This window comes from Antechinus flavipes, chromosome 3 (assembly GCF_016432865.1).
Source record: "Antechinus flavipes isolate AdamAnt ecotype Samford, QLD, Australia chromosome 3, AdamAnt_v2, whole genome shotgun sequence".
Taxonomy (NCBI): Eukaryota; Metazoa; Chordata; class Mammalia; order Dasyuromorphia; family Dasyuridae; genus Antechinus; species Antechinus flavipes.
Genome location: NC_067400.1, coordinates 583,405,053 through 583,529,578, shown reverse-complemented (window position 1 = coordinate 583,529,578; position 124,526 = coordinate 583,405,053). Strand labels below are relative to the sequence as shown.

The 124,526-nt window shown below is 46.9% G+C and overlaps 1 protein-coding gene across 4 annotated transcripts; it reads right to left on the bottom strand.

Annotated features, from left to right (window-relative positions):
- Positions 1-10,732: 10,732 nt before the first annotated feature.
- RAP1GAP (RAP1 GTPase activating protein) lies at positions 10,733-123,897 on the bottom strand. Of its 4 annotated transcripts, XM_051988308.1 has the most exons (26): positions 123,783-123,897; positions 103,704-103,739; positions 59,528-59,621; positions 43,022-43,057; positions 41,905-41,952; positions 40,998-41,036; positions 38,318-38,503; positions 34,735-34,838; positions 34,399-34,477; positions 33,782-33,835; positions 32,003-32,086; positions 31,413-31,513; positions 30,942-31,071; positions 29,502-29,657; positions 29,204-29,275; positions 28,547-28,633; positions 27,087-27,227; positions 26,111-26,242; positions 24,643-24,720; positions 23,069-23,178; positions 21,405-21,560; positions 18,295-18,418; positions 14,834-14,933; positions 12,875-12,984; positions 12,495-12,539; positions 10,733-12,200 (listed from the first exon to the last, which is right to left on the bottom strand). In XM_051988308.1, the coding sequence occupies exons 4-25, from the start codon at positions 43,037-43,039 to the stop codon at positions 12,531-12,533; spliced, it is 2,118 nt and encodes a 705-aa protein (XP_051844268.1). In that variant the 5' UTR covers positions 43,040-43,057; positions 59,528-59,621; positions 103,704-103,739; positions 123,783-123,897; the 3' UTR covers positions 10,733-12,200; positions 12,495-12,530. The 4 variants fall into 4 exon arrangements, with proteins under 4 accessions (XP_051844268.1, XP_051844269.1, XP_051844270.1 ...); XM_051988309.1 differs by lacking the exon at positions 14,834-14,933; XM_051988310.1 differs by lacking the exon at positions 24,643-24,720.
- Positions 123,898-124,526: the final 629 nt, after the last annotated feature.

Sequence of the window (124,526 nt, the reverse complement as noted above, 5' to 3'; positions counted from 1 at the left end):
ATGTATCAGTATCCTAGTTTCCCCACATCCCCTCCAATATTCATCATTATCATTTCCTGTTATCTTAGCCAATCTGAGAGGTGTGTGATTGTCTTAATTTGCATTTTTCTGATCAATAGTGATTTGGAGCACTTTTTCATATCACTACAAATAGTTTCAATTTCTTCATCTGAAAATTGTCTGTTCATATCCTTTGACCATTTATCAATTGGCTTGAATTCTTATAAATTTGAGTTAATTTTCTATATATTTTAGAAACGAGGCCTTTATCAGAACCTTTGAATGTAAAAGTATTTTCCCAGTTTATTGTTTCCCTTCTAATCTTGTTTTGTTTTTACAAAAACTTTTTAACTCAATTTAATCAAAATTATCTATTTTGTGATCAGTAATCATTTCTGGTTCTTCTTTTGCCACAAATTCCTTCCTCTTCCACAGATCTGAGAGGTAAATTATCCTATGTTCTTCTAATTTGTTTACAATATCATTCTTTATATCTAGATCATGAACCCATTTCAATCTTATTTTGATATACGGTATTAAGTGTGGGTCAAGTCTTACTTTCTGCCATACTAGTTTCCAAATTTTTCCAGCAGTTTTTGTCACATAGTGAATTCTTATCCCCAAAGCAGGGGTCTTTGGGTTTGTCCAACACTAGATTTCAATAGCCATTGACTATTTTGTTCTGTGAACCTAACCTATTCTACTGATTGATTTCTCTATTTCTTCTGCAGATCATTTCTTATACAACAATAATTTTCCATAACATTCATATACCATAACTCATTCAGCCATTCTCCAACAGATGGGCATCCACTCAGTTTCCAGTTTCTTGTAGGGTCATAGTTTAAGAAGAACATTGATAATCTGGAGAACATCTAGAAGTAAGTGGAGAGCTTTGGGCTCATGGTTGGAGGAATTGGGGGTTCGGCCTAAAGAAAAGATGGCCCAAGTTAGACATGAGATGTGTTGAAATATTTGAAAAGGCTCTTACAGAGAAGAGGAGTTGAGCTTATTTTGTTTGGCGCCAGAGGGCAGTGCCAAGAGCAGTTTGGGGAAGTTACAAAAAGACAAATTTGGGCTCAATGTTGGGGGGACAAACTTCTTTACCATTAGAACTGTTCAAAAAGGGAATAAGGATGCCATAGGAGTCCATGAATTTCCCCTCACTGGACGTCTTAGAGCAAAAGCTGTGAGACCATTCTTTGCTACATTACAGTGAGATTAACCTTTTGGGAATGATTAAGGCTTGATGGCCACTGGGGTCTTTTCCAATTCTAAGACCGATACTGGGGCCCTGAGCTCTGAGAAGTGGGCTTTCCTCGGTAGAGGGCAGAGAAGAGGGATCAGAAGCTCTAGCAGATGAACCCCGAAGATCGGGGAGGCCACTGGCTCTCTGGGAAGCATACAGACCAGACGTCTCCTTGCCAAGGTGAATCTGAATGCACCTTTGATGTTATACATACCACCCAGCCTTTTCTACCAGATTATCTCCTCTATTATCGCCACTTAGCATCTCTCTCTAATCTTTAGTCTTTTTCCTTCTTTACTGCCTGCAAACAAACCCATGTTTGCTTCATCCTTCAGAAAAAAACCCCAAACCCTCACATGATCCTACCAACTCGATAGGATTTGTCCTGTATCTTTCCTCCCCTTCTTGGCTGACCTTCTTGAGAAAGACATCTACGATCACAGCCTCCATTTTCTCTTCTCTCCTCCATTCTAAATCCTTTGTGAATTTTTTCTTCTGACCTCATCAGTTGACTGGAACTGCTTTCTCCAAAGTCTCCAAAGACTCGCTGATTGGTCCGGGCAGGGCTTAGAAGAAGCCAGAATTGGGCTCCTCTATCTAATCTTCTTTACAACCACAATCAACCGATGCCCTTCTGAGCCCCACTGTTTTCCAAAGGGCTCAAAACAGTTTTGTGAGACTCAAAGTGGGTGAGTGGAAAGTGGGTCAAAACTAGTGGTCTTTTCCTAGTCCTTCTCGATCTTTCTCCAGCTTTTTGCACTGCTGATCACCCCCTTGTCCTTTTTTTTCTCTCTACCTCCCGACCAGACAATTGGGGTTAAGTGACTTGTCCAGGGTCACACAGCTAGGAAGTGTTAAGTGTGTAAGGACAGATTTGAACTCAGGTCCTCCTGACTTCAGGAATGGTGCTCTATCCACTGCACCACCCAGCTGCCCCCAACACTTTCTCCTCTTAAGATTTTATTGTCACTGCTCTCTCCTGCTTCTTCCTGACTACTGGCTCCTCAGACTTCTTTCTGGATCTTCATCCAGGTCATGCCCACAAACCATGGGAATGCCCCAAAAGTCAATTCCAGATTTCTTCTTTTCTTCTATTATACTGACTCACTTGGCAAACTCAACAAGTCCCATGGGTTCAGTCTTCACCTTTATGTGAATGATTTTCTGATCTACAAGTACTAAACTGTCTCTGGACCCATCTCAGCCTCAACAACCATCTTTTAGACATCTTGAACCCTAACATCTTGAATTCAACATGTCCCAAACTGAACTCAAGGGGCAGCTAAATGGTGCGTCGGGTAGAGCACCAGCCTTGGAATCAGAAGGCTGTGAGTTCAAATCTAGCCTCAGACTCTTAACACTTACTAGCTGTGGCACCCTGGGCAAGTCAATAACAAACAAACAAATTTAAAAAAAAAAAAAAAGATGAAACCCAAACTGAATTCATTATCTTCCTTCCTGAAAAAAAAACTCTTCCAACTTCCCAGTTACTATCAATTGCACCACTATTCTCCCATAACCCAGGCTCACAACACAAGGGACAATACCTTGACTGAGCTCTTGTCTTCCTTCCACACCCAATCTGCTTCCATTGTTGTTTCCATCCTTGCTCTATCGCTCATGTATGTTCCTCTTTCTCCATTTGCTCCAGCGCAGAATGACTAGACATCCCGATAGTCGCCTACTTGGTTGTCACCAGACGGAGACGGGTAGTGTCCCTGGGCAGATGGGATCCAGGAAGAGTGACTTGATCAGCAGGGACCTTCTAAAACTAGGAATCGCAGAGAAAGTGCCCACGGGCGTGAGTGGTGGGAGATTTCTCACCAGGGAGTCTGCTAGGAAATCCCAGGCCCATGGCTATGAAATTCCTCCGCCCTCCAACATTATTGCACATCAGTGAAGAGAGATCTGGTTACTCTTAGGGAATGTTGCTCGGCTCTCACTGAAGAGAAACTGGAGCCAGAATTCTGCCCCGAAGCGGCAAAGTTGGGTGGTCCACATACGAGGGAGGCATTAACATTGCTGGACACCTATGGACCCCTGGCCACGGAGGGATTGCAAACAGGGTCACAGGGTCAGAGTTCATCTAGTTCAATCTCTTCAGTTCACACTTCTATCATTAATTGTGTGATTTGGGCAAAGCTCTTCCCAAACTGGGCCCCAGTTTCCCAATGTATAACATGAAAAAGGAAGACTAGTTAAGACTCCTGTGGTCCCTTCCAGCTCAGTGTTACCGCCGTGGGTGGGCAGTGCCGTGCCATGGATAGTGACTAGAGAGAGGACTAAGAGGAAGTAGCAAGTAGAGATGTCTTTTTTTTTCAACCTTCCTTTAATCCTTGTGAGTAGAAGTCACCAGGTTGGGCCCCCCAGAGCCGGCTGGAATCCCCCCCAGCCAGAGTCCAGGATGTGCCATAGGGAGCCACTGACCCTTCCGCCCGGCCTCCCCTCAGTCCCCGGCCAGGAGGGAGTAGTTCTGTCACGGAAGCTCACCGGATTTCCACCAAGTAGAGCGTGCAAAGTTCTAGCTCAGAGCGACCTGTCCCACGAGAGCAGCGTACCAGACCCTCCCCTTTCCCCAGGCCCATCTAAGGTCTGGGACAACCACACTGGAGTGTCTAATAATAGGAGTTTCCCTTTCTAGTGACTTCTCAGAAACAAAGCCCTTTACACATCCACCCCAGGAAGCGAGAGACTATTCCTCTCTGGGATGGGAAGGGAAACTGAGACTGGGAGGTGCGGGATTTGAAATCACAGTGGTAATAAATGGCAGAGCAGACGGGAACCGCATCTCTTGCCTCCAAAGTCAGGTCTCTTCCCTTTCATCCTGGACTCTTAGTCCAGACTCCTTGGCTGCCCCATGGTCACCCTGGAGAGGCTGCTGGCTTGAGGGAGCCTTTCTCTCCAGTTGGTGACTCCTTTCCCAGGACCTCCACTTTAGGAAGGCTGCCAGCCAAGTCCCACCTCACTCTCCTAGACCCTTTCTCCTTTCTTCCCTGTTTCCTGATTATTGCCCCTGCTGGGATATCATCCTTCTCCCTTCCAGCCTTCCAGCTGTTTGATTACTTGTCCTTCCCTATTAGAGTGTAAGCTTCTTGAGGATAGGAACTATCTTACTTTCTTGTATTGTAATTCCCATGTTTAACATAGTGTTGGCACAGAGTTAGCACTCAGTAAATGTTCCCTCCATCCATCTGTCCATCTATTTTCCTTCCTTCCTTCATCATTCTTCCTTCTTTGTTTCCTCCTCTTCTTTCTTCCTTATCTCCGTCCTTCCTTTCTCTGTCCCTCATTCTTTTCTTCCTTGATAATATATAGAATCCTAGAACTGGAGTAAGAAAAGTCCTGTGCTCAAATTCTGCCTCAGAGACTCATTGGTTGTATGAGTATGGGCCAATCACTTCACCTCTCAGCCTCAGTTTCCTTATCTGTATACTTCTCTTAGCCTGTTTCTTCATCTGAAAATTAGGGATAATAATAGCATCTACCTCCGAAGATTTTTTATAAGAATCAAATGAGATAAAGAAAGTATTTTGCAAACCTTAAAGCATGATATAAATGCTTGTTATTATTGCCTCTGTAACCTATATTCTGCACCTATTTATCCATCTATCCATTAAATCACTCTGTCTCAATGCTGGGATCTCCTTCTTCCTGTCCACTCGGGTCTCTACCCCCTAATCCCATTCGTTCTTCCTCTGATCTCCACACTTCTGCACTGCAGACATGGGAGCCAACTGGCTGCTCCCTCCCTCCTCATTTCTGCCCTCCCACAGTCCCCTTCTCCTCTTCTTTCTAGTTTTGTTGTATATTCTGGGAACCCTCCCCTATTGCCTGCTAACTCCTCTTCATCCTCGATCTAACCCCCTTACTCTCCATCTTTTGGTCCTCATAGGAACCTGTCTGTGTATCCAGAAGACACCAGGGTCCAGGGTAGACTTCATGCCCACAGACATGCTCAGGTCTCCTTGTTCTTTCCACTTATCTGCCATCCTGCTACGTGCCAGGGGCCATGCCAAAAAATGACGGATCTCATGTTCCCACGGCGGACACAGAATGTAAATTAATAGGTTCATATAAACTCTTCAGAAGGCAATCTACGTGGGGAATGCACTAGCACCTGGTCGTGCCAGGAAAACCCTCCTGCAAAAGGGGAGATTTGAACTGGGTCTTGAAGGAAGTTGGAGAAATTAAAAATAGAAGGGAAGGGGTGAAGCACTCCCGGAATGTAGAACAGCTGCACAAATGCATGGAACGCGAGGCGCTGGGCATGAGAAATTGCAAGGAAGCCAACATGGCTGCATTAGAATGATGGAGGGCAGTTAAAGGGAAGAAGACTGGAAAACTAGGAAGGGACCAGGTTGTGAAGAGTCTTAAATGTCAAACCAAGGAGTTAATTTATAATTGTTTCTAGAGGTAATTGGGAGCCACTTGGAGTTCACTGAGCAAGAGAAGTAACAGAACCAGTTATTTTAGAAAAATCACCTTGATGGGGCAGCTAGATGGCGCAAGGGATAGAGCATGGGCCCTGAAGTCAGGAACATGAGTTCAAATCCAACCTCAGACACTTAATACTTCCTACCTGTGTGACCCTGGGCAAGTTACTTCACCCCAATTGCCTCGGCAAAAAAAGAAAAAAGAAAAATCACCTTGGCAACCTCATGGGTGTCCCAGATCTTGTCTCCCTCCCTTCAAAACTCCCAGAGTTACTTGCCCTCATTGTCTCTACTGCCTTATCCTACATCCCCTTCTCATCTCCTAATGGCAGGACTTCCAGACCCCACCACTAAGCTGAAACTGCCCTCCGAGCTTCCCGTGGTCTCTTAATGGACAAATCCAGTGCTTTTTCTCAGTCTCCCTCCCCTATCTCTCCACTGCTTCTATCGCTGCTAATGGCTCTTAATGCTCAGATATTATCTCTCCCTTTAGCTTCCTTGACAGATCTGCCCTCTGATTCTCCTTGCCCCCAGTGGGCAATTCCTCCTCCATCCTTTTGCCGGCTCATCCCTCCTGTCCCGCTGTCGGACATCCCCCAGGCTTCTATAGTGGGCCTGAGGAAGCCAGCTCCTCCCCTCACAGGGACTGTTATTCTCTCTGCCCAGATGACCCTCAAACCTGGGTCTCCTCTTACCATCTCTTACCCTAAGGTGCATCCGGGGGAATCTTCATCAGCTGATAGACACGGTCACATGGATATTCCCCAGGCAACTCAAACTCGGCGCCTTTCCCTCCAAAGTGGTCCCGCCTCTAAAGTGTCTTATTTTTGTCAAGCCTTACTCAACATCTCCTCAATCTGTCTCCTCTCTATTCATCTACTCTGGCTTAGGACTCATCAAGGCCTCATGGCTCTCACCTGGGCCTTTGTAATGGCTTCCTAATACAGTTTTTGGTCTCTAATCTTTCCCTTCTCCAATCCATCCTCCTCCGAGCTGCCCACTGACCTCCCCCCACCCATAACCATCAGGGGCTCCCTCTGGGACAGGGGTTCTTAACTTGGGATGTAGGAATTCATTTAGAAAAATCTGTTGATAACTATTATTTTAATATAATTAATTATATTTTAATATAATATAATGTAATCTTCTATATTTTATGTTATGCATTTAAAAAACATCACTCTGGAAGAGATCCATAGGTTCCATTCTCCAGCCTGCCATAAGGATCCAAAAAAAAATACAAAAAACACAAACTTCTGTGTTCAAGGCCTGTGAAAATCTGACTCTAGACTTTGTTTTTGCATTTCTTTACCATAGGGATCCAAAAAAATACAAAAAACACAAACTTCTGTGTTCAAGGCCTGAGAAAATCTGACTCTAGACTTTGTTTTTGCATTTCTTTCACATTTTCCCCTCACACATACAGCATGATAGTCAAACAACTTACTGTCTATTCATCTCCTACACTTACATAAGTCCCCACTCCTCTTGACTGGAATGCCCTCCCTTCTCATCTCGCTCTCTCAAAATCTCCTTTCAAGACTCAGCTTTTTGGGGACAACTAGGTGGCACAGTGGATAGAGCATGGGCCCCGAGTTTAAATCCAGCCTCAGACACTTATGAGCGGTGTGACCCCAAGCAAGTCTCTTAATCCCGGTTGCCTCCTTCCCCCCTAAAGATTTGGATAGCTTGGATAGAGCTAGATAGGTTGAAAGATAAGACAGATAGCTAGACGGATATAGATGAATGTATGTATGTATGTATGTGTATATGGACAAACAAGACAGACACAGACATAGATAAGTTGATAGAGACAGGCAGAGATAGACAGACAGATCTATGTATGTGTGTATAGATAGATAAAGACAGACAGATAAGCAGGCAGGTAGATAGACAGGTAGATACATAGACAGATAGATGAATAAAAATGAATGGATGGATGGATGGATAGACAAACAAAACAGACACAGACATAGATAAGTTGATAGAGACAGGAATACAAAAGTAGACAGACGGATGGATGGATAGATTCACAGCTAGGATAGATAGGCAGGCAGACAGACAGACAGACAGACAGATAGATGGACAGCTAGGATAGATGGATAGACAGACAGACAGACAGACAGATAGATGGACACCTAGGATAGATGGATAGACAGACAGACAGACAGACAGATAGATGGACAGCTAGGATAGATGAATAGACAGGCAGACAGATAGATAGATAGATAGAAAGATAGATGGACAGCTAAGACAGATGGATAGACAGACAGACAGACAGACAGATAGATAGATAGATGGACAGCTAGGATAGATGGATAGACAGACAGACAGACAGATAGAATAGATAAATAGATAGATAGATAGATGGATGGACAGCTAGGATAGAGAGACAAACAGACAGACAGACAGATAGATAGATAGATAGATAGATAGATAGATGGATAGATAGATGGACAGCTAAGACAGATGGATAGACAGACAGACAGACAGACAGATAGATAGATAGATGGACAGCTAGGATAGATGGATAGACAGACAGACAGACAGACAGATAGATAGATGGACAGCTAGGATAGATGGATAGACAGACAGACAGACAGATAGATAGAATAGATAGATAGATAGATAGATAGATGGACAGCTAAGACAGATGGATAGACAGACAGACAGACAGACAGATAGATAGATGGACAGCTAGGATAGATGGACAGACAGACAGACAGACAGATAGATAGAATAGATAGATAGATAGATAGATAGATGGATGGACAGCTAGGATAGAGAGACAGACAGATAGATAGATAGATAGATAGATAGATAGATAGATAGACAGACAGACAGCTAGGCTAGATAGACAGACAGATAGATAGATAGATGGACAGCTAGGATAGATGGATAGACAGACAGACAGGCAGATAGATAGAATAGATAGATAGATGGATGGACAGCTAGGATAGAGAGACAGACAGACAGACAGATAGATAGATAGATAGATAGACAGCTAAGACAGATGGATAGACAGACAGACAGACAGATAGATAGATAGATAGATAGACAGACAGACAGCTAGGCTAGATAGACAGACAGACAGATAGATGAACAGCTAGGATAGAGAGACAGACAGACAGACAAGTAGATAGATAGATAGATCGATAGATAGATAGACAGACAGGTAGGTAGGTAGGTAGGTAGGTAGGTAAGTAAGTAGGTAGATATAGAGAAATGGATGGATGAACAAAAAAGACAGGCAGATATGGACATGGATAAGTTGGTAAAGAGACAGGCAGGTATAGACAGAGGCATGTATGGAGGAATAGATAGAGATAGAAAGATAAAAAGAAAGAAAGAAAGAAAAAATGATCGCCAGAAAGGGCTCCCTGACTAGGTGAAGAAAGAGATGGGAGCTCTCAGAAAATCTCCCTGGCCAGCCCCGAACCCAGCCTGTCCTGCAGGCCCTTGGTGACACCTGGTGGCACGAGAGGGAAGTTCAGGGGGCGTCAGTGATGGAGCAGGTACCGGCCCCTCCGCCAGCAGCCCCGGGCCCACGGCGCACGTTGTCTCCAGCTCCCCGCCCCCTTGGCCTGGGGAGTGTCCGCGGCTGCTGGGGATCCGGGGGATGGCAGAGCGGACACAGACCCGGAGCTCGTCTAGGGCGGGACGTCTGGAGCTGGGCCGGGACTCGATGCAGGGAAGCAGCCCCGTCTCCCGCGTTTCTGGCCGGGCTGCGCCCCCCCCCCGCCCCCTCCCCACTTCCATGGCATTTTAGGCCACGCGGGACCTTGGAGACTATGAAGTCCCGCTGTCTTTGGGGTCCGGTTCTCCTCGCCCCCGGACCCCCGCCCAACATCACGCCCTCACTGTCCGTGGAGGCTTCTTGGCAAAGATGACTGGTGTAGTTCGCTTTTCCTTCTCCAGTTCATTTCACAGATGAAGAAACTGAGGCAGGCAGGGTGAAGTGACTGGGCAGGGTCACGCGGCTAGCCAGCCTCTTCCTGACTCCAAGCCTGGCACTCTCACCACTGCGCCACCCAGCCGCCTCCCCCCGCAAGCAGGAGGACTTGGATTCAAATCCTACCCTTAATCCTCCCCAGCTGTGTCACCAGACAAGTCAACTCTGAACCTTTTTCCTCATCTGTAAAATGGGACTGGTCACAGCTGTAGGACCCGGCTCGGCCTGGTGAGGCTCGAGCGGGAGTGAGCTTTCGGACTTCCCAACATCAGCGTCCCTGGGGCTTGTTTCCTGCTCTCTGGACTCTGCAGCATCTGGCCTGTGGAGCCTCATCCCCACCCCGGCCCCACGGCTCCCTGGGTTTATGTGTTTTCTCCTGGTTTCCTCCCACTTTTCTGGATAGATAATAGAGAGAAAAATACAATTCTCACCAGATTAGGGAAAGGAAGAGAGGACATCTTCCTCCATAGCCCACCTACCTCCTGGCCCTGGACACTCCCCAGGGCTCTGTCCTGACCCCTTCTCCCTTCCCCCGCTTCGCTCTGACCTCCCTCCCACACCCGGCTGCCTCCTCCTCCTCCAGGGCCCTTTCCTCACCTCCCAGGGAGCCCTTCGCTCATTCCCCAGGGCCGTCCTCCCAGAAGCCTCTGCTTCTTACCACTCCCAGGGTCCCAGCTTCTCAGCTCCTTTCTAGGGGATCTTTCTCCATTAGAAGGAAGTTTCTTGAAGGAGAAAGAGCTCTTTCCTTCCCACTTCCCTGCCGCAGCACCTAACAGAGTTCTTGGCACACAGTAGGTGGTTAAAAAACAATTCTCAATACTTGAAAGCATTGTCTCACTACTAATTATCATCATTGGTTCAAATGATGATTGAACCAATGATAAATTGGTCCTTTAACTGAAAAGCAAAGCAAGGCCCAGAGGGCAAAGGGACTCGGTGAGTGACCTGCAGGGATGAGGACTCGGTTAGTGACCGGCCGGGAAATAATAACTCACTTCTTCTGACCCCAAACCCAATGCCCTTACTCGCTGCACCTCCTCTGGAGCCCCAGTCCCCCATCTCATTAACACGAAGGTGAAAGGTTAAGCCAGGCTCGGGTTACAATAGTGATAAATATAACTTTATTTTGTACACCTGTCACTGATACACACACAACCGCGGTCTCAGGAACAAGTGTTTGGCTTGGGCGCCGGGCCCTGGGGCCCGAGGCCTTAAAAAACACAGACAAACACACACAACATGGACATACAGTAGCTCCGCCGTCACCCCGACTTCCGGGAGCCCCCAGGGGCCAGAGCAGCGGGCAGGGAGGACGGGAGCACCCCCCTCTTCCCCAGCTGGGGGTGCCACGACCACAGGCAGCACCAGAGCCGGCCCTCCCCGTGCCCAGCCTTGGCCCAGCCTGCCAGCCGCCCCGGGGGGGGTGGTGTTGGGGGAAGGGCGTCGGGCTGCCGCCTTCCTGGGTGCGGGGGGACACCAGAGGTAAGGAACTGGGGAGAGCGATGGGGGGTGAGAACTAGATAGCTGGAGTCTCGGGGTGGGCCCGCCGGGCGCCAGTCTCTCTGCCGCGGGCGGTGCTGGGGGGCACCCTGGGGCAGGACTAGGGGAGGGACACAAAGCACTGCCTGCCCCGTGGGCAGGGGCTGAGCGGGGAGAGGGTCTGGGGAAGGCGGCCCAGTGAGTACCTAATTTGGCTCCCCTCAACCTGGTGGCCTGAACAGGGCCCACGAGGTAGAGGCCCCTGACTGACAGCCTGGCCTGTCAATAATGGGCAAGATTGGGCAGCCTGCGGTCCTGGATGGAGGGGGGAGGGGGCACCTGCTCTGGGCGTCACGCGGGAGGAAGAAGGGGGGGCGGCTACAAGCTACAAGCTTCCCGCCTCAGCAGGCTCCGAAATGGCAGGATTCTGGAACTGGGAAAGAGGCGGGGGACCATCGAGTCCGGGTCCCCTTTACACTAAGGAGGAAACTGAGGCTTGGAGAGAAATGACGTGGCTCACATAGCTAGGAGAGAGCAGGAGGGAGGCTGGGACAGGCCCAGGCCAGGGCTTCTTCCACTCTGCCAGAGCTTCCTGCCAGCCCAAGACGTCTTGAACCCTGGCAGGAGTGGCTGTGTACAGTGATGCCCCAGAAGGTGCCCAACCCAGAAAGGTGCCAGCCTGGTTTCTTCTGAGATGGGCAGGGATCAGGTCATCCCCAGGGATGGAAGTTCTGGGGGTTGCAAGGAAGCAGGGCAAGGGCTCAGGCTGGAAGTTCTGGCAGCAACCCGTTCAGGCTGCGCCGGGGGTCCTCGGCGGGCTGCTAGCCTCCTGGGTGGGCACCATGCCCCTTGGCAGGCACAATGCCCGCAGCTTTCTTGGGGCAGGGGCGGGCAGCTCATGGGACTCCGGCGGTCTGGCCTGGCCCTGAGACCCAGGAAGCTCCGCCCGGCAGAGCTGTGGTCCTAGGCAAGGGGAGGGCACAAAGAGAGCAAAGGGACCAGTCCGGCAGGCGGCCGTGGCGAGAAAGGCAGAGTCGCCATCTCTGCTCTGCAGCAGCGATCTCAGCTTGTGCTTCTGCCGAGGGGTCTGTGGGCAGAGAAGAAGGGGCTTTGGGAAGGGAGGGTCAGCGGGGAGAGAGCCTCGTGGGGCAGGGGCCGGGCCTGGAGAGGAGGGAGCTGGGGGCGACTGTGGGCAGCCACCTGCCCATGAAGCCTGCTGCTCGCCTGCCCAGCGCCCAAGGGAGGGCCGCCCTCAGCCACAGTACCAGCCGGGGAGGAACCCAAGCAAAACCTCCATCTCCACTAAGTGGGCCTTTCTGCGGCCCTGGGCCCTCTGTGCCGGTCCCACTTTCTCACTCCCCCTCCCTGGGCAGAGACTGACCTGGGATGTCCTATCCACGGAGGCCTGGCCGAAGGGCTAGCAGCCCTACACGGACAGAGAACGGTCAGCAGGATGGACAGATGGCAGGCAGGGGAAAAAGAAGATACCGAGTCACTCAGTGAGCCCGGATCCTTGTCCTAGATCCCCGAGAACCCCTGGAACACCCAGAGAGAAAGCTCCTCTCCCCTCAGTAATCATCTGTCAGGGATGGGGGGTAGGGAACAAGGTCCTCAGAACGTGGAGAGAACGAACCCGCTACTAGTTCTGTCTACCTGCTGCCCCCAATCTAATGATCTGGGTCGGGGCGGGGGAGTCGTGCTACCTTGGTCTAAATTCTAGACCACTGCATCCCTCCCTCCCCAGGGCCCCCCGAGGCTCACCAAGTGGGGTGTCTGCTGCTGCTGCTCGGGTGCCTCCAGCTGGATCTTAATCTCTGGACAGGCCGGCTCCCCCGATTTCCTGGCATCTGGCTGTGGTGACCGAGAGGGGCCTGGGATGGGCAGAGGTTAAAAGAAAGGACAGGAGTGTGGTCATTGCCAATGGGAAGAGGGGCTACTGCTCTGACACTCAAACAGTTTCATGGTGTGACTGGCTAGCTAGAAACAAAAATCAGGATTTGAGAGCTGATAGGATCCTTAAAAGATCACTACATCGGGAAGACAAGACGGAGAGAGCAGTATAAAATGTAAAAAGTCTAATTTTGATTGTGTAAAATTGAAAAGTTTTTGCATTAACAAAATCAATGAAATCAAAATTATCCGAAAGCAGAAAACAGGGGAGGGGGAGAATTTTTTTTTTACAGCAAATATCTCTGATAAAGGCTTCATTTCATATTTATCTAAAGAAAACCAAGTCAAATTTATAAGAACTCAAGTCGTTTCCCAATTGATAAATAATCAAATGACGCAAACAAGCAATTTTCAGATAAGGAAATCATATAGTGATATGAAAAATATTCTAAATTACTTTTGATTAGAGGTGCCACCTCACACCTATCGGATTGGCCAATGTGACAGGAAAGGAAGATGTAAATGTTGCAGGGGATATGAGAAAAATAGAACACTAATGTACCATTGGCGGAAGTCAACTAATTCAAGCATTCTGAAGAGCAATTTGGAATTATGCCCAAAGAGCTATCAAACTGCATACCCTTTAATCCAGTAATATCACTACCAGGTCCGTATCCCAAAGAGAGTCCCCCAATGGGGGAAAAAAACCTAGATGTACAAAAATATTTATAGCAGCTGTCTTAGTGGTAGCTAAGAATGGGACACGGAGGGAATGCTCATCACTTGGGGAATGGCTGAACAAGTTGTGGTACATAACTGGAATGGAATACTAATGTGCTAAAAGAAATGATGAGCAGGGGGGCAGCTGGGTGGCGCAGTGGAGAGAGCACCAGCCCTGAAGTCAGGAGGACCTGAGTTCAAATCTGACCTCAGACACTTAACACTAACTAGCTGTGTGACCCGGGGCAAGTCACTTAACCCCAATTGCCTCAGGAAAAACAAACAAGCAAACAAACAAAAAAAAGAAATGAAGAGCAGGATGATTTTAGAAAAACCTGGAAAGACTTACAAACTGATGTAGACTGAAGTGAGAAGAACACTGAACATGGTAATAGCAAATATTGTATGATGGAGAACCATGAATAACTTAGCTATCCTCAGCAATAAAATGATCCAAGACAACCCCAAAGGACTCATGCTGAGAAATGCTGTCCAGGACTTCCAGAGAAAGAACTGGATAACATGAATACAAACCGAAACAAACATTTTTTCTTTCTTATTTCGTTTGAGATTTCTTCCACAAAATGACTAATAGGGACTGCACATGGATAACTTGTATCGGATTGTTTACTGTCTCAGGCAGGCAAAAAGAGAGAGAAGAGAGGAGAGGGATAGAATTTGGAAACTTAAAACTTTAAAAAGCTTAAAACTTAAAAAAAAGAAAGTTAAATATTGTCTTTACATGTAATTGGGGAAAAAATAAAATATTCTTTAAAACGACTGCAACCAATTCCTTCATTTTATAGGTGAAAAACCTGAGGTCCAAAGATAGAAAATGTCTTAAGGTCACCCATTTAAGTGAGCAGCAGGGCAGAGGCACTGACCTGACACTGCCCTCTGCCCCTTGGACCGGAGCAGACCCAGGGATGGGGCCAGGCTTTGGGAAGCTTGGAGTGACAGGGACCCCAAATTTGCGAGTTCCCCCACACACCAGGAGTTAGCGCTACCCCTCCCCCCCCACAGGGCTCAGCTCTGCCCCACCCCCACCCTAAATTAGCTCTGCCCCTCCCCCCCCACACCCTCGGAGGAAGGGGAGGAGTGGGGTGGTACCTGGTGAGCTTCCCCCACTGGCAGTACTGACGCTGTCCTCCAGCCAAGTACTGTAGATGAAGGAGTCCCTCTTATGTGGCATCCCAGAGGACACACTTTCCTGGAGGGTCACAGACAGAGGGGTACAGGCGTTCAGCTGTTGCACTCCTAAGTTCCCCTTGGACCGTTGGACAAACGGCCCAGCATCCCTGTCCTACCAGCAGTGGTCAGCAGGGGGAGACGACTGCCCGTCTCCTGGTTCCTACCTCCCAGCTCTGGCCAACCCAGGAGTCTCTCCTCTCCCGTGATTACAAGATTTGAAGTTTGAAGAGATCCTAGTCCCTCTCTATTCTAAATCAGTGTAGTCAGCTTTAAAGCATGAAGAGATCCTAGTCCCTCTCTATTCTAAATCAACACAGTCAGGTTTAAAGCATGAAGAGATCCTAGTCCCTCTCTATTCTAAATCAACACAGTCAGGTTTAAAGCATGAAGAGAGCCTAGTCCCTCTCTATTCTAAATCAACGCAGTCAGGTTTAAAGCATGAAGAGATCCTAGTCCCTCTCTATTCTAAATCAACGCAGTCAGGTTTAAAGCATGAAGAGATCCTAGTCCCTCTCTATTCTAAATCAGTGTAGTCAGCTTTAAAGCATGAAGAGATCCTAGTCCCTCTCTATTCTAAATCAATGTAGTCATTTAAAGCATGAAGAGATCCTAGTCCCTCTCTATTCTAAATCAACGCAGTCAGGTTTAAAGCATGAAGAGATCCTAGTCCCTCTCTATTCTAAATCAGTGTAGTCAGCTTTAAAGCATGAAGAGATCCTAGTCCCTCTCTATTCTAAATCAGTGTAGTCAGCTTTAAAGCATGAAGAGATCCTAGTCCCTCTCTATTCTAAATCAATGTAGTCATTTAAAGCATGAAGAGATCTTGTGATATCTGTCCATTCTAACATCCTCATCTTACATATGGGGAGACTGAGTTCTTTTGTTGTTCTTTAGTTGCTTTCAGTCCTGTCCCATATTCGTGACTTCATTTGGGGTTTTCTTGGCAGAGACACTGGAATGGTTTGCCACTTCTTTCTCCAGTTCATTTTACAGATGAGCAAACTGAGCAAACGTGTGAAATGATTTGCCCAGGATCACACAGCTAGGAAGCGTAGAATTTGATCTCGGGTTTTCCTGACTCTGAGCCAGCATTTTAGCATGCTGAGCCCTAGGGAGGTTGAATGATTTATCCCAACTCCAACAGCTAGAAGCAATAGAACTGGGATTTGCATTTGGGTCTTCTGAATAAATCCAACCCCCTTTTCACTAGCCCAGACTCTCCCTCCATATCACACACATGGCATCTCAGCGATAAAGGTTCCGTGTCTCCATGTCTGCATTATTTCTTAGTCATACAAGGATGGGGCCCCAGGCACTCCTCCAGCTTCAGATGGTACAAATGTCTCCCAGTCACACAATAAGATTCTCATGGCCACAGGGAGATGCTCCCAGACCCCAGAATATCATTCATTCAGCTCATTTCTTCTCTTTTCTTCTTTTCTTTCCTTTCCAGACATGAGTCTTTATTTCTCCCAGAAATTCAGGGCAACTCATGGGCTTTGACCCAGCTACTTTGAGCTGCTTCAGTTCTGACCTGGGCTGGTTGGATCCGCCTTGGGTAACTGGATGGTACTCACTTAGGGAGTGCGATCCACCAGCTTCATCACCCACTTAGTGGGAACCAGAAGGGTGGGTCACCATGCCTGGCTAGCATGGACTTAACTGCTGACCATTCTGCTTCAGCTATATTCTATGTAAGTGGCAACCTGGCACAGCTGATAAAGAGCCGGTCTCAGAAACAGGAAGACCCTTGGAATCAAGACCCACCCGGGCTGTGTGACAGTGGACAAACCCCTTCACTTTCAGGACCTTGGACAACTCCACAAACCTCAAATATCAAGGATGGATATATTGGTGGAGGGACTTTCCTTACTGGAAGTTCCCTATAAAAACAAAGTCACAGGATTCGAGATTTATAACCTAAAGAGCCTTCAGAGACCCCCTAGGCCAACTCCTTCATTTTCAGATGAGATAACTGAATAATTTACAATATGGTGTTTTGTAAACTTTCAAGGGTTATAGGCAAATTAGCTATTACAGATGAGGAAACTGAGGACCCAAGAAGTGAGCAAGGTGGGAGGAGATGTCCGGCCTGTGTGACAAATTACAGAAAAGGAAACTAAGGGCCAAAGAAGCGAGAAGCTGGGAGGAGACGTCCGGCCCATATGGCATCAGCTGGGACAGCTGCCCTTCTAAAGCTCACAGCTTAACCAGAGAAAGATTAACACAAGTACTCTCAGTGGTGTTTATGATCAAGTCTACAGTAGAAGGAATAAAGCTACATGTTGAATTCATCTCCTCTGACCTCAAATACAGCATTTCCCCCTAATGCCCATGGCCTCTGGAGGGTTCGGGTCCAGGAAAGAGGGAAAGGATCCAGGCTAAGAGGAGGAAGAGCAGACTGCTAGAGGAAATCTGAAGGAGTCCTTCATTACTGATGGGAGATCTGGGGGAATTCCCAGAGGGTAACGGTCCTTATGCTGGACTTTAAAAGAGAGAGAGAAATTAAACAGGAGAAAAAGAGAGGGGGTAGGTCATCAGGAACAGCTTGAACAAAGGCACAGAATGCATAGGGCATGAGCAGAGTTGGCCAGACTGATCTGAGTTTAGAATTCACAGAAGAAATATGAGATGAGGCTGGAAAGGGACAGTAGCATCTGATTTTAGAGAGCCTTGAATGCCAGGCAAAGGATTCTAACATTTACTCTGCAGGTAAGAGGGAACCTCTGAAAGATTTTGGAGCAGAAGAGCAAAGTGACCAATTCAGTGAGAAATCGTTTTGGCTGTGGTTTTAAGGACAGCTTAGAAGGGAAATAGAGAGAGAGAACAAGAAAGAAAGAATGGGTAATAGAGAGAGACAGAGAAGAGAGGAGGGGAAAGGATGAGAGGAGAGAAGAAAGAGGGAAAGGGAAGGAAGGGGAGAGAAAGGGGAAGAAAGGAAGAGAGGGGAAGAGGGAGGAGGGAAGCAGGGGAGGCAGGAAGATGTTAGGAAGCTCCCATAACAGGCCAGGAAGGTGATACCAAGGGAAGGCGGCAGTGGGGACAGAAGAGAGAATGGCCATGAGAAATGTGGAGAATGAGTAGGCAAGGGCTCGTAACTGAGAGGTGTGAGGACACGAGTCCCACAAGGACACTCTCGTTTATGAGGGGCACTCCCACCTATCTTGACCGAGAGCACAAAGTCCCCCCTAAGCATCTCTCAGGAGTGCAAAGGGCCCTCCTCGGCTGTATGGATTATCCCAAGTAATTCAGGGGAGTCTCCTGGTCTTCTTCAGAACACATCCATTCCCACTGACCCCCAAAGACACGGAGAAGCATACGTCAATGCTGGGACAGGACCCCCTCCCCACGAGGGGCAGCGCCCAGATCCCCATGGTTACCATGCCCATGTCATCTTCATTGGCACCTTCTGTCTCTTCCACCACGCTGGCGAAGCTGCTGGCACTGGAGGAGGACCGCGAGAAATCCTTCAGCGCCTCAGCCTTCTGGATGGCCATCTCTGCCCTGCCAACACACATTGGGGGACTGTCAGTGTTCGCCCATCCCAGACCCCAGATGTAAAGCTTGGTTGGACCATCCCCCGCCCATCCTCCACCAAGTTCCCACATTCCCTCATTTCACTCCGGTCTGCTTAAGCCAAAGTGAGTGCTCCCCATCAGGGATCCAGTAAGATCTTAGTCCTCCCCTCCCCCAAATGACTACAGTTGTCCCAGTCCGGGGAATTCAGGCGCTCGCTGCCAGGAAAATGGATTCTGAAGCAGAAATGAGAGATCAGGAAGATCCAGGTGTAGTTTTCCCGAGGGGGGAGGCAATGGCCTTCTGTGCCCAAGGTAGAAAATCAATAGGATCCCAAGGGGGAATCCTGATTTTCTAAAACAAGAAGAAAATAAGTTTCCAACTAGAGGCTGCGAAGTTGACGCCCTACAACAGAGCCTTCAGGGGATGAGCGGTGAAATGTCTAGGAAGAGAAGGGAGCAGTGCAGAGCCCTCAGGGGGTCATCTCTGAGTTCCCTTCTTTGTCAGGGAGAGGAAACTCAAGTCACACATGTGAGAAACGCTGTGGATAAAGCCTCTCCTGCAGCGTCACTGCTGCTCTTGTGGAGAGGTGGACAAGATGAGAACAGTGAGAAAGAGCCAGAAATGGCTGAATGGCCAGGTTCAAAGAGCATCCATCACCAGGCAACGTCAGCCTGACAAGAGGCAGCCAGTGGAGGGGACGGAATCAGTGGAGGGCCCAGGATCAGCGGAGGGCCTGGGACCAGTGGGGGCCAGGATCATTGGAGAGCCCGGGACCAGTGGGGGCCAGGATCATTGGAGAGCCCGGGACCAGTGGGGGCCAGGATCATTGGAGAGCCCGGGACCAGTGGGGGCCCGGGATCAGCAGAGGGCCCGAGATCAGCGGCATGCCCAGGATCATTAGAGGGCCTGGGATCATTGGAGGGCCTGGGATCAGCAGCAGGCCAGGGATCATTGGAGGGCCCGGGATCATCGGAGGGCCCAGGATCAGCGGCAGGCTCTGCACTGTTGAACATTTGTTATTAACTTGTGAAAGGCAGAGATGTTATGCTTAACAGGGACCCAAAGCTGGGAGGAAGAGCTGAAATAATGGACAACAGAGGCTGATCTTAAGGCTGTAGCAGAGGCATCGAACACAATGAGCCCCAACAGGCCCTGTGTGGCCTGAATCAGATTCAAGTGTAGGTGAGATATTTAATAAAATAAATAAAAAGATAGTAGAATACAGATATTAAAAATTTTAACTAAATTATACACAGCCAATACGGATTATTAAGTATAATTTAGTGGCCCCTGGTCCTAGATGAGATGGGCTCAATCTAATAAAAAAAAGCTGATCCTGGAGTCACAAAGACCTGAGATCAAGTTCAGCCTCAGATGTCATTAGCTATGTGACCCTAGGCAAGTCAATCCAGTTTGCCTCAGTCTGCTCATCTGTAAAATGAGCTGGAGAAGGAAATGGCAAACCACTCCAGTATCTTTGTAAGAAAGCCCCAAATGGGGTCATGGAGAATTGGATACATCTAAACAGAGCAACAACACAAAGATGAAATTCTACAGGGAAAAATGTAAAGCAAGTCTGCAAGTACAGGGCGGAGAGGGCACATTGAGACAATTTTTGTTTGGAAAAGATCTGGTTTTACTGCTTGTTCATATCCTTTGACCATTTAACACTAGAGAGAATTTAAGGATAAAGCTAAGAGAATCTACAGAAATAGGGTTTCCTTAAAATAGATTAAGAAAAATAACAAACAATATCTTAACATTTTTTTTTCTAAATTCTAGTTAGAAAAAGAAAGCCGTATTAGAAACAAGGATAAAAATATAAACCTAACTCATAACTTTATATGTGAAGGGATTAAATAATCCAAAAAAACAAAAATTGGAAATTGAATAAGAAAATAAAACCCCCAAATCTGTTGTTTATCAGTACTGATAAAGGTTTTTTTCTTCTTTTTCCTTTATAAAACTGTCATATGCAGAATAGTTCTAGTGAAAGGAGAGGTGTAGTAGAAGAAAAGATATAGTAGAAGAAATTAATCAATGTAACCACAGATTATAGCAATAAAATTTTTAAAAGTTAGAGAAAAAATAAGTAAAACATCTAGTTCTGGGGACAGGAAGATGGAACAGTGATAGAACACTGGCTCTGGAATCATGAAGATCTGCATTCAAATCTGACCTCAAGCACTCCACACTTTCTATCTGTGTGCAAGCCGCTTAACCCTGACTGCCTCGCCAAAGAAATCAAGCAATCTGGTTTTAAGGGTGACTAACCTCAGACACTTACTAGCTGTGCGATGTTGGGCAAGTCATCTAACCCTGATTGTCTGAAAAAAAATCAAATCTGGTTTTGATGGACTGCAAGCTCAATGTGAGCCAAGAGAGTGAGATAGTGGGCAAAAATGCTAGTGTAATTTGTGGCTGCTGTAAGAGAGGTCTAATTTGGAGGCAGAGGAAAGTCAGAGAGCCCCCCCTCCCCATCCTCTGCTTTGGGGGGACCATACCTAGAGCAGCGTGTCAGTTGGGAGCCAGGAGACCACACTGATTGGCTAAAGGACCTGCTAGATGTGTTTGATTGGCAGGAAAGGAGATGCTCAAGGACCACAAGAGCTGCCTTCCACTGTGTAGGGGGCTCTTATGTTGGGGAGGGAGAACAGACTTTTTCAGTCAGGCCCCCAAACTAGAGACATAGCAGGGGGAGATCTATGGAGAGGGCAGCTTGTAATTCCAGGGAAGGAAAAGCTCAACAGAGAGAGAGGCCCAAAAGTAAAAGTACTGGTTCTCCCTCATGGAGGTCTTTAAGCAAAGGGGTGAATCACCATTTTGGTGGGAAGTCTGGAGAAGAGATGGCTCCTTAGGAAGGAGGTGGACTCCATTGTTCCTGAGGGCCCCCCAGATCAAAGCTTCCGTGATTCTATGAGGGAAACTCCATCCCCAGCCTGGCAATATCCAAACGTGTGTGGGCACCAACCTGTTTTTGGTGGTGGGCATCTCTGGGGAGCTTTGATTGGACGAATTCTCCGACTTGGGCTCCTGAGATACGTGTCCGCTGTCTGGGGTCTTCTGGCCAGCAGGCGGGCTCTCTCTTCGGGGCACCCGGGGACAGCGGGGCGATTCAGCGTCAGGTCTGGCAGGAGGAGAGGCACCGTGAAGGGGAGAGCTACAGGGGACACCTGCTCCGGGACATACTTCCTGCCACCGGTACATGAATCAAACTGAGGTTGCTGGACTCGGGCCCCTGCACCCCCCCCCCAAGCTGTGTCTGGCTGCGGATGCCACAAAAAGGGGCACTGAGAAGCTGGGGGGCGGGGCTCTATGAAAGGTGAACTGGCTCTTCCAAAGTTTTAAACGGGAAGGAGGAGGAGCAAGGGCTCTAAATCCTGGAGAAGATGGAGGAGATGATAATTCCTGTAACATCCCTCTGGGAGGATATAGGATGGTGTGGAGAGGGAGGGGCTTATAGCTTCTAGAACATCCCTCTGGGAGGATACAGGATGGTGTGGAGGGAGGGAGGGGCTTATAGCTTCTAGAACATTCCTCTGGGAGGATACAGGATGGTGTGGAGGGAGGGAGGGGCTTATAGCTTCTAGAACATCCCTCTGGGAGGATACAGGATGGTATGGAGAGGGAGGGAGGGGCTTATAGCTTCTAGAACATCCCTCTGGGAGGATACAGGATGGTGTGGAGAGGGAGGGAGGGGCTTATAGCTTCTAGAACATCCCTCTGGGAGGATACAGGATGGTGTGGAGAGGGAGGGAGGGGCTTATAGCTTCTAGAACATCCCTCTGGGAGGATACAGGATGGTGTGGAGAGGGAGGGAGGGGCTTATAGCTTCTAGAACATCCCTCTGGAAGGATACAGGATGGTGTGGAGAGGGAGGGAGGGGCTTATAGCTTCTAGAACATCCCTCTGGGAGGGGCACAGGATGGTATAGAGAGGGAGGGAGGGGCTTATAGCTTCTAGAACATCCCTCTGGGAGGGGCACAGGATGGTATAGAGAGGGAGGGAGGGGCTTATAGCTTCTAGGACATCCCTCTGGGAGGACACAGGATGGTATAGAGAGGGAGGGAGGGGCTTATAGCTTCTAGAACATCTCTCTGGGAGGACACAGGATGGTATAAAGAGGGAGGGAGGGGCTTATAGCTTCTAGAACATCTCTCTGGGAGGACAGAGGATGATATGGGGAAGAAGAGGGAGGGAAAGCAGAAAGGGGGAAGGGGAAAGGGAAGACAGTAAGGTGCAATGGAAAAGGACGGATTTAAAGTTGAAGAACCTATGTTCAAATCCAGCTGCTTCTACATGTGATGTTGGGATTGTTTCCTGCTCTCTAAAACAAGAAGGAATGAGCCCCGACAGGACGGATGCATGAACTCTGAGATCCCTTTGAGCTCTAAACCTAGGATCCCAGGACAAGATTTGGGTGGGTAGCTAGAACAAAAACTACGGAAGTGATTGTGATGGCTCACGCTTATAAGATGCTCTATAATTTATCTCACAACAACCCTATGGGGAAAGAAAGGCAAATATCCCGACTTCAGAAGGAGGTTCGGAGGCACATCACCCGAACCAGAGGCAGAGGGTGAGGGGGGAAGGAGTCGCTATGGGCACCGTGGGGAGGATGAGCGAAGCACCCACCTCTTCTCCTGCACCTCCTGGATGTTTTCAATGCCAATGGCGCTGCTCCGGCGTGAGCTGAAGGGGCCCGACTTCTTCCTGGTGGGACTCTTCCCAGGCACAATCAGTGACTGCAGAGAGAAGGCCGGGCTCAGGATCTGCGCTGGGCTCCCCAAATGCTGGCTGGGCAGGGTCAGCATCCGGGTCTCCCTTCCCAGCCCCGGGCCCGCGGCCCCTCGCCAGGGGTAGAGATCAAAGATTCTGCCGGGCTGTGCTGGCAAAAGGACCACGCTCCCCAGGGTCCAGGGTGCTGGAAGGGACGGACCCTTGGGGGCGGGGGATGGGGGTGGGACCGAGAGACCCGGACAAACCCTTCTTTGAAAGAAGGAGAGAAGGACCATGAAGAATTTTGGCACAGAAACCACTTGGTTCAAACCCCCTCATTTTAGAAATCAGAAAACACTCATTTTGCCCAAGACTGGTAAATGTCAAAGGTGGGGTTTGAACCAGGGTGTCCTGCTGCCCCTCCCAGGGCATTCAACTAGAGAACCCCACTTTACAGATGGGAACACTGAGGTTCAAAACAAGTTCAGAGCGATGGTCAAAACCAAGGCCTTCTGACTCCTAGTTCTCTTTCCAGAGTAAGAGAGACACGGAGAGAGACCGAGAAGGGACGGAGCCCGTCCCCCCTCACCAGTACCACTGTGCCCTCTCTTCCCCAACACCTCCCAGCGGTGGGCTGGGGAAGAGACCTGGCAGGATCCTCCCTGTCTGCCTCCTACCAGCCCAGCCCCCCATGGAGCCTCCAGAGGCCTCAGCCCCGGCAGCTGAAAAGCAGAGTCGGCTCTCTCCCGTTCTTCCCCAGCCCCCGGCCCTGCCCCCGGCACCTTCTGCCAGAGGGACGCAGGACAGGTGGGCTGATGGACAGACAGACAGACGAGGCAAATGTGCAAGAATCGTGCTGAGGGAGCTGGGGTCAGCGCTGGCCCTCCCCCCACACACACCAGAGCCCCGGAAACAGGCCGTATACCGGGGGTGGGGGAGGTGAGGGGCAGGGGCCTTGGGCCGGACACCTGCCCACGTTGGCCACACCGGGCCCTTAGTGCCCGCTGCCAGGAGCCCTTCTCCCTCCTGTCTGGGAGCGTGCTCCTAGAGATACCATGCTGGAGGGGGCAGCCAGGGCAGAGGGAGGGGAGGGGCCTGGGCAGCTCATGCTCTGGGAGGATGGAGGCAGGAGCAGGGAGCAGCAGGTGTGGCCGCGGGCACCCAGGCTGGCGGGGCAGCAGGGATAGGTCGGGCACGGGCAGTGTCCCCAGGAGAGCTGGAGGCAATATTGGGGGGCTGGCCCCTGGGGCACTGCGGCTTGCCCCTGGCCGACGGGTCCGGCCTTCTCTCCGGGCAGGGCCTCTGGCGAGTTGTGCCCCCAATCCCGCTCACCTCGAGAGGCCCTGGCAGTGAGGGGCTGTCAGCCGCCCCCCACCTCTCAGGAGACCCCGTCCCCAATACGGCCTCCGTCCCCCACAAACAAGAGAGCTACATGCAAGAGCCAGCAGCCGGCCCGGCCGCGGAGATGCGGCAGCACCGGGTACGACAACCTCTTCTATGGTTCCTATGCCTATGGCGCTGCCCCGACGTCCGAATCTACTGGAGTTTTTCCCCGGGATAAGCAATGACTGGCAAGCGGGCAGAGGAGATAGAGAGAGCCGGGGATGGAGAGAAGGAGAAAGAGGCGAGAAAGGAGGAGGAGGAGAGAATGGAGGAGAGCAAGAAGGGGGGAAGGGGAGAAAGAAGAGAGAAAGGGGGAGAGGCAAAGAGAAAAAGAGAAGACAGAAAGAGGAAGAGAAGAGAGATGAGAGAGAAGAAAAAGAGAAAATCATGCAGAAATAGAACAAAAAAAAAGAAAAGAAAACAAACAAACAAACGAACAAAAAAAAAACAAACAAAAAAAAAAAAAACATGGTTTGATTACTGCCCCAAAGGCCGCCCGGGCCTGGCCCCAGAGCCCTCGGGCTCCCCCATCCCGGCCAATGGGGGGCTGGACTAGGGCCCGTTACAGGGCCCTGTGATGGGCCTTCGCTGGGAGCGGGGGAGGCTCGAAGCAGCTCGGGGTGTGGAAGATGGCGACTGGGCAGGGATGAAGCGGGGCATCTTCCTGCAGCAGCAGCCCAGAGGTCCCGGCCAAGCCGCCACTCCTGGGCCCTCAGGGAGGGGGGGAGAAAGGGGGCCCCTCGGGCCAAGGACAAAACCCAAAGGCCTCTCTGGTACCCAGAGCCTGGGCAGCCGTCTGGGCCGTGGGGCTTCCTTCCCGCCCTCCAGGATGGAGCTTTCAGCGGGCAGAGCCAGAGGGATCCCAAAGGGCGCAGACGTGGTGGCAAAGGGAGGTCACGGCGGCCGGGGTCCTTCGGGAGGGGCAGCCGGGGCTGGCAGTGCCAGGATGGGGGGAGGGGACACTGGCTTGGGAAGAGGTGCCAGGACTTCTCTGCTTTCTTGGACTAGGGAAGAAGCTACCGCGTGGGGGACACGGCCAGTGCCTGAACTAAGTGTCTAAGTGGGCAGAGCGTCTGCGCTTGCTGATGGCTGGGCCCTCCTCCTCTCTCCCAGCTCCGGGTTATGGGGAACAGGCCCCACAGGCCCCATGAGGAAAACCTGCCCCCGATGGGACGGACATCAGGGAGGGGATCGGGGCGGGGGGAGGAGGCTGGTTAGTGGGGCAGCGGCAGGAGAGGGAGGAGGGGAGGGGGAGTGAGGAAGAAGAAAGGAAGGATGAGGGAGGAAGAAGGATGGGACATGGGGAGGGAAGGGAAGGAAGGAAAGGGAAAGGAAGTGGGAGGAGAGGGGAAAGGGATAAAAAGGAAGAGAGAGGGGAGGAAGAGGAAAGAAAGGTGAAGGGGAGAGAGAGGGAGAAGAAGGAAGGAAGGAAAGGGAAGAGAGGAAGCAGGGAGGGAGGGAGGGAGGGGAAAACGTGATTGAGCAAAAGGCAGGAAGGAGGAGGAGAAATGGGAAGGAAGAAGAGGAGAGGGGGACGCTAAGGGCCTGGGAGGGTGCACATCTGGGAGCACTCACTATGCCAGCTGCTTTCACCAAGTCAGGGTTGTTGGGGCCAAAGCTCCCACTGTGGCTGGTGGACACGGTGCTGGCCTTTTTGTTGCTGAGGCCCATGGCGTCCATAGACTGGCTGCGACTCCGGATCACGCGCTGGGGACAGAGACAGGGGCTGTCACTCAGGGAAGTGGGGGAAGAACAGGAGGACCTACAGCTTGGGAGAAAAAGCCCAGCTCGAGCAGTCAGGAAAGCCCTCCCAGCTCTGACCCCCCGGGTTCTAAGGGCCCTCCCAGCTCTGACATCCTGGGTTCTAAGGGCCCTCCCAGCTCTGACATCCCGGGTTCTAAGGGCCCTCCCAGCTCTGACCCCCCGGGTTCTAAGGGCCCTCCCAGCTCTGACCCCCCGGGTTCTAAGGGCCCTCCCAGCTCTGACATCCCGGGTTCTAAGGGCCCTCCCAGCTCTGACATCCCGGGTTCTAAGGGCCCTCCCAGCTCAGACATCCCGGGTTCTAAGGGCCCTCCCAGCTCTGACATCCCGGGTTCTAAGGGCCCTCCCAGCTCAGACATCCCGGGTTCTAAGGGCCCTCCCAGCTCAGACCCCCCGGGTTCTAAGGGCCCTCCCAGCTCTGACCTCCTGGGTTCTAAGAGCCCTCCCAGCTCTGACATCCCGGGTTCTAAGGGCCCTCCCAGCTCTGACATCCCGGGTTCTAAGGGCCCTCCCGGCTCCGACCTCATTTTCTATTTTGAGTTTCCCCTCCCCGCCTCGCCAAAGGAATGGGGTGAGATCAGGGCTGGGAAGGGATGAGATCCTGAATGTTATAGAAACTGTTATAGCAGCCGAGGGCCTAGATGTGCTGAGGGTTTCCAAGTCTCAGATCCCTGGTTCTGCTCCTAAGCCACAGGCTTCCCCCCCAACCACAGACTCAGCCCTGAACCCCAGGCCCCCCCCCCAGCCTCCCAGGCACTACCCTTGGGTCCCCAAGGCCCAGGAACTTTACCTTGAAAGACTCAAAGAAGCCGCCACTGCCCCCTCCTCCATTCTCCATCTTGTCTTCATCTCCCCCTAAGCCCATCATGGACTGGCTGTGAACGTGCAGCTCCTCGTAGAGGGTCTCCAGGAGGGCAGCCCTGGTGCGCTCCTGTGGAGAAGGATGGGGCGGGTCACTGGGGAGGGAACGAGCGCCCTGGGGACTCGCCCTTCCTCTTCCCGTAGCCCAAGGTCTCTGAAGCCGGATGCAGGGGGGAGGGGCAGCATGGCCCGTTTGCTCCCTCTACTCCCCACCCCCCAAAAGCTTGCATCCGCCCATTACTCCTTGAAGCTTGAGGTACCACAGCCAGGAGGGACTTCGGGGAACCTCATCTGACCTGATCATTTACACGTGAGGAAACAGGCGTCCAGGGGGCTAATCTGCCCAAGATCCCACAGCTAGTGGAGGGGAGGAGGAGATTTGATCCCAGATCTAGCCATCAACTGTGTCATTTTTTTCCTTTGCCCCAGTACAAACACAAGTACCCCGAGGAGAGACCCTCAGGTTTGCCAGGGTTTTCCAGCTCCTCACAAGCTCTTGGTGCCCGTAGATTTGTCGGATCTTTTCCAGGAAGCAGGTTTTTGATAGGAAGGGGCATCCTGAAGCCAGCTCCCGGGAAATCCCTCCAACACCTTCCTTATGTTGTGTACACAGCTAGTGCTTAATGTTTGCTTAGCTGAGATGTCTATTGTCTCCCACAGGTTCTGGAGCCCTGCCCCCCCCCAGTTCCGCCACCAGCCGCTGTGTGGTCTTGGACGTGTCTCCTTAGATTGGTGAGTCTGAATTACATGAGGCCCAAATGAGATAAGGGCTTTGTAAGCATGACGTATTATTATCAGCTTACTCCCCCCCTGAAGAACCTGCAGTGGCTCCCTTTTGCTAAGCAGCACGCTACTAGTTCATCAGTTCAATCTTAGTTCGTGCTGCGATCCCTTGCCGGCCCTGCCTCGAGGACCCCCATAGTCTGGAAGGACTCTAGCACGGGGCTGGGCCCACAAGAAGGGCTCGGGAGAGGGCTGTGAAGCGATTGGTTGTGTGACTTGTTGCAGGGGAGAGGGTGGTCTACGGAGGGGGGAAGGGGAGGGCCCCGAAGGGCTCCCCAGACATCATGTACAATCTGGTGGGAGAGCAGGCCTGGCTTCGGGACGGCTTTAGCCAGAGTCTGGGGCTCCGCTGAGGGCCCCGAAGTTTTGCCTCAATTTCTCCCGCACATGGCAAGCTGCCCTTTCCCGGTCCCAAATCCAGAAATCCTTTCTGCACCCGGCCTCTCATCGCTTCCCATCAGCCATCACAAACCCTGCCCCTTCTCTCTCCAGGTCTCCCCCTTCCAGCACACTCAGCCCCGATGCCTCAGCTCCCCGATGCCTCAGCTCCCCGCTGGGGGCTCCTCCCATGCCGGTCCAGCCCAGGGGCCGGACCCAGCCTCTCACCTCCAGTTTGGCAAACTTTTCCGCCTTGTAGCAGGCGTACTCTGCATTTATCAGCTTTGTCAGCAGGAATTCCTGGAATTCGGGGCCCTGAGGACCCCACGGGGTGGAAGGGCGGGAGGGAAAGAGAGAGAGAGCAGATTGGTTAACCGAGCAGAACGGGGAACTCTTTCCATGGAGACTGGGGGGGGGGAGGGGAATGGCGAGAGGGGCCACGTGGCAGGAGAGAGAAGCAGGTACAGGAAAGGAAGCGGAGAGGAGGTCCAGAGCAATGGATGCTTGGCCTGGGAGCCTATCAGGGAGCTGAAGGTGATGCTCGAGTGCTGGGAAAACCAGGCCCCACCCCCTCTGGTCTCCTGGATACATGGAGCCCAGGTCTTCAGGATTCATAATGGGAAGAGATCCTAGGATCCACGGGATCCAAAAAAGCACCCAGAAATCTCCCCAAGGGGGAGCTCCCATAGCCTTTGGCCTCCTTTACTGTCCCAGGGGAATGACAACATAGTCAGGGAAAGTCCTGGGGCCTGGTACAGAGACAGAGACATTGGGGTCAGCCCCCAACACACACACACACACACACACACACACACACCCCTAAGAAGGGGAGAGTGGGGACAGGAAGGAGAGGAGAAAGGGGACAGACACTCTTGTCCTCCTCACCTTTCTGAAGACAGCAGGGTCCGGAAGTGGGGGCCCGAAGAAGGGCACGTCATCCCTGGCAGTAACTGACACCTGGAGGGGAGAGCAGCCATTCATTCTAGGCCCCCTCCCCATCATTTTCTTTTCACTCCCTCAGGGACTCCTTGGAATAGGGACAAGAGATTAGCTCAACCAATTGTTACCCAAAGTCACATAGAAGGTAAGTGGCTGAGCCAGGGCTGGGACCCGGTCTCATCTGTTCCCTATCCTAACCCAGGACTGTAAGCAGAGGGCTAGGTCCCTCATGGAGCCACCTCACCTTGTAAAAGGGCCCATCGGGGCCAGCATCCTCCGCCTGCACCACTACATAGGCATGTAGGAAGTTGGAAGCAATCATGTCGGGCACAAAGGGCGTGTTCTCATCCTGGAAGACCACAGCCACGATGTCATTCCCGATGTGCCGTTTCCTCTGTAACTGAGCACAGGGCCCCCAAGGCCCCTGAGTTGGGAGCCTTGGGGGCAAAGAGAGGGACCCTGCTACAGCCCCAGGTTCCTAAGGATTGTGGATGATCCATCATTCTCGAGCATTTAGGGATTTGATGTCAGAGATTTAAATTTTGGGAGTGGGACAAGAAGCACAGGGAACAAAATTCAACATGGGATAATTTTCTTTCCTGAGAACATTTTTGATTTTCTCAAGAAACTAGAAGGGGGGAAAAAATCTCCCTAAAATTTTTTTCCTTGTTTTTTTCAACTCTCAACATATCCCAAATACGATCACTTTGTGAGCAAACTAGTAATACTTAAATACACACATAATAATGTACAAAGGCGATGTGGTCATGTAATCATGGAAACTCCCAGTAGGAGAAAGCTCTCTGTCAAACTTAATTTATAAAGGTCAGAGGTGAGATTTGAAAATAGGTTTTCCTGAATGAGCACAGTGCTCCACTCTACTGTTTATGTGCCCATAGTCACGTTGTTAATAAATGGACACAGATTATCTGATTCTAGGAACAAAGCTCTTTCCACTGGAACCAAGTCATAAACTCAGAAATCAGAACTAGAAGGAACCTCAGAACACAGAATGCTAGAACCATAGAACCAAGACGTCAAGGTTGAGAGAGCCCTTTGAACAGAGATTTTGGCCTGAAGGGGACTTGGAAACCAGCAGTCTACCCCTTTCAAATTACAGATGACAAAGCCCAAGGAATAAAGCTGTTGCTGACAAGCTTATTCAGTAAGTTAAAGAACATGATTTTTCTGTTTCTAAACCAACAGGATGACTTTCCACATATGTTGTTTTTCAGAAAGAAACAGTGCTCCACGTTTAACATATATTGGATTACTTGCTGTCAGGGAGGGAGGATTGGGGGGGAAGGAGGGAAAAATTTGGAAGACAAGGTTTTACAAGGGTGAATGTTGAAAATTATCCATGTGGGACAGCTAGGTGGCGTAGGGATAAAGCACCAGCCCCGAAGTCAGGAAGAACTGAATTCAAATGTGCCCTCAGACACTTAACACGTCTTAGCTGTGTGATCCTGGGCAAGTCACTTAACCCCAATTGCCTCAGCAAAAAAAATAAAATAAATCAATAAAAATTAATTAATTAATTAAAATAATTTTTTAAAAATTATGCATGCATATGTTTTGAAAAAAATTAATAAAAACAAAGAAACAGTGCTCATTTTACTTTTTTCTGCAAACCAATCCAATTGTCTTGATTGCAAAGAGTGAGGTGCTAAGAGCCATGTTTTACCTGTTGGGCATCCCCCTCCGTGTAGGGCAGTTTGGTGGACACGTGGAACATAATCTCTTTGTTTCGAAAGTTGCAGTAGACGGACTCTGTCCCCGTCTGCCCATGAGTTACATCCAGGCCGCCCCGAAACCTGCCATCCGGAGACAGCACCGCAGAGCTTAGCTGTACTTTTCTCCAGAGTGAGCCCGGCTCCCAGCCCTCCGAACCCCACCGGGTCAGAGTAGGGGGGCTTCACTCCCTGAGACCCCCTCCCATTTTTGGAGAATGACTCTTTCACTCTTCCCCCATCCGAATCCACTGCCCAGCTCCCCACCTCCATTGTCTTTTCCCAAGAATCATAGAATGTTGGATCCAGAAAGGATATTAGAGATGAGCTGGTCTGATCTGTTCATTTTAGAGATGAAGAGACAGAGAGAATTTACTCACCCTTGGTCATAGAGTGAATTAAGAGACCGCCCCAGGATGACTCACCCCTTAAAGTCCTGTAGTTTGACCTTCTGACCCAAGAATTCTAGGAACTCCACAAAGGCAGGGCTCTCCTCGTTGGTACTGAACAGCTCCTCCTCCGAGGTCTGCGGGGACATGGGGCTGGGGTCGTGGGGCCACCCACCCCGGGGCGGCATCCTTCTCCCGCCCTCCCCCGAACACCCCACAGAGCCAGCGTCCCCCCCAAACAGAAGCTGGAGCTCTCTGGGCACCCCAACCCTTCAGGGAGCTCCACGGAACCCCCGGGGAAAGCGGGAGCGCACCATTTACCAGAGCAGGAGCGTGGGCTCCGAGCTGGGAGGTCTAGACTCTAGTCCCAGCTCTCTCAATGACTCGCCGGGTGACCTTGGGCAAGTCATTAACCTCATCTATAAAAGAGGGGGGCGGGCGAGATGCCGCCCAAGGTCCTTTCTGGCTCTCACTGTCTATGATCTAAGGTGGGAGGCGATGGGACGGACCCAGCAGCTGGAGAATCCTGGAGTCTCTGGGTTGGTCACCTGCCCTGGGGGGTGGTGAGGGTGGGTCCCCCCAGGTATTGGCGGGAGGTTGATTCAGCAAAGTCCAGGGAGGCCCACCTGCCCGAGTTTCTGGTAAATGACCCCAAACTTGAAGTTATTGCTGATGACATGTTCATCAAAGGTGACGATGAGGCGGGAGGCCTGGGAAGAGCAGACAGTCAGTGTGCGTTCTCCAACAGAGAGCTTCCACCTGGGTCATCGCCTTTGCTCTCCGCCCTGAAACACACTCCATCTCCCCCTCTTCCTGGCCAAATCCTTCAAGGCCCTCTTGGCTCGCTCCTCCAAGAAGCCTTCCCTGGCTACTCTCAGAATGGGAACCGCCCAGGAGAGCAGGAACGCCTCCTACTATTTATTTCCAGCACTGAGCCTCCTGCTTCCACCCTGGAGGATGCCCTCAGATCTCTACATCTAGGGTCTGGCTAAGTGACTTCCGGACAAGCGCCAACAAAGGAATGTTTCCTTCCGGGGAGCAGAGACCTTCCTGACAACTGCCTCCCTTTCCCCATGTCATTAACTCCTTGTTCTGCCCTCTGGGGTTAAGCACCCGTGCATCCACACCGCTTTCCATTCACTCCCCTCAGAGACCCAACTGCACCCGAAGTCTGTACTGCCCATTTTTAACATTCAAATATCGTTTCTTATATCTCACCACACAGGTTGTCATTCCCCTTGAGAAAAGAAATATGTCTTTCTGATATCTTAAGTTCTAGGTTCTAAAGTCCCTCACAGACCCAATATTCTTTTCCAGAATCCTTCTCTATGCTATTCTAGAGTCCTTTCTGGCTCTGATATACTATGTTCCAAGACCCTTTTGGCTGACATTCTCACCACACAGGTTGTCATTCCCCTGAAGAAAAGAAACATGTCTTTTTCTGGTATTTTAAGTTCTAAGTTCTAAAGTCCCTCACAGACCCAAAATTCTTTTCTAGAATCTTTCTCTGTTCTAACATCCATTCCAGCTCCTATCTTCTATTATTCTAGAGTCCTTTCTGGATTTGACATTCTCTGCTCTAAGGTCCCTTCTGGTTCTGATATACTGTGTTCTAAGACCCCTTCAGCTGATATTCTCACCAAAGAAGTTGTCATTCCCCTGAAGAAAAGAAACATGTCTTTTTCTGGCATCTTAAGTTCTAGGTTCTAAAGTCCCTCACAGACCCAATATTTTTTTCCCAGAATCCTTCTCTGTTCTAACATCCATGCCAGTTCCCACATTCTATTCTAGAGTCCTTTCTGGCTCTGACACTCTCTGTTTTAAGGTCCCTCCTAGCTCTGATATGCCCTGTCCTAAGACCCCTACAGCTGACATTCTGTATTCTAGTTTCCCCCCGCTATGATACGCTGTGTTCTAAGATCCTTCCAGTCCTGACATTTCCTTTCTGGAGTCTGTGATTATAGGAAAGGCTTTCTTTCTGGGGCTACCCCCAGGCACAAAATCAGAACCAGTTTCCCTTCCCAAGGCATCTTTTTTCTCAGATGGAACTTTGGAGTCCTTTTAGACAGAGACCCTTCTGTGATGCTCAGAGCTTGCTAAGCTGGCAAGAAAGGCCTGGGAGTAGCAGGGGCAAACGTCCAGAACAACATTTCTTTACCCTACTAACCCCCCCCCATCAATCCACTCTAGGCTGACAGGCCTGGTTTCGGGGCTCTGGGGTGACTCAGACCCTTCTTCTCATTATCTCCCTCCTCCAATCTTGAGAATCCCAGGAAGTTGACTATTATCCCTGAGGAAACTTGGGGTTCCAGGGACAAGTTTCCAAATATTCAGAGAGTTGAGGGCCAAACAGCTCAGTTCTCACTCCCCAACAATGAGGATGGGACCCCAAAAGTCAGTCCTACCTTGGGGTAAAGCACTGGGTAGAATCGATCCACATTGACATCCTCACACACCAGCTGCAGGGAGAAGATAAGGGGGCATGTGGGGCTGGGCCTGAGCAGGTGAGCAGGGGCATGGGGGGGCTGGGCAGGGAATACGGGCCTTCCTTTACATGAGAACATAGCTCAGAGGACCAGGGAGAATTCGAGTCCTGACAGCAGGGGGAAAGAGGGGAGCTGAGGCTGGCCAGTGCTGCAAGAAGGACTGTTCCCAAGGGTCCCCGTGGCCAGGGCCAGAGACACGTTTGGAGGACTATGGGAGGTCCGGCGCCTGGCCAGAGTGAGTGAACACAGCGATGGGGGCTCATGCGGGTGGGTGGGAAGAGGTACAAACACGGGGGGAGCACGTGAGAGTGTGCGGCTGCACGTAAGATGGGCAGGGAGGGGTTTATATTGTCTGGGCCCTCACGGAAACCTCAGGAACACGGAGATCGAAGTGGGGGCTTATTCAGGCTCATCTCCAGCGGGTTAATCGTGGAGGGCGTGCAGGAACAGGCAGAAAGGACAGGCCTCCCCAGCCCGGTCCCCCCAAGGTCAGAGCCCGAAGCCGCCCAGAGGGTCAGGAGGCAGGGAGGGCAAACCTTGGCCATCTGGACTACGTTGGGGAACTCTGTGAGGCAGGAGATGGGGATGACGTCATGGTAGGTCCTACACTTCGTCCTGGGGAGAGAAGAAGGTGGAGTGAGAGAAGCAGAGGGAGCTGAGGGATCGGGTCTGGCCCAAGTTGGTGGGAAGGCGGGTCCAGGGAGAATAGGCTGAGGGGAGAAAAGTCCTGCATTCAAATCCCTGACTTTTCCCTTGGGTGTCTCAGTTTCTCCTCCTGTAAAGCCAGTGAGTGGCCCTTCACGCCTCCCAGCCCCCCTTCCCAGCAGGGCCCCCTCCCACCCCAGCCTCCATCACCCGGACCCCTGGCTCACCTGAGCAGCAGCCGGAGATGTTCCTGATCCCCAATGACGTCATACTTGAGTGAGAACACCAGGTGGCCCAGGGCGGTGTCCAGGGCATAGTAGTTGAAGTGTTCCTAGGCAAGGATGGAAGAAAGGGGACTCAGCGCCACAGAAGTAGCAGATCAAGAACACCCTCCCCCAGCTACGTCTGTTCCACTTCTGAGCCAGCATTGCCATCCAGCTGCCGTTCGGAGACCTCCAGAGACCTCTTGAAGCCTCTCATGCCCTGTAGGGTGAAAGCACCCCAAGACTCTGCAGCTAAAGCTGGGAGGAAGCCCCTCATTCACAGATGAGGAACATGGGCCCAGAGAAGGCCCAAGGGACCTTCACACAGGGACGCGGGTCAGCCGCCGACGTGTTTATCCCATGCTCCGCGCTGGGCCGACATGACCCGATGCCCGCCCTCAAGGAGCTCGCATCCTCCCAGAAGAGACTGGGTTAATGCCGCATTTATCCCTGATCTCCCCAGTCTGCACCTGGTTGTTCGCCTGCTGCTCCCTCTGAGACTTTTAATTGTGTCATTTTTCAATCTCGTTTTGACTCTCCGTGACCCATCTGGGGTTTCCTTGGCAGAGATTAGAGCAGTTTGCCATTTCCTCCTCCGGCTCATTTTACTGATGGGGAAACTGAGGCAGGCAGGGGAAGTGACTGGCCCGGGGCCACACAGCTGTCTGAGGCCGCCCTGGGACCCCTGCCCACCTCGCCGCCCCCCACAGGGTTACAGCTAGAAGGGGCTGGGGGTCATTTAGCACACCACTGAGGGCCAGCAAGTTCTCAGTGAGAGAACCGGGGCGGGGGGAGCGACCCAGAGGCCGGGCCCGATGACTCCGGAGCCGGGAATGTTCTCCCTCCGCCCCCGGAGGCGCAGGTACCCACGGAGCCGGGCAGAAGGCATCCCCGGGCTGCACCGTGAATCACGCCCTGATTGTTTTCTGCGTCTCCTCACTCGGCCGGGTCCTTCCCCACGGGCAGGGACAGGGCCCGTCGCTTAGTAAGTGGGTGACTTAGAGGAAGTGAAAGGCGTCCCAAGCAGGAGGCGCAGGGAGCTGGGGGCCGGCCCCAGGACGGGGGGCACGGGCCCTCTGGGTCCCAGGAAGCGGCCCAGAGGCAGGGATCTGGGAGGGAAGCTGGGCTCCACACCCCCTGACCCCGCCCGGCCCGGCCCAGCCCAGCGAGTGCAGCCGGCTCCCCGGCCAACGCCCACGCCAGGAATCAGCCGGAAGTGAGCTCCTGTTCAAACACGAAGCTCTCTCTAGGCATGGGGCCGGGGAGTGTCCTAGGATGACAGGGCCGGAAGGAGCCTTGGAGGACTCTGGCCCGGCCCACTCGTTTTACAGAGGGGCAAACCGAGGCAGAGCAGAGTTAAATGACTTCTGTCCCCCGGCACAGAGGGAACATTAGCAGAGAAGACACCTTAACAAAGGCACCTGGTTCCAAATCCAGTGCTCCGGAGGGATAAGGGTGGGCGCCCCTGCCGCCCTGCTCTGCCCCTCTCTCCATCCCCACCTCCTGCCGCCACAAGGGGCTGGGGAGGCCCTGGCTGTTCCAAGGGGAAGGGCACCTTGTCCAAGGGGACTGTTCAGAGAAGGAGCTCACGGACCTAAGCTGAGGCTACTCCCCCTGCCCTCCCTGGATCTTCAGCGGGTCACGTCCCCAGGTTGGGGGTGGGGGGAACCAACAGGAGGAGGCAGGGGGGCGGGCGGGCTCAGAACCTCGTGATGTTGGCTCACCTGCTGCCTTGGCGTCAACACCAGCAAGCCCAAGGTCATCCTGTCCTCTCCCCCAACCCCCACTCCCTCCATGGGCACAGCTGAGGGGGGGATGCTCGGTGTCTGGGTAATTCTCACATCCCTCCACCCAGGATCTCCTGGTCCCACCCCCTGGTGGGACCCCTGGACAGGGTCTTCTACCAGACTGTCAAAAACCTAGAGGTCCTTCCTCTTCCTCCCAATACTTGGAAGGCAAGGTCAAGGGCTACTTAAGAGAGACTCTGGAAATGTAGAATGGTAGAGTATCAACCGTCCAAGTTTGAAGCAGCTTTAGAACACAGAATTTTAGATCTAGGGTCTTAGAATCCAGGATGTCAGAGCTGGGAGAACCCTTAGAACTCAGGAGGTCAGAGCTGAGAGGGCCCTTAGGACCCAGGATGTCAGAGCTGGGAGGGCCCTTAGAACCCAGGAGGTCAGAGCTGGGAGGGCCCTTAGAACTCAGGAAGTCAGAGCTGGGAGGGCCCTTAGAACTCAAGAGGTCAGGGCTGGGAGGGTCCTTAGAACACAGGATGTCAGAGCTGGGAGGGCCTTAGAACCCGGGATGTCAGAGCTGGGAGGGTCCTTAGAACCCAGGAGGTCAGAGCTGGGAGGGTCCTTAGAACCCAGGAGGTCAGAGCTGGGAGGGCCCTTAGAACCCAGGAGGTCAGAGCTGGGAGGGCCCTTAGAACCCGGGATGTCAGAGCTGGGAGGGTCCTTAGAACCCAGGAGGTCAGAGCTGGGAGGGTCCTTAGAACCCAGGAGGTCAGAGCTGGGAGGGCCCTTAGAACCCAGGAGGTCAGAGCTGGGAGGGCCCTTAGAACCCAGGAGGTCAGAGCTGGGAGGGCCCTTAGAACCCAGGAGGTCAGAGCTGGGAGGGCCCTTAGAACTCAGGAAGTCAGAGCTGGGAGGGCCCTTAGAACCCAGGAGGTCAGAGCTGGGAGGACCCTTAGAACCCGGGAGGTCAGAGCAGGAATAAAGTTTATAATGCTGAACATCAGAGCCAGAAGGGATTTCAGAGATTGCCAGGTTTTATCCCTTCCTTCCTTTTACAACTGAAGCATTAAGAGTGAGATGAAGCGATCTGCTCCAGATCACCCAGTTCAGAAGGACGGAGTGAACACCTGAGCCCGGCTTTTTGGCCTGGTCTCCCAGTGGTGCCCTCCTGGGAGTCCTCCCTAGCTCTCGGGTCCCCAGGGGTCTCCAGTCCTGAGGCAGCAGCCAGCTTGGGATGCTTCTATTATTTGGAGGACTTTTCTAGTCTTCCTGCTTCTTTGCATCTCCCACCTCTGCCCCTGGCTCTGTCCGCCATGAACCTAATCCCTGAGGACAGCTGCCCCGCGTCCCTTCTGCTGCCTGCTCAGGTCACTGGCTTCTCCTTATGTGGGAGGCTCCTGGCATCTCAGCGCCAGCCTTGGCCACTCATGACCTGGATGGTCTTGGACGAAACACTTCCTTTCCCTGACCTCAGTCACTTTATCTGTAAAACAAGCCAGCTCCGCTGAAAGGCCTCCGAGGTCCCCGCCAGCTCCGGATGGCCTGCCTGCGGCAGAGCCGGCAGTGTCTGCCCTCTTGCCACCCAATCACGCTGCTGACTCATTCTCAGCTCACCAAGACCCCTCCCCAAGAAACCACGATCTGAATGCGGCTGGGAGGCCATTCGATGATCCCCGACCCACCCTTTGCCCTCCAGCCCCTGCTGCCCCGAGGAAGCTGCCTCTGAGTCCCAGGTGCAAGGGGAAGGCCGTCAGGGCACCTCCCAGGCCAAGGCCCCGCCATCCTGCCCTCCCCGAGGCCAGACCACTCACCTTGCCTAAGAAGTACTTCCGGTAGAGCCGAGCCGTGTGGTTGCACTCCAGCTTCACTTTGGACGTGGGGGACTGGAGCTGCTCAGTCTCCGGGATGCTGCTGAGCTCATGGTTGGTGCCTTCGATCCAATAACCCCCAAACTGAGGCAGCAGGATGAGGGGGAAGGGCCCTTCGCGCCCCAGGACCTGGAAGAGGAGATGGACCCAATCAGCCTCAGGTCACCAGCCGCTCGGGATGCAGTGAGTGCGGCTCTGGGGTCGGACCCGGTCCAGATTCTAACTGCATGAGCTTGGGCTGAGCGAACTGGACATAATGGGAGCCCCCTCCCGGGCTCTCGCGAGGGTCAGATGGAGTAACTAACAGAAGCAAAGGGCTTTGGAGACCTTGAAAAGCTAAGGATATGTCAGCTCTGACAATCATTAACCACTGGAGCCCTTCCACACTGACGAAGCCCTTTCCTGGCAACAACCCCACGCGTGAGCCTGTTGTCGTTGTTATTGTTGTTGTTTTGTGTTCTCTGATTATTATTAAGTATTAGAGGTGAGCAAACTATAGCTCTGAAAGGAGAAATGATTGGCCCAGTCCTTAAGCTAGGACTCCAATTCAGGGCTGCTGCTGATTCTTTCCCCTATGCTGGGTTTCCTTTCAGCTCGGGTCGGCTTTCATAGGTTTCCCCCACCACAGTCCTCTCAGACTCAAACCTTCCCAAAAAACCCGAAGGGAAACCAAGAATTCTTCTCCAGAAGCCTCAGGGGCAACAACCCCAGCCTTGCCGATCCCCTTCCCTACATCCTCGGCCAGTTCCCAGCGGTGCCCCCAGAGGGAGCAAAGATGCTAAGTGGGAGGCATCCGGGGGGTCAGTGAGATGGCAAAGAAGGCTGACTTCTGGGGACCCCCGATCTTTCTCTTAAAGGAGACTTCAGCCTGGAGAACCTATTCCCACCTTAGCGGATCCTTTATCCATACCGCACCACTAACACGGATGTGCTCCCCCAAAGGTCCTTCCTGGGCCCTCTTCTTTTCTCTCTCTACACTATCTATCTTGATGGTTTCATCTGCTCTCAAAGGTTTAATTATCATCACCACAAGAAGGCTCCCAGATTTTTTATCCAGTCCTGACCTCCAGACTCACATTTCCAACTGCCTCTTGTCCATCTCCCACTGGAAGCCCCCCAAACATCCTAAACTCCAAAACTGAACTCTGAAAGTGATCTTTCCCAAACACTTTCCAACTCCCCATCCTCCCAGCCACCCCAGCTCAAAACCTCCATTTCATCAAAAATTATTCACCTCTTCCACACGCCTGACAGATAATCAGTTACAAAAACTCCAATCTTCACAAAATCTCTCCTAATTTCCTTTAGTCTCTCCTCACATCATCGCCACCACTGGAGCTCAGACCCTCATCGCCACTTATCAGATCTACTATATTAGCTTTTTATATGACCTCCCACCACCAAAGCTCTTTCTGCCCCAATTCATCCATCATTACAGCCACCAAAGGGATTTTTCAAAAGTCTAAGTGTGGTCACATCACACTCCCTTCTTGTTAAGTTCCAGTAGCTCCCTCGTTCCTCTAAAATAAAATATAAATTTTTCTATTTGGTACTTTAAAAAAATCTTCAAAATGTGGCCCCTTCCTCCCTTTCCTGACTTGTTACACCTTGCTCCCTTCCACACATCCCATGACCCGATCACACTGGCCTTCTTGCATGTCTTCAAACATGTCACTCCATCTCCCACCTCCACGCCTTTGCCTCCCATGCCCGGGATGATCTGCTCCTAGCTTCCCTGACTTTCTTCAAGATCTCAAAACCCCAGTCTCTTTCCCAGTTCCACTCCCCAAACCCCTTGCTGCTACTGCCTTCGTCTCAAGATCACCTCACCTCTGTCCTTTATATAGCTCATTACAGTCTTAGTTACTTCTACATCTGCTTTGTCAGAACATAAGCTCTCTGAGGGCAAAGACAATTTAAACTTTTTCTCTCTGATTCTCCAATTCTTGCCTGGCACATAAAAATGTTTGCTGCCTGATTGGAATTGTTTTATTTATAATCTGCTTTTCATCAAGTCATTCAGCCCCTCAGGACCTTTAAATCAGTGACTCCTCTCCCCAAAACTTTGGGGCTTTCCACATGGGAATTTCCACCTGCTCCCTAAAACACAGGTGTCTCCCATGCCTTGAATTCACATCCTTATTACCTCTACCTTTTAGAATATGTAGATGATGCTCTAGAACAGGGGTCCTCAAACTTTTTAAATAGGGGGCCAGTTCCTTGTCCCTCAGACTGTTGGAGGGCCGGACTATAGTAAAAACAAAAAGTTTGTTTTGTGGGCCTTTAAATAAAAAACTTCATAGCCCTGGGTGAGGGGGATAAATGTCCTCAGCTGCCGCATCTGGCCCACGGGCCGTAGTTTGAGGACCCCTGCTCTAGAACAATCAACACTTGTTGAATGAACAGAAGCCAGAGCCACCTACCAAATCCCAACAAAAAGGGAGATCAGGGTGACAGGGGAGAAGGCAAAGTCTTGGTCTGTGGCCCTGGAGTTTCTCTTTCCCCTGAGGGAGTACAGGCCTGGCTAAGAGCTGCCAGAGACTCTTGACTGGGGTGATTAACCGCCCAAGGGAGCGAGGGATCATGGAGGTGGGGAAAGGGGAGGGTAACTATCTTGGATTACCTCATGGACACTGGGATACGGGATGTAATCCTCTTCTGTCTGAAAAACACAAACAAGCCAGAAGTAAGCTAGATTTACCAGCCCTAAGACTACCTTCTTTTCTGGCCCAAATCATTTGTTAAAACATCTTATAATCATTTGATTTCACCTGTCCACCTTTTTGGAACAGACATGACATTGGCAAGGAGAAAGGAGGAAGAGAAGGCAGAGGGCAAGGAGCTGGGAGAGTCCTGAGAACCCAGGATGTCAGAGCTGGGAGGGTCCTGAGAACCCAGGATGTCAGAGCTGGGAGGGTTCTGAGAACCCAGGATGTCAGAGCTGAGAGAGCCCTTAGAACCCAGGAGGTCAGAGCTGGGAGGATCCTTAGAACCCAGGAAGTCAGAGCTGGGAGGGTCCTGAGAACCCACGATGTCAGAGCTGGGAGGGCCCTTAGAACCCAGGAGGTCAGAGCTGGGAGGGCCCTTAGAACCCAGGAGGTCAGAGCTGGGAGGGCCTTTAGAACCCAGGATGTCAGAGCTTAGAGCACAGAATGTCAGAGCTGGGAGGAATCTGAGAACATGGAAAGTCAGTCCCCATTCTCCAAGTTCCAATGTTCTTAGAATATCTGAAAAATAGCCAGGTGATAAATACTGTCCATATACCCACAGGAGCACCCCCTCTCTTCTTCCTGTCCCTTAGAAATCTACATCTCTACCTTTATCCCATAATGCCCAAAGAAATACACAAATACCACATAAGTACTATAGAGGGTCAATAGCCCGGAGAGAGAGGCAAGGGGATGGTAGTGGGGTATATGGTGAAGAATCAGTTTTGAAGTACAAGTGAGGTCCAGGACAGCATTTTCCTGGGACGGGAACTGGCACTCCCCCCTCATTCCCCCATTTACCAAGGGAGGACGAGGACTCACTTTGAGAGGTGGTGGGAAGGAGCATCTTTGTTCATCCATCCTGCTTCCCTGAAAAAATAAGAGTTTAAAGTAATGGCAATCTTTGTAGATGGAGATACTCAGCTCCTCCAAAAACACTGACAAGGTATTTGTTAGCATGAAAAGACCCATATATTGTGAAAGAAAGTCCTTTAGGACACATTACGTCAGGAGGGCTCTTAAAATACAGAACATCGGAGCTGATGTCAGAGGTGGGAGGGTGCTTAGAAGACAGAATGGCAGAGCTGGAGGGGGCTTAGAATACAGTATGTCAGAGCTAGGAAGGTTCTTAGAACATGGAATGTCAGAGCTGGAGAGGGTTTAGAACATAGGATGACAGAAATGTCGGGGCTGGAGACAGTGAATGTCAGAGCTGCTAGGGAATTCTTTCTCATGTTGGAGAGCAAAAACTAAGACCCAAAGGAACCAAGCAGCCCAAGGCACTTCTGTGCCTATAATCCAGTCTAATACCTTTTTACTACACTACCATGCAAAAAATAGAATTCCCCCCTGGACTAGGACAAGGGTGGAAATTATAGAGAACTAGATTTGGGCTCTTCCAAAGGGAGAATAATCTATCAGTGAAAGTTCTGCAAAATGGACTGGGTTACTTTCAAAGGTAGAGAGCTCTCTATTATAGGGAGGATTTAGCCAAAGGCTAGATGCCCTTCATTAGGGTTCTTGTAGAGGAGCATCGTACTTCAGTTGGGAGCTCAGCTGGATAAACTCAAAGGTCCCAGCGATGCTCTCACACCGTGGGGCTCCAAGTGGAACGGACCCTGATTGGATGAGACCCTGGCCTAGAGACAGGAAGAGCTGGCTCTGAGCCCCCACAGTCAAAGGCAAAGCCAAACTGGAAAACAGGACCCCAGGGACACAAGGACCCTCAGGATGAGGGTGGGAACCTGGAACTCAGCATTGCTCAGTGCTCAGACGTGACCCACCTCCCCTGCCCCAGGGGGATGCTGCTGCCTCTTCCCAGCAGAACAGATCGAGGCTGAAAAGAGTATCAGAGCAGGAGATCTAGGTTCTGCCCCTCCCCCCTCATCACCCACCCCTATAGGACTTCCCAGAGCAGATCCAAAAAATGGCCACTTACCTGCATCTTCTCAATCATCTCAAACAAGTCTGAGTTCTGCAAAAGAGAAAACAAGAGGAAGGGCAGGGTCAGGTCACGGAAGCCTAAGTTCCTAGATCTAGATCTGGTCAGGAGCACAGAGACAAACTCCAGCCCCTCTCATTACACATGAGGCGCATGGAGATTTGCCTGAGATAACACAGGAAGTAGGTGGAAAGGCTGGATGAGAATTCAGGTCCTTTGTCTCCAGACAAAGTGCTTCCCCATTGGATCATTTCTCCTCTGAACCCTTCAAGTTTCCTCCCTCATCCAGCGACATCAGCCACAGCAGCAACCTGAGGCCCCCCGATGCTGTGGGGGGGAAACTGAGTTTTGGGTCTCCTCGGTGCTTTTCTGCCCACACCCATAGCTGGGGAAGGTACTAAGAGCCCAGAGCCAAGCCTCTACTCTGTCAGCTATGGAGTTCACAGAATCCTGGGATAAAATAGTTTAGAACTGGACCTTGGATTAGGTCCTCACTTAACTGTCTGATTTTATAGTCTGTTACATCAGACCATTATGGTTTCTCCAGCTCTGACCTCCTATGTTCTAAGGGCCCTCTTTGCTCTGCCTCTTGTGTTCTAAGGGCCCCTCAGCTCTAACATCAGTGTTCTAAGGACTATTCTACGTTCCAAAATTTTCTTAATGAAGAGGAAATTATGGCTTAGAGACATTATATGCCAGACATAAGGTCATGTGGGGATTATTAGTAGCCGATCTGGAAAGTGAACCCATATTCTCTGATTCCAAATCCAATCCTCTTTCCGACTCTCGGACTTGGGAGGGACTTTGGCTCACTGATCCAGAGTTGGTGGGGGCCTCCTAATCTCTCACTCGTGCAACTGCCTCACTGCCAAGAGGAGATCAGTTACAGACACAAGTCTTCTAACCCCAGAGCTTAAGGATCAGTCTTGCCCACTGAGACCAGGCCCACGGAGCTTAAACCCTGGGGAGGTCGGCCGGCACCATCTCCTGGATTCTCTTGGGGATAATGTCCCTGCTTATTACTTCTATTCTTCCCAGTCCAAAATGAGGAGAGACCCCCCTCTTTAAGAAGCCAGGGTCAAATCCTCTCCCTTCTAACTTGTCCCTAGGACAACAAGAGTTCCCTCAATTCCCAAACCTTGCCTCCTCAACAGATCTGTGTGGAGAGGCTCCAACCTGGGTCCCCGCTTTCTCAATGATGAAGCAGCATGGAAAAAAGCATTTGGACTCAGAGGAGGTGACTTTGAATCCTAAATCTATTCCCTTATCAGCCACACAACTTTCCGACTGATCTTGCTTTCTTCTTGGGCCTCAGTTTGCTTATCTGTAAAATGAAATAATCTTCAAGGCCTTTTGCTTCTCTTAAATCTTACAATGGGGAGACAATAGCGCTAACATCAGCAGTCACTGGGGACCATGCCCCGATCCCACCCAGACCAACGCCATGTTGCTGGCAGAAAGAGGTCAGGAGTGTGCCAGACCCCGGCATATGGGCACAGAAGAGCAGTAGAAGTCCCTGATTCCATCCCTAACGGGTATTTTGACCCAATTTAGGGAAGCCCAGGGACAAATCCGAGGGGATCCCCTAGTGACTAGGTATACGGTCCCCATCTCCAAGTGAAGTCTGAGACCCCAGTACAAGTACAGGGAACACAAGTCTGTTAAGGGAGCTCCCCTCCCTCTGCTCCTCCAGCTGGACAGGACTGGACCACGCCCAGCATCAATACCCACTTCATTCACCTCTTCTCTCTTCTGTCCGTTTCCCTCCCTCTCTCCCCCCCCTTTTCCCCTTCTGTCTCTAGCTCACACACACACATACACATACACTTCTCTATGTCTCATCTCTCTCTCCTCCTTCCCTCCTTCCTTCCCTCTCCTTTTCCCCCTCCTCTGTCTCCTCTTATGTCTTACCTGTCTCTTCCTCCTTCCTCTTCTATTTCACTTTCCCTCTTTCTTCTCCATCACATTTTTTCTCTCTCACCCACACCCTCTCTCTCTTTCATACACACTTTTTCTTTCTTTCTTTTTTTTTAAATTTTATTTTATTTAATAACTTTATATTGACAGAATCCATCTAGGGTAATTTTTTACAACATTATCCCTTGTACTCGCTTATGTTTCGATTTTTCCCCTCCCTCCCCCCACCCTCTCCCCTAGATGGCAAGCAGTCCTATATATGTTAGATATGTTGCAGTATATCCTACACTTTTTCTTTCTTATACACCTTCTCTGTCTCTGTCTCTCTCACACACAATTATAATTAACCCCCTTTCTCTGTGCCCCCATTTTCCCTGAGCCCCCCACCCACATACGTATGTCTTTAAGCTCTGCCACTTCCAGGCTGGGCTTCCTTGGCTGGCAGCTCCTGCCCCGTAGTGCCAATGCTGAGCATAACTAGGTTTCCTGGAGGGAAGGCCAGTCCCAGCTGGCAGGGCCAGGGGAGCTTTCCAAGACAAATGCTCTAATCCCCTGCCAGCACCCAACCACTGGCCCTGTGCTCTGTACTCTTCAGTGGAAGGGGCAATCCATCCCTCCACGTACTCCTACCGCAGCGGAGGGGCACACCGACAGCCCCGAGGACACACACAGAAGCGTGTTTGTGTATATTCTGCTACACTCACACACTTATGCTCCCCTGTCTAAATGCTCGCACACCAGGACGTCCGCAGAGACAGCCATACAGGAGCTTCTCCTTGGGGGCAAAGCTTTGGGGGCTGGAGGAGGAAGTCTCTGAATGGAAAGCCCTGCTCCTAATTAGGGTGTCAGAAAAAAGCGGCCCCTGAGAGATGCACCAGGCCACTCTACACGGCAGGTAACATCGTAAAGGAAACGAGGAGCACAGCCACACAAATAACAACTCCTGTATCTCCACACTACGAGCTTGCCAATGATAATCCTGGCAAGCGGGGAGGGCAGGCACACAAAATAGGGCTAACCGATGGGGGGTCAGAAAAGCGACAGGACAGATGGTCACCCGGACCGCCGGAGAGTACGGGACGGAGCCCCGAAGCCCAGGAGTGCAAAGGGCCCAGCTGGGCAGCAGGAGGGCGGCCCACAGCTGGGCTCTGCCTCCACCTACCAAACTGATGGGAGGGAAGTCACTTTCAGTCTGTGCCCGAAGTCCTCCCCTAAAGGGTCCCAGGGATGGCCTCCAAGATCCTGCCCATTTCTGACACAGTAGCCTCCCAGTCCCACATTCTCTGAGCTACCCGTTCGATAGATAGTAACAGCTTGTAACACACACACGGGCGGCTCAGAGTCCCACCAACACACCCTGGGAGAGTGTTATACATAGTGTCAGTGATTAAGAACTCCAGGAAGACAATTTCACAACTCGGGTGTAATCCACACACACGCAGTCCCGGGGAAGCACACAGACACATAAGCCAGCCTGGGCCATTACAATCCAGAACATTGCAAGGGAGCCACTAGGACCCCCAGGGACAACATAAGCCCTACGCTGGAAAGTGGTTCATTGACCCTTGGGAGACTCCTGGCAGGGCACTGGGACACACCCCTCCCCCACATCCAAACACACACACACACACACACACACACACACACACTGTTTCTCTGTCTCTCTCTTTCCCTCCCTTCCCCCCCTCACACACACAACATACATACACACACACACAGCCCGGCTCCAGGTCCCACCCCTCCCCGCCCTCCACCTCACCCCATCCCGATCTCGCTTTCGGCCCCGGCCCGGGCCCGCTCACCTGCCAGGCAGCGCCGGTGGGCAGTGAGCCCCTCCGCGGGCGGGCGGGGGGCGCCGGGGGCCGCGGCTGCGCCATCCCGAGCCGGCCCCGGGCCCCCGCGGCGCCTCGCGTCCCCTCCGCCCGCGCCCCGGTCCCCGCTCTCGCCAGCTGACCCGCAAAGCCCCGGCAGCCCCGGCGGTCCCGGGCCAGCTAGCTCCGGGCTCGGGCTCCGGCTCGGCTGTGGCGCTGGCCCGGGCTCGGCCGGGTCGGGAGGGGGATCGAGGGGGCGGGCCAGCAGGTACGGGCGGCGTGGGGCGGGGGCAGGGGCGGGCAAAGGCGGTGTGGACCCGCCCCCGGCCCAGCCGGCCCTACCGCTCCTGGTCCCGCCTGGCTCCGACCGCCCACCCCGCCACTGCCCACAGCCGGATCTCAAAGCACTTCTACCTAACAGCTCCCCTAAAGTCTCAGAGAGCTGGGGCGGTCTAGTCTCCAAAACTTTCCTCTGCGAATCGGTGTGTGTCAGAACTGGAAAAAACCTAGAGCACAGGATGCCAGAGCTGAGAAGGGCTTGGAACGCAATTTAAGAACTGGAAGGAACCTCAGAACACGAAATATCAGAGCCGGAAGGTCGTTAGAACCCAGAGAATCCAGAATATCAGAGTTTTTAGAACGTCAGATCTGGAAGGAATTTGAGAACACGGCATATCAGAGCCGGGAGGGCCAGTAGGACGAAGTTTGAGAAAAAGAGAAGGGAGCCAGCATTTATTAAGCATCTACTGTGTTCCAGGCAGTATGCCAAGGAATTTTCTAATGCTGTCTCTTCTGCTCCTCCCAACAACCCTGTAAAGCAGGTGCTGTTATTTATTCCCTTTTTTACAACTTAAGAAATATGCAGGCAGATTAAGTGACTGGTCCAAAGTCACATTGCTAGTAAATGCTGAGGTCACATTTGAACTCTGGTCTCCCTGATTCCAGCTTAGCATTTAATCCACTGAACCACCAGATATCTTCAAGGTCATCAAGTTCACACTTTGGGAACTGAAGCCCAGAAGGGAAAATGTCTTGTCACACAGGACGTCAGTGACAGCCTAAGCTCAGTCCTGTGGTCTTTCCATGACATCGGGCTGTATTCTTTTGCTCATCCTTACTTCTCCCTTCCAAAGCAGTTAACTGAGACCCAGAGAGTGGTTAAGGCCACAGCTACTTCCCAGGTGCAAGTGAGACAAAGAGCAGATCTCAGGACCTAGACTGTCTACGAAGGGGGATACCTCTCCCATTCACTTCCTGGAGAACAATTTGTGAGGAGGAAGATTACTGTGTCAGAGATTAGCTAATCCGATTCTATTTTTCAGATCAGGAACCTGAAACCTAAAAAGCCCCATAAAGAATACATGGCAGTCAGGATTTGAATCCAGGTCTTTTGGAGCCAAATCCTGCACTCTTTTCACTGCATCACAGCTTTGGCAGCAGACTCCCAGATGAATTCTGGTTGCCTTCCCCGTCTCTCCCTGATGGCCTGAGTCCTAGGAACCTTCCAGGCCTCTGGCAGTGGGTCAAGATGTGATGCTCCCTCTTCTATAACTACAGAGTTTTTCCTGGGCAGAGTCTCTGGAAAGGATGGGCAAGGAGTATTGAACTGGAAGGAAGCCGACCTGCTTCTAAAGACATTAAAATTTCCTTCCTGCTCTGACAGTCTGTATTCTAAGAGCCCTCCTACCTCTGACATCCAGGGTTCTAAAGGCCCACTCAGCTCTGACATTCTGGGTTCTAAGGGCCCTCCCAGCTCTGACATCCTGGGCTCTAAAGGCCCACTCAGCTCTGACAGTCTGGGTTCTAATTCCCCACCCCAGCTTTGACATCCTGTATTCTTAAGGGCCTTCCCAGCTCTTTTATATGTTCTAAGGGTCCTCCTAGCTATTCTATGTTCTATGGTCCCTTCAAACTGTGACATTCTATGTCATTAATGAGATAATGCATGTGATATTCTTTATAAGTCTGTCATCTATTATGATAGTGATGATGATTTTTTTTTAAGCAGTTCTGTGTTCTAAGCCCCACCCCACCCCTTCTAGGATCTATGAGTCTAAGTCATGGTTGCAGATATCAATTTAGGAAACTGTCTTCCAAATCCCTGAACAGGTAGAGATCCTGCTCAGAAGCAGAGAGACTTGAGATTCTATCTCCTAGAGATGCTGAGGAAGTATCTACGCCTTCCCTCACACTGCCAAGGAAGCCCGAGGTTCTTGAGCCGTCCTAGAAGGCTGGACCTAAGCCTGGCCTCCAGAGCCCTCAAAGGGGCTCCCAAAGCTCCCTGGAGCCAGGCTCCTGGGATGCCCAGCTAGCTTTTGGCTACAGCTTTCGTCTCAGGAAGCTGGCGGCAGGAGGAACTCCGGAGATGTATGTTCCAGCCATAGTCCCGGCTTTGGTTTTAATAATTAACAACAGCAAATATTGATTTACACAACTGGCTCCTTAGACCCAAGTGCTTCCGGGCACCTATCACAACGCAGCCCTGAGAAAGCCTTGCATTCCCACACAGCCCCAGGGGGAAGGGAGGGCCATGCTAGCATGGGATGTTTGGGTATCTGGCAAACAGGGGCAGGTGTGCTTGAGTCTGTGTGTGTGTGTGTGTGTGTGTGTGTGTGTGTGTGTTTACATATGTTTGATTATGTCACGTGGATCAATAGAAAGGGCAGGGACAAATCCTTCCAGAGGGCTGTCTTCACAACATCCTGATGAGGAAGGTGGCAACCATGTTATTGTCTCATTTTACAAATGGGAAAACTGAAGCCTTTAGGACATAGGTCACTTAGAAAGTATTAGAGTTGGGACTAAGACCCAGGTAACTTGATTCCAAGTTCAGTGCTCTTTCTGGTACTTTCATACACATTGTGCTTTTGGGCGCACGTGCTTGGATAGATATCTGTGTTTATGGGGCTCCCTGTATGTATATGTATGCACATATATGTACATATCCACCCCATTTGGACCTGTGTATGTGTGTACACATATATGTATACACTCATATCTACTGACATTTACTAAGCACCTACTATGTGTCAAGCACTGTACTAGGAGCTGGGGATACAAAGACATGAATTAAACAATCTCAGCCCTCAGTGAGGACCCCATTATAATATAATGGGGGAGATAACAAGAATGTATGAAAACATATGGAAAATAAATACAAGGTAAATTCATGTTTTATTAAGGAATATATGCCTTGCATAAGAGTATATTTAATTATATGTGCCTTTTGCTCCTTAGCACTGCCTCCTAGATTACCTGGCTTCTTTTAACATTCAATTTAAATCCCACTTTCTGCATAAGCTCTTTCTGGGTCTCTCCCATCCCTGTCCACCTTGCTAGGGCCTTCACACGAGATTATCTTCTATCTACCCTGCATATGCCTTGTGTGTGCAGAGCTGATTACGTGTTGTGCTCCCCTCATTTTAATAAATCCGAGTTCCCCTAAGGGGAGAGTTTGTGCCTTTCTTTGTAACTCTAATACTTTCTTGTTGACTGCTTGAATGGATATAGATATAGACATAGATATAGATACAGATACAGATATACACACATTCATATGCTGGTATGGAAATAGGTGCATGTCCATACAGGAATGTGGTCTGTGTTCTTACGGCTGCATGGATGTGTATGGGCTCGTGGCGATATTCTGCCACTCATCTATGGTATTTAGAGGGAACCTCCCCAAAAGGCACCAGAAACATGCTGATAACAATCACTGTCCCTCATATTCCCCATGTATTTTCTCATTGGATCCTCACAGAATCCTTGCGTAGGCAGGTGGTAGGTCAGGGAATTTTCCACCATTTCCTAGAGGGATGAACTGAGACCCTGTGAGAAGAAAAAAAAAACCCTCAGCCAAGCAAACACCATGAGTTGGTGACAGAGGCTAGAATAGAACCCAGCTCATATGATCTGTCCAATCAAGTCAATATGCATTTTTCTTGTTTTTGGTGCTTTTAAAAAACCATCTGGTTTTATTTATTTATTTGCTTGTTTATTTATTTGTTCATTTGTTTCTTATTTATCTAGAGGCTGGATTTCTTTATCTCACAGAGGGCCACGCATGGGATGACCCTACTATTGATTGTTTTGAGAGCTTTAACCTGTTCTATTACAGGTCTGGGCTGATAAATCTCTCCTTATGTAGCCTGGTAGCCTTCCATCTTGGAACCAGACTTACTGTGTATACCCTTCTTTACTCCATTGCAGCTCAGGACTCCTGGGCACAAGCAATCCTCAAGCCTCAGCCCTCCAACAGCAGGGATTAGAGATATAGAAATAGGGGTTATATTGGCAAGCAATTATTAAGTGCTTACTATGTGCCAGGTATTAACTAAGCAATATAATGTAAAACATTACATATATTATTATTATTGACATTATTAATGTCATAGAATGTCACAGTTTGAAGGAACCTTAGAACATAGAATAGCTGGAAGGACCCTACAGAGATAGGACTCTCCAAAAAACCCAAACCCACAGTGATTAGGTGGATTTAAATGACGTGTTTTTCCTTCTGGTTATTCTTTCATTTCTTCTTTACAAAAGGAACAGCAGGGCCAGGGGAGACAAAGCTGCCTGCCAAGTTCCAGGTCCCAATCAAGTCAATGGCCTTGGCATTTTCCCTTGTTCTGGGCCCAATACGTGCTGCAAACACCTGGTGCTGTTCACCTGAGCCTGCCTATGTCACGCAGAGCCTGGGGCCAGATGCCAGAACTGGCAGCTCAACTCAAGTAGTGGTAGTTCATCCCATTTCCGTCGTCAGTGGCCCTCTTATCACATTCCCAGGATCAGGAAGGTGGAGAGGACAGAGCACATGCTTTGTACATAACCTACGACTAGATATCCTGGCAGAGAGAGGATTTCTTTAACTTTCTCCTTGGAGGAGAAACTTAAAAACTCTCCCCCAAAGAAAGGACTTTGCAGTAATCCCAGTCTGGGACTGAAGGAATCTACAGGAGTCAAATGAGAAAATATTCTACAAGCTGTCCCTGGGTGACTGGTAAGGAATGTCTATCTTGACTTCAAACTCTTAGGTTCACAGGACATCAGAACAGAAAGTCAGGAGAGCCCTTAGGATACAAAATGTCAGAGCTAGGAGGACCCTTTGGATACAAGGGGTCAGAGAGAGGAGGACCCTTAGAACCCAGGAGATCAGAGCTGGGAGGGCCCTTAGAACCCAGGAGGTCAGAGCTGGGAGGGCCCTTAGAACCCAGGAGGTCAGAGCTGGGAGGGCCCTTAGAACCCAGGAGGTCAGAGCTGGGAGGGCCCTTAGAACACAAAATATCAGAGCTGGGAGAGCTCTTAGAACACAAAATGTCAGAGCTGGGAGGGCCCTTAGAACCTGGGATGTCAGAGCTGGGAGGGCCCTTAGAACACAAAATGTCAGACCTGGGAGGGCCCTTAGAACCCAGGAGGTCAGAGCTGGGAGGGCCTTTAGAACCCAGGATGTCAGAGCTGGGAGGGTCCTTAGAACCCAGGAGGTCAGACCTGGGAGGGCCTTAAAACCCAGGATGTCCAAACTGGAAGAGCCTTTCAAACATGGAATATCAAAGCTGGGAGGGCCCTTAAAACACAAGATGTCAGAAGTAGGAGGACTTTAGAACACAGAAAATCAGAGCTAAGAGGAACTTTAGAACACAGGATATCAGAGCTAGGAGGGATCTTAGAACAGGATGTCAGAGAATTTAGAGCATGGGATGTCAAAGATGGAAGATAGAATCTAGGAACTCTCCCTAGTTGCCCTCAAAAATAGTGTTAAATCAAGCCACTAAAAGAATCTGGAGTGACACAATTTTATATCCCAAAATAATTTAGAAGGACTTTAGGGAAGATCGTCTTACTTGGGGAGTATAATCCAGCAGGAGGGGTGCCTAGGTAAGTCAGAAGAAGGCTCCTAGCCACAGCACAAATCAAAAAATAGGCCTCATGATCCAGACTCAGTGGGCCAGCTGTGAAGCCTCTAGTCCCAGTGTATCAGGCAAACTGCCAGCCCCGAAACCCAAGGAACAAAAGGCATAACTTGTAGAGTCCACCTGATGCAATGGGCAAACTGCCAGAGATTCCCAGTGCACAGAAAGCCAGTGACCAACCTCTCTGACCTTTAATACAAAAAGCTTGGGACAATGCACCCCTGTATCTCCAAAGCAGAACTCAAATTAAAAAAAAAAAAGGAATACTGACCATAGAACGCTACTATGGCAACAGAAAAGATCAAACACATACTCAGAAGAGGACAACGATGTCAAAATGCCTACATGAAAATCCTCAAAGAGGAATATGAATTGGTTTCAAGCTCAAAAAGTCCTCTTAGAAGAGCTCAAAAAGAATTTTAAAATCAAGTAAGAAAGATAGAAAAAAATTGAGAAAAGAAAGTTTCTAGAGAATTATGAAAAAAAAAGGCAACTTGGAAGACAAAGGACAAAAATTGACTAAAAACACAACTCCTTAAAAAACAAAATTGGCTAAATGGGGGGAAAATCCACTAAAGAAAAAACTTCTTTAAAAATAAAATTGGTCAAATGGAAAAGGAAGTGCAAACACTAAGATGAAAATAACCCCATTAAAAATTAGAATTGGGCAAATGGAAGCTGATGACTCTGTGAGAATCAGGAATTAATCAAACAATATCAAAAAAGTGAAAAAAATAAAAGAAAATATAAAATACCTCACTAGAAAAGCAACTGATTTGGAAAATAGGTCCAGGATAGTTTAAGATGCTTGAAAGATGATTATAGCTTTAAAGTATTCTTTTCTTGAATTTCTTGAATACTTTAAAGCCATGATCATCTTTCAAGCATCTTACAAGAAACTGTAAAGAAAAACTGTCCTGATATCTTGAAACCAGAAGACAAGAAAGCCATTGAAAGAATAGACTAATCACTTTCTGAAAGAGATCCCAAAATAAAAACTCTAAGAAATATTGTAGCCAAATTCCAGAATTTTGAGGTCAAGGAGAAAATACTTCAAGACGCCAGAAAGAAACAAATATCAAGGAACCATAGTCAAGGTTACACAAGACTTAGCAGTTTCTATATTAAATGATCAGAGGACTTGGAATATGACATCCTGGAAGTCAAAAGAGATTGGAAAACAATCAAGAATCAGCTACTCAGAAAAACTGAATATAATCTTTCAGGGGAAAAGATGGATATTCATTGAAAAAGGGGATTTTCAACATTTTCCAATGAAAATACAAGAGCTGAACAAAAAATCTAATCTTCAAATATAGTACTCAAGAGAAGCATAAAAAGGTAAACAGGAAAGGAAAAAAAAACATGATATTCAATAAGATTAAACTGTTTACATCCCTACATTGGAAGATGATATTTATAACTCTTAAGAACTGCATCTCTATTAGGGCAGTTAGAAGAAGTATACTTAGACAGATGGTGTGAATAAAAGTTGACTTTGATGTGATGATAATTAAATAAGAGGCAAAAAGGAGGATTTTATCGGGAGAAGAGGAAAGGGGGAGACAGAATAGGGTAAATTATATCATATGAAGAGGCATGAAAAATCTATTAATTATATCATATGAATAGACATGAAAGACCTATTATAATGGAAAGGAGGGAGGGACATTGTTTGAACCTTACTCTCATAGAATTTAGCTAAAGGAGGGAATAACATGCACGCTCAATGAGGTTAAAGAAATCTATCTTACTCTATAGGGAAGTAGAAAGGAAAGGGAAAAATAAAAGCAGGGAATTGATAAAAGAAAGGGGAGCTTGAAAGAGGTAGTAGTAGCAAAATACTAGTGAGAAGAGAGAGAAAAGTATAAATAGGGGAAAATAGAATGGAGAGAAAAGCACAGTTAGTAATAATAACTGTGGATATGAATGGGATGAACTCTCATATAAAATGAAATTAGATAGCAGAGTCAATTAAAAACCAGAATCCTACAACATGTTGTTTACAAGAAACGCATGTGAAGCAGAGACACACAGAATAAAAGTAAATGGCTAGAACATAATATATTATGCTTCAGCTGAAGTAAAAAAAAAAAAAGCAAGGGTAGCAATGTTTATTTCAGACAAAGCAAAAGCAAAAATAGATCTAATTAAAAGAGACAAAGATGTTACATCTTGCTAAAAAAAAGGTACCATAGACAACGAAGTAATGTCAATACTAAACACATATGAACAAATGGTATAGCATCCAAATTCTTAGAAGAGAAGTTAAGTGAATTACAGGAAGAAATAGACAACAAAACTATACTAGAAGAGGACCTCAAACTCCCCCTCTCAGAACTAACAAAGAAGAAAAAGGTTAAGGAGGTAAGTAGAATTTTAGAAAAATTTGTTATGATGGATTTCTGGAGAAAACTGAATAATGATAGAAAGGAATATACATTTTTTTCAGAGGTATATGGCATCTGCACAAAAATTGATCATGTATGGGGCATTAAAAAGCTCACAATCAAATTCAGAAAGGCAGAAATATTAAATGCATCCTTTTCAGATCGTGATGCAATAAAATTATATGTAATAAAAGGTCATAGAAAGGTAGATTAAAAATTAACTGGAATCTAAATAACCTATTTGAAAAGAATGAGTGAGTCAAATAAATCATAGAAACAACAATTTCCTCAATGAGAATTACAATAACGAGACAATATATCAAAATGTATGGGATGCAGCCAAAGCAGTACTAAGGGAAAATGTTATATCTCTAAATGCTTACATGAATAAAATAGAGAAAGAGCAGATCAACAAGTTGGGCATGCAATTTCAAAAGTTAGAAAAAAGCAAATTAAAAATTGCCAATTAAACATCAAATTAGAAATTGTGAAAATCAAAGGAGAGATTAATAAAATCCAAAGCAAGAAAACTATTGAACTAATAAGTAAAACTAAGAGCTGATTTTATGGGGGGGGGAAAAACAATGAACTAGATAAATCTTTGATTAATTTGCTTTTTTAAAAAAGATGAAAACTAAATTACCAGTATAAAAAATGAAAAGGGTGAATTCACCATCAATGAAATAAAAATTAAAGCAATAATTAGGAGCTATTTTGTCAACTGTATGCCAATAAATCTGATAATCTAAGCGAAAGGGATGAATATTAACAAAAATATAAACTTCCCAGATTAACAGAAAAGGAAATATAATAATTAAATAGCCCCATTTTAGAAAAAGAAATTGAACAAGTCATCAATGAACTCCCTAAGGAAAAAAATCTCCAGAGCCATACAAATTTAAAAGTGAATTCTACCAGACATTTAAAAAACAATTAATTCTAATACCATGTGAACTATCTGAAAAAATGGAAGAAGGAGTCCTACACCAAATTCCTTTTATGATACAGGAAGAGCCAAAACAGAGAAAGAAAATTATAGACCAATTTCCCTTATAAATATTGATGCAAAAATTTTAAATAAAATATTAGCAAAGAGAGTACTGCAATTTATCATAAAGATACTACACTATGACCATACTATGGAATGTATAGTAGGAATCTAGGGCTGGTTCAGTGTGAGGAAAACCATTAGCATAATTGACCATATCAATATCAAAACCAACAGAAATCATCTGACTGTCTCAATAGATACAGAAAAAGCTTTTGACAAAATATGTCACCTATTTCTATTAAAAACACTAGTTTGCATAGGAATAAATGTTAAGTTGGTTGGTCATTGTCCTTCCATTTTCTAAGAATATCTATCTAAGACTATAAGCTAGCATTATCTATAAAGCCAGAAGCCTTCCCAATAAGATTAGAGGAGAAACAAGAATGACCATTGTCACAATTATTATTTCATATTGTTCTAGAAATCTTAGCTTGAGCAACAAGAGAGGAAAAAGAAATTGAAAGAATTAGAGTAGGCAACGAGAGAGAAATGATCACTTTGCAGAAAACATACAGTATGCTTAGAGCATCAACTGAAAAATTGCTTGAGTTAATAAACAACTTCAGCAAAGCTGCAGGATATAAAATAAATCCACATAAAACATTAACATTTCTAGATAGTACCAACAAAGCTTAACAACAAAAGAAAGAAAGAGAAATAAAATTTAAAATAACGGAAAGGCAAAAAAGTAAAATAATCAAATAAAATAACTGTAGGCAAAATAAAATATTTGGAGTCTATTTGCCAAGATAAATCTAGGAACCATATGAACACAATTACAAAAACACTTTTCACACAAATAAAATCAGTTCTAAACTATAGGAACATTATCAATTGTTCATAGAGCTAACATAATAAGAATGACAATTCTACCTAATCAATTTACTTATGTCATACCAATCAAACTACCAAAAAATCATTTTATAGAGATATAAAAAATAAAATAATGAAAACAAAATTCATCTGGAAGAACAAAAAGTCAAGAATATCAAGGGAATTAAGGGAAAAAATGGGAAGGAAGGTGACTTTACCAAATCTAAAACTATATTAGAAAGCAGCAATCATCAAATCTATTGGTACAGGCTAAGAAACTGAATGGTGGAATAATGGAATAGACTTGATACATAAGATTAGTAATCACATATAAACAGTAGTAAAAATATGCAAACCCAAAGACTCCAGCTTCTGGGATAAGAACTCATTATTTGACAAAAATTGCTGGGAAAATTGAAAAATAGTATGAAAGAAACTAGACATAGACCAACATCTCACATCTTATACCAAGAAAAGGCCAAAATGGGTATGTGATTTAGACATAAAGGGTGATACCATAAGCAAATTAGAAGAGCAAGGAATAGTCAGATCTATGGCGAAGGGAAAACTGTATCATCAAACAAGAGATAAAGAACATTTTAAAATGCAAAATAGGTAATTTTGATTACATTAAATTTATAAGTTTTTGTACAAACAAACCAGGGCAACCAAGATTAGAAGGAAAACAGATTTACAGCCAGTGTTTCTGATAAGGGCCTCATTTCTCAAATATATAGGGAATTGAGTCAAACTTATAATAACAGAAGTCATTGCCCAATTGTTAAATGATCAAAGAATATGAAGAGGCAATTTTCAGATAAAGAAATTAAAACTATCTGTCGTTATGTGAAAAAATGCTCTAATCACAATTGATGAGAGCAATGTAAATTAAAATAAATCTGAGTTACCACCTCATGCCCATCAGTTGGGTCATGTGACAGAAAAGAAAAATGATACAGTGGAGAAAATATGCAAAAATTAGAACCCTAATACACTGTTGGTAGAGTTATGAACTAACCCAACCATTATGTAGAGCAATTTTGAACTATGCCTAAAGGGCAATCAAACTGCATACCCTTTGACCCAGTAGGGGTATTATGCTACTAAGTCTATATTCCAAAGAGATCATAAAAAAGGGAAAAGAGCCCACATGTACAAAAATATTTATAGCAGTTCTTTTTAGGGTGGCAAAGAATTGGAAATTGAGGGCATGCCCATCAATTGGAAAATGGCTGAACAAATTGTGATATATGATTGTAATAGAATATTATTGGGCTATAAGAAATGATGAGCAGAGTGATTTCAGAAAAGCCTGGAAAGACTTATATGAACATTACAGAAAGAAGTGAGCAGAACAAGAAGAACACTGTACACAGTAGTCGCAATATTGTTTGATGATCAATAAGAGACTTAGTTCTTCTCAGCAATTCATTGATCCAAGACTATTTCGAAAGACTCATGAAAGAACATGGTATCTACATCTAGAGAAATAATTATGGAGTCTGAGTGAAAATTCAAGCATCCTAATTTCGCTTTTTAAAAATTTTGTGTCTTTTGTCTTTTGTTCTGCTTTTTTTTTTCACAATATGACTAATGTAGAAATATGTTTGCATGACTGCAAATGTATAACCTATATCAGATTACTTGCTGCCTTGGAGAGGGAGGAGGAAAGGGAAGAAGGGAGAAAGATTTGGAACTCAAAATCCTATAAAAATGAATGTTGAAAACTCTCTCTCCATATAGAGATTCATTATTCCAAAAAAAGATTCATTAACCTAAAGCTTTAGTTGATATTTAAAAAAAAAAAAAAAGAGCAGAGACTATCAGAGCTTAGAGGATGCTAGGACAAAGGATATCAAAGACGGAAGGGACCCTAGGAGAAGGAAAAGGGGATAAGAACTTATTTGCACATGGCAGGCACTGTGCCAAGAATTTTTTTGCTTCTCCTTTGTTTCCCTCATAATCTTGCAAGGTAGATTTTATTATGAACTGTATTTTACAGTTGAGGAAACTGAGGCAAACAGGTTAAAACAGCTTGATTAAGTTAACAGAGCTAGGAAATATCTGATGGTGGATTTGAAGTTAGGTCTTCCTGATGCTAGACCCAGCACTCCAAACATCACTTTCTATTATACTCCACTGTCAAGAACCAGGAGACTGGTGACAGTGAACGATGAGGATGGTGGTGATGATGATGATGATGATGGTAATGGTGATACTATGATAACAACTCTCTCTTCTATAGCACCTAAGGAATAAAAAAATCACTTTCCTCATAACCAGGGGAGATAGCAATATAAATATTATCATCCTCATTTTAAGGATAAGGAAACTGAGGCTCAGTGAAGTCATATGGTCATACGTCTAGAGCTCCAGAGGACCTCCAGCCTAATCCCGTCACTGGGATTCATTCAGAGAGAGGTCACTTGCTGGCATTTCCCAACTAGGAAGTGACACTGGTGAGATTCTAATTCAGATCCCCTGATCTGATCCTCCAACACCAAGCCCATCCTTTGGGGTTGCGAAAAGCCCAGGCTCATCTCATTTCACAGTCCTGCTCCACACTCTCTTCCCTGAAGATTTCCTGAGATGAGGAGAGGCCACCTTACCTTGGGATAGAGGGAAGCTGTGTGGGGAGGAGCAGAATCCACTCGAGGGAGGTCTAATGCAGGAGGGAAGGGCTGGCTCTGTCCATCACTCCTCCTGTAAGAGAAAAGGAGCAAGAGGTCAGAGGAAGCCCCAAACAGAGGAGAATGAAAGGAAGAATCAGAAACATAAGACTAACAGCTCATAATAACACAGCACTTACTATGTTCCCAGCACTGCACTGAGCTAAGCACTTTACATTATTATCTCATTTGATGCTTATAACCACTCTGGGAGATAGATACTATTATTATCCCCAATTTACAGTGGAGGAAACAGATAAATAGAAGTTCAGTGACTTGCCAGGAGTCAAAAAAGTTAGTATTAGAGATTGGATTTGAACTCTGGTCTTTCTGACTCCAGGCTCTATCCACTGCATCACCTAGCTGAAGATACTATAAGGTTCAGAGACAAATTCATTTAATAATAATTTAATAGGGGCAGCTAGTTGGTGTAGTGGATACAGCAGTAGTCCTGAAGTCAGGAGAATCCAAGTTCAAATCTGGCCTCAGACACTTAATACTTCCCAGCTGTGTGACCCTGGGCAAGTTACTTATCCCAATTGCCTCAACAAAATAAACAAATAAATAAAAATAAATTATTATTATAAATAATAACAACTTAGTTTTCAAAATAATTAAAAGTTTACTTTATTAATTCTTATCCATATCACAAAATATTTATTAAATTATATTGAAAATTAAATATTGAAAATAAATTATGTTAATAATAAAATTAATAAAAATTTAATAATTGATCTTCTGAGAGTAGAAGGGAAAAAAGTGAAAAGCTCCAGGAACCAAAGTCCCTCCCATAATGTCTGGCCAGGGAGAGTTCGCTACAAGAATGATGGGGACAGATCCAGAACTCGTTAATGTCTCTTCAGCAAGCTCAGGTTTTGTTCTCTATTCATTCCTATCTATGTGGTTCCCATGGACAGCTCACAGGATAAAGGGGGAAGATTTGTCAGCTTATTATAATAGTCCAAGAGGAGTTGGGGATTGTAGCAGCAGCGGGAATAAAGATAAAATCCACAAGACTCGGTCCCTAATTAGACATGACTCTTGATTCCACTTTTGATTCCTCAGCACCACTGCCCGCCATGTTGGAAGATATCCCAGGGGCCACCCGGTCCAACTCATATACCAAAGGGATCCCAACTACAACCAACGGGGAGATTTGTTATCTGGCTCGGTTTTAAAACCCGCACCTGAGAGAGGTGATACTTCCTCTGGAGATGGTCCACTGCACTTAGGGACAGTTACAATGGCTTGGAAACTTTTCCAGAGGCCAAGGCCACGGGCAATATCTTTTAATCCCACCCTCTGTGACTGACACTGCCCTCAAGGACTAAACAGAACAATCCTAATCCCTATTCCATCCAATCCCCTTCAGTAGGCTTCCATTCTTCTCTTTTCGAAAATAAATCTCTCCAGTTCCCTCAACTAATCTCAATCACTTTTTTATTCCCGGAAACAATGCTGCTCTTAATCTAGCAAGAGATTTCTCTAGCATTTTTTTTTGGCTAGTTTGACAACTCATATTGAACTTGTGATCCACTAGAACCCCCAGATCTCTACCTAACCATACTCTTCCATAATATGCTACTGACATATAACTTGAAGACTTGCAAAGTGTATATATGTTTTCTCATTTGAATCTCATGCAAAAACCCCAAAGATAGTTGCTATTATTACCATTTTACAGAGAAGGAAAGTGAAGCAAGTAAAGTCACTTACTCAGTATCACACAGGTAGTTAATGTCTGACTCGGGATTTGAATTCATGTCTTGCTGAATCAGGATTCAATACTATATCCATTTTGCCAGTTGGCTATCTCTTAGGAAACTGATTTTTCAATCCCACTATAAAATAGTTCTATTATATTATATAACCCAACTATAGTGAAGATCTGATAATAATATAGCTCTAAATCTAAGCAAACAAACAAAAATAACCTTAAGAAGAGGAATAGAATTTGGGAAGAAACAGGAAAGTGATGGAGGTTCACATCAAAGTGGACCAGAGCTGGACGGGACCAGTTATCACACTCAGCTTCCCAAGGTCCTTTCCCTATACTTCAACTGCCAGACTTGAGTGACCAAGTGAGCAAGGTCTAGGACCTAAACCCAGAGATGTTTAACTCTCTGGCAGGGGAAGACCAGGAACCTGCCCTTTTCCAGGGAAGAGAAAGCGCCAGAACTTGGAAGGCTCCTGGGAAGGGCTTGAGGAGGGGAATCTCTTGCCTCTCAAATAACATCCTTCCTAAATAGCCATTTGGTGTAGGGATTGGATGACTTCCTGGACACTATGAACTGGGACCAGGGGCAGGCCAGCCTGGGTGTGTGAAATGTCCTCCCTGCCCCAAGGAGAATGCTAAGGCTTTACCCGCCCAGCTGAGAATGAGTCAGGAGTGGGTGTAGCCTTACCAGCTCCAGCCTGAGTCACATTTCCATTCTGGGCAGCCCAAGACTCTCCACACCCTGAGACGGGGAGAGGGGGGTGGCAATGCTGCCAGGGACCCCAGAATCATAGGAAGGGAGGGGAGAACCCAGGTGGTCAAGATGACTAGCCTAGGGCATCATAAACTTTTTACACTTGTGGTCTCTTTTCGCCAGGGAAATTTTTATATGATCCTAGATATATAGAGACATATAAAATAGGTAATATCAATTGGAAAATGGCTGAATAAGTTATGGTATATGTATGTAATGGAATATTATTGTTCTGTAAGAAACAATCAGCAGGATGATTTCAGAAAGGCTGGAAAGAGTCACATGAACCGATGCTGAGTTAAGTGAGTAGAACCCAGAGAACATTGTACACAGCAACAACAAGATTATGCGATGGACTTGTGTCTTTTCAACAATGCAATTCCAATAGACTTGTGATGGAAAGTGTCATCTACATCCAGAGAGAGAATAAAGAGACTGGATGTTAGTGGAAGTATACTATTTTTATCTTTTTGTTTGTTTGTTTGTTTGCTTTTTCTTTCTTGTGGTTTTTCCATTTTGTTCTGATTTTTCTTACACAACATGACTCATGTGGAAATCTGTCTAAAATGATTGTACATGTATAACCTGTATCAGATTGCTTGCGGTCTTGGGGAGGGAAGGGTGGAGGTAGAAGAGGGAGAGAGAGAAAAATTTGGAACTCAAAATTTTACAAAAATGAATGTTGAAAATTAAAAAAAATAGGTATACAAATCAAACATTTATTAATAATAAGTCACAATTTAATGACCCCACATTCATTTTTGAGACCCCATATGAGAGTCAAAGTTTAAGAAGTTTTCTTCTTATTCATCTTGACCCTGGCCTCTCAGAAAGCAACTGTTCAGAAAACATTAGGCTTCTGGGCTCAGGAAACCCCCACAAGTAAATCCGTAAAGTCAGAGAAGATTCAAAGATTGAATGGCAGAATAGTAAGAACTTTAGGACCTTATTATAATTATTCTCATTAATACATATATATTGTGCCTTAAGGTTTAAAAAGAGCCTTCTTTACAAAGATTATCTCTTTCCTAACAGCCCTATAAGGTAGGGACTACCTGTTTATTAGACCCACTTTACAGATGAGAAAAATGAGAACTATGGTCACACAACTAGCTAAATGTTGGAAGCAAGATTCAAAACCTAAGATTAGAAGATCCAGGTTTCTGAATTTCAAATCTAGTATGTCTTTAGAACAGAGAATGCTAGAGCTGAGATGTTATTATCACTGTTAATAAAAATAACAGGTGATACATATATATATATATATATATATATAAAATACTCTAAGTAAAGTACAAAGTACTTTACACACATTATCTCGTTTGCTTCTATAACAATCATGTGAGTGAGATGCTATTATTATTCTTAGTTTATAGAGAAGGAAACAGACTCAAAGTTTAAATTATCTATTGAGCCATGGTGTCTCAGTCAGGAAAAAATATATATATTAGAAGCAGGAAGATTTAGAACATAGAATGTTAGCACCAATAGGGTCCTCAGAACAAGAAATGTCAGAGCTGGGAGGGTCCTTAGAACCCAGGAGGTCAGAGCTGTGAGGGCCCTTAGGACACAGGACGTCAGAACTGGGAGGGCCCTTAGAACCCAGGAGGTCAGAGCTGGGAGGGCCCTTAGGACACAGGATGTTAGAGCTGGGAGGGCCCTTAGGACACAGGATGTCAGGGTCAGGAGGGGCCTCAGAACAAGGAATGTCAGAGCTGAGAGGGTCCTTAGAACCCAGGAGGTGAGAGCTGGGAGGGCCCTTAGAACATAGAATGTTAGAGCTGGGAGGGCCCTTAGAACCCAGGAGGTCAGAGCTGGGAGGGCCCTTAGAACCCAGGACGTCAGAACTGGGAGGGCCCTTAGAACCCAGGAGGTCAGAGCTGGGAGGGCTCTTAGAACCCAGGAGGTCAGAGCTGGGAGGGCCCTTAGAACCCAGGAGGTCAGAGCTGGGAGGGCCCTTAGAACCCAGGAGGTCAGAGCTGGGAGGGCCCTTAGGACACAGGATGTTAGAGCTGGGAGGGCCCTTAGGACACAGGAGGTCAGGGTCAGGAGGGGCCTCAGAACAATGGATTCAGAGCTGATGGGTTCCTTGGGACACACATCTAACCCAATCTCCTCACTTTACATGATGCCCAATCATGTAAATGGAAGTGACTTGACTAATCAGCAGTGGAAGCAGGATTAGAACTCCCAGTTGCTAATCTCTGAACTAGGGCTCTTTCCATCACCCACAACTTCTCCCTTTGCTGCATCTCCTCTCTTAGGCTCTGAGATGCTCTCAGGCTGCCTGGGCTTCTCCTTTGAGGAAAGCTGTATCAGATGAGTTCAGTCACACTTTAAGGTTGGGGATTTAAAAGAAGATTCTGGAGAAATCAATGTTTACTTGAACTCCCATCTGGCTTTGGAGAGTCCGTGGGCCTCAGTGGGGGAGGACTTAGTAGTCAGGGAGACTTTGCTTAAGTCTAGAAGCTCCTTAGCTTAACACTTGCACGATAGGGGGAGTGAGGAGGGACCCCTTGCCTGAGCCTGCTTTCACTGGTAACTGAGACAAAGTCCAGATGACCACTACTGAGGAAAGGTGTCCTGGGAGCAGACCAACTTCTCCATTCTCCCTCACCCCAAACTCGCTCCCAACCTCTGAATCTCTCTTTATAATGACCCATTCCTGCTTCGAAGTCTCCCTCTGCAAACTCCTTTCCCTCCCTTCAGCACAGTACAGTGGGAAGAGGGCTGGATTTAGTCAGAGGACCAGGATTCAAATCCTTCATTCAACTTCTCCTTCCCCTTCCCAACATCACTCATCCAGCATCCTTACTCTTCTCTCCCTAATCTGCCTTCTTTCTTCAAATCTTTCTATCCTCATTCTCTCTCAAACTCTGAATTTCTCTCCCTAGTTTTGGTTCGTCTCTCTGCCAGGGGTCCTCAAACTTTTTAAATAGGGGGCCAGTTCACTGTCCCTCAGACTGTGGGAGGGCCAGACTATAGGAAAAACAAAAACTGTGTTTTGTGGGCCTTTAAATAAAGAAACTTCATAGCCCTGGGTGATGGGGATAATCGTCCTCAGCTGCCGCATCTGGCCTGCAGGCCTGCAGGCCGTAGTTTGAGGACCCCTGCGGTCTAGACCTTTTCACCCTTCCTCCAATCTCATCTCTCCTTCAAGTTTGACCTCCCCTTTCTAACTTCTCCATCCCTCCCTCCCAGCTGTGATATTCTTTTCCCTAACCTCTTCCTTTTTTTCTCTCCCTTCTCAATTTTTTCATCCTTTCCCCGACTTCTTCTTCTCTCTCCAATTCAGTTCCCTCTCCCAGGAACTCTTTATCCCTCTCCAAGGCATTCTAACACCCCTGTCTGTGGGTGTGTGTGTATGTGTCTGTCTGTCTGTCTGATTCTCTGTATTTACCTATATAGAGATATATATCTATATATCTGTTTCTTTGTCTCCATCTCTCTCTTTTTATATCTATGTGTATATGTCTCTCTTTCTCTTTCTGTATCTCTCTATATATCTGTCTGTCTCTGTTTATCTACATCTCTCTCTATACATAGATATATCTCTCCATCTCTGTCACTATCTATATATGTCTCTGTGTCTGCTCTTTCTTTTCTCTCCTCTGTCTCTGTATCTCTCTCCCTTCTCTCTGTCTCTGTCTCAATCTCTCTGGCTGTCTCTCTCTCTGGCTCTCTATATCTAGCTATATATAGGTATATATCTACACATCTGTTATTTTGTCTGTGTCTCTGTTTATATCTATGTGTATACGTCTCTCTCTCTTTCTGTATCTATATGTCTGTCTCTCTCTGCATATATATATATATACACACACATATATATGTCTATCTCTGTCATTATCTAAATATGTCTGTATCTGCTTTCTTTTTTCTCTCTCCTCTGTCTCTCTCTGTTTCTCTGTCTCTGTCTCTCATCATCCAATCTATCCATCCCTTTCTTTGTCTCTAAAAAACTCAGTATTTTTGCTTCTCTGCTAGATTTGCCTTCCTAATTCTGTTGCTCAGATTCATGACAAGATGCGTTCGAATTCTCTAAGGATCATCGATTTGGAACTGGAAGGATCTTCGTTGTCATTTTAGTCTAACCCCTTTATTTAAGGAGGAGGAAGCTGAGACCCAGATCAATGAAACAACTTGCTAAAATATCATAGCTAGTAAGTGGCAGAATCAGGCTCAAGCACAAATCCGCTGATTTCCAAACCAGTGCCCCCTTCTCTGATAGGGCAGCTGGAAGAAGAGGGACCCCAAAGCAGGGTGGATCTCAGAACCTCCAGTGGAGATACATGGAGTAACTCCAAGGGCCAAGCTGTGACTCATCTGGAGTGGGCTCTCTTTTCTAAGTAGCTGTAGAAGGTTTGCAAATAATAGGTATTCAATAAGTGTTTGTTGAGTGATGAATAAATGAGTCAGGACTCAGTGGGATACTTCTGTTGGCATTTGTGCCTACCTTCCTGTCCCGACCCTCATTTATTCATTCAACCAGGACTTATTAAGCACCAGTTGTATGCAGAGCATTGTCGTAGACACTGAGGAGGATACTTAGTTAAGACTGGGCCTTGACACTAATACACAATGGGATCTGAGAAATACATCAGAAAGGGATGGAATAGAGGTCGATGTGAAGATTCAGGGGGATCAGGGAATGCAGGAAACACTGTGTGAGTTGGGCTTTAAAGTATAAACACTCCCTGCTATTGAAGCTGGGACTCCCCACAGAGCTCTGCTCCCAGGTCACCTTCAGGACCTGCTTCCCAGGTTGATCACTTGGCAACTGTCCCAGGACTTCAGTTCTCACCTTGCTCAGGGTCAGGACAAGGGAATTAAGGGAACGGGGTGGAAGGGGCTGTCCAGACAGCCCCAAGTTCCCAGGCAAGGCAGAATGAACTTGGAAAGGGAAGCAAGCTGAGTGGTGGTGCCTTATCTGTTTCCTGGCCCTTTTCCTTCTCTCCTATCTCAAATCTGAGATAGCAGTGACAACCATCACTATCATGTCTCCCAAGGTTTAGCTCTTTGCCAAGCCCTTTCACTACACTATCTGATTAGATACTGAAAGCCAGTTTAAAAAAAAAAAAAAAAAAAGGCAGGGCAGGGATCATTCACCTCACTTCAAAGAAAGTTCATCTCTTATTCAGTGGTAAAAATTCTGAGCCGGAAGTCAAAAGATCTGAATTCTAGTCCTGACTCCTCCATTCACTTACTCTGAACAAGTCACTTCTTCACCCAGTAGGTCCCTCATTTTTAAAAGAAGGGGATACCGCCTTTTGAGATCCCTTCCAAGTAGAAAAAGTCTACAGTTCTAAAGCCCAGAAGGATGAAGAGGTTCCAAACAAAGAGGTGGAGGAAAGGCAAAAGAGTGCCCTATTCCATTAGTAAAATTTAATCAACTGCAATGAGCACTGTGGGGTAGCTCTAATTGTTAGTAAGTTGTTTGTTTTTTTTTTTTTTCTGATAGTAAACTTAAATTGTCTCTTTACAGCTTCCACCCAGATCTGCCCTCTTGGGTCAAACGGAACAGATTAAATCCCTATTCAAACAGACAGTCCTTCAAATATTTGCCAAAGTACTGTGCACAGAGCCTGGCATACAGTAAGCACTTAAGAAATGCTTGCCGCCTTGCTTGAAGATGGCAATTCTGTTCCTCTAGAGTCTTGCTTTTCCTGGCTGAATCTCCCCAGCTCCTTTACCTGATCATCACATCACTGATTCAACTTTCACCTTCCTGGCTCCCCTCTTCTAGACTTTTTCCAGCTTATTCATATCTTTCTTAAACAATGATAGCTAGAAATGAATATAATATTTCAGCCGTGGTGTGATCAGGGCAAAGGACAGTGGGATTATGACCTCCTTCATTAGGTGCATTGTGCTTTTCTGAGGCACTCTGGTAACACAGAGTGCTGAGCTTAGAGTCAAGAAGATCAGAGTTAAAAGCCAGACTCAAAAACTTACTATGTGACCTTGAGCAAGTGACTGAACTTCTGGCTGCCTCAGTTTTCTCAACTGCAAGATGGGAATGATAATAACGCCTACTTCACAGACTTGTGTTATGAGGATCAAATCAGATAATAGTTGTAAAGTACCTAGAATACGGTAGGCACTTGGCAAATTCTTGTTCCTTCCCCCTCTTCATGCAGGCTAAGACTTCATTAGTTTTCTAGACTGTCATATCATACTGTTGGAAAAAAATTAGCATGTAATCCACTAAGCCCTGCAGATCTTTTTTCAGAATTTCTGTCTAGCTGTGTTTCTCTTGTCTTATTCTTGTAAAGCTGATTTTTTTTTTAAAAATCTGAATAGAAGATTTTATATTTATTCCTATAAAATTTCATTCTATGCAGATCGAAGCATACTATTTTCACTTTTTTTGTTTTTTCTTTCTTATGGTTTTTCCTTTTTGTTTTAATTCTTCTTTAGAATATTACTATCTCAAAGTCATATCATAATAAATATATGCTACATATTTAGAGAACATAAATAAATAACCACTATGGAAATATATTTAATATGATTATATATGAATAATTAGAAAAAAAAAGAAATTTCATTCTTTGAAATTTGGCTCCATGTTCCAGCCTGTCAAGATCATTTTAGATCTTGATTCTGTGTGTTAAACATCCCTTTCAGCTTTGTATCATTTGTCAATTTGATCAAAATGCCATCTGTGCCCTTATCTAAGTCATTGATGAAAATGTTCAATGGTACAGGGCCAAGCTCAACCCCTTGGACTCTATGGCTCCACTGAAAATCTCCTTCCATGTGATGATTCTTAACCTCTGATCACTGAACTAGTGCCAAACCTTCACATCTCTTCACCCTTTTCACAAGAATAATGTGAAGGACTTTACGTTTTGCAAAAATTGTGGTAAATTCTATCTTCAACATACCCCTGATCTACCAGTTCAGGAACCCTGTCAACAAAGGAAATAAGGTTGGTCTGGAATGACCTGCTGTTGAGGAAGACAAGTTGGCTCTTCTTACTGTATGTTTTTCCCTCTAACTATTCACTAGGCTACCATTTTTTTTTGAAGGGTCCATAACTTCATTGATATGTGGGGAACTTCCACCATGGAAATCTTACTCCCCCAATGCAAATCATCAATTAGTCTAAAACTTATAGTCTCACTTCGAGAGTTACTTGGGAACACTGGGAGTTAAAATGACTAAAGTCAAGCTCACTGGACCATGGCTTACGAACTCTGTTCTCTTCCCATTCCTGGAAATCAGGACATTTGCCTTTCTTGGATCCTGCAGGAGCTCTCTTATTGACAGTGATGCATGAATCATATCTTTCAGAACTAGGGATGAAGTTCATTTGACTCAGAGATTTAAATTCATGAAAGGAGGCTAAGGCTTCTCTCATAATCTTCTTATTTTTTCTAAGCTGACTTATATTGGCCATTTGTTCTAGCTTTTCCATCTCAAAGTCATTTTCCTTGGCAGAGAAAGTGGAGGCGAAATAAGAATTGAGCAGCTGTGTTTCAAAAGTCATCATTCTCCCATCCACCCCAAGCAGCAGTTCTAGCCTTTCTTGGATTCTCCTTTTTTCACATTATAGACAAAAAAAAAATATTTTGTTATAGTTCTTTGCTTCCTAATTGGTTTCTTTCTTTGGTTCCTCTTCCAAACAGGTACCAGATTATCATCGTCCCATCCACCCCAAGCAGCAGTTCTAGTCTTTCTGGATCCTTCTTTTTTTCACACTATAGCTTAAAAAATTCTTTTTGTTATTTTTTTTTTTGCCTCCTAAATGGTTTCCCTCTTTGATTCCTCTTCCAAACAGAGGCCAGAATGGCTTTTCTCATGTGCATATAGAAAAGACAGTACCTCATAAAGCATGGGGTGTAACATTTGGCTCACAGTATGAAAATGAGATAGATATCTCTAGCCTCTCCTCTCCCCACCCTTATCTAAGATTTTCATTCCTGCCAGAGGGGAAAGAGTAAGTGGAGGGCAGAGGCCAACTGTTCTGCTCTCCTCAGAGAAAGGGGGTACCTAGCTAGATTTAGATCTGTCTGTTCCCTTAGATAGTATTAGTCTAGGGGATGTCATTTTCAAGTTCAAGGTAAACTTCTGATCACTATTCATTAATGGTGAAAGCAGGACCCGAAGCTATATATCCAAGGCTTGATTCTTCTCACAAAATAGGAGTTCCACAATGAATACACAAATATCAAATAAAGAAAAAATAACAAATCTGAAACAAACAAAAAAGTTTATCCAAGTTGATAGACAGCAAAACAGGAATCAGAGGAAGTACACATGAGCAAAATAAGCTCTTTCACTGGGAATGAAGTAACTTAGCCCAACCAAAAGAGTCCTAGATCTTAACCATACCAGAAAATTCCCAGCAGCCTGTAGTGTTATAAGCTGGGAATAGGGACCTTATGAAAATTGCCAGTTCCTCTCTTGTCAGCTTCTTCCCAGAGTCTTCTCCTTTTAACCATCTGAAGGGAAGGTGGCAACAGCCATTTTCTATTTTAAAGCTGGAAACTAGAAGCACCATATTTAGAAAAAATGAAGGACCTGAACCTCTTCTCTCTAAATCTCCCCAACTCTGTTCCAGCTTCCATATAGCTTCAGCTTCATCTCTATCCATGGAAAGAGAGTCCTATACCAGTGAGCCCTGGGACTCAAGTTAAGATACATATCTGACCCAATATTCCCAAACTCTACCAATTCCAGTGACTCCTCTTGCCTCTAAAATCAAACATCAATTCTTCTATTGAGCTTTTAAAGCCCTTTATACCCCAGCCCCACTTATTTTCCTGGACTCACCACACATCACTAGCAAAATTCTGTTCCAGCCAAATCAACTCTCTCTCTCCCTTTTTCCTTCTAACTCTCCTTCTCCCTCTCTTCTTCTTCCTTTTCCTCTCCCTCTCTATCTCCCTCCTTCCCTCTCTTTCTACTTTTCTTCCTTCCTCCATCCCCCCTCTTTATTTTTCTATCTTTCTCTGTCTATGTCTCTCTGTGTGTCTGTCTTTTTCTGTCTGTCTCTGTGCTTTTGCACTGGTTACTCACCTTTCCTTGTCTATAGGTTATCTCCTCCTCACTTCTGCCTTAAAGAATCCCTCTATTCCATCAAGCCACACTTCTAGAACCAGTTTCTAACAAGAAGCCTTTCCTGGTGCCTTCTCCCTTCTACTTTGTATTTGTATTCATTCTACTTTTATTTATTCTGTTTATAATTATATATCTTTTTTATCTTCTACTTTAGAATCTAAGCTGGGGAGTGTTTCTTTCTCTATGCTTGTATCTCTGTCAGCATATACATGGTACACAATAGGTGCTTAATAAATACTTCTTACTTGATGGTTTCTTTCACTTTTCATGACCCTGTGAAACACAGCACACCAATATGTCCTGAGTTTTCCTGGCAAAGATACTGGAATCTTCTGACATCATTTTCTTCTCCAGTGGCTTGAGTTAATCAGAGTAAGTGACTTGCCCAGGGTCACAGAGTTAATAAATATCTGAGGCTGGATTTTAATTTGGGTCTTCCTGACTCCAGGCATACTGTAACTCCTCTCTTACTTGATTAGCTTCCATTCATCCTGAACTTTAGCACTGTTTCCTGTTACATACCTTTGTTTCCATTTTCTAAACATATTTTAAAATTTAAGTTGTACTTTATTAAAAGGAGCTGGATATAAAAATGTAGTATAAGCTCCTTGAGCACAGAGATAATTGTTTCTTTTTGAGTCTGTATTCCCAGTATCTGATACAAATCTTATTGAATATATGAACTCTATAGATAAATATAAAGAAATATATATGTATATATACATATATGAAGAGCAAAATATAAATAAATAAACCTAAATTGAAAAGTGAGATCCCTGTGCATCCTCATCTGTCTCTTTAGAAATTTCCTCATTTCTTATTAGAATTGTCTCTTAGTGTCTTCAAAATTTCATTCTGGAAATCTCATTCTTCCAAGACTGACTCATTTATGTATTCCTTTTATCCTCCATATCCCTTTTTGGAGTTCTTTGAAGTTTGCTCTCCCCAAGATCTAAGAAGAACTTTAGATTATCTCTGCCTCTCATTTCCTTCCTATCACAAATTCCAAGGTGGAATGGTCACCATCCTCTAAAGTTCCCTCTTTCTACCCCAGCAACCAGAATCGAGTTTTTTTTTTTTTAATGAAAATCAAATCCAGTAATGAATTTCTTCTCACTGCTTTCTCCACTTTTGTAAGGATAATGTTCTCTTATCTTGTTGATTTAATTTGAGTTGAATTAAATCATTAAAGTTAAATCTATAAATTACTAACTGGTTATAGAGCAAGCTCTGGAAGTTAAGTGAAGTCTCCCAACCCTATTCTCCATTGCACTTCTGTGACAGACTTGGGAGCAGGAATTGCTTTTCAAGTAGGGCAATTGTTTATTCTCATTGCTACTGTTTCCCCTAGAAGGTTACAGTAAATATGCTCTAGGTTGCACATCCATGAAAGAACAAGTAAGAGGTTCAGATAAACAGAAGACACAAACCCAAATATTTTGCTCCCTGGTGAAACTGATTTTCACTGATCATGAGCTGAGAGAAACCCTCTGGTAAGTTTGCCAAGCCTGCCCAACTTGTGCCCAGAAGAATCCTGAAGGGGTCACAAACCATCCCCCTTCTTTTAAAACCTGTTCAGAGAAGGGCTACCTATCAAGAGAAGACTGGCAGATAGACTTTACACATATACCTTGTGCAAGGGTTTCAAATTACTTCTGGTTTTAGTTGACACCTTTACCAACTGGGCAGAGGTCTTTCTTTGCAGGACCGAAAAAGCTCAGGAGGTAACAAAAGTTTTTACTAAAAGAGCTCATACCTCGATTTGGCCAGTCTAGGTCTTCACAGAGTGAAGATGGTTCGGTCTTCACTTCCCAAACGACTCAAACTGTGGCAGAGATACTTAAAATGACTTATCTCCCCTCTGCCTGGATCCTTATCCCCTCCCCAGTTCTCATTATTTGGTTTTCTGTCCTCATTTGCTAAATCTTTTAACTCAGTTTGTCTCAGTCTAGCCTCTATTAATTTCCAGATGATCTTGCTTTCAATCAGAGCTGCTCATCGTCTTAATCTGGCTCAGGTGTGATTTTCTCCATCTCCACCCTCTCAACACTGGGCTGTAGGCAAAGGCCTTTTCAGCCTAAAGAAGCTATGAAAGCTGAGGCCTTTCTCCCTCTCCCCAATGAATCTGGGTACCAGTTTTTTGAGGAGAGAATGATGAGATCCCAGCCCAAACCCCACAGAAATCCTTAATCACTCGCTGACAGATACAAATGTACATGGTCTGTAACTCCATCATCCACCTAGTTCAGCTAGTGCTAAATAGGATATAGACCAGGACATTGAACCACAAACTTCAATAAATCTTTCTCTCGACACGGCGCCTGTGCATTATCCTTCTCTGCTCTTCTGTGGATGAACTTATGACAAAATCAGGCTAATAATAATATCATTACCATACATTAACACCACCACTCCCAGTGGGCTTTTCTAGATGCATTCTGGGTAACCCACATGCACAGTTCCATCAAAGCCTTAGACTTCTTCATGTTAGCAAACTCCCTTAACTTGTGACGTTGTCAGATTCTATAAATATCTTTATTTTGCTTTGCTGAGCTGCTAACTCCTGTGAGGAACACGGTCTGCTCTAAGTGCAGGATTCTCAGCACATCTTAATAAACTCTTTTACTTGATTTGGAGGCTGAATTCTTTCAAAGAGGAAGATGCAAATTATCTGCTTGAACCTTTGTTTCTGGTCACTGCCCACTTCAAATGGGACAGACCAGCCTTCATGTCCAGTGTATTTCTGCTCTGCACAGCCACCCAGTCTTCAGAAGCACTTCTCCCAGATGATGATAAAAGCATTCAAGCCAATAAAAAACATTGCTGCCCCTAAAACCACTTCCTGCTCATTGGAAAATTTCTTCATATCAGATTTGCAATCCATTTTCCAAACCCATCTATTTCCTCTTTCTGTCCAGGTGGTCTGTTGTAGATTTTGACAGCAGCAATTTTGACAGCAGCAATATTGCTGCTATTTTTGCCTTTATTAATCTTCACCCAAATGCTCTTCACCACGCTTTCCCTGCTCCTATGCTTGATTTCCACACATACTTATATATGAATCTTAATACATGATGTTAACCTATCCACCTCCTCTTACCTGGCCTTACTTCCCTGACTTCCTTTAAGTCCTTGACCCCTCTTAACTCCATTCTTTCCCCTCTTTTAATTATCTCCTTATCCTGGGTATAGCCTTTTGGTTTCATCTTGTCTCCTCCTTTAGACCTGAGGAATTATATTTTGTCCTTTTGGTTTCCTTAGAGCTTAGCATAGGGCCTGGCACATAGTTAGTGCTTAATATTTGTTTACTGAATTAAATTAATTCATATTTGTAGGTCATTTTACACTTTAGAAAGAGCTCTTCCTATAACCATCCAATGAGACAAGTAGTTCAAGGATTATCTTTGAGACTGAGAAGGGCTAAGTAATTTGTTCAAGAGTGCACACCTAATTAGTAGAAGAACAAGGGGAACAAGCATTTATTAAGCACCTACTACGAGCCAGGCACTGAACTAAACACTGCACAATTTAGAGTTATATTCACTGCTCTGTGTTTCTCTATCTTGGTGCATCTCTGCAACACCCTGAAGCTATGAATGACTGGGTTCCTAACAATAAAGAACATATCAAACCAGGTATCTGAGCAACTGTTCCTTCCTTTCTCCCGGATGCTTTTTTTGGGGACGGGACTGCCTTTGAATCCTTTTCCTAGAATCTTTCTACCTCTTCACATTAAAGTATTTCAAAGTTGGAAGGGACAGTAGAGATCATCTCTCCTCTCTCTTCCCAATATCTGACAGAATACCTCCTAGCCAATGACCCCACCGATAGTCATATAGCCTCCTGATGAAGGTCTCTTTCAGGAAGTTCTTCTTTACACTGACCCCAGATCTCGGAAACATCTGTGCACTGCTTTTAACTCTGCCCTCTCGAGCCAAACAGGACAAGACCAAACCCTCTTCCACATGATAGCCCATCAAATATTTGAAGACTGCTATCATGTCCCACCACTCCCAAGTTCCATAGAACACCTGGGCCAGAATCTGATTTTAACTGGGCGAGACTATGTATGTATATTTGTGGGGAGGAAAGAAGAGAGGAGAGGGAAGGGATCAGGGAGAACATCAGCTGTCCTTCTAATATCCTTGCCCTGTGGGTTGTAAGAAGCAGAATCCTGTTCAGAGTTGGAGACAACTCAGCAAGGCAGAAATGGAAATGGGTTGGCTGTAAAAACTGGGACAACAACCATAGCAGAAAGCCTTTTAAGAGGTAGAACAAGCTGAGAAAAAACACTGAAACTATCATTGTAGAGGCAGCAGAACAAGACATGGAATACTGCAAAATAATATGAGACTATTTCATTATGGGTAATTTGGCTGAAGTTTTCTTCTTATTTTTTTCTTTTTCTTATTCTTATTTTATTATTTTTTAATTATTCTTATTTTAAATGAAGGAATGGCTTTCTACAAGGAAGACTATATTGGGAAATATAATTTCTCTAAATGAAGCAACTCTAAGAAAATATCTCAAACATGTCAAATTACCTAATATTACAGAAATGTAAATTTTCAAAATAATATATTAATAAAATTTTATTTTAAAAAATTTTAAAACTAGGTTTAGAGAAAGCAGATAAGTTATAATCAAAGCAGATTGGGGGATCAAAGCAGATAAGTTATAATAAAGCAAGCTGCCATGGCCACGGAAAGCAGCCATATTGGAATGGTCCACACAGCACTATCATTCACCAGGGGCTGACCATCCCCCAAAAGACAAGCTTTCTGGGATGGTCTGAACGCTGACCCTCTGAGTCGACTCACAGTCCCCACTAGAACAAGCATATTGTTCTAGCTGCTGCAGGCTGTTACAGTGAGCACCAACATCCAGAGAGGTGGAAGGATAAAAGCCACAATGGGATGAGTGTCTCAGAGAGAACAAACATGGCAATGGAGTGGGCAATAATAATAACAATAATTTGTCATTTCAAAGCTTTCGTTTCTATGACATTGTAACGTTTATAATAAACTTCACCTATATTATCTCATTTGGGCCTTACTATTATAAGGCCTTGTGAAGTAGGTGCTATTATTAAGCCCCATCTTACAGATGAGGAATCTAAGGTTCAAATGGACAAATTACTAAGTGTTGAGATAAGATTTGAATTCAAGTCTTTGTCATTCCAAAGATCTATTCCCTGCACCAGTGGTGTCAAATTCAAACCGAAGTGGAAGCCAGGTGAGAATCCCTGAGAGCCATCTATTGATTTAGAAGGCCACATATTAATATTATCTGTTTTAGTGTATTTTTATCTATTTTGTTAAAAATTTCCCATGGTTCCTCCTATCCTAGGGAGAGGTATGGGCCACATGCCCACATGCAGGTGTTGATTGTCACCATTAACACTGAAAATCAGAACAGACTGCGTGTCCCCCAAAATAACAAGCATGCAGGGGTACAAGCAAGGGCTAACGGTTAGACCTTCTGCAACAGAGATCATGTGTCGAGGCAGGAAGCTGACTGTCCCAAATACAGCAGGACAAGCTGCCCAAACATTACCAACCCAAAGTCTGATAAATGGAGTCTTCTACCCGCTTCTTTTCACCTCTTGAGATCCAGAGAAAATATTTACATAGTGCTTTAAGATTTGCAAAGCAGAATATTATCTTACAATCTTGGGAGAGAGATGTTGTTATCCCCATTTTAAAGATAATATTATTGAGGCAGAGGTTAAGTGACTTTTTGACAATTACATAGCTAGCAAGTATGTGAGACAGGATTTGAACTCAGTTCTTCCTCACCCCAGATCTGGGGTTCTAACTACTGTGCTACTTAGATCCCTCAGCAATCAAGGAAAGGATAATTTGCCCAGAGAAATCTCAGCTCGGGAAGAAGGTAGGGAAGTTAGACCAAACCAGGGCAGTGGGACTTATGGGCTGGTTGGCCCAGTACAACCATGTCCTCAGAGGTGGGGAACATTGTGGGGATGGGGGAGTGTAGAATGTTTCTGTCTTATTGGGCTATTCCTATGAGGCTCCTTAGAACTAAGTTTTGTTTGTTTTATTCCATAAATTAAAAAAAATTTTTTTAGAAAAAAACTAAGTTTTAAGAGATGATAATGGAGCATTATTTGGGTTAAGGGATCCTCTAAACAGAGAAAACTGGAGCTAGGGGATGGAAAGGCATTAGTGTAGTATGGCCCAGAGGGGCCACTATCTTCTTGGGAGGGCTCAGAGCTACGTGTGGGGGCTCAGAGCTATTGACTTAGAGGAGTTTAGAGCTGTCTGCTTGTGAGGGCTCAGAGCTTTCTGCCTGTGAGGGCTCAGAGCTATCTACTTATAGGGGTTTAGAGCTCTCTGCCTATGGGGGATTAGACCTACTTGTAGGGGTTTAGAACTGTCTGTCTGTGGGGGCTCAGAGCTGTTTTGCTTGTGGAGGCTCAGATTTATCTACTTATGGGGGGTTAGAGTTGTCTGTCTGTGGAGGGGTTAGAGCTGTCTGTCTGTGGGGGCTCAGAACTATCTCCTTATAGGGGTTTAGAGTTGTCTGTCTGTGGAGGCTCAGAGCTATCTCCTTATAGGGGTTTAGAGCTGTCTGTCTATGGGAGGTTAGAGCTACTTATGGGGGTTTAGAGCTGTCTGTGGGAGCTCAGAGCTATCTTATAGGGGTTCAGAGCTGTCTGTAGGGGCTCAGAGTTGTCTGCTTGTGGAGGCTCAGATTTATCTACTTATGGGGAGTTTAGAGCTGTCTGTGGGAGCTCAGAGCTATCTTATAGGGGTTCAGAGCTGTCTGTAGGGGCTCAGAGCTGTCTGCTTGTGGAGGCTCAGATTTATCTACTTATGGGGAGTTTAGAGCTGTCTGTGGGAGCTCAGAGCTATCTTATAGGGGTTCAGAGCTGTCTGTAGGGGCTCAGAGCTGTCTCCTTGTGGAGGCTCAGATTTATCTACTTATAGGGAGTTTAGAGCTGTCTGTCTATGGGGGGTTAGAGTTGTCTGTCTGTGGAGGGGTTAGAGCTGTCTGTCTGTGGGGGCTCAGAACTATCTCCTTATAGGGGTTTAGAGTTGTCTGTCTGTGGAGGCTCAGAGCTATCTCCTTATAGGGGTTTAGAGCTGTCTGTCTATGGGAGGTTAGAGCTACTTATGGGGGTTTAGAGCTGTCTGTGGGAGCTCAGAGCTATCTTATAGGGGTTCAGAGCTGTCTGTAGGGGCTCAGAGTTGTCTGCTTGTGGAGGCTCAGATTTATCTACTTATGGGGAGTTTAGAGCTGTCTGTGGGAGCTCAGAGCTATCTTATAGGGGTTCAGAGCTGTCTGTAGGGGCTCAGAGCTGTCTCCTTGTGGAGGCTCAGATTTATCTACTTATAGGGAGTTTAGAGCTGTCTGTCTATGGGGGGTTAGAGTGACTTATGGGGGGCTTAGAGCTACTTATGGGGGTTTAGAGCTTCTGTCTGTGGGGGCTCAGAGAAGGGAAAAGACAGGGGGCCAAGAACCTGGCTGCCATCTCTCATCATGGGCAGGAGGTGGCAAAAGGGGCTCAGGGGCAAAGCTTTGGATTTGAATTTTTACAGCTGACTGCCCAGCTACCTGTGTGACCTTGGGCCAATTACGGATACTTTCTGGTCCTCTGGACTAAATGATCCTTCAGGTACCTTTCAGCCCTAAATCCCATAATCCCATGATCCTGACAGAGGGTTCACACAGGCTTCTGGGCTCTGCTCTGACTCTGGAAAAATCTCTCCTCTGGACCTCAATTGATCTGTAAGATGAAGATGTTAAACTTGACAATCTCTAAGGGCCTTCCAGCTCAAGAATCTGTGGTTCCCCACTCTGGAGAAGTCTGGGGCCCAGCAGCCCAGGCCCACATGAGAGGAGGGCTGAGTGGCAGCTAATCCTGGGATAATTGAGCCTGGGCCCAGCCCCAGGCTGACGGTTCCAGAGCTGGGGCCACAGAACACCTATTGTCTACTCTTTTGGGCTCTGTCCCATCCCAACACTCCTCCCCCGTGTTCTACCTGTCAGTGGACCCTATGTGAATGGGACGGGCAGGCTGGGCTGGTTTCAGCTTCTAAACCACAGGGCAGCTCTGAGACCCCGGAAAGCTCCCCTCCCCTTTCAGCCTCCCCCCACCCCCCACCAAGCAGACATCCGGCTCTGCTCCTTGGATTTCACTTCCTGCTGGGTCCCTTTAACCCTTGCCGACAAGTCAAGGGTGAGGTGTCCAGCCCACTACAGCCCTTACTTCTCAGGTTGCCTGTGCCCCCCCCCAGGGAGGTAAGGAGAGCCCGTTTGCTCCCAACATGGCCTCGGGAGTTCAAGCAGTAGGAAGCAGGACAAGGGGGCAGGGTCAGAGAGCCCACCCCCATCTCCTGTGCTGGCTGCAAGCCTAGTCTCCCGGATCCTGATGGCCTGGCCAAGCAACCACCTCCTTTGCAAATAAGGAGCTGGCAGGCTGGGGCCCAACATCATGGGACCGACTGCAGTCCCTGCTGCCACCCCTGTGACCCCGGCACCAGGTGACTGCATACCGGGAATCTGTGGCTCTGGGACCATTTCGAGGGACCTTGGAAAAACCAGAGAGAGAGTGGGGAACAAAAGGGGTGTGAGCCTGTCCACACTGCCAGAATGCCAGGGGTCTCCACAACTTGGCCCCCAGCCCACCCACCTGCCTCACTCCTAGGATGCTGAATAAATTCTGGATATTCTGCTAGAGTCCCACATGGGCCCTCCTCCTCAGAATGTAAACTCCCTGAGGGCAGGGATGGATTCCCCCTTGATTCTTGTAACCCCAGAATTAGCACTAAGCCTGATGCCCAGAAGGTGCTTTAATGCCGGATTGACCTAAGAGCTGGGCAGAGCCTTGGGATGTGGGAGACAAAGATGGTCCCTCCGGGAGAGGCTTTAAATTGTGGAATGAGCTGAGAAGTCTCCTGTTCCTTTAGAGGACATTAAGGAGGAGAGAGGACTTGCCCCCCTGTTAATGAGCAGAGCCAGACTAGCAGTCTGCTCAGCTAACTCCCAGCTCTATTCACTGGATCCTGGGCCCTCCCAGAAAACCTCGGGTCTGGAGAAAAGGGACATGCTGGCTGGGCTCCCTATCTGAAGCATGGTTATGCAGAAGCAGCCCAGAAAGCCAAATCCGAGGGAGGGAAGTCCAGGGGAGACCTGAGAGCTCACTGTGCCAACTTTCTGGCAATCAGAGCCCTCCCAAAATAACATGGGAGCGCCCGCTTGCTACCAGGGTGACTCTCTGTGCCTCTGTTTCTTATTCTGCAAAATGTGAGTATTCTGGTTGACTTCTAATGTCTTTTCAAGCTCAAACATTCTATGATGTCATAAGAAAAACATATGTAAACTCGTCCAAGTGCTATGTAAATGAAAAGTAAACTGCTGCTGGGCAGTGAGTTTCCCACCACTGGAAGCGGCTGAGCGGCCTGGAAGATGCCCCAGCAGAAGCCCTTCACCGATGGTAGAATGCACCAGACAAACTCCCAGGATCTTAGGACGTCCCAGCCCCGCCTGTCTCCTGGGGCACTGCGGTTCAGGACGGGGATGCTGGGGAGCATGTGACTCTGGGCTGCCCAGCAGGTGAGAGAGCAGTCAAATTCTCCAGGCTGGCAGGCTCATTTGAATGTGGAACAGTGGGTTCCCCCTTTCCCTCTTCCCTCCCCCCACGCCTCCATGCCAAGCCCAGGATCACAGGGCAAGGTAGGCATGAGGTGCTCAGGCTGCCAGCCCCTTCCCTTCCCTGGGGCTCCTCGTGACTTTGCAGACAGCCTCCTCTATTCCTGAGAGAATGCGGCCTTCAAGGTCGGGAGTCCAGCCTCCTCTGGACCAGGAGAAAGGAGGGAGACCATGTTATGAATGCCCCTGCCTTCACACAGTGGGCAAGTGGGGCTCAGAGCTGAAGGGGCTTCAGAGGAGGACTGGGCCAGCCCCCTTATCTTCCTGATGGCCAGAAAAGAGACTGGCCTGAACGTACACGGGGGAGGGGGAAGAAGGGGGCATGTTTACAAGTATACGTGAGTTCTCGTGGGTCTGTGTGTGTGCCGGCTATGGGGGTGCATGTGGGGGTGCGAGCAAAGAATTCTCCCTAACCTCCAGAGCGAAAGCCGTGTGGGCAAATCCAGCCAGGGCTCAGTGAAGCCCTCCTCCTCTTCCCAGGATTCCCTGAGGATACAGCTAATGACATGGTGGGGAAGAGACAGAGGAGAGACAGAGATACAGAGAGAGACACAAAGACAGAGACACAGAAACACAGAGAGAGAGAGATACAGAAGCAGAGAGACACAGAAACACTGACACAGATAGAGATACAGAATCAGAGACACAGAAACACAGAGAGAGATAGAGACACAGAGACAGAGAAACACACACAGAGACCGAGACACAGAAATATACAGAGAGAGACAGAAACACACACAGAGACTGAGACACAGAAATATACAGAGAGATAGACACAGAAACATACACAGAAATACACACACAGAGACAGAGAGACTGAGACACAGAAATATACAGAGAGACAGAAACCCACACAGAGACTGAGACACAGAAATATACAGATAGACACAGAAACATACACAGAAATACACACACAGAGACAGAGAGACTGAGACAGAAATATACAGAGAGATAGATACAGAAACATACACAGAAATACACACACAGAGACAGAGAGACTGAGACACAGAAATATACAGAGAGATAGACACAGAAACATACACAGAAACACACACACAGAGACAGAGAGACTGAGACACAGAAATATACAGAGAGATAGACACAGAAACATACACAGAAATACACACACAGAAACAGAGAGACTGAGACATAGAAATATACAGAGAGATAGACACAGAAACATACACAGAAATACACACACAGAGACAGAGAGACTGAGACACAGAAATATACAGAGAGACAGAAACACACACAGAGACTGAGACACAGAAATATATAGAGAGATAGACACAGAAACATACACAGAAATACACACACAGAAACAGAGAGACTGAGACACAGAAATATACAGAGAGACAGAAACACACAGAGAGACTGAGACACAGAAATATACAGAGAGATAGACACAGAAACATACACAGAAATACACACACAGAGACAGAGAGACTGAGACACAGAAATATACAGAGATACAGAAACACACAGAGAGACTGAGACACAGAAATATACAGAGAGATAGATACAGAAACATACACAGAAATACACACACAGAGACAGAGAGACTGAGACACAGAAATATACAGAGAGACAGAAACACACAGAGAGACTGAGACACAGAAATATACAGAGAGATAGACACAGAAACATACACAGAAATACACACACAGAGACAGAGAGACTGAGACACAGAAATATACAGAGAGACAGAAACACACAGAGAGACTGAGACACAGAAATATACAGAGAGATAGACACAGAAACATACACAGAAATACACACACAGAGACAGAGAGACTGAGACACAGAAATATACAGAGAGACAGAAACACACAGAGAGACTGAGACACAGAAATATACAGAGAGATAGATACAGAAACATACACAGAAATACACACACAGAGACAGAGAGACTGAGACACAGAAATATACAGAGAGATAGACACAGAAACATACACAGAAATACACACAGAGACAGAGAGACAGAAACACACAGAGAGACTGAGACACAGAAATATACAGAGAGATAGACACAGAAACATACACAGAGACTGAGACACAGAAATATACAGAGAGATAGATACAGAAACATACACAGAAATACACACACAGAAACAGAGAGACTGAGACACAGAAATATACAGAGAGACAGAAACACACAGAGAGACTGAGACACAGAAATATACAGAGAGATAGACACAGAAACATACACAGAAATACACACACAGAAACAGAGAGACTGAGACACAGAAATATACAGAGAGATAGACACAGAAACATACACAGAAATACACACACAGAGACAGAGAGACTGAGACACAGAAATATACAGAGAGACAGAAACACACACAGAGACTGAGACACAGAAATATATAGAGAGATAGACACAGAAACATACACAGAAATACACACACAGAAACAGAGAGACTGAGACACAGAAATATACAGAGAGACAGAAACACACAGAGAGACTGAGACACAGAAATATACAGAGAGATAGATACAGAAACATACACAGAAATACACACACAGAGACAGAGAGACAAAGACACAGAAATATACAGAGAGATATAGAAACATACACAGAGAAACAGAAAAACATACAGAAAAACAGAAAAAATACAGAGACAGAGAGACAGAAACACACACAGAGATAGAGATACAAAGACAGAGACAGAGAGACACAGAAACATACATATACACAGAGACAGAGATAAGAGAGAGAGACATAAGAAAGAGACAAACACAGTAGAGGGGCAGAGACAGACACAAGACTGAGGAAGGGAGAGCCAGGGAAGAGAGACAGATTCAGAGACGGATGTGGTAAGGGTAAGAGAGGGTAAAGAGACATAGAAACATAGAGACAGAAAAAGACATAGGTAGAGATAAGAGACAGAGAGAATTCCATGTGTCCCTATCTGGAGTATTTGTGTAGAGGTAACATTTTTATACTACCATAAAACCACTGACTTGGACCTTCAAGCCCTTCTGGTCTCATCTCATTTTACAGATGATTAAAGTAAGGCCCAGAGACATTGTGACATCCAGGATCACACAGATGATGAGTGGGAAAGCCTGAATTCAAACCCAGTCCCCATCCATTAAGTCCATAAAATGGGCTGGTGTCTGAGAAGGGGCCGGCATGAATATCAAGGTGTAGGAGAAAATCTTGTCGTTGTGGCCTTAGGACAGTCTAGGATTCAATCTGAGCCTTAGTTTTCTCAGCTGCAAAATGGGAGTATTGATAATTGTAATTCCAACCTCACAGGTTTTGTGACAAGCAAATGAGATAATGGATATAAAAAGCTTTGCAAACCTTGTTATATAAATGGCAGCTATTATTATGAGGGAGAATGAGACTCTTTGTGTGTTTAAGAGAATGTGCCTGTGTTTGGCAGGGTGAGTGTGTGAGTGTGTGAGTGCATGAGTGTGTTAGTGTGTGTACATTTCTCCCAACGCGCCTGTGTCTGAGGGTATGTGTCTGTGGCCACACTGTGCTGTGGCTGTGAGCCCAGGGAGCGGGCAGTGAGCTGGAAAGGGGAGGGCTCCTCCACTCCCCCCAGCTAATGCTGACCAGCAGGCAGAGTTCCCTGCCTCTCCCACTTCTCCAAGGGCCCTTCACAGACAGAGCTCTTGTGGCTAGGCTGGAGTCCACCTGCCAAACCAGCAGAAGCGCGGGGCTGGGGGGGCCTGGCTGGCGTCTTGGTCCATCCCCAGTCTAGAGCCTGTGGCCTCTCGCCTGCAACAGGATGCAGGATGTGGCTGGGGGGGCCTTCTGGGCCCCACAGGCTGCTGCCCCCCCCCCCAGCTCCTAAGCTGACAGCTCTCAGTTTGTGTTAATTACACTCCTATTTGACAGGTGAGTAATGGAACAGATTGCAAGGACAATCTCTCAACCACTTGCCCCCTCCTGGGTCTCCCTCATCCTGTCCCTGACAGCCACTGAGCCTGAGAGAGAAGCGCTTCCCCAGGCCTGCCATCTGGCTCCCAATCCTCCTGCTGTACCCAGGCAGGGTGTGAAGCATATTTGTTCTAGGAGAATGATAGGGGAAAAGAGCCTTGAAATCAGAGCAGGAAATAGCCTGAGAACAGAGATTGTCAGGCCTGGAAGGACCCTTAGACACAGAATGTCAGAGCTGGGAGGGCCCTTAGAACCCAGGAGGTCAGAGCAGGGAGGGCCCTTAGAACCCAGGAGGTCAGAGCTGGGAGAGCCCTTAGAACCTAGGATGTCAGAGCTGGGAGGGAACTTAGAACCCAGGAGGTCAGAGCTGGGAGGGAACTTAGAACCCAGGAGGTCAGAGCCGGGAGGGCCCTTAGAACCCAGGAGGTCAGAGCTGGGAGGGCCCTTAGAACCCAGGAGGTCAGAGCCGGGAGGGCCCTTAGAACCCAGGAGGTCAGAGCCGGGAGGGCCCTTAGAACCCAGGAGGTCAGAGCTGGGAGGGCCCTTAGAACCCAGGAGGTCAGAGCTGGGAGGGCCCTTAGAACCCAGATACAGAAATGGCAGAGCAGCCCTTTTGTGTTCTAAGGATCTTCCCAGCTCTAATATTTCATGTTCTAAGGCCTCTCCCAGTTCTTTGATGAGCCAGCTCACCTCTATGTCCCATAATTTTATGAGCTCTCAGTCCTACAAGAATACAGAGCCGGGGAAATGAGGGAGCCAGCATGGGGTGAGACAACTCCAGGACTGGATGGTTAGTGTGTACCCTATGGCAAATCAACATTGGGAGACAGGATCCATTTAACTCATCAGGGAACCGGGTCTGTGAAGGGCGCCATAGAGACAGTGTTTCCTTTCTCTGCCGTCCAATCTTTTTCTCAGCTCCTTGAGGCCTTTGATTCCCAGGAGCCTACAGTGATGTCCTGGGGAGCTCTCAGACACTCCCCTTGCATGACCCACATGGTCCCTCCACCCCACAGACACTGAAAGGACCTCATAGAGGGGGAACATCAGTCCTCTTGGTGCCGAAACCTTCAATGGTTTCCCATTGCCACTCCATAAAGTCAATCTGGCATTCACGTCTCTTAGAGTTCTCCCTGATTCTAGTCCAGTCTCTCCTTCACATAGCTGGCAAAATAATCTTCCCATTATAGAGCTCAGACAAGATTCTCCCCTGCTCCAAAGCCTTCCCTCTTTCCTCTATGGTAAAATCCCATACCTGGAGGTTCTCCGCAATTGGATTACCGTATCAACCATATTTCACATCCTTCCCTTTCACCAGCCATGACAAACACAGCCCCATGAGGCTGCTGATAACACTTCCAGCTGATTAAAATATAATTGGAAAATATTGAACAAGATAAATAAAAAATATATAATGAAATTTAGAAAGTGTTACAAGGTTTTTGAAGTCATTACACAGCTAACAGAGATCCTTAAGCACGGACAGTTTAGTTGAACCTCCCCCCTTTCACAGACCCAAAGTTTCTACCAATCTAGATGACTTTTGCTCTCCAAAGTGGCCACAAGCCATCTCCAGACTGGTGCATTTTCACAAAGCAACACCATGTCTGCAACAACTCCTTCATTTCCCTTTCTTAAAATGCTTATTCTCCTCCAGCCGCATTCAGTTCAGCTCTGGACTCTTTCATGCTACTTTCCTCGATCTTCCCACCACCACCACCTTGGAGCGGGCCAACTTTTTATTTTTTATTTACCTTTTTATTTTCATAATAAGAATTTAATCAACATTGCTGAAATGCTTCTCCCCCCATTTTTGGAGACGTGGAGGACTATGGTTATCATCATAGATCGATCATATACCACCAGATTTGGTTGCTTTGTTGATAAATTTTGCAAAACTGTTTCTTTTCCTCTTTCTTCTGTATTCCTCATTATAAGAGTAGGATCACTAGATATATGTAAGGACAGGAGAGGGATATATTTAGTAGTGCTAAAACAAAGACATCAATTGAAAAATCAAAAAAGGAAAAAAACCCCACATGTTTGTTGAATTTTATTATATTCATAGCCACCTCCCCATAATTTGTTGCTATCTCAGAGAAGAAAGAATGATAACAGTAGAAAAATGAAGGCTCTGGAGCTAATGATCCTGGATTCAAATCCTGCTTTGTTCTTTATTAGCTGTGTGATGTTAAGACAGTTTCCATATTTGTTAAATAAAAGCACCAGGCTAGGTGATCTGTGATATCCCTTTAGGTTCTAGAATCTTACCTTTCCAAACATTTATTAAGGACTTGTTGTGAGTAGAATATCAGCTTACATTGTTGTTGTGAGTAGACTATCAGTATACTAGGAGTGTACTAGGAGTACTAGAATACTCATTTAGAGAAGATCTAGTCTCTGCTCTCAAAGAGCTAACTGTCTAGCAGGATCTTAAGAGTCGTAAACAGTTGGTAATACTACAATAACCAATAATAGTCAGCACCTATTTATCACTTTAAGGTTTATAAAGAGTTTTACTTTTGTTATTTCATTTGATTCTCACAACAACTCTATTAAGTAGGTGCTATTTATTATCCCCATTTCACTGATGAGGAAACTGAGACCCAGAGACCCAGGATCACACAGCTAGAAAGTGTCTGAGGCTAGATTTAAATTTGGGAAGATGATTCTTCCTGACTCCTGACTGTCACTCTATATATGATGGCAACCTAGCGCCTAGATAATTATAATTCAAAGTATCTAAAGATAAATGCAATACAAGAGCATCTGAGTGGAAATTTGAGGGATGAGTAGGAATTCAACAGGTAAAAAAAAAAAAAAAAACAAGTGAGCAAAGGCAGGCTCAAAGAAAAGGCATGGGGGCAAAATAGCTTTGCAGCAAGTTTCTCTAAGAAGGTAATCATCTCTAAGATATATAAGGAACTGAGTCAAATGTGTAAGAGTAAGAGCCATTCCTCAATTAATAAATGGTCAAAGGATATGAACAGTTTTCAGAGGAAGAAATTTGGGCTATCAATAGTCACATAAAATTAGAGAACTGAATTAAAGAATCCAAATTAGAGTAACTCTGATGCGCTATCTCATTCCCTTCAGATCGACGAAACTGCCCAAAAAAGGAAAATGACAAATACTGAAGGCACTGTGGGAAAACAGATACTGCATTGCATTACTGAGCGCCGTAAACCCATCTGGTCATTCTGGAAAGCAATTTGAAACTATGCACCAAAACATATTAAACTGAGCATATATTTTGATCCATAGGTATCCCTACTGCGTCTATACCCCAAAGAAATCAAAGGAGGAGGAGAAAAACCCAAATGTACCAAAAAATTTCTGGCAGCTCTTTCTGTAGTAGCAAAGAACCAGCCATCAAGGGGTTTACCATCAATTAGGGAATGGCTAAACAAGTGATGGTATATGAATGTGATGGAATATTTTTATGTTTTAAGAAATGATGGACAGGGTTATTTCAGAAGAAACTGGAAAGTACAGGAAGTAACCAGAACCAAAAGAACAATTTATATACTAGTAATATTGTAAAAACAATCAACTTTGACAGACAGAAATTTTGATCATTACAATAACCAATCATGATTCCAAAAGACTCAAGAAGAAACAGATTAGCTACTTCCTGATAGAGAGGGGATGGATGGACTAGAAAAAGAGAGTGCAGATTGAGATGTGATTTTTTTTGGACATGGCCAGTGCCCAATGTTTTGCCTAACTTTAAATGTTTCTAACAGGGGTTTTATTTTTGTTTATTTCCTCAATTGGTTGAGGGGAGAGAGCAAGAAGGAGAAAAGCAGATCCTTGTCTGAAAAAATGTAATAAAAAGAGAAAGGCCATTACAATAGTCCCGCAAGGTGGTAAGGAGGATGTATAGGAGGAAGTGAACACCATGATGATGAGAGAGGAGGTAGAATCCACAGGACATGGACATTGACTAAATCACAGATTATGGAACTTTCAAAGTTCCAAAGCAAAAATAAATAAATAAATGAAGCAACCTTGACTTCCTAGCACATTCCCCGTCAGGCTTCCTGGAAGCGCACTGACTCCACAGACTATGTTCCAAGCTCCCTCTTGGCTTGGATAGTCTAGATTCTAAGGTTCTTTCCATCTTGGACATTCTTGGTTCTAAGCTCTAACATTTTATATTCTAAGGGCCTCTGACGTTCTGTGTTCCACGGACCTTCTACCTCTGACGTTTCAAGAACTCTACAATCGGAGATGTCAGAGCATGACTGACTGATCCCAACCTAGGTTTCTACAAGGAAGGGGTGGGCAGGATGGGACTCGAGCATACTCTGGCGCCCCGTGCCCCCTGGTGGCCGCATCACCACACTGCAGCTGAGGACGACTCGGGGCAGGTCCAGGTAGGGGGTCTGGGAAGCAGCAGCCAGACCCACCTTCCATCATGGCGTCACTGAGAAGTTACCATCCCCCCCTTCACTATTAGAGACTAATTTAGTTTACTATGGATAGAAGAGGGGCTGGACGTTGCACTAGAAAACGGGAAGACCTGAGCTGAATTCTGCCTCAAACACTCAGAGTGTCCCTGGCCAAGTCTGGGACCTCTCTCCCCTCCCTTACCTCCTCCACAAACTCAGGATCACGTAGTGTTTACCTCAGGGTTGTTGTAAGGATCAAATGGAAATAAAGCACTTTGAAAATCTTCTTTTTTTTTTTTCCTGAGGCAATTGGGGTTAAGTGACTTGCCCAGGGTCACACAGCCAGGAAGTGTTAAGTGTCTGAGACCGGATTTGAACTCAGGTCCTCTTGATTTCAGGGCTGGGGCTCTCTCCACTGCGCCCCCTAGTTGCCCCATCTTGCAAATCTTAAAAAAATTTTTAATCATTGAAAGTACTTGGAAGATGAAGCACATTAAGTCACACTTTTTTGGCTATTCACACTTTAGTATGAATTAGTTGATCCAACTATTTGTTAGATCCACCTGAGACTGAGAAGAGACGGGTGCTGGAGAATGAATTTTATCCTAGAGAGGGAACTCTTGGAGACGGGGGAGAGGAGGCAGGGGGGTATTCTATGCTGCATGCTCAGGATCAGCCCCCTGAGTTTGGGGAAGCTCATCGATGCCGTTTGGAGGCTGCAAAAACGCACAAAACCAAGGTCGGCATCACAGGCGGTAGCATCCACACTGATGCCATCGTGAACCTCGAGGATTAAAGTGATCGTTTTTAATATGATCGTTATGATTATGATTATCCAATAAGAACCCTAGGCTCTACTCAGACCAAGGGAGAACTAGGACTGAGAAAAGTATCCGGCCTCACCCCCATTGTCGGTCCCTCCCCGCCGCCCAGGGGAGCTGACCTCCAGCTCTTTTCCCTCCCCCTCTCCCAGATGGCGAGCTGACACCCTGCACTGCCATCCTGCCATGGGCACTGCTCTGGGAGGCTCTATGGGTAGGAGGCAGCCCCTGGCTGTGCCACATTGAACAGCGCAGAGAGCCAAATGCATAATTGAGCAGGGAGCGCAGCAGGGATGGGCCCAACTTGCTCTGCCTGGCCTTTCCAAGTTGCTAATGAGCTCTGGTGTTTCCTGCTTCTTTGCTCAGATCCCCCAGGGTAAAGGCTCCCTAAGCCGTGGGAAGATCACCTGAGGACAGGATCAGCCCATCCTTTCCTGCTTCACCACCTGGAGGAGGTCAGAGTATCACAGGATTTAGAGCTAGAAGGAACGTTAGCAACTATCTGGTCCAGAGAGTCTCAATGCATGATCTGGGGGACCTCCCAAGACCATTTCATGGGGCTCTGCAAAGTCAAAACTATTCTCACAATAACAGGAAGATGTTTTAGTTTCTAATGAGGCAAACATCAATAACTACAATCCATAGCAGGGGTCCTCAAACTTTTTAAATAGGGGGCCAGTTCCCTGTCCCTCAGACTGTTGGAGGGCCCGACTACAGTAAAAACAAAAGAAACTTCATGGCCCTGGGTGAGGGGGATAAATGTCCTCAGCTGCTGCATCTGGCCCGCGGCTGTAGTGTGAGGACCCCTGATCCATATCATAACCCATGAGGGAGTCTTCAATATTTAGGAGTGCAAAGGGGTCCTGAGACCAAAAAGGTAGAGAATCACCTTGAGATATTGGTCTGATCTCCTTGATTTACAAAACTATGACCAGAAAAGGAAAGTGATTTTCTCAAGCAAGAATTGAACTCAGGTGCGTGGTCTTCCAATCACTGCTCTTTCTACCACAGTGACAGAAGGTGAATCTAGTTCCTATTGTCAGTGTGCATCGAGACTAAGGGACAACAACTTCCCCGTGTAGATGCTTTCAGGGCATTCTGTGATTGACACCTACCTTGGCTTCTTAGTCACTCCTCTGGCCCTTCTCTCTAAAACCAGACACATGGAATGGGGCATAGTCTGGGGATATAAAAAGATCACTGGTCTACAAATCCACTTCAAGATCCATATCTGTCATTTTTAAGATCCCTCTTCCGCATCCCCCAAGGCATCCCACTGTGCTTTAGTTCACCTCACTGCTTAGGAAGTTTCCCTTACCTCTGTGTAACTGGCACCTATAACATCCACTTCCACCTGCTGGGATCAAGCTGAACAAGGTCCTTCAAACATAGCCCGTAAGGATCTTCTGCTTGAGACAAAATATCCCCAGTTTCTTTAAACAGGGATCCCAGGACTTCTCATCACTCTGGTTGCTCTCATTTGGACCTTCTCTAGCTAATCAATATTCTTACAATGGGATGCCTAGAACTGTGCATATTTTCCAGATTGGACCAGGGCAGAGAGCAGTGGGACTTCACAAGTTACCTCACTAGATCCTAGATACATACCTCTCTCGAGGCTGCCTGAAATTATATTACTTTTCATGTTATTCTTGTCTGGAGTATAATTCCTTCATTTGTAATTTAAGAGAGTTGACTCAATAGTCCCTGAAATTAATTCTGTATTCTGACATTCTGTGTTCTAAGGGCTCTCCCATCTCTGATCTCCTTTGTTCTAAGGGCTCTTCTAGTTCTGACCTCCTGGGTTCTAAGGGCCCTCCCAGCTCTGACTTTTTGTGTTCTAAGGTTCTTCTAGTTCTGACATTCTGTGTTCTATGGCCCTTCCCAGGTCTGTGTTCTAAGATCTCTTTTCTTTTCATTCTGGCTGCTAACCATATCTTTGAAGTGAAATTGCTTTCTCCAGTATTATTAACAATCCCTCAACTACCAAGTCTGGGGGCCTTTCATCACTCTTCATCACTCTCTGCTGCTGACCACCATCTCTTTTTGTATAATCTCTCCTTTGAGATTTTCCTGGAATTTTTCTCTCTTGAGTCTTCTGCTACCTGTTTGACCATTCTTTCTCAATCTTTCTGGCCATCATCCACATTACATCCCTTAACTGTAGCTGTCACCCCTGCTTCAAGGTTCTGTTAGGGACTCTCTTCTCTCTACATCTCCTCTCAGAGATTTCATGAGTGCTATAGATTCAATGATTATTTCATACAAGCTTACATACCCAGCCTCGGTCCTCAGCTCGATTCCATACATCCAACAGCCCAATGGATATTTCAAACTGAATATCTCAGATATTTTAAACCAAACCTGTTCAAAACAAAACTCATTATTTTCACGTCTCCCCCCCCAAAAAAAAATTCTACACTTCTTCTGAACTTCCCTAATTCTGGGTATTGAAGATATCCAGGTTCACAACCTTTGTGTCATCCTCAACTCTTCCCTCTCCTCTCATTATTTTCACTTCTCCCCCAAGAAAAATTCCACCTTTCCTCTACTGAAAGTATCCAGCTTCACAACCTTTGTGTCATCTTCAAGTCTTCCCTCTCCCTCATCCCTATTCCAATATGTCCGATCAGTAGCTAAGTCTTGCTTGCTGGTTCATCCTTGTCTCAGTCCCCTTTGCTCCCTTCACATGGCCTCAGGTTTTCATGACCGTTCCCATCCTATGACTTCAGTATTCTCCTAATTGATCTCCCTGATCTTTCTCTTCTCCAATCTATCCTCAAAATAGCTATCAAAGTAATATTCCTAAAACACAAGTTCCCTGCCCAAAAAGCTCCAGTGCTTCCTAACTGCCTTTAAGAAAAAATAAACTCCTTTGTTTGACATTCAAAGCTCTTCACAGCTACCTTTCCAGACTTCTTATCCTTTACTCCCTTTTCTGAACTATGTCCCAGCCAAATTGGCTTACTTTTCCTTATTTCATCTCCCATCTCCACACCCTTGTACAAGCAGCTGGGTTGCACTCCATCCTCACTGCTACTCTCAGAATTCCATGTTTCCTTCAAAGCACGTGAGTGCCGCTGACTGCATGAGGATTTCCTTGAGGTACTCCCAGTCCAGCTGCTTGTTCGATCCTCTCTCCCCGACTACTATATTTACTTTGTCTAGAATCCATATTTATTTAACTATGTGAAATCAAATGAGATAATATTTGTAAAGAGCTTAGCACAGTGCCTAGCACATGTCGACACTATATAAATACTAGTGTTGTTATTATTATATGTACATTTCTCTCCCTATATGAAGACAGAGATAATTTTATTTTTGTGTACATATCTCCAATGCTGAGCACAGAACCTAAGATATAACAAATACCTAATAAGTGCTTGTTGATAGATTAATTGATTCTTGATTTATCTGCGAATGGATTGTGGTGATATGTGATATGTACACATGAATGCATGAATTTCTGTAGAATTACAATTATTCGGGGCAGCTAGATGGCACAGTGGATAGAGCACCAGCCCTAAAGTCAGGAGGACCTGAGTTCAAATCTGACCTCAGACACTTAACACTTCCTAGCTGTGTGACCCTGGGTAGGTCACTTAACCTTAATTGCCTCAGCAAAAAAAAAAAAAAAATACAATCATTCATCTGTCTTAAAACTTGAGAGGGTGAGGGAACCTTAGAATATATAATGTTAAAGCCAAAAAAACTCTTAGAACATGGAGTGTCAACATTGGAAGAGACTTTAGAATAGCCAGAATATTTGAACCTTCTTTCATTTGGAGTAATATTTGAAGTAATATTTGGAGTATCAGTGCTTAGATCAGAATATATCAAAACAACTAAGTACTTAAAACATGGAATATTGGAATAGAAATTGTCAGAACTGGAAAGGATCTTAGAAATTATCTAATTCTTTTATTTTATAGAAGAATCCTAGAATGCAAAATGGCTTGCCCCATATTAAATTGTAAATTAATGAGAAAGCCAAGTCTAGATCTCTTGACCTCCAGTCTTGTGTTCAAGAAGGTTAATTCTGACTCTTCCACCAAATGCCAAATTCCACCAAAATTAGGGAAATAACAAAAATAAAAGCAATCAATAAATATTTGTTATCACTGATAATAATTATTATGCTTGAAGAAACAGAATGGATTAAAAGGGAATGGGTGAATTGTCCTCTGAAAGTCCCAGCTTTGATGAGTATTTTAAGAAGAGTACTTGTCTGGGATTAGGAGACCTGGGTTCTAGCTCAATTTATATCACTATCTCGAAGAGTGACTCTGGGGAAGGGACTTCATGTCTCTTATCTACAGCTTCCTAATTTGCAAATTTAAGGTTGGGACTAGATGATCTATGATCTCAGGTCCCTCCCATTTTATGTTTCTATGTGTATGATATGATCTATCACAAAGTGGCTGGGGTTGCTCTCCAAGGTTCTGGAAACCATAGCCTCTGACTATAACCTAGAGATTAGTTGTGGGGCTCAGTAGCAGCTGCCACAGTGATTCTGGAACCAGAACTGAAGCCCCAGGAGTGCGTGGAATAGATAATGTAGGAGGATGGATGTTCTTTTAATTCTTCCAGATATGGCAGTTTATGAGCGGCGTCTCCCTCTGTTTCTCCTGGATATTAGTTTATGCCCTATGTATTGATTAACATCTCCACTTTACCTAGAAATGACCTAATCCTAACCTCAGTAACTCAAGGTACAGAACTGCCAGTGGATAGTAAAGGACAGATCTGCAGTACTAGAGGATGCTCCCTCCACTGCCCACCTATATGATCCCTTATAAGGAATATTTATAACTACATCTAAAAGAAGGTATCTGTATATATCTTAAGGCAGCTAGGTGTAGCAATGGATATGGTACCGGTCTTGGAATAAAAAAAACCTGAGTTCAAATTCAACCTTGAATACCGGAACATTGTGTGATCCTGGACAAGTCATTTAATCCTGTTTGCCTCAGTTTCCTCATCTGTAAAATGAACTGGAAAAGGAAATGGCAAACCACTTCAGTATCTCTGCCAAGAAAACCCTAGAATCACAAAGAGTCCATTATGACTGCAATGACTCAGTTACAATAAACTTCAAAATATTATGTTATTAATGTTGTTGTATAATAACATTGTTATTATATAATATCTTATAAAGATCAAGAAAATGGTACTCATTGAAACAAGTAGAGCCTGAGTTGATCAGTCTAGCCACTATTTGTGAGGATTTTGTTCCCTGGGTTTAAGATCTACATAAACTCACACCCAGTATCACAGATTTAGCTCTAGAAGGAATATAATTTTACAAATTAGTAAACTGAGGCCCATAGTGCACAGAGTGCCAAACCTGGAGTCAGGAAGACCCATCTTCTTCTTGAGTTCAAATCTGGCCTCAAACAGTAGCTGGGGGACCCTAAGCAAGTCACTTAATCCTGTTTGCCTCAGTTTCCTAAGTAGTAAAATGACATGGAGAAGGAAATGGCAAACTATTGCAGTATCTCTGCCATGAAAACCCCATATGAGATAGTAAAGAATCAGACACAGCCTGTGATTGAACAAGCAGCTTAGAAGCAGACCTCCAGTAAAACATCCCATGGATTTGTGCCTTTGCTATTAAATATTTTTATGATGATCTGGTAAAAGGCAGAGATGGTATGTTTATCAAGTCCACAGATGACATGAAGCTAAGATTTCCTTACCATATATTGACAGAGGACCAAAAAGATTTTATCAGGCAAGAATAGAGATCCAAATCTAAGAAGATGGGATTAAATAGGAATAAATATAAACACTATTCTTGGGTTCAAAAAATCAACTTCCAAAGCAAAAACTGGGAGTCACACAGCTATACAGTAGTATCTCTGAAAAAGAAAAAATAAGATCTTATTTGGAACATACTAAGCCCAATGCCCAGCACATAGTTAAGTACTACATAAATATTAGCTATTATTACTATTATCAAAGATCTGAACACTACAGTGGGCTTTAAGCTCGATAAAAGATGATAACAAAAAGTTAATTCAATTTTGTGCTGCATTGCCTGGGGAGCCTAATGCAAGAAGTATAGCCCTTTAGCCTTTTCTCCTCATCAGACTGAACGAGGGCTTCCTTTCCTAGCTTGGGAGGCCTGAGCAAGTCTGATAAACTGGAGAACATACAGAGGAGGGTGGTTAGATTGGAAAAGGTCACAAAATCATCATAGTACATGAGGATTAGCTGAAGGAACTGAGACTATTCATCTTGAAGAAAAGACGACTTCGGGTGGTGGGAGGTACATAATAGCTGTTTTCAAGTATCTAAAGGAAAGACATTATCCTTGTTCTTGCCACCAAAGAAGCAATGAGAGAAAGCTGTAGAAAAGTGTTTCTGGGTTTTCTATAGAGAAAGAAATTATAATAATTAGACTTCTCCAAAAGTAGCTAGAACAGCTAAGTGATGAAGTAGATAAAGTACAGGGCACAGAATCAGGAATTCCTCTTCCTGAGTTCAAATTTGGCCTCAGATACCTACTAGCTATGTGACTCTGGACAAGCCACTTCACCCTCTTTGCCTCAATTTTCTCATCTGTAAAATTACCTGGAGAAGGAAATGGCAAATAACTTCATACCTTTGCCAAGAAAATCCCAAATAGATCACAAAGAGTCCATCACTATGGAAATGACTGAACAAAAAGTGGGGTTCCCCAGTGGAACGTTTTGAGCAAAGGCTGGATGGCCCCTTGGGTATTTTCTAGAGGGGATTCCAATTCAGATACAGGTTTATAAGATCATAGATTTAGAATTGGGAGCTACATTAGAGATAAGCTAGTCCCATCCCTTTGTTTTGAAGACAAGGAAACCTCAGCTTAGAAAGGGGAAATGTCCAAGGTCAAACAGACTTGGATTCCAAAGTGAAGGCTCTTCCCACTGCACCACACTATCTCTGTGGTCCCTTCCAACACAGACTACCTGTGATGCTGTGAATTTGTCTTCTTTGAATCAAATACTGCCTTTTTTCCTGTTTTTTACTATTTCTGTAAATAGCACCAGGAGCTTCTCAGTCACCCAAGCTGGAATCCATGGAATTCTCTTGGCTACTTGCATCTCTCCTTTTCCCATATCCACAAGCTGACACATCTCGCCAATGGCACTCCCACAATACCTTTCAACTTCACTCTTCTCTTCAGTCAGCTGGATTCACAAATGAATCCTATCAAATATCTAAAGGTCCATTTCCTTTCATTCCAATTAATTCCACTATTCTTGGAATTCCAATACTATATAAACTATTTGGAGAGCAGGCAGAGAACATGTTCTACCCTTCTCCCTAACCAGAAAGATTCACAAACAAATCCTATGAAACATTTAAAGAACAACAAATTCCAATAATATAGAAACCATTTGGAACAACAGGAGAAGAAAATGTTCTCCCCTTCTCCTCTCTAATCCAACAACCAGTTTGGACTTCCTGGAATCTTTTATCTAGAGCATTCCTGGAAGCTCATTGAGTACATCAACATCTAGTAAAAAGCCTCCAACCTGGTCTCCCTGACTTCAGGGTCTTCCCTCTCCATCACCCCTTCAGTCAGCTCCCAGATAATCCTCCTAATTCAGATGTCTGCTCAAATCCTTCCTCTGCTCGGTAATTCCTCCATTGCCTCCTAAATAAAATACAAACTGTCTAGATGAGCATCCAAGGCTATCTATGACCTGGCTCTAGCTGGAGAAAAGAGAACAAAATCGGAAAATAAGTTGGGATTCTGCTTTCCTTCTTTACCCTTTTTATGTAATCTTTAGTGAATCACTTAATGTTCCTGTACCTATTTCTTCATTTATAAATGGAGGGGCTTGGACTGTGTGATTATTAAGGTCCCTTTCAGATCCAAATCCATCCATTCTATTATCTCTTTGTCTCCAGCTCAACTGAATGAGCAATTTTTGGATGGATTTCATCCTTTTTTTTCCTGGCTCAAGGCACACTCATAGTCATTCATCCCCCATGCCTAGATGGCATCTCTTAGCAGAGCCAGGAAAACATTGTACTCAATGACTAAAACAATTTAAATGGAAAGAATAGTCACAACACAATGCTGTGAAATTATGATGACTCAGCTTGGCCCCTAAAAGAGGCATCTGAATGTACTTTCCTGCCTTTTTTGCAGGAGGAGTTTTTGCTGAACCATTTTCTTCTCAATTTTCATCTTCTTTTTTCCCCTTAAAGAATTGTTCTCTGAGAAAGCTAGAAAGGAGGGATATATTGGGAATTTGGAAAAAATATTTAAGAAAAGAGATAATTTATTATATATAAATATAATCATTTATACTTTAAAAATATTTCATGTTGTATATTATATTATAATTTTACATATTATAGAATACCATATATTATGTATGTTATATAATAGATAATTTATTATATTTATATAAATATAATATATAAGATTTATATATAATATAATGTATATTAATATAATAATATATAATATAATATAATAAATATAATATAATAATTATTATTCTATAAATATTTATATAATTTATATATATTTATATATAATTTATATAAATATAATATATAATATTTATATATAATATAATGTATATTGATATAATAATATATAATAAAATATAATAAAATAAATATAATATAATTATTATTATATAAATATAATAAATTATCTATTATATAACATACATAATATATGGTATTCTATAATATGTAAAATTATAATGTAATATACAACACAAAATATTTTTAAAGTATAAATGATTTTTTTTTTCAATTTGATGTCTCTCAGCTCAATTTTCAACTTTTGAAGGGGGCCTCTCCTGATCCAGCCCCTAACTCTCCAAAATACTACTGCCTCATTTTTTTCAAATTATCTTCTTTAATTGTCTATTTCTTGTATATGTACTTAATTAGATGCTGCATCCTTCATTAAAGTGGGCCTTGAGGGCAAAAAAAAAGGTGATATCTCTGTTTCTACCAGTTGAAAAGTCTTCCCTTCCTTTGAGACCCACTTCTCCAGGAAGTTTCCCCTGCTCTTCCCAGCTAGAAGTTTGAGTAAACTTTGGTAGTTCCTCTTCACCCCTAGGGCCTCAGTTTCCTCATTTGTAGAATTAAAGTAGACAGATCGGACTAGATGCCTTCTTCTAACTCCCTATCTCCATCCCGACGAATTTCTCATCTCTTTATTCTGAATTGCTCCCTAACCACAGACTGCCTGGGACCATAGTCACAGCTAATGAGAATCTAAAACCAGACTTAAACGCACCTTTTCCACCTCCAGACCCCATCCCCACTCCATTACTCCTCAGACATCTGAGATGGCCCAGCTGAAAGCTTATTCCACCTATCAGTGACAAAGGACTGGGAGCCCCTTGTGTAAAATCCCAGGCAGGGAGAGAGGCTTCCGCTCTGGGGTCTCTGCTTCTGACTGAAGATGTATTTCTCCACTGTGATTGAGCAGCCTTCTCCCTCTGGAAGACGTTTTCTCCCCTGGGCCCCATCTTCCTTGGGGGACCCTCATTTTATAAAAAGTGCCAGACCATCTGTATCTAGCCTTAGCTCCTTTCTGATCTCACTCTTGACTCCAGATTTCTTTCCCTGGGATACCTTCCCTCCCATCCCCTCGCTCTTCATCTATCTTTTCTGCATTGTCTTCCTCAGAACGTAAGCTCCTTGAGAGAACTGACTCCTTTTTTGGCTTGCATTTGTATTCCCAGCCCTTCGCACCGTGCCCGACGCACAGTAAACATTTAATAAGTGTTTGCGGACTTAGCGTGACTTGCCAGTGGAGGCCATGGGATCTCGGGAAGGCATTGAGTTGAGTGGGAAGGTGTCTCAGGAATTATGCAAGGACACTCCATCAGAGCCGAGCGAAAGCAGCGACAGCCAGAGCACATGGCGCACGTGGTACCCGTGTTAGGGAAGCCGGAGAGGCTCCCGACTGCCAGGGCATCTGTTTACTGCAAATCCCCAGGAAGTGTGGCGCTCCCTCCCACCACATGTGTTGGGAAAGCTCCTGAGCTGTCACCTCGCTGATGACACTCCAGCGAGGGAGGGAAACTGCCTCCTCAGAGGAGCAGGAAAGTGGGGCTGGAAAGTGGAGAGCTGTGGGCAAGAGAAGGGAACCTGGGCACGCAGGGAGTGTGGGGAAGCCTTTCCGAAAGCAAGAGACTGCGAGTGCTGAATGAACTGAGAGGAAAGGAAAGAAAAGGGCTTGGAGGAACAGAGAGATCAGGGCAATGTGGCGGAGGGAGGTGGGAAAAGGATGAGAACGGGCTTGGAGGCCAGTGGTGGGGAGAGAAAGAGTGGGAGGTGAGAGAGGGTTAAGGAGACCACAGGGACTTGGCAAAGGAAGGAAGTAATGAGGGAAAAGAGACAGGGAGGGGAGAACTGGGAACTAAAGGTCCAGGGAGCAGAAGAGGAAGAGGTGTGGGGTCTCTGGAAGTAAGAGTGGAGAGTAGGGCTTATGAAGGAGAGGTGACTGTAGGGAAGGGGGAGGAACTACATGGGGCACACTGTGGATGTGGGGGAAGAGAGATCTGAGACCAGGATTAGAACCCCAAAAGTGCCCCACTCACTGAATTACTAATCTTTTCCTTTTAAAAGCTATGATCTGCGTTCTCCAGAGCTCATAGAATCATTCGGCTGAGACAGAACTCAAAGGGAAAGTGATCCAAACCATTCCTAGACAGGAATCTCTTCTACGACACCCCACCAAGTAGCCACTCTAGAAGTCTCCCAGTGACAGAAAGCACTGTGCCTGCATTATCAGGGCGGGACAAGCAGGAAGACTTGAGGCTTACTGGGTTCCGCTCACGGCTCAGACACAAATGATTACTAGTTGTGTGCCCGTCAGCAAGTGGTTTCCTCTCTGAAGCCTCAGTCTCTCCATCTGGAAGAGGAAATCACAACACTTGAACTCATAGATATATTGTGAGAAAAGCACTTTATATTATTTAGAACAAGTTAGAAATGTGAATTATGATTATGAACATTAGCCCATTCCATGTCTGGGAAGTTCTATTGTTAGAATGTCTTTCCTTAACTCCCAATCATCTCTCCTAGGTCTGCCTGACGGGGGATTGAGGTCCTCCAAGAACAAGTCTATGCTCCATAGAAAATGAGTCAGGGGCAGCCAGGTGGTGCAGTGAAAGAAGCCCCAGCCCTGAAGTCAGGAGGACCCAAGTTCAAATCTGGCCTCAGACACTTAACACTTCCTGGCTGTGTGACCCTGGGCAAGTCACTTACCCCCAATTGTCTCAGGGGGAAAAAAAAAAAGAAAAGAAAAGAAAATGCAGCTAGCAGGGCAGAAATAAAACGGGCAAAGTAAGCAAATAAGGAAGATGAGGCTGCAGCTTAAAATCCTGTCCCTGTTTCACCAAAGACTGGCTTGCCCAGAAGGAATCTCTTTTCATTATTCTCTTCCTCTGTTTTTTTGTATCCATAAGGACAGGTTGAAGAGAGCTCTGTGGAGGGAGGGGAGAGAAAAGGGAAGAGAAAGGAAGGAAATGAAGAGGAATATGAAGGGGAAGGGAGAGTTCAGCTTCTTTGGGCAGGCTCTCCTACCTGTCCTTCATATCCATGGGTTGCATGGGGCTAAAGCCCTTCAATGGGTCTTAGATCTAAAAGGGACTTTAAAAGTCATTTAGTTCAATACATTTCACAGAAGATAAAGATGAAGAGAGTGATTTGTCTAAAATCACAAGCCTGGTAATCAATAGACAGGCTTTGGAACCCAAAGTGTTCTAACTCCAAATGCAAATCCACTATATCATATTACAGAAAAAAATTACAGAAAGTTCATTTTTGTCTCTCATAATATTACGAAGGTGAAAGGCATATGGGAATACAGAGTACCAGAACAGAAAGGTCCTTAGCACAGAGAATGACAAAACTGGAAGGATTCTTAGAACCTAGGAGGTCTGAGCTGGGAGGACCCTTAGAACCCAGGAGGTCAGGGCTGGGAGGGACCTTAGAACCTAGGAGGTCTGAGCTGGGAGGGTCCTTAGAACCCAGGAGGTCAGAGCTGGGAGGGCCCTTAGAACCCAGGAGGTCAGAGCTGAAAAGTCCCTAGAACACAGGATGTCAAAACTGAAAGAACACTTGAAAAGAATATTAAAGCTAGAAATATCCTTAGGGATCACCAAGTCCAGAACCATCATTTAACTTGCATAACAGTGGAGCTCAGTGTGAAACACTCATCTCATTGAGAAAACTTTCTAGGACCCTTAAGGACCTCCATCTCACTGTGTAGCTTCCTTGAGTCTAAGGGGTAGCAGCTTCTGGAATAAGACAAAAACTGCTGAGAAAACTGGGAAACAATCTGGCCAAAATTAAGTATAGACTTACATCTTAAACCATATACCAAGATAAGGTCAAAATGAGGACATGCTTTAGACATAAAGAGTAATGCCATAAGCAAGTTAGGAGAGCAAGAGAGAGCTTACATGTAAGATCTATAGAGAAGGGAAATTTTTTGATGAAACAAGAGAATATTATAAAATTGTAAGTGTAAAAGGATAATTTTGATTATATTAAACTAAAAGTTTTTTTTATACAAATAAAATCAAGGCAAACAAGATTCAAAGGAAAGCAGAAATCTGGGAGACAATTTTTACGGCAAGTGTCTCTGATAAAACCCTCAATGACTGAGTCAAATTTGTAATAACACAAGTTGTTTCCCAATTGATAAATGATCAAAGGATATGAGCAGGCAGTTTTCAGATGAAATCAAAACTATCTATAGTCATAAAATAAAAAGCTCTAAGTCACTATTAACTAGAGAAAGGCAAATTCAAACAGCTCTGTTACATGTCACATCTATCAGATTAGCTAATATGTATAAAAGGAAAATAATAAAGGTTGGAGAAGTGGAAAATTTGGGACACTTATACACTCTTGATGAAGTTGTGAACTAATCCAATCCTTCTGGAAAGAAATTTGGGACTATGCTCAAAGAGTAACCAAACATTTATACCCTTTTAGCCAGCAATACCACTACTAGGTCTGTCTCCCAAAGAAACAATAAAAAGGGGCAGCTGGGTGGTGCAATGGATAGAGCATTAGCCCTGAAGTCAGGAGAACTTGAGTTCAAATCAGACCTCAGATACTTAACACTTTCTGGCTCTGTGACCCAGGGCAAATCACTCAAACCCAATTGCCTCAGGAAAAAAAAAAGATTAAAAAAAGGAAAAGAAGCTACAAGTACAAAAATATTTATGGCAGTTCTTTTTGTGTTGACAAAGAATTGGAAATTATGGGGATGGCCATCAACTGCAGAGTGGCTGAACAACTTGTGCTATAAGAAATGACAAGCAGGTGGATTTCAGCAAAACCTGGGAAGACTTCCATGAACTGATGCAAAATGAAATAAAACCAGGAGAACATTTTACATGGTAACAGCCGCCTTGTGTGATGTTCAATCATAAACAACTTCGCTCCTCTCAGCAATACAAAGATTCAAAATTCTTCCAAAGATTCGTGATTAAAAATGCTATCCACCTCCACAGAAAGAACTCATGGAGTCTGAATGCAGATCAGAGCAAACTATTTTCCACTTTATTTTTTTCATGAGTTTATCCTTTTGCAAACAGTTTCTTCTTTCACAACATGACTAATATGAAAATAGCTTTTACATGATTGCACGTATATAATTTACATCAAGTTGCTTGCCATCTTAGGGAAGGGGGAGATGAGGAAATGAGGGAGAAAATTTAGAGCTCAAAATGTTATTTGAAAAATGAATGTTAAGAAAAAATAGAATGAGGAGCAGAGTCCCCCTGAGGGGCAGGTACTCACCACGGGTTTCGGCTGAGCACAAAGGATTTGTCCAACCTGAAACACAGCAAGAGGGGAAGAGGGAAAGTGAAATTGGCAGCTGTCATTTGCACACACTTGTCCTTCAGGGTCCCAGGGAAACTCTTTTTCCACAGTAGAAGGGGAGGGACAGGCTTAATGGCCAAAGGGACTGGAGGAGGACAGGGACATTTGGCCTACCTTATTTTACAGAAGGGGAAACTGAGGCAGGCCCAGAGAGGTTAAACAATTTGCTCAAAAAGCACACAGTAAAAGCTGGATTTCAACCCACACCTCTGTTTCCACTAAGACATTATAAGATGTGTCTCTGACTTTGGGTGCTCACGGGACCCAGGGCAGGACAGACACAATTGGACTGAAGGTCCCAGTCTCTGCCTCTTTGTGGGCCTGTACAAGGACATTGTAAGATATCCTTTCTCTTAATCCCCCAGCAGTAATTTTTGAGCCTAATCCACACTCAGAGTAGGGGGCACCTCCATGGTCAAATCTGGCTGCTGTCCAGCTTCTAGAAAGGGGGAGCTGGCCTAAGCTAGCTGAGGTTCCAGTTCATGCTCTCTGGCCTAGTCTGAGGCGGCTGGGGAAGGGGGTTTGCAGAACTTCTCTGTTGTGAAAACAAACAGCCCCTTCTCCACCTGCCCCCCAGCCCAGACAGCAGGAGGAAAGGGGAAGGAGGGATGCAGAGCCACTAATCACATGACCCAGAGATTCAGGGCTGGAAAGGACCTCCAAGAGCAACTATTCCAAGCCCCCTTATTGACAAAGAGAGAAACTAAGGTCTAGAGAGGGAAGTAGCTCGCCCCAGGTCACAAAGAATCAGGACTCCAGCTTGAATTTCCTGACTCTCAGAGAACTGCTTTCCCCACCATCCTCCCACTTCCTCTCACCTTGCTCTGTGTGCCTCACTTTAAGCAAACGTGTCACGGGAACATAGGGATTTACAAAACAAAACAGACCATGAGTTCAGTTAACCAAAAAAAATAACTCTAGGAGCACTTTCCTCCCTCCTTAATGATTTTCCAGAGGTTTTTGGTGATTCGGCTTTGGAAATCAGTAACCAATATTCTAAATGTAAATTTAATACATTTAGAAAATGAAATGAAAAAATATTTAGAAAAAAACTTTAAAAATGTAAGTTTTACTCCCTCCTTTTCCTCATCCTCTCCCCAGTCCAATGGGGAGCAAAGGTAGAAAGAGAATCATGGAGTCTTAGAAAACCCGAGCTAAAAGAACCCATAGAACAGAGCTGGAAGAGAGAGACGTGGGCAATGTGGCATGTCAGAGCTCAAAGGGACCACAGAGAACCCCCTCATTTTACAGTTGAGAAAAAACTGAAGCTAAGAAGAGTAAAGGATCTTGCTCAAGGTCACAAAGCTAATTAGTGGTAAAGTTGAGGAAGAAAAGTCCTAAATCTCTGGGTTCCCAGGCTCACGATTTTTTCCATGGTGTAGGATCGCAGACTATTGGGAATTAATGGAGACCCCAGGGGTCACCTCCCCTGTAACCTCCTACTTGGGAAGGAGGCAGTCCTCCATCTTCCATGTATTCAGTAATTCTCCCAAGATCACCTAATAAAGACTCTCAGAGCTTAGCCTCTGAGGGGTGGGTGGTTGGGAAGGGGAGGGGAATGCTGAGGGGGAGGCCCAGCAAAGGTCACTACACAGAAGGGACAGAAACTTAGGAGCATCCCCCCTTACTCTCTGCTGCCGCCTGCCTCGTGCCCGCCCCACTGCTGGCAGGGAGCCCACCTGCAGCATTCCCGTGGGGGGGACCCATCCCTTGTTCCAAACACCCAGCCCTGGAGACAGTGTAATGATAGTGGAGTGCCTGGGTCCCGCCTCTGCCTAGCACGGACACCCCCCACCAATTACACACATTAAGGAAAGGCCCACACGGGCCACATCACAGCCCAGAAAGCAGGCTGAGGGGAGATGGCAGAACCAGCTGAAAACCCGATGTTCCCGACTGAGGGAACGCTCATTCTCCCCCTGCTAACCTTTGAGTTATCTTTGACTCATTCCTCCCCCTCACCTCCCATATCCAATCAATTGTGAAGTCCCGTTAATTCCACCTCCATCTTTCTCCGTTTACATCACCTCACCTCCTTCCACTTAGATATTCTCCGTTTAATCCAGGCTCGCTCTCTCCCTTCTTGCCTTATAATAAATTCTCATTTCTCTCCCTGCTTCAATCCCTCCCCTTTTGGAGGGGAGTAAGTGTCAGAGGCCAGATTTGAACTCGCAGCTCCAGGACCCCCCACCCCCTGCCTTGAGCCTCTCCACTTTCCAATCCATTCTCCATACATCTTCCCAAGGCAGGAAACAGCATCACTCCAGCACTCAAAAATCATCAGTGGCTCCCCAGTGTCTAGCACAAGATACAAGCTGGCAGTTAAGGCCCTCTCCCACCGGATTCCGGCTACAAGTCCCAGTTTTATCCCCCACACCTCCTCACCCTCTGCCTTCTTGCCAAACAGAACTACAAGTTTTTCCTTTAACGCAATATTCTATTTCACACGTCTGCCCAAGGCATTCCCTGGGCCTACAAAGCGCAGCTTCCTCCTCTGCCTGTCAGAATATTTCCATTTTCCGGGGCTAAGCTCGGCGGCACCATCACAGAAAGACTTCCCTGATCCCACGGTTTTTACTGCTTTCTTCTTCCTCAAATCACAAACACAATAAAAAGAATATGGACACTTACGTAACGCTACACTTCGCCAAGTACTTCATGCACTTTATCTCATGTGGGTCTCCCATCAAACCCAGGGAGGGAGGTTCTGCAGGGCATTATTATTCCCAGAAAGGCTGAATTATCTGCCTAAGGTCACACGGCGGAGTGCGACAGAGAGGACCACAAAGCCATAGGATCTGCTAGAAAACTGGGTCCAAGGGAAGGGGGGCAAATAAAGGAAGCACAGGTGCTTCTCCTCTCTCTCTCTCTCTCTCTCTCTCTCTCTCTCTCTCTCTCTCTCTCTCTCTCTCTCTCTCTCTCTCTTTTTTAATTGTTTTTACTTCTCTTTTTTTTAGCTCCTATATTTGTTTTGTTTTTATTTCTGAGAGGGAGGAGAGAAGGATGACTCCCTGCCCTCCTGTCAAGGTTCTCCTAAGCCCTGGGAACCTGGGGCACTGGGAAGTGCTATTGGCTTGTCCAATATTTGTTGTTTAACTGTTGGCAAAATGTCGCCTTTGCACAAGGAGGGAGGTTGGGCTAGATAATTTCTAAGGTTCTTTCCAGCTGTTAGAGTGTAAGCTTCCCGGGACCGGGGAAATCTTGTTTTTGTCACTATGTTCTCAGTACAGAGAAGGGCTGCCCTGTCTAAGGTAGCTCAACTAGTAAATATCAGAGCCAGAATTGGAATCCAAGCCCAAGCTTCCCACTAGGATCAGCTAGGAGAGGGCTTTAGAGAAGGGGGACTTAGAGCTGGCAGAGACCAAAGGTAAAGGCACCAGATCAGATAAAGAATGGGGACCAACCCCACACCTTCCTCCACCAGGCCTCCAATGCCCAATCAGAGCCCCCCCCGATGCTGTGCCCTGTCTGGGCTGGGGCTATGCCCCGATGCCCCATCAGAGCCCCCTCCCAATGCTGTACCCCGCCCGGACCAGGGCCGTGCCCTGATGCCCCATCAGAGCCCCCTCCCGATGCCATGCCCCATCTGGGCCAGGACTGTACCCCGATGCGCCATCAGAGCCCCTCCCGATGCCATGCCCCGTCTGAGCCAGGACTGTGCCCCAATGCCCCATCAGAGCCCCTCCCGATGCCGTGCCCCGTCCGGGCCAGGACTGTGCCCCGATGCCCCATCAGAGCCCCCTCCCGATGCCGTGCCCCGCCTGGCCCGGGGCTATGCCCCGATGCCCCATCAGAGCCCCCTCCGATGCTGTGCCCCATCCAGGCTGGGACTATGCCCCGATGCCCCATCAGAGCCTCCTCCCGATGCTGTACCCTGCCCGGGTCAGGGCCGTGCCCCGATGCCCCATCAGAGTCTCCTCCCGATGCCATGCCCCATCTGGGCCAGGGCTGTGCCCCGATGCCCCATCAGAGCCCCCTCCCGATGCCGTGCCCCGTCTGGGCCAGGGCCGTGCCCCAATGCCCCATCAGAGCCCCCTCCCGATGCCGTGCCCCGTCTGGGCCAGGGCCGTGCCCTGATGCCCCTTGGAGCCCCCTCCTGATGCTGTGCCCCCAGGCTGGGGCCGTGCCCTGATGCCCAACAGGAACCCGTGTCAGGTGTCCAGTCTCCCTCCCTCTGGCCCCTTCGGAGGCCAGCCCGTGCTCCCGGCTCTGGCCTTGGCAGGGCCAAATAAGCCTCGGGCGGCCCAGACAGACAGGCCTGGGGAAGTGACCGGCTCCGTGGGGATGCCGGCTCCCTGTCCCCTCTGCCAAGAGTGATGTCAGACCGTCTGCCCAGAGCAGAGGATCCACACCCAGATGCTGCCCTATTTTTCTCTGGGTCATGGCAACGTCTGCTCCACCTCTCTCTGCCTCAGAGAGCCGGCAGCCCTCGCCTTGGGGCTGCCTTGGGGAGCCCTTGGGGGAGGGAGAGAAGCTGCTGTCCCTTTTCCCCACGGGGCCAGAACCCGGGACGGGGGAGGAAGCCGGCTCCGGGGCAGCTCTCCCTTGGGAGAAAGCCCTCTCTGCCTCCAGCTTCTGTGACCTTCTAGCTTCCCCGGAGGGCCCAGCAGGCGGCCCCTTGGTCCCAACCCCCGGCGGCCCCCGCACCTACCCGCCGTAGGCTCCAAAGGTGAAACTCCGCTTCCTGCCGCTCATGGTGCCCTCTGGAACACTGTGCCCACCGGGCCTGCTGCTCGCTCCTCCGGGGGCCGCCTCCCCCGCCTGCTGGGCCCCGGGGCTCCAGCTTCCTCCGAGCTGCAGCTGGTTGCCGCCAAACCTGGGCCGAGCTGCCTCCCGGGCTGCCCAGTCACCTTGGCAACGGCCCAGGGCCTCTGGGGCCACTGTTTACACCTCAGCCCCACGAGCGAGCTCTCTCCTAGGGCAGGAGCGGCGGCCCCGTGGGGTCGTCCTCGGGGATCCCCGGCTGGGGGTGGGAGGCTGGGGTCTCCATCCCTCCTGAGCTGCAGCTGGCTGCCCCAGGCCCAGCCCTGGCTCCAGGGCCCAGGGAGGAAGCCGGGGAGGGAGAGGGGGGTCAGCAGGGAGAAGGGGCGGGAGGAGACGTGGCTGGGACAGAGGCCGCCCAGCCCGGAGCTCCACAAGCTGGGATTGTTCTCGGGCGGGCTGCTCTGCCCCGCACAGTGCAGCCCAGGAATGTCCCAGCTGCCGGGGGGAGAATGGGCGGCCTTGTTCAGGGTCCCGGGGACTCGCCCCCTCCCACCCAACACTGGGGCTTTCTTTCCAGGCCAGGCGGGGGCAGGGAGAGGGGCACTGGCGGGGAAGGGCAGCCTTGCGAGAATTTCCAGAGAGGGAGCCAGCCAGGCTTGGGGAGATGCCCGCTGCGAGTGAAAGGGCTGTGTTTCCCAGAGCTCGGGGCGAGAGAGAGAGGAAGCAGTGAGCAGCCCAGAACGAGGCTTCCAAGCAGCCCCTCCCGTCCCCGGGGCCTCTGTCTCTGCAGCCAAAATCCCGTCCAAGGAGCCCCAGAGGCTCCTCCACCACCAGGGCAGGGCAATCGGGCTCTGCCCCAGGGGGCGAAACTTATGGGGGCCTTGCAGCCCTTACAGGGGCCGAGCCCCCAGGTAACTAGAGTAATTATTTACGACAGTAGCTACACTAGCCAACGCTTCCGTAACTCCAAGACACTGAGATTCGCCAGGAGCGCGGGTTTAGAACTGGGACCCTGTGGCTTCCTGGCCAAGCCTGGGGACACCCATGACTTTTAGACATAGGATTACAAAGGCTCTGAGCCAACTGCCCAAAGTTCTCTCATCAAACCCACAAATCCGGGGACTCCAGGGGAAGGATCCCCGATGTGGCTCTGCCGGGGGCCATGGAGACTGTCAGTGTTCCACAGACGGGGAAAGGAGACCCCGAAGCGGCCCTCGAGGCTAGCCCAGACTCCCACTCCTGGTAAAAAGCCTCCGAGGCAGGATGTGGGCCCTTACTGATTGCAGGCCCGCTCTGTGCCCTCCCTCTCACACTTCCCTCCTTCCCCACTTCCCCTGTCAGAGCCCAGGAGCAGACCGGCTCCCCCATCCCCCCATCGTTGTCCTGTCCATCTGTCCAAGGCAAAATAATAATAGAAATAATAATAATCCTAGTTATAAACAACTCTGCGGCCCAGACTTGACCTACCTACAAAGCTAGGTGGCGCTGCAGTGGATAGAGCACTGGAGTCAGGAGATCCTGTCCTGGGTTTAATAATAATAATAATAATAATAATAATAATAATGATAATAATGATAACCCTAGTTATAAACAACTCTGCAGCCCAGACCTTGACCTACCTACAAAGCTAGAGGGCGCTGCAATGGATAGAGCACTGGAGTCAGGAAACCCTGTCCTGGGTTTAATAATAACAATAATAATAATAATAATGATAATAATAATAATAATCCTAGTTATAAACAACTCTGCGGCCCAGACTTGACCTACCTAATAAGCTAGAGGGCGCTGCAGTGGATAGAACACTGGAGTCAGGAAACCCTGTCCTGGGTTTAATAATAATAATAATAATAATAATAATAATAATAATAATAATGATAATAATGATAACCCTAGTTATAAACAACTCTGCAGCCCAGACCTTGACCTACCTACAAAGCTAGAGGGCGCCGCAGTGGATAGAGCACTGGAGTCAGGAAACCCTGTCCTGGGTTTAATAATAACAATAATAATAATAATAATGATAATAATAATAATAATCCTAGTTATAAACAACTCTGCGGCCCAGACCTTGACCTACCTACAAAGCTAGATGGCGCCGCAGTGGATAGAGCACTGGAGTCAGGAAACCCTGTCCTGGGTTTAATAATAATAATAATAATGATGATGATGATAATAATAATAATCCTAGTTAAATACAACTGTGCTGCCCAGACCTTGACCCATCTAGAAAGCTAGGTGGCGCTGCAGTGGATAGAGCATTGGAGTCAGGAAACCCAATCCTGGGTTCAAAACCAGCCCCAACCATGTACTGACTGTACATATGACTATATACTGATACTTTGCCACTCTACCTCAAAATCTCACCTGTAAGTGGGGTAATGACAGCGCCTCTCTTGCAGAATTGTTGTGAGGATCAAGTGAGAACATATTTGTGTCAGCACAGGAACTGGCACATGGTAGGTGTTTGGTGAGTGATATTTATATTACATATTTATATAATATTTATATAATGACAATATATGTTATAGATTATATAGATTATGTTACACAGAATCTACATAATAAGAGAGTCAGAGGATCTCCTCTGGAGTTTCTTCCGGCTCTAGATTAATGAAGAAAAGAGACGACTGGTCCCCATCCGCCCCTGCCCCATCCCCAAACCTCCCCGCCACATCCCCAGGACTCTCACAGGAAATGCTCCCTCTCATTGGAGGCCAGACCGACAGGCTGAGATACCAACCGTAACAATAATAACAATGGCCTGCATTTCAATTGCGCTTCTAAGGGTCCAAAGTCCTGTATATACATTATCTAATTTAAATTTTATTTTTCTAACTTCAGCTCCCTCCCATAAAGCCATCCACCCTGTCCACCCTGGGTCATTGGGATCCCTATTTAACTTTTGAGGAACAAGTTCAGAACGTTAAGTGCTTTACAGAAAGCCACACCTCTAGTTAGGGATCGGAGGTGGGATTCCAATTCATGGCCTCCTGAATGCAAGGTCCATTGTTTATCTCGGTATCATGCGGCCTGACAGGAGATGCTGACGATAGGATTCTTGCCTCAGGCGGGGCCTGGATGATATGACATCAAAGATGGGTCTCCACGATCACGCTCTCCAAATCCCTCTTTCTAGAATCTTTCTCATCAGTCCCCATTTATTCGCCAGCACCGGGAGGCAGAACTACCCATGGGGATGGGCTCACGAAGCTCCTCAGAGTCCAGAATATAGGAACCAAAACGGCCTTTTTCAGAAATTTACATTTGAAAGGTGCAGAGAGGTTGGGTGTCTCACTTAAGATCGCACAGCAGAGCCAAGACACCAGCTGACTTACTCCCAGCACTGTTTCCACCACCTTGAATGTCCCTTCCTCTTAGTCTCCCTGCCCTACCCCTGCTTCTGCCGCTTCTCCGGGTCCAAACTTCAGAAGGGCAAGAATATGCCCCAGAGGGATGTCCTCCTGACTGACCAATTAGATCTTGGCCTAGTGAAAGCTTAGATTTTCCCTTGGCAAAACGGGAATGGATGATCCCTGGGTTTGTCCCCAATTCTAGGGGGCTGAGATTGGGGCTCTCTTTGGAGTGGGGTCAAGTGCAATAAAAACAGGATTATCCTGTGTACTTTTTAGATGGTGAAACTGAGGTTCAGAGAGGGACCCTGAGCAAGGTCGAGATCACAGTGTCAGTCAGGTCTCCTGATCCCCAGCTGCGGACTCCCTCCTATGTGTCCTGCTGCCTTTAGGCCCTCCTGCCCCTCCTCCATTCCCTGGCACTCCCTCCCTTGCCCAGGATTGTGGGAAGATGGCTCACAGGTCCTTGTGACACTGCAGCCTTGAGAAGACACCCGGAGGGGGCAGGGGAGTTCCCATGGCAGGACAATAGACCACAGTCAAGGCTGGGTCATCCCTTCCCCTGGCACAGCTGCCAGCTTCAGGAGCTGGAGCCCAGGGAAGGGGGAGGGTCAGGGAGGGAAGGGCCCTTGAAACATCATGAGCAAGGGAGAGGTTACTCAGGAGGATTACCCAGCTGGCTGAAAAGCCAAGCCAGCTGATCAGGGAGGCAAGAGCTACTTCCTGCTCCCTGTCATTCAGAAGGCTTCATGCAGCAGGATCATGCTATGGCAGGGGCTTCCCTGGGCTGCCTGCTGCAGGCCTGGACACTTGGCAAGTCCTGGGGTCAAACATCAGATGGTGCTGGCTACCGGCGAAACAGGCACCAAATGTCGGAACTGGGAAGGATCCCAGAAGAGAGAATGTGAGGACTGGAGGCGCCCTTAGAACCCGGGATGTCAGAGCTGGGAGGGCCCTTAGAACCCAGGAGGTCAGAGCTGGGAGGGCCCTTAGAACCTGGGATGTCAGAGCTGGGAGGGCCCTTAGAACCTGGGATGTCAGAGCTGGGAGGGCCCTTAGAACCCAGGATGTCAGAGCTGGGAGGGCCCTTAGAACCCGGGATGTCAGAGCTGGGAGGGCTCTTAGAACCCGGATGTCAGAGCTGGGAGGGCCCTTAGAATACAGGAGGTCAGAGCTGGAGGGCCCTTAGAACGCAGGAGGTCAGAGCTGGAAGGGCCCTTAGAACGCAGGATGTCAGAGCTGGGAGGGCCCTTAGAACCCGGGATGTCAGAGCTGGGAGGGCTCTTAGAACCCAGGATGTCAGAGCTGGGAGGGCCCTTAGAACCTGGGATGTCAGAGCTGGGAGGGCCCTTAGAACGCAGGAGGTCAGAGCTGGGAGGGCCCTTAGAACACAGGATGTCAGAGCTGGGAGGGCCCTTAGAACCCTGGAGATCAGAGCTGAGAGGGCCCTTAGAATACAGGAGGTCAGAGCTGGGAGGGACCTTAGAACCTGGGATGTCAGAGCTGGGAGGGCCCTTAGAACCTGGGATGTCAGAGCTGGGAGGGCCCTTAGAACACAGGATGTCAGAGCTGGGAGGGCCCTTAGAACCCTGGAGATCAGAGCTGAGAGGGCCCTTAGAATACAGGAGGTCAGAGCTGGGAGGGACCTTAGAACCTGGGATGTCAGAGCTGGGAGGGCCCTTAGAACCTGGGATGTCAGAGCTGGGAGGGCCCTTAGAACGCAGGAGGTCAGAGCTGGGAGGGCCCTTAGAATACAGGAGGTCAGAGCTGGGAGGGACCTTAGAACCTGGGATGTCAGAGCTGGGAGGGCCCTTAGAACCCAGGAGTTCAGAGCTGGGAGGGCCCTTAGAACCCTGGAGATCAGAGTTGGGAGGGCCCTTAGAACCCTGGATGTCAGAGCTGGGAGGGCCCTTAGAACCCAGGAGGTCAGAGCTGGGAGGGCCCTTAGAACCCAGGATGTCAGAGTTCAGAAGGACACAATATAAAATGTCCAAGTTAGGAAAAAACCCACAAAGCAGGGAACATTAAGAGTTAGAAGGAGCATTAGAGGTCCTCCTCCTAGCCAGCTGGAGGAGGACTTTATAAATAAGGAAACTCTGGCCCCTGGGGGAAGGTGGAAGGGAAGGTGTGTAAATACAGCAAGCAAGGAGCAGTCAGAACTCCAGTCAGGTGTGCTTTATATATACAAGACTTCCTTACGCTGCCAAAATGCTGCAAGATCAGAACTGGGTGTTAAGCAAGTCTGGGAGGGCCAAGCCGACTAAGGCAGGATGGGAAAGAGCCCTGGACGGGGCCTTCCTTTTCTCCCCTGGAAGATAGGAAGCTGGGCAAGATGTCCTTCAAGGTCTCTATTGGCTCTAGTCTAGTGGCTTCTAGCCTTCCATGGGTACCTCTCCATGGGTATTTGGGAAGAGAGAGGAAGACCTGAAAGGAGCACCCTAAAGGGCCCCAAACTTGAGGTTTCCACTTTAAAGATTCACTCTTGAGATGAACTCTGAGTGCTCCCACCCACCTCTCCCAGGAGCCCGGTCCCACTCCCCACCTCCCCAGCCTACTTGCAGAGAAATGTCAAGGCTGAGCCAGGCTGCCTGCCTGCATTGAATGTTCCTGAGACAGCACTGACAGACACTTGTGAAGGAATAATAGCTCTGAGCTCAGGCAGGGGAGGGGGGGCTGGTCCACCCACATACCCAAATCCAAGGCAACACCCATCCCCAGGAACCAGGCGAAGGCTCCCCTTGGACAGCATCGGGGACCCTCCTGAAGGACAACACCAACCCTGTGATGCCGGGCCACTGCCCCCGAGTTGAATAAGAGTAAAAAAAGGCCCGGCCTGGGAATCGGCAGGTCTGGGTCCTCATTCCTGTACCTCCACTCACTCACTGTGTGACCTTGGGAAAACGAATTCCTCTTTCTTTTATCAAGTGAGGCTGACAGCCTCTATCTTACCTACATCACAGGGCTGTTGTGCAACTGAAATTAGAGAGAGTGTATGCAAAAATGTCCTGAAAAGAACTTAAATCTTTTGTGGAGACAAATATGTGGTATTATTTTAAATCAAAGATCAATTTCTTATTACTAATAAAAATCCATAGCTTATTCTGCTATCTGCTTCATTCCTTTCCACTCATATCTCTCATTATTCCCCTTAATGTTTCTTCTCTCTTTTTTCCCACCTTGAGGCAATTGGGGTTAAGTGACTTTCCCAGGGTCACACAGCCAGGAAGTATAAGTGTCTGAGACCAGATTTGAACTCAGGTCCACCTGACTTCAGGGCCCACCCAGCTGCCCCCTTAATGTTCCTTCTCCAACCAAAATGGATTAGGAGTTGTTTGGAGATTCTGTCCTGCCTTCTGCCTGCAGGCTGTCCCATATCCTTGCAATACCTTCCCATCTCTTGAAATCCTTTTCCCAAGCCCTAACTCGGGCATTATCAGCCCCTTCCTGAGCTCTCTTGTCTCCCGGTGTCTTAAGGCACCTTGTCTGTCTCGCTCCTTGGCCCCCATACCACTCCATGCTGCTTAGCACTCCGTATGTCCATCCCGTTATTCCCAAGAGGACATTCAGTTCCTTTTAAACAAGATCTTCCCCTTTGCATCCCTAGCATTTAGCACTGAGTTTTACATGCAGCTGGTGCTGAAGAAACACGTGTTAGCTTTATCATTATTATTAGTGATAATGACAACAGATGTTTCTGCATCCCCCCTCCCTGCTTACCCTGATAGCTGCTCCTGCCGGGACCGTAACTGAATGGAAAGAGTCTGGGATTTGAGCTAGAGGATCTGAATTCAAGCCCCTGCTTGACTACTTACTACTTGTGTTATCTGGCCAAGCATTTTCTTTTATCTTGATTTCACTTTCCTTATCTGTAAAATATAATAATAAAAATGGGAGGTAGATGATTTCCAAGGTCTTGTTCAATTTTATATCCTATGAAGACCATGCAACTGGAGAACAGGGTCCATCTTAGAGATCCCTTCAAACAGCCAGTGGGAAGAGGTTGGACAGCCCTTCTATTAGTGATGCATCTTCTTCCTTCCCTTCAAGGCTCTTTCCCTCTGCCTGCCCCAGCAGTGACCCTCCCTTATACAAGCAGCACAGCAATGATCATTCTCCCTGACCCTTCTGCTCTGTTCCCCATATCCTGTCACTCCTGGGATCCATCAGAGGCCTGCCAGCACCCTGAAAAAACAAAGCAATCAATCAAGCCTTGTCAGGTATCCCTGGCAACAGAAAAGCATCCATCTTCGGGGGCCAAAATGATTGAAAATGAGCACCTTCTGTCCTTCTCCCTTCTCCCCAAGCACTTCCCACTTCTTCCTAAAGAAACAGGACCCCTGAGATTACCTAAGTAGCAAAACAACTCTGGGTCTTTATGCACCCCCGCCATGTACACATAGAAGTACATACACACATCAAACCCACGCACACTAAACACAAACACACGCACGCACACAAAACCCAGTCAACCAGCAGGAGGGAACAAAGGAAAGAGAGAACAACATAGGCTCCTCTGGGGCTGGTGAGGGTGGTTTGTGGGTTACAATTGCTGCAGCCACAGGAAGGGCAAAGGGGAGAATCAAAGATGTTTCCCACATAGCACTGGGGCTGGAAACATGCCATCAAGCAATGGCTGGCCCTGCTGCAAATCACAAGTATAGACAAGGACACAGAGCTGGAGTGCAGAATTTCAGAAAAGCCTGAGCCCCATCTGTGCCATACCCATCCCTGCCCACTCTCTAGGGACAGCTGAGCTAAGCTAGGATACCTAGGAGCAGAGTTGGTCTGGTTCCCCAGGGGTCAAAGTCTCAAGTGGTACTACATTTTCCTCCTCTGTAAAGTGAAGGAGTTGACCTAGATATCTCCTAATGCTCACATTCTATGTTTTGAGATCATTCCTACCTCTAATATTTTATGTTCCAAAGCTGTTTACAGGTCTGATAGTCCATATCCCTAAGGGTTCTCCAAAACTCAAGGACTTTATGAATCATTAAATATCCCCCATTCTTGGTGGATTTGTTCCCCACTTCCTACCCCCTGAATGGTTATTTCTGGGACATTACTCTTTACATACCAAAATCTGATCCCAGTTTTTGGGATTTCCCCCCACCCCCTTTTCCCTTTCCCACCTGTGCCAAATACTGGACAATGGTATGGGGCAGCCCTCTTCTGGCCAGTATGAGAACTACATAGTAGTGGACAGCCCAAGTTTCAGGACCTTGGATAGCACACGCTAGAGGAGGAAATTCTGCTCCAGCATTTGAATCCACAAATCCAAATATCTCCATCCCAACATAGCACCATGGCAATGCACTTGGATTTCATCTTTGCAAGTGTCTGTTTCACATATCACTATAATTAAGATTCCCTTCCAATTGGAGAAGTTCACATCTGTTCTGAACAGCAACCAAGGTCAAACCATCTTCATTACACCCGACAATCTTTTAGAGATCCTTACCCATCAAATACTTCAAAGTAATAAGAGATAAACAATGAAACACCTGCACCCCAAACACAATGCAAACCCCTACTCAAAGCACCTGTCCCTATTCCCTAACAAACAGGAACAATCTTCTCCTCCCCACCATCAAAAAGCACCTATGCGGGTTAAACACAGAGAGACTGAGACAGAAAGAAACAGAGAATTTAAGTGCTATAAGGAATCTAAGAACATAGAATGTTAGATCGGGAAAGGACATTAGAGATTCAATCATCTCATATAATTATCCTGAATGACATTTGAGACCTTGGTCCCTGTACCTCAGGACAGCCACTGGGCTGGATTTAGCTCAGCTGACCAGAGGGCAGAGAAGAAACAGAAATCCTTCCTATTCTCATTCTCTACTATCTTCTCATGGATCCTTTCCAGTCCTCTCTCCTTATATAAATTTTCTCAGTGGCCCAGATACATCATACATGATTTTTAAATGTCTTTGTGTATGTATGTGTGTGTGACTGGACTATAAACACTAAAGTGGAGTGTAATGAGATGTTCTTTAGTCTGACGTGGCCTGTTGTAGTCCCTGATTAACTGTAACAATGTCCTTCCCTATCCTCTTCTTCCCTATCAATCTCTCCTTTCATGAAATTCTAACATCTGGCCATCTTTCAATAGAAGATAATCCTTCTCAAGACTCACTAAGATCGTGGAGTTTTCAGATCCAAAATCTAGGATCTCTCCAGGATGCTCCCTCCACTCTAGGCAACTAGAAAAGCTCTTAGAAGAAGATTTCAGAGCAAGATGGGATCTTGGCATACCATGACAGAGCCAGCAGTGAATATTAGTGCTATTGAGGACATTAGAACATAAATGTTAGAGCTATAGTTAGAAGAGAATATTATGGCTAATAGAAAAATATGTTTTGCATGATTTCACATATATAATCAATAGCAAATTGCTTACTTTCTCAAGGAGTGGGAAAGAGTGAAAGGACAAGAAAGAATTTGGAACACAACATTTTTTAAAATGATTGTTAAAAATTTACATATAACTGGAAAAGATTTAATTGCTCAATCATTTCAGTCATATCCAACTCTTTGTGATCCCATTTGAGTTTACTTTGCAAAGATAATGTAGTAATTTACCATTTCCTTCTCCAGTTCATTTTACAGATGAATAAATTGAGGCAAATAGGGTGAATTGACTTATTCAGGGTCACACAGCTTGTCTGGAAGAACAATATTCTCTCAAAGATCCTCTCCAGCTGTAAATCCTGTAAATCTCTAACTCCCCACCCAGGACTCCTTGCTTCTCTCTGTTTTTCCTTCTCTCTGCTTGAGTCACTGCCCTAAAAATAGTGCATACTTGGGGATAAAAATACTCAAAGCGATGTAAACACAAAATCTTGCAGCCCCTTGCCCTGAGCTGGAAACCCCCTTCCTGTTTGGGATTCTTAGGGAAGCGGATAGAGATAGAATCCAGGGTTCATGATGGCCCCTTCTCTTTGGCACAGGTGGCTGCTCCCTGTGTCTGGTCAGGGAAGGCCTGAAGAGGGAGGGCAAAGAACCAGTAATCTCCCATCTGGAAGCAGGGATGGAGTCAGTTTTCTCAATAGCAAAAAGATAACCAGAACAAAGCTTACTAACCACTTTACTTCTAACCTTGACTAGACCTGAGCCTCCTTATGCTTGTTGTTGTTCAGCTGTGTGTATCTCTTTGTGAATCCATGGACCATACTGTCCATGGGGATTTCTGGGCAAAGATTAGCCATTTCCTTTTCCAGTGCATTAAGGCAAACAGGGTAAAGTAACTTGTCCAGGATCACAAAGCTAGTAAATATCTATGGTTACATCTGAACCTCTTTCTGACTCTAGGCCCACTGAATCACCTATACAGCTTCTACTGAACAGACAGGATATTCTTCCTTTTCAGACTCAAAACTCTTCACTTCTCTCCTGGAAGAGGCAGGCTGGAGAAGTTACTCATCGTGAATTTGAGACCTGGCTCTTGACACTTTCTGGGCTGTAGGATATTAGGCAAATTGCCTAACCTCTCTGAACCTCTCTTTCCTTCTCTACAAAAAGATCACAATGAAACTTACTGTTTGTAACTGTTGTGAGGAAAATACTTTGAACCTTAAGATGTTACAGAAATGTGTATAATCATCATCAATATCATCATTAGACAGCCTCAGAAAAAACAGCTCTGGGTCCCAAGTCAGACAGTAAATTTGAATTATACATAGTTCAGAGTTGGAAGGATCTAGTCCAACCTCCTACTTCCCATTTTACAGATGAAAAAACAGACCCAACAGGTGAAGTGACTTTTCATAGCTGGTGAGAAACACAGCCAGAATTCAAAACTGGGTCATCTGGCTCCAAATGCCAAGTTCTTTCCAGCTGGCCACCCTGCCTCCCATGCCTAGAAGAGAGAGGGGGAGGGAGAAATAATTGTTGTTCTGGCCCTGGGGCACAGCCCCTATTTCCAGGCTGATGCAGCAGGAAGGAAGTAATCTGAAGGAGAAGAGGGAATTCCACCTAGAGGAAAATAGCTAGTGACAGGCCAGCCAGAAGCAGAGGAAGAGGGTGCTTCGAGAACCATGGGGCCTTCTAGAGCAGGGGCGAGGGGAGGCTGACCCCTGGGTGTGTCTGAGTCAGCAGATGTGTCTGTGTGAGTGCCCCTGGTCTGCGTGCATCTCTCTGTCTGGCTTTACGATGAGCAGAGCAGGGATGGACAAGCATGTGTGCACTCCCCAGTCCCAAGCACAGAATCTGACCTATCACAGCTGCTTAAAGGTGCCTGCTGAATGGAACGAAACTGAATGTGTAAATCGACCGATCAGTCAATCAGCAGGGATTGATTGCAAATCTAGTTCTGGGTAAATACACGCCACGGCACTAGGACCTATTTGTGTTCCATCTCTGTGAGGACAGACACATTCACATCCGTGTGTGTGTGAGTGATCCTGTCTGCCATATCCAGACACACAAATGCGTATGCACGAAGGTGTATTTGTATCTCAGTATCAACGGGCCTGTGCACACAAAGGCTTCTTCTGCATGCAGGTGCCGGTCTGCAGCTGCCTCTGTCGACAGATCTGCTCTTGCATCTGGGAACGCATGCATGTGCACGTGTGGGAGCGTGCATGTGTGTCTGTCTGACAGCGGAGCGGATGGGCTACTACAGCCCGACTGCAAGGCTATCCCACCTTGAGACTCCTCAGGTCCTACTCTCCGTTCTCATCATCTCCAAAGAATAAAGGAAGAAGGACAGACCAGAGAGGGCAGTGCTGTCATGGGGACCAGAACTCTCCACCCCAATGTCTGCAAGTCCATTTCAAGGGCTGCCCAAAGGGACTGGCAATTAAGCTTAATTCAATTTAACAGACTATTATTAAACACTTTATATTAAGCAAAATATGAGATAGTCCCTGCCCGCAATACATATAATGCCGCAATAGTGAAGGACAGGGGAGACCAGACAGAGGACGGAGCAGAGACGATGTAAATTGTAGCACTGTTCTGGGCCCCCACAAGGGCAGAGCTTGCTTCTATGAGAGCAGAGAACAGGAGCCCAAAAAAGCTTAAGAAAAAGACTGTAATATATTTTAACATATTTAACATGTATTGGATTACCTGCCATCTCGGGGAAGGAAAATTTGGAACAGAAGGTTTTGCAAAGGTCAGTGTTGAAAAATTACCCATGCATATGTTTTGTAAATAAATAGCTTTAATAAAAAAGGAAAGAAAAGAAAAGAAAAAGACTGTAAGAATAATTCTAAATGAATAATGACAGTTCCCATTTCTACAGTGTCTTAATGTCGACTGTTTACAAAGCTCTTTCCTCACAATGACTCTGTGGAGATAGGTAGGCAGGTATTATTATCCCCTTTTTCAGATGAGGAAACGGAGCTCACATTAAATAGCCTGACCAGTGTCACAACAACAGAGCTGGGAAGGAAATAAGCTGATTGTGCTCTTCCCCTCCCTGACTTCTTGAGGCTGCCTCAGTTGGATTATGAGGACTACAGAGATGAAGACCTGGGCGGGGAGGGGGGAGGATCTGAATTCAGGAAAAGGGAAAGAGCCTCCAGAGTATAGAACCCTTCAAAGGGAGGAGGGAGGAGAAGATGGATTGGGAGGAAAGCAATAAATAAGCCATCAAGACAGTAACTAGGACCTCTTCTTTGAGGTCTAATCTTCAAGTGCCCACTGAGGTGGCAGAGCCCCAGCCTTAAATCCTGTTTCTTTCTGGCTTCAGCTAAATTGCTCTGTCACCCCTTTCCCTCCCCAGTTCTAACTAACAAACCTGGCACAGAGTTGAGAGAGGAAGAAAGCTGGTGACCAGTATTACTATAAAGTCATCAAGCTTGCCTGGACTAGGGGACGGGAACTGAGTGACCCATTTGGAGGGTATTGATTCCCCTCATTTTAAGGGTGCTCCTAGGCTTTCATATGAGGTGAGTAAAACTCCCTATCTCTGGTGAATTGAGGGCAAGGAAAGGAGATGTGGTTGGAGATAGGCGATGAGGAGAGTGGAGAGATTCCTAGTATACCTGACCCCATCCATATTTTACTTCTTTCCAGGTCAAAGGCCTCTCCAAGGATACTTGATATAGCAGAAGCAACCTGGAGATAGCCCAGTTCAAGTATCCAGGTCCTCACTTAGATGGACCAAAGTCATATAATCTCTTGGGGCCTCAGTTTCCTCATCTGTGAAATGAAAATGATACTGCTTGAGCCACCTAATTCACAGGATGGTAGTGAAGAAAGTAATTTATAAATTTACAATATTAGCAAAAGTATGAGGTATTAATATACATAAGATAATAGTTTGATGGAATGGAAAGGACATTGCATTTGTGGTCTGAGGAACTAGATTTGAATTTGAACTCTTTCATTTATTGGCAAGTCACTACCCCTCTTAGTAAAATGAGGGAATTGGACAATACAATTTCCTAAGTCTCTTCTAGCTTCAAATTCTATGACCTTAGAGGTCACCTAGTCCAACCCCCTCAATTTTACATTAGCCTTGAGATCCGATAGTATCTCCTCTAATTGGAAGCTCTGGGGTCTGATCTGTTCTTGCCTACTCTTCTCTTCCAGAAAGCTGATTTCTCAGCCCAGACCCCCTTCTTGTAGCCCATCATCACCTCCTGAATTTGGTGAGCCAGATATCTCCTGACAGACATTTCCTAACCATGAAAGCATTCTCCTTCTAGTGTCCTGAAGCTTTCTAGGGAACCACCTGTCCAAGCATCTGAGACATTATTCCTCTCAAAGTTCCTAAAGGCCCTGGGAAGATGGTGGGTTTGGGGGAGAGGGCTGCCCTGGGGAGGGGATAGGGACTTTCTATATCGCATGGAAGAAGGCAAAGAAAAATCATTTTGAGAGCTGGAAGAAACTGAGAAGTCACCTAATCCAATAAATTCAGGTGAAAAACAACTGGGCTCAAAGGTTAAATATATTAACTAAACAGGAACTTGAACCCAGATCTTTGTTATCCATAAACATTATGGTATTTCTTGGAAGGGGAGCAGCCCCCACCCTCCAATGCCAATGTGCTCCCAAGCATCCCTCAGTTCTGTCTCAGAGCTCTTTTGGCCTCGAGGGGCCCATCAGTGTCCCTAAGAGCCCACCCCAAAGCAGCTCTGTATTGCCCGGTCCAGCCGCTTCAGAAGGCAGGGGATCGCGCTCCGGGACAGTCTCCAAGGGCGATGTCCGGGCACTCTCTCCTCCTGCTGGGGAAGGCCCCATTGGATGACTTGTAACAAGGACTCTGGGGTCACCCAGACTGGATGGTGCAGCATGATGCCAACAGGCAAGCCCCGGACGGATCCCCTCAGACACTCCCCGCCCGCCAGCAGGCCACCTGAGCCCAGGGGATCTGGAGCGCAGCTGGGGAGGAGCCAGGGGATGCTAGCCCCTAGGTGCCTCGAAGGGGGCACGGGTATCCTGTGCCTGACACAAAGCCCGTTGTAAATTCCCAGCGAGTCCTTAGAGTCCCGCTGGTCCCCCCTGGGGACAGAAGCAGGAGAAGGCTGTGAGCAGATCCCTGCCCGCAGGTGCCCGAAGGGGCAGCCTGAGGCGGGGGGAACTGAGCAGCAGAGCCCCTTCCTCAAAAGCTCCCGCCCTGAGTCACGGGGAGTGGGGGTGGGGTGGGAGCGAAGGGAGAGTGACCCTAGCCCTCCCCCCGGGGACCGGAGCCCAGCCCCTGGCAGGGGGTACCCAGCGCGCCTGCCTCCGCGGCAGCCTCCCCGTGCCCTTCAGGAGCCTGGCCCTCGGCCCGCGGGCACCTGCCTTGGCTGTCGCCGCCGGGGGTCACCTGTTCGCGGCCCTCCCCAGCCTCAGACAGGCGTCTGGGGGTCTGGGCCGGCGAGGGGGAGGGGAGAGGCGGGCAGGTGCCCGCTGGGGCTGGGGGCGCGGAGATCGCGCCACGCATCCTTCCCTCCCTCTCCGCGCCAGCCCCGGGCCTGGGCCCGACCGGGGGGTGCCAACTCACCCTCAGGGCCTGGGAGAGGGCGCGGGGCTCCCGGGGCTCGCTCGGCGCCGGTGCTGGCCGCAGCAGCCCCGCTCGGACGCAGCTCGACTCCGGCTGCTGCTCCCGCCGCCGCCGCCGCTGCCACCGCCGCTGCAGTTGGGGTGGGGGGGGGGGGGAGGGAGGACTGTCACGTGGGCACCGAGCGCTCCTCTCTTTGCGCCGCCCCCCCTCCCCTCACTGCGGAGCCAGAGCTCTGAGCATCTTCTCTCTCTTCCCCCCACCCAACCTCGCACTACATTTCCCCCGGCCGCGAGTACACAGTGCCCCTAACCCTCCATCCCTCAGAGCCAGCCCCCAGCCTCCAAACCCTGCGGACTCCCACCTGCAGCACCGTCATTAATCTTCCTCCCCGCCTCACATTTGAGGATCCCTCCAACGCCCTCCCCCCAATTCTGAAAATTCTCCCCATTTTATTGAAGAAAAGACTGAGATCTTCGGCGCAGGGGGAGGAATAAAAAAGGGCACTGTATTTGGGGGGAAGGGTGGTTGACGTCTGACTTTTAGGCCCAACTATGAGAAAACGTAGGGCAGTGAGAAAAGGGTCTGCCAGGTGTAGAGAGAAACCCAACCTCGTCTGGCCCCTTCATCCCCTCCCTTCAGGGCCTCGGTTTTGTCTTGTGAAAGGACAGGGCTGCCCGGGAGTAATGATGAGGTCCCGTGATCCTTTGGTCCACCCAAGGTCATTCACTGCGTGAATGAAAAAGT

Coding starts and splice junctions, on each gene's coding strand:
- RAP1GAP (XM_051988308.1), bottom strand. Junction 38,504..40,997: donor CGTATCCCAGTGTCCATGAG/GTAATCCAAGAT, acceptor CTCCTCTTCCAG/GTCCTGGGGCGCGAAGGGCC. Junction 29,276..29,501: donor CCGATGGGCCCTTTTACAAG/GTGAGGTGGCTC, acceptor TCTCCCCTCCAG/GTGTCAGTTACTGCCAGGGA.